The following is a 132991-nucleotide window of genomic DNA, read 5'->3' on the forward strand; positions in this document are numbered from 1 at the left end:
GCTAAAGATGACTACACTTTTTCTGGCCTCATGCCAGCCACGATGTTTCTTGGTCTGAGACAACCTTCTTGCCTCCAGACACAAAACAAATTCTATTTTCAAGCCTCTGCTTTTTATGTGCCTATCACCTCAGATCTGTTTTGACCCCGGCTTCTGCTTTTTATCCACAAGTGCTCCCTTAACTCTCAGAGCCTTGGATTTTAAGCTAGCCCACTGGGTCTGTTCAAATCCTGAGGTGACCACAAAAGGAATTTTTCCTTCAGTCATTCCCTATCTTTAGTCTCCCCAGATCTGGGATCAGAAGCCCTGCCACTAAGCTTTTCCACAAAAGCTCTAGCCAGTCACCTACTTCTTCACCACAGACCTCTGACTAAAAAGGTACCCACGACTCAAAAAAAATTCACTTTTAACTCTGGCTTTACGGGATTCTTTTGTATCCCACTGCTGGACACCAATTGTGACGTTCACCATTTGTGGCACCTACATGTTGTGCCCTCACAAAGGCTCCAGTCATGTTTTCCTCTCACTGCCACCACTGGATTACCTCAATCCACAATATAAATGAAGTTTGTCAAATCACTTGTCTTGTGAATTCAAACAGAACTTATTTATTGAAGTGAAGCCAATAATCACAGAAGTTCTTCAGATGAACATTGTACACAAGTAAATCATTAACAAGTCTCTCAATACATACTTTTCTCTTGCCATATAATTACCACCTTCTCTATTTATCTTAACCAGCTTTATTTCTATTAGTATCTGTTCCTTCTCTCTCTGACTAACCAGTCTCCCCTCCCCTCTTCATATATCCTCTGACTCCGCCCCTCCAATCCTCTCGTAGGCTCATGCAAATTAGATCATGACTTTGAGTGGCAGGAGTGATGTGGGGCAATCGTCACAATGGGTAGCAACAATTGGTTCTCTGTGAGCATTGCTGATGTGTTTCTTCCTTGGTAACATGCACCTGAATGCTTCAGATGAGCAAACTGCTAAAATTTTGACTTAGAGGTGGTCATATTTGCTGATGATCAATTACTTAAGGGCATTTGGTTAGCAGCACTGGCTGCTACTTAGCCTCTTAATTTCTATGGAAGTAGAAAGGGTGTTTGCAGTTTTTCACACATGGCTCCATTTTGGCTTTGTTTTTGTAAAATAAAACATGCTATGGTGTAATCTGTCATGTGTTGCTCATATGAGGTTGTATTTACCTAATTTTCAGATCTGCTAAAGACCAGATGATTTTTACTATGTCCTGCTATGTAAAATCCATAGAATTTAAATAGGGTGTACTTTGTCTTTGACATTCTTTCTTACTTCCCAGAAGTGCTGGGCAAGGTGAAGCAAATGGCCAGTCATTAGTGGACAGGATGAATCAGTCAGTCAGTCAGGTAAATTGAGAGGTATAGCAGCAGAATATTGACTGAATAATCTAAAGAAGGAAGGAACCTGTGGTCCTCCAGATGTTATAAGACAAATAGTGTTGGTGAAGCCACTGGCAATGGTGCGGCTAAAAAAATATTGTAAATAAATAAATAAATAAATATTCCCATCACCACTAGCTATTAGCTGGGCTGGCTGGGGGTGATGCGAGGAGAGTTCAAGAACATCTGGAAAACTGAAGTTTCCCCATCCCTAATTGTTGAGCTGGTTTTCTCTGAAACAGCCCACATGCGGTTCTGATCATCTCTCTTCCCAGGAACTTCCACGACAGGTGATAGGCTGTCATTCCTCAGTTTGGTGATGAAATACAAATGCGAAGTTTTAAGAATATACGCAGAGGCCTTTTTCATTATTATGACTTGATGTATTCCGGGATTGAACCCTAATATTGAAAAGAGTTGCTTGAGCTCAGATCCAGGGATCTCCGAAGGTTGCCAGCTTCCCCTCTTGCTAGAGTTCCTGTGCTTTTAGCAAATGTGCAGCAGAAATTCAATCAGCCAGTCAGGATTTCTATTTAGCACCTCCAATATCAAAGATATAATGCTTCTGTTTTTGTCAGTTGTTGGAGGACATAAAGTGATGGATACACTGGTACTCATGGCTAGCCAGCAGGCTCAGCATAACACAATGGGTTGTCCAGTTTGTGAACCAACTGGTGGACTTGATAGGCTTTGGGTCTCACCCAGCAATGCTCTTCATCTGTCCCCCCCCCGATGTGAAAACCTGTGCCATCTCAACCCATGTGTGTTGCGCAGCCAATGAAGTTGTTAGCCTTGTGGATCTTGCTCATAGCGCCAGCCATGCTTATTGTTCCCCTCATATAAAACGTAGAGAACACAATGGGTAGCCTCCGGCACTGTGAACCCTGTCTCTTTCATGCAGTTGTGTGCGCACTTCTTGTCAGCGGAGGTGACACAGGGGTTGGGAGGAAGCGCCTTTCGATCTTCGCATTCGCCCAGCGTCCAGGCCACCTCAAAAGAAAAGAGGGCCACTTACCCCACCCACGTGGTCTCTGGCAGCTTTTTCAGCCCCCTAAGCTCACATCTCTGGCTTGGGATCAAGAGGCCTCTTGTGTAGCCTCTTGTCATCTGGAAGATAATTGGATTTCAGCGAAAGGAAAAAAGCGCTGGAGACAAACCAGAGAGACAGGCTGCCCCTGGCGCTGAACTTGCTTGCGCTGCCTAGGCAGGCGGCAAATTATCCACTGCCCAAAGGATCTCAATCTCTCTCTCTCTCTCTCTCTCTCTCTCTCTCAGTCTCTCTCCTCTCCCTCTTACCCCCAAACCTAGGGAGTCCATTAAGTCAAGTGAGTTTCTATCTCTTCAGGTTCCAGGCAGGGAGGTTAGTGCAGCTTGATGCAGGGGAGATAATAGCATCATAATTTAATTGTCTCCCTGACCCCCTTCTCCTCTTCCTTTCCATGCCGGTAGCGTCAGGAAATTAGGAACTAAAGCAGCATAAGGGAAAGAGACGCTGGCCTAGAGTCATTTGCAGGTCCTGAAGGCTTCCCCCCCCCCCCCGGCGCCACCTCCCCGCTGCCCCTCAGATGCCTATGGGGGGGGGGGGCGAAGTTGACTCACCTCCCCAAACAGCAGCTGTTGTGGGCGAGAGGTCTTGATGAAATGATTCGCTGGACCTCTTAGCACTTGACTCGTGGTCATACGAGCTCACTGCTTCAATGTGAACATGCTGGCCCGAGAGGTGCCGTTTCCTGAAACAAAGCCCCAAAGGCTTTTAAGGCAGGCCTTGCTCACTCTTTTCCTGGGAGCGGTTCCCCTGAGGGACAGAGGCAGACGCCTTCAGCAGAGGCAGGCCCCTCGGTCTGTGTAGCCCAGCATCATCAGCACTAAGTGGCAGAAGCTCTCCAGGGTTTCCTCGCCCTCCCTGGAGATGGTGAGTTGAGCCCTGTGCCCTTTGCATGGAAAACCAGTGCTCTGCAGGAGAGCACCCATCAGGGGTGGAGCTTAGGCCACTGCTCGGTAGGAGAGGCTCTACTACTGAGCAATGGCCTGAGTTCCACCCCTGCTAGGACCAGCATTTGGTAAAAAAAAATCCTTGCTGTTGGCATCCAGACTGGGCTGAAATCCAGTTGACACAACTACAGGGGCATAAATGGCACTGACAGCATCAGTCCACAATGCCAGTCTTTTATTTAAAATAAATTTAAAGCCTCCTATCCTCCCAGTTGGAACCTGAAGAGAGGCGGAATGGGAAGCATTGGATTGGATTGAATAGTAACATTGCTGGTTGACGATACCATTGCCGTTTACGCCCACATGATTACTTAACAGGATTCCAACCAATGATTCATCTGTTCTTCCTAACCCATTCACCGGAGGGAGGTGCCATGCTCTGCTGAAGAGGTGCCCTCACGGGCAGGCATCCAGGAACTCATTCAGTGGAATGAAAGGAAGAGTCCCCTCGAAACACAAGGACCATTGGACCATATTTCTGAAATTTGCACAATAATATATTACTACCATTTAAATAGGGTGAGGACAGTGGTACAATTAAGTCTAGAGTCTTAAATGTACCTCTGCTCTGCTGCATGGCAGAAATCATCTCTGGATTGCACATGGGCGTAACATCAGGTAATAACAGGCGTTTGAGTAGATGTTGTGGTGCCACTTCCGTGATGCTGCAATCATGTGTGAAAACTGCTGATATTGTATGGCACCCTTCTCAACCCGGTGCCCTTCATTTCTCCCGAAATAAAATTCCATCATTTACACCAAGTACGAGATGACCTAGCACCTGAGCTATACATATTGAGTATTAAATACATTAATGCTCTGTTCAAAGTTAACCAATGTCCTTGAAAAAAGCTGGATCCTGCTTACTGTATGAATTGTGTAATGTGATCAGATTCACATGGAAAAAGTGCAGGTGTTGTTTAGGCATCCCTGAATCTACTTTTTGTGGTCAAGGAAACAGCCAAGACATTCTGTCCCTAATGGATCTCAGAAGATGCCTTGCTGAGTCCGTCTGTCAGTAACAGAGAAGAAATCACGTCCTCCAGGGAGTACATGGGCACTCACAAATTACACAAAAAGAACATGTAGATTATGATGCGTCTTTAGGTCTGCTTTTCAGCCTGGATCTGGGTTATCGGGAAGTCTGGATTTCTTAAATGTCTATGGCTGGATGACAGTGGTTCTTCTGAGATACCAAGTCACCAATGGTCTTGGATAAGATTATCTGGCACAGAGCTTGTGAACGTGACTGTTCAAAGCTCGGGACTGGCAGAAGAATATACCCAGGTAGCAGTTGGCAGAACAAGCGAACTGTTGGCACTCTCTTTTCCGTGCACACTGCACTGCCAAAGCAGGGAGGATCAGAGGACACAACAGGCTGAGAGGGTTCCTTCTGGAAATATAAAACCGCTGACTCCGGTATGTTCTCCACAGCCTCTATTACAGGCCCAGCTGAGCTTCGGGGTGCGGAAGAAGGGGGGGGGATAGCTGTCCAACTGTGAGGGCTGACAAATAACATGAAAGAGATTTGAGGCATTCTATCCCAGGACAAAAGAGAGAATCTTAATCAAGAGTGCGCACTCACACCAAAGGTTGCTAAAAACTATTTTAGCTCACTTCACCCTTCCAAAGCCAGTTTCCAAAGAAGTAACCATGTTTGGCTGCCTTAACCTATTGGTAAAAGGAAAGGGGGAAAGGAAAGAAAGAAAGGTCAAAATAATGTAGCATTTCAAAGATGAACACATTTATTTCAGTATGAGTGTTCATGGCTTAAACCCTGACTTCTTCCTGTGCCTGAAGTAGATTTTGATCCACAAAAAACTCACACTGAAATAAAACTGTTAGTCCTTACAATATGACAGTAGTTTGTCTCCTTCTTCCTTCCCTTCACTCTGTTCTTTTTGTTGAAATTCCCGATGACAGGTTTTTCTGGGCCCTCCAACCAGCTGCCTTTATTATTCCCCCTTATCTGAGGCCTAGGAGGGAAACTGAGGTAGCACCCTATGCCTACATATTCGGCAGCACCAAACTAGTATGGCTGTCCCACCTGAATTCTCCTGCTCTTGGCATACTGGTAGCACCCATCTAAATCCTCCTCTTCTTTTTTGAAGGCTTCTTTGATGCTTTGCTATCCAGAATGCTGGATACCTCCTTGATCTATTGTTTCACAAGACTACAGGGAGAACATAATTCAGCTAAAACGAGAGAGATGAGGACATAAATATAATATTTTAGATTTCATCAAGTGTTCCTCTTATCCTCTCAGCCCCAGTTTGAGCACTATCCAAATTCCTGTTTACCCAAAACGCCTAACAGTTGGTCTGGACAAATCACTTTTCTTTAGCAACCTTCTAGAGGCTCTGTTACAGATAAAGCCCTTGCTACCAGTGAAAGCATGTGACCATTGAAGAGACCTGATTGAGGCAGTCTTGTAATCTGGAAAACCAACAGGCTTAAGTCTTGAGGATGAATCACAAAACAAAGTAGGCTAATTTTCAAACTCCAGGATGAGAGATGCTTTTTCTGTGAAGTTCACTCACCATCAGTCCAAATGACTTTTCCTCTTCTAACTACAGTTTATTTCTAACATCTGTTTCTGTTCTGTGACAATTTGTGTACAGCTCTGAGACCTTCTGAAAGAAGAACAGAAGGAAAAAACCCTTGAAAAGATTCAGGGCACAGGTTTTCCCCCACCCTTCTAGACTGTTAAGCAGACTTGAGAGTCTCTATGCAAACCCACCACCGCCACTGTCCACGTAATGGTCAATTTGGTCCTATGCCTTTATTTCAATTCTAGTCTGTCATTTGGCTTATTAGGGCTCTGGCCTCTCTGTTTACTAGTGAAAAGCAGCTGCCACCTCCCCAGCAGGAAAGGGAGACATGAGTAAGATGAGTAACATGGAAGCTCTCACCTCTGAGGGGGTGGCTGCAAAAAGCACAGCAGCTGAACCAGACAGCTTTTCACCATCCACACCTCCTTGTTACTGAGCAAAAGAAAGTGTTTGTGTGTGTGTTTAAAAAGCTGACTGATGAAAGAATCAGAGAAATATGTTTATTATTAAGAACAATGATAACAACAACCTGGAGCCTTATAAGTTTTTGAGTGGTCAAGGGATGGAGAGGGGAGGCTAGTAGCTTTGGGCAGCTCAGCAAGTGGGGGCTGGTTGTCTTAGGCAGCAGGTCTGCCACAGTGTGGCCTCATGCAGTGGCTCCCAACCTTTGGGTAACCCAGCTGATCTTGGACTGCAAATCCCAGAAACCATGGCCAGCACAGCTAGTGGTAAAGGCTTCTGGGACTTGTAGTCCAAGAATATCTGGGGACCCATGGTTGGGATCCATTGCTTTAGATCAAAGATAAAGTAGTTTCCTTTGCCCCATGGGTGAAAATGCAATCTGAGTTCCCTCAAGTTCCACATTTTTTTTCTTAAAGCAGTGACTGTTGGTGGTGAAGGCTTCTGGGAGTTTTAGCCAAAGAACACCTGGGTAACTCAAAGTCAGCAGCCACTGGCCTAGTACAAAATAACTCACTTTTTCAACAAATGTCTTGAGACTTGAGAGGATTAAAATACCAAATGAACAGGTGAAATACCTGCCATTTTGTAATTCACCTGGAAAGAAACAGTGGCCTTTTGTAAGGGCTTCTGAACGGGAATCAGACTGCTGTTAATTCATTTTTTAAAAATTACTACTCTTATTCATTTAACTTTATTTTAATATTATAGGTTCCTGTGTTTCTGTTGCAGCTCTTTTAAAAAAAAATATACGGAAGCCGATGCAGTCCCAATATTGGGAGAAAAGTGGCACATGCATTATTTAATTAAAAACATTAACGCTTTAGAAAGCAGCCTTGGGACATGTCGGAGGTATACAGCCAGGTTTACACTTTTGGTTAAGGCCCAGACCCAGTCAAACATTTTAAAATCCCACAGATTTCACTAATTTTTTTTTTTTTGCACATTTTTAACTATCATTCAGATCAATGAATGGAGTAGTTTACAATTAAAGGAATCACTTATTTTTCAAGTTCCAGTTCTGGTCAAGTTCCGGCCAGCGAAACACACATGAGTGGAATCACCACTTGTGAGGAACCACTTGTCTCAAATTACCAGGCTCAGGACCAGCCCCATTATTAGACAGGGTGAGGCGGCCACCTCAAGTGGCAGGTTGGGAGTCATGACAAGGCAGCAAATTGTTCGTTATTGTTTTATTACTGTTGCTGTAGTTTTACTGCCAGGAAAAGGGAGAGTGGCTTGTGTGATATTCTGCCTCACCTGCTAAAGGAACCTGGCTGGTGAAAGGTACAACAAAGTTGGGGGCTGCTTTTCCTGAGGCAGCAAAATTTAGTAGGCCAGCCCTGACCAGACCACAAAATTACCTGAGTATTGACAGAGAAAAGAAGCACTCTCTACTTCTTTATTTATGATATGGAAATATGACCACTTAACTACACGTGTTCTGTCTACAGAAGGCACCAATTTTGCCCATTCTCATTTTTTTTGCCCCTTATGCTAATTAGAAACATCTGATATTAGCTTTTGGAAGAAACCCACGTGATGCAGTCTAGGACAGACTGAGCGGCAGGGAGGTGGTCCATGTGATGGTCATTTCTCGTTCATTCACCCTCCATACATGTTAGACAGCATCCTCGTTGTCCCTAGTTAGTATAGGGCCAATGAGGGCTTTGTCTGGGGATGGTGTGTGTGTGTTTTAAAACTCAACGTTGTTATCTTGCACTGAGCCAAAAAGTAACAAAAAGAAGGCAGGTGGGAAATGAGAACGATGCCAAGTAGAAAATCAAGCTGAGATCCTGGGCACTGCTAGTGGCTTTTTGCAGGTTTTTTTTAAATGAATGAAATTCCCTGAGGGTGGCTGATCTCTGTTGCAGAAAATGCATTCCCGAGAATCTCGGTTTCATTAAAAATAAGGAGATAGCTTTCAAGCGATTGGAAGTGCATTAGGAGCAACCGCTAAGAAGGTTGCCTCCAAAACATCCTAGCACTACAGAGAGCAGGGCCTATGGGACAGATCCAGCAGTTGGGCCCTCCCAGGCCCATTATGAATCAGAATCCTCCTTGTTTGTGTCCTTCAGACTTCTTTGACAGATTCTGTGGTGTAATGGTCAAAGTGTTAGACTGGGGCTTGAGAGATCAAGGTCACTTACTGGGTGACCTTTGGACTAGCCACTCTCTCATTCAGCCTGACCTACCTCTCAGGGGTGTCTTGTGAATAAAGTGAGGAGGAGGAAAGTCCTGTGTGTCACCCTCAGCTCCTTGGAGGACAAGCAAGAGATAAGTCTAGCAAACATCCCGTATCTATTCTCCATTTTTGCTCCTGAACACATCTCCAAGGGATCATGTTCCTGTAAAGCAGCATCCCTTCGCCTGGTGCCCTCCATATGGGATGCATTACAATCCCCTGCAGCTGAAAGGCAGGGGATTCTGTGAGTTGGGATGATGGGTTTGTGTTCCAGATACTTCTGTAAGGCACCAGATTAGGGAAGGCTGATGTAAAGCAGTCAGATACTCACATAATTTATCAGTGGATTGGATTCTACCCTGTTTCCCCAAAAATAAGCCCTAACCTGAAAATAAGTCCTAATATGATTTTTCAGGATGCTCATAATATAAGCCCCACCCCCAAAACAAGACCCAGTTACATGAAACCCCACCCTCCACCATTGTGCAGCAACCATAAGAAAATGACATGGCTGTATTTGAATAAATGTAGATTGTTGTACATGAAAAAAATAAAACATCCCCTGAAAATAAGCCCTAATGCTTTTTTCGGAGCAAAAATTAATATAAGAGCCTGCCTTATGGGGGGGGGACACTATACAGTATTTGAATATAGGCTTTTTGAAAGTGAGAGATTCTTTGGCACAAAATTGTGCGTTCTTTTGGGGAATGCAAAGCAGGAATCATGATGGCCATGGAAGCAGATGAAAAGGATCGGATTTTCCATCCATTAGGTGAGGTGAGGAGTTTTTCCTCAGTATTACCTGTGCAAGCAACCTCAACCTGTTGCTATGCAGTCTCTCTTGAGGTCCCTTCAACTCAGTTTCTCCCACCTGCATTTCATTCACCGGGAAAGTACGTATATTATGGTTGCAGGTCTTACAATCTTCCCACCTCTTTGTTGTTATTTAGTCATTAAGTCGTGTCCGACTCTCCATGACCCCATGGACCAGAGCACGCCAGGCCCTCCTGTCTTCCACTGCCTCCTAGAGTTGGGTCAAATTCACGTTGGTCGCTTTTATGACACTGTCCAACCATCTCATCTTCTGTCGTCCCCTTCTCCTCTTGCCTTCACTCTTTCCCAGCATCAGAGTCTTTTCTAGGGAGTTTTCTCGTGAGATGGCCAAAGTATTGGAACCTCAGCTTCAGGATCTGTCCTTCTAGAGAGCACTCAGGCTTGATTTCCTTTAAAATGGATAGGTTTGATCTTTTTGCAGTCCAGGGGACTCTCAAGAGTCTTCTCCAGCACCACAATCTAGATGAACCCATATTATGGCTAAAAACCTGTCACATAGCATAATAAATTGCACTAGACTAGGTCCATTGAGTAACTAGTACTTTGGTAACTCAACTCCCATCACCCCCGGTGAGCAGTGATACTGGGAGCATTGATACTGTATCTCAGTAATCCTGGGAGCACGGGGGGTATGTGTGTCAAGAACACAGCAATCTGCCTCAAAGTCAACCCACAGGGTTGGCTAACTGAGTATTGTCAACTCTGGGTGCCAGTGGCTCTTTACAATTTCAGCCCAGCTTTACCTGGAGCTACTAGATGTGAGACCTGGGATTTTCTACAAGTGAAGCACATGCTGTCCCCATGTGTTACAGCCCTCCTTGCCCTTGTAGCTCAGTGGTGGAGTATATGCTTTGCATGGAGAAGATTCCAGGTTCAGTCCCTGCCATTTTCAGGAAGACGTTTGCTTGAATCCCTGGTCAGGGGGTGGGGTGGGGAGCTGCTGCCAGTCAAAACAGACAATACTGGGCTAGAAGGATCAATGGTCTGCCTCATAAGGTAAAACAGCTTCCTAATCCTATACAGTATAACCCAGGAGGACATTGTGTAATTTACCCCAATGCAACTGAGCTAGGATGGATGGGTAGGACGAATTTTTATTCTTCGTGGATTTAGGACTTGCCAAGACATTTGCTTTGAGATGCTGATTGGGTTCTGATGCTGCCATCCAGTTTTCTGTCCCTTCACCCACATCATAACCATATGGCTTGGCTTGTTTGTATGAGACACAGAGAAATATTTGTTGCCACTCCAACAAGGGGTGCCTGAGTTTGGAGCACATGCTGATGGGGACGGCTGGGTCAGTCCTTTGTGGTGATGAGGAGAGGCGGCAATGTGAGCTTGAAGGGCACCCCTTTGGTTTCTTCTAAATTGTAAAATTAAGCAGAAATTTGCTGGAGCTGAGTCATACCGCTGCTGAGTCTTAAGGACTGATTCATCAAATGCCTCATTTACTTGTGCTTGCCATGTGTACATCATTATTTTTGATGGGTGAACACTATTCCATGTGGAGGAATGACGTGAAGAAAACAAGCAATAGATCTTGGCCAGATGGATTGTGGTGTCTTTCCCAACAGATGTCTCCACCAGCATATCCCTGAATGTTGATGGGGTGTTTTTTCCCCCCTAGTCTCCAAAGGGTGCTCCTTTGCCTCCACCCCCTCAGCCTAGGGGCTGGTTTAAAGGTGCAATGTTACACCTGGTAGGAGTCAACCACATGTTCTGAATGCTTCCTTACATTCAAAAACTCTTCACAAACAGAAAGGCTAGGACATCGACCAGCAGATCACTTTATCTTACTCTTTTCCCTTTTATGTGTGATTTCTGCAGCAAGGGGCTTTGCTGCTTATTTTCTCTGTGCAGGAAGGTGTATTGTTGTTTTTGTTTCTTTTAATGTGGTGGTGAAATTCTTAGTCTTATCATCCTCCCAGCTGCAGTCTGAAGTAGCTCACCCAAGGAGTCTTTATGTTTTCCACATCTCTTTGTTAAATCTCTCCTTACTGTACAGTCAGAGAGAGACCCAGTTAGGAGACAATCCTTCCCTGAATAAGTCAGTGCATGTGTCACTTCACAAGGGAAGCACCCTCCTTACATTCTAACAATCATTCCACTCCTAAAATTTAACACATTAAAAAAATGACCCCGCTCTTCATCTTTATGTTACAAAAACCAAGTTACCCAGCCTTCCTGGAGAATATGCCTTCTCTTTCCATGGCTAGGGATACATGAGATTGTGGGTATGGAGACAGTCTTATTTTACCTCTTCCAAGAATAAGCTTTGACTTGGGAAAGAAAACCCAGTATTGGAGAGTCCTGGCTGCCCTGGAACTCAGGCATCCCACTCCTTTTAAGCTTCCCTCCTACACCTATATCCTTGCTCTGGCTTTTAGGGCAAGAGTAAATTTCCGTCCAGGGCAAAGGGCTCCGTCTCAGCACCTGCTTTTGCAGCAACTTTGGCTGCAAGATAGATGAGCCATCCATTTGTTTCTAATGAGACTGTCTGGCTTTCTTTCCTTCAGCCACCTGCTGCCTCCCACACCAGCCAATTCCTGCTTCTCAGCTCCTCGGTGACTCCATCCTACGCTGCTGGCACCCCCCCCCACCCCCCAGCATTACATCAGTCTTTGGACGCAAATGCCTGTGGGCCTCTTGTTGTTACATGAGCTGGCTGGGATGCTCAGAAGGCCAGACAGAGGACAAAATAGCTGTGCCAAAATAAAGGGGGGGGAAAGAGGGGGGTAGCACTTGTTTCACGTGCATGGGGAAAGCCAGGAACTGTAGTTTTGCAAGGCTGGTGAGCCCCTTAAAAACCACAAATGCCATGTTAAAGGCAGAGGAAGCCTTGGCAATTAAATCAGGGTGCAGCTGTAGCAGCCACAGGGCTCATCATCCTTCAGTAGACCCAGGCCAAATTGCTCTTTCTCTTTGAGCACTTTGGGTTCTCCACATTAGTAATGCTTCTCTTTCATGTGGTCACCCGTTTGCAGCTGCCCTTTCTGGTGGCTCTAAGTCAGAATTTCTTGCTGTTGTTTTAAATGTCCACAGAGATCCGAGGTACCCAACACACTGCCAGGAAATACCAGGTCTCTTTCCCTTAACAGATTTTGCTCTTGCCTCTGGATTTTGGAGATCTGCGGGGTTCGAGGATCGGGGAAGCGAGGCCAAGAGCAATGAAGGATGGAAATCAAAAGCTGCAGCCATCACCTTTAGAAACTGGGAAGCTAACCAGGAGGAGGTGATGTGCAAAAATTAATACATTAAAACCTATTTGCTTTTTGAAAAGAGTGGGCACTTTTGTTATTTACTGAACTGCTGTTTCTGTGTGCAATTGTGTTCTATTCCCTTGTTGCGCGGACATTTTGTTTCCATTTCCATTGTCATTTTCATAGATTTTCAGCTGTTAAGCCTCCCTAAAAACTCACAAGGAAGCCCACATAAATGGCTCATTGCACAGAGCTAGAGTGCACAAATCTCTGAATTACTGAACACATCAAATGAAGCCAAATGCATTGTTGAAGTATGGCTTAGTAAAGCAGACAAAATTTTACCCATTTCTACTGTTTTCATTTTCTGGTGTATGATAGCATTTGAGTGTGTGTGTGTGCATAAACATGTTAATAAACGTGTGTGCATATGTGTTTATATGTGTACTTATATGAAAACACTCTAACTGCCTATTGATTGTGAGTGTCTGATCATGTGCCTTTTCATGTGCCTGTTTCTGAATTTGGCCTCATGCCCAGTCAATTAGCGATGACATCTGTGATTACATCTATGGCACATATACACACAGTGCTACAGGCCGTGGGCAAGTGTGTATCTGTCACAGGGTGACTGTTTACAAGAGGCAAGGGCAAGACTGTCTGCGCATGCACAGATTCCTGCAACTGCCCACACCTGTGTTCAGCCCTGCCTTGACCGCTTCACCTTTAGAGCAAAACCCTTGGCCACCCTGATATTACAATTGGCAGTGCTGTACAAAATACTTACACAATTTCAAAACAGAGAAAAATGAAATGCTACAGATAACTTAAGTTGGCTGTGACCTGTACGAGACAGTCTCTCACTGTGTTGATTTCCTCCAGTGGGTCCTTCTTGTTACTAGCAACACCAGAAATACACACACACGAGAGTGCAGCCCAGAAGGAGTAGCATATGTTTCAGAGGATGGGGATATTTGTCCCGCATACTAAGATTTCTCAAATTAGAAATAGTAACATCTTTGATATGGTTGCCCCCATGCTATATGTATTTCCTTTGAAGTAAGTCCTATTGAATTGTTAGTTGACTTTCAAGTAAGCAGGGTGAGGATTGCCATCTGAATTCCCAGTTTATGATTCAGTTGTAATATCTACAGGAAAGTGCATTTCCTTGGAAGTGGCCTCAGGAGTCCAGCAACAGGTAGGCAGCTGGGAGGGTCAGCTGCCAGTTGGGTGGCCGATTGCACCCACTCACCCACACCGCTGATGTTACCTATGATTCCAACTGGAGGCATGTGATTTTTTTTCCAGGTGCCAAGCATTCTCCCCAGCAGAATTACTGGGCTAACATCAGTCCTATGTAGACCTCTAGTCTTATCTGAAGCATTCCTAGTCCATATGTATGCACATATATGTGCATATACAAACACATCAGCACAAATATAACACTTTATTTCCCAATAGTTCCAAATCCTGGTATCTCTCCACCCACCCAGTCACCCATTCAGAAGACCACGGGGACAATCATTTATGGAGAAAGGCTTGCATTTTGCCTGGGAGCTCCTTAACCAATTTTCTTCACATGAATTCAGCTGGTCTTTCAGCACCATGGACAGAGACAACCCTTTAGGAGCCCATAATGTCTTCTTCAGCCTAACACCTTAATGCCTCTATTCCTGTTGACATTGGCTAAATGCCCATTGGGCAAAAACATACACATTTTATTTTCAAGTGTCTGAATATGTTTTTACATGAAGCCTTAAATGGCCTCAAAGAAGCCTTGTACATATTTGAAAGGAACCATTCCGAAGCCTGGCTCTTATTCTTCTGTCTTTTTAAGGACTTTGCAAAAGCACAAAGAGAAATAAACCTACAGGGCAGGGGTGAAGAGGGTAATAAACCAAGCCTTGGGCTTTAGATATTAAAAGCCACATGAAATACACAATTTCTATGATATATGAGGCTAAGATTAAAAGGAGGAAATTGGAACTTGCCAGACCCAATCAACTCCAAGGTCTATGCAGCCCTTGCTTCTTGCTTATCTGAATGTTTTCTGGGAATGTTCTCTCTCCAGGCTCTCTCAGCAACCAGTGGCATAGCTTGGAACCAGCTTGCCAAGACTCATGCTGCCAAAATGCTCACACACACACATGCACAAATGCACACACACACACACCCTGGTTTGTTGCAAATCAGAATCAAAAAACAAAATCAACAATGGGCAAAGCTATAAAGTTCATTGTAAGCAGGAGAAAATAATTCTAATGCAAACAAAACAAATTAGGGCACCATGCTTTGCTAATTAGGGAGCTGTCAGCTCCCAGAATATTTAAAGCAGCTGGCTCTGTCTGCAGCAATAAATATTTATAGGGTGGCATGGTATCCTATGTTCTGCTCAATCAATAGACCCTGGGCTTATGGTCATTTAGGCCAGAGGGTTCTTAAACTTCATCACCATAGTAACTGCTATTCTGGTTTCACCATTCTTCAGGACCATCACATATTCTAACTTCAGGGCCACCATGTAGGAAAATGCTTGGAAACTTTCTGAATGAAACCACTCCAGCTACCATTTCTAGCCCAGCTGTACTAGCAAAGGTTATCTAGCTTAGCAGTCAATGGTCTAGAAAGATTGGGGTAAGGTCAACTTTTCAAAAGCTTCCATATGTGGGAGAGCCTTCCTGTTCACCATAAGCAACTAGGCAAGTGGTTTTTCACACTCAGACTATTGTGATGTAACAGATTACTCTCTCTGAGCACAGATAAAACTGAGATTAGTTACAGCCTACATCTGTGAAGAATAATGGCAGTTTTTGCCAAATGCAGCAATTGTGTATTGGGAAATGGCTTTGTGGTTTTCTTTCATATATTCTTTTTTAAAATTACAGCTTATATTCTATTTGTAACCAACATTTCATCATGGCTAGTTGCCATAAGATGTCAAGACCTTTAGTAAGCATGGACACTATGTGGTCTTACAGCCATTGCTGGACTTCATCTCCTATAATTCTTCGCCCTGGGTATATTAGCTGGAGTAGATTAGAACTCATGTTCAGAACATCAGAAGGGCACCAGGTCAGGGAAAGTTAATCTACCCCACAGCAGCAGTCCAGGAGATGAGCCATCTGGAAGTTCAACCAACCATCTCAGTCAGACACAGAACAAGCAAGGGCTTTAGATATGGATGGATAATAACCCACCATTTATGCTGTGATGAATCTCATGCACCCAAGTCTCTTCATCATTTTTTGCAGCAACTTTTCTGGAAACTGTTGTGTCAGAATGGTAGTTGGTTGGATAAAATGGTGGGAAGGAACCCTTCTTTAAGGAAAGACAGGGAGTCAATGTGATGCATAAAAGTTCACCAGATAAAAGCAGGCAGTCTGACCACAACGCTCACAGCAATGAAGAAGAATTTCATTGCAAATGTTCTAAGATTTTCGGGTGCTAAAATATTGCTTGTTTTGGATGTTGATGATCATAAAGGCTCAAAAAAAAAAGTCAGTGCTCTAAGACGGGAAGAACCTCTCAGGGAGACCTTGCACCATTCACAACACAACCGGCCACTTACAAAACATGCAAACTCACATACGGAGCCAGGTCATTGTAAAACTCAAGATGAACGGGGGGAACTTCAAGACAGGTAAAAGGAGGTCCTTCTTCACATAGCAGAGCTAAAACTGTGGCATGCATTCCTGTGAGACATAGTGATGGCACAAGCTGGGTTGCTTTTCTAAAGGGAATTAGACAAATTCAGATGATAAGGTTATTAATGGCTGTGAGGCATCATAGTGGTAGATCACCTCCAGCATTGGGGGATGACTGCCTCTACACATCAGTTGCTAAGGAATGCGAGGGGGGCTCTAGTGGGTTTCCCAGAGACATCTGGTTGGCCACTGTGGCAACAGAGTGCTAGACCAGAGAGGCCTTGGGTCCAATCCAGCAAGATACCTCTGGGGTCCTAATGCCACTTCTAAAAGATTTTCAGCTGTGCATGAATGGCGGGCCCTTAGAAATGAAGTCCTTTTATAATGTCCCCACCCCCCTGCTCACTCCTCCAGACCCACACCCAACAGCTCAGGCCCACATCAGGTAGATGGTGTGGAAACGGAAAAGTCAGCTTACAGTACTTCATTCCTCTCCATCCTTCCTTAGCTGCAAATACTGTCTCAGCATTTTCTAACTCATTCTGCCAGTAGAGAGTCCCTAGTGGGAATATTGACCATTTACTCTGAACTGATTGAGAGCTCTGACAGGTCTCTGCTGCTTCCCCTTCCTCCCTGCCAAGCCTTTCTAAGTGCTCCACGGTCCTCCTGAGCTGTTTGCACTTATTAGCGGATGTTTCTTAAGGGGCAAAGGGCATCTGAACAGGATTGTTTCCAGTCCTTGTATCCTTTCTTCCCCATCTCTGCTGTGCTCATGGTGCTTAAGCTGAACAGACTCAAAGGTCTCATTGTGCATCCATAGTGGAGCTGCAGGGCATCCACATTTATGTGCTCTTTAACAGGAGTGCCAAACAGGTTTCAAAGGGGTTAGGTAAGTATGGTCACCCATGTCAAGCTCTTATTCGTTCAGAATCATAAAATGCATTTTCATTGTCAAAAGAAAAGAAAGGTCACATATCAGCTTAGTCCGAAGCTGTGGAAGCCAAAGGCTAGGCACAGTGGTACCATCATCATTTCTCATTGGCTCTGTGTGGATACGCTAAGATAACAAAAGTACATTCATAGGCAGGATAGGAGACCCTCAAAGCTGTATTTATGACAGTGTCTAGTAGCTGTCCACTGAGCAGAGAGCTGTTAGCAATGCATGTATTATCTCAAGAGGAATAAGAACTAAGCCAAGACGTCTGGCTGCCTGCAGTGAACAAAAATTGTGCTCCCTTTCAGTCTACATCCAAAAGTTGACTAGAGGGCAATTGAATCTTACTTTGAAATACACAATGGGATTGTGTCCTCCTCTCTATCTGAGAAGGACATGAGGCATGTCCCAACAGAGAGGAATAGCTGAGCTGAAGGAACAGCTGGAAGGCAGCAACTGCTGGTCCCCAACCCAGCATCTGTTGCCTAAGACATTTGCCTCACTCTGCCCAACAGCAGGGCCAGCCCTAACAACAGCTTCTAAACAGAAGCCTATCTGAACAGTAGGAACTTCAAGCAAAGTGTGCTGCTTATATACTACCCCACAGCACTCTGGACGGCTTACAATTTAATTATGCAGGCTTCACACTTCCCACCCCCCACCCCCAATCTGAGTACTCAATTTACCAACCTTGTAAAGAGTTTGGGCTGCAGGATTGCAGTTTAACCACTGTGGCGTGAGGATCTTAGAATTTCAGTAGCCTGAATGTAGGATGGAGACCCTACAACCCTCCAGATATTGTTACGACTGACTCCCATCCAGCTTAGTCAGTGACCAACGGTGATAGGATTTTGTAATTCAACCATGATCAGTAGGCTAGAAGTTGGTGGCATTAAAGATGGACAGCCAATCTTGACTCATCTCTGATCAGTTCTTACAAGAGTCAGTCCAGGTATGGCTGTCAGTAGCCACCCTGAGAAAAATGGAAAACTTTGGGAACCCAGGAACTGAGACAGTGTTGGCAGGATGCAATGGTAATGCTTTGATGGAGCTGACACTTTAAGGTTGCACCATGACCTTAGTGATACTACATCATGTGCTTGGAAGCTGGGTGGAGAAAATAAAACAGAAGCTCCTGCATCCAGTCGCCTGGCACTCATTGGACTTGAGCACCATTTAGAGGGTGGCCCAGAGCAGGCCCCCAGGGCAGACCTTGCTCAATCTGGTCAGTCTACAAGATTGCCATGATCTGAGGCTGCCCCACAGCTCTGGCGGCTTGGTGGTGGTGGTGAGTCTTTTAGATAACATTTTATTTATTCACCTATTATGCATATTCCCCTTCACAGACTTTGTTTTCAAATGTGTGAGTGCCGCAAGGTCCCCCAAGGTAGAGTGCAGAACTGGAAACTTTCTCCAGGCATAGAAATAGCTCATTAAAGAAGTGCCTCATAAAGAAACATTTTCTTCACCCTACATCTCAGGAGGATTTAGTGAGTCTAAACCTTTTCCCTCACAGGTATTGCTCTAACCCACTTTAAAAAAAAAAATCCAGCGAAACTCCTTGTTGCTTTGTGTCACTGTCTGATTCGCCACTCCTCAAACATGTTTCCTCTTACAGTATATACTTATACTAAATTCATTCTCTGGAAATCACTGCCTGGAACTCACTGCCTGGGGCTAGATATAACCAGTTGTTCAGGGAACAACAGTTTGTTACTATAAAAAGGAGTCGAATTCCACAAGATCTCACAGAGTCAGACTTATTGAGGAAATCAGTCAGTGACTATTGGCTGGTCAGGGATGTGACATTAGTGGTCCCCACTGACCATACTTTCTAACATATTCTAAGACATATGCAACCTTAACCTATTTTGCATTTTAAAAGTGACTAGAGAAGGCATTTAAAAACACAGAGATAATCCTAGGAATCATGTCCCATCAATGTGTCTACCCATTGCCACACTGCAAAAATGCAAATTTTGGGCCATTGGTAGCTGGGTTTTTTTTAAAACAAAAATGGTTTTTCAGATGTGGTCTTGAGAACATATTTTTAATACAGGGCCCACATCATGTTCCATTCTTCCATTGCCTTGGCATTTCTATTTCACTGAGATCCCACAACCCCCCTTTTATTCATAAATAATTTTTAAACTCCATATTCTGAATTATGCTATCCTCATCATGTCACAAAAGTATTTGTATGATATGCCTAATTTGCATAAAATACATTTTGATTGTAGAATCTGGATCCCAGTGGAGAAAGAGCCATCTGAACATTCAGACAGGACTGCATGTATAATTTGGATTTCAAATATGTACATTGTGTGCCAATCGCTACTCTAATTGCACATTCAGAATCAATTCTGCAAATTATACACAGGGGTATGTACATACTTTGTAGAACTGCTTCTAAGCTTCATATCTTCAAAGAAACAGGAAGATTTAGAAAACCACACATATGTATAATAGAGGCCTCTCGGAACACCTCAGTACCAGAATTCAGGATTGCAACATGTAAAAATTCTTGCATGTTTTTTAAAAAATCCTCGAATATTTAAAAACTCTAGAATTTCAGAGAAAAGGTCTGGCTAGAATATTGCCTCTCTAATAACTTAATTTTTTTCCCTTTCACCCATGGAAGAGTTTATTCAGTCATGCAGCTTTCCATCTACATTATGAAGTGGTGCTATTCCAAGAAGTTTTATTAGATGTAGAGTATTGGTTCCCAATCTTGTGTAACCCAGATACTCTTGGACTACAACTCCCAGAAGCCTTCAACACTAGCTCTGCTAGCCAGGATTTTTGTGAGTTGCAGCTGAAGAACATCTGGGGACACAACGTCGGGATAGACGTGTGGGCTATCTCAAGGGAAGGTGAACAGATGCAACAAAAGACAAGGACTTTGGGAGTATGTGGGTGAGAGGAATAGCAAAGGCCCCAGTAGGAGGAACACACAAAGGTTCCATTCCTCCTAAGAATGGCAGGCCTCTCCAACGCTCTGTTTGGTTTGGTTTTCACATTAATAAAATAGCAAAAATCCTCTTGAACATGACATGGATTAAGAGCACCTTTAAAAAAAAAAAAAAGAGTAAAGGCAGAGATTTGGCAACACCAAATTCATCACTAGATCCCACACTTGCAAAATGGACTCCTCAGTATAGTTCCATAGGCAGAGCTGAACATCCCAAAATATTGACAAGTGCTTTACAGGCTGCAATATTGGAGGGGATTGCTTATAAGTGTCACTTTCTGACTGCAGTGGAGTTGTAGTTGAAAGGAGCCATTTATCTGAAGTTCTGCAGCAGAAATGAAAAAAACATGACAGATGCCTATGACAGCTGAGGCTGTAATTTTGCACACACTACCTTAAAGTATAACCACTGAATTTAAAAGGGCGTACTTCTAAGTTAACAAGCATAGGCTCAAATGATCTATGCGGCTGAAACAATGACTAGAGTTAAAACCTGATATAAGAAAGGCTTTTCAATCGAGTCTTCTTCATGTGTACTCATAAGTAAGCCCCTCTGAGTTGAACTGAGCTGACTCCAAAGTAAGTGGGCACAAAACTATAGCCTTAGACTGCTTCTTCAGAGAAGAGGCTTTAAAATTTAACGTAAGAGTTACACGAGCGCTCCTGGAACCCCTGAGTTCTACAGACTCTCTTGATATCATATTACATCTCATGGAAACAGCATTTTTCAAAGGGAATTGGGCAAGGCACCTGGAAGACACTTATCTCTATTTAAACAATGGTTCGTCCTTCCCTGTGCGGTGTGAAAGAAAAAAATTATGGAAGGGAAAGAAGAAGAGCAACAGATTTTCATTCATTGAATTAAAAGATGAAATGTACAGGTATCATATTGCAAAATGCCATTTTGCTTTAAGAAACATGTTTATTGCACCATTTGTTTTGGATGGGTGAAAGTTCAGAACCTCTCTGGTGGGCATCTCCTGGGCAGAGAGATCAGTGGGATGGGGTGGGAAGGCATGGGGAGTGGTCTTCCTTTTGAAAGATGAGGTAAAAATGTTTTCAGATTTCTGGGTCTGCTGGGGCCAAGACTCACCCAGAAGGAACTCGGCAGGGGCTGTTTTAGAAAAAGAAATAAATAACCTCCCACCACACTTCCAAAGAGTTTAGTCATAACCAGAGAAGCTGTGAGGAGGGAGGAGGGTCACTCCTTTTACCACAGGCCAGGATGGAGAGGGGGGGGGGGAATTCACATTGATGGGAGGGCAGGAAGGTGCAACCAAGTTGAGGTACTCCCCACGCACAACAACAAAGAGGCGGGCAGAACTTGTGGTCAGGCCACAGATCCAGGTGCCTCCTGCGTCGGGCAGTATACAGTGTGTGGCCTATCCCGTAGGGGCTCGAAATGGAGCCTGTGCTGAAGTGTAGGCGCCGGCTTCTTCCTTCCATGGGAACCACGGAGCCTCTCCCTCGTGGCAAAGGCTCCCGAGGCTGTTATTATACAGTCGTCACCCTCATGACCACCTCGCGGCTGGAACTGGAGCCCCCACGATGTTCATTAGGCCGCAGGTGGCTGAGAATGTGCAGAATCGTATACCCACAGTGATGGTTCAAAATAGTCCTAACCCGCTGGCCTCGCTGGGAGGCCCTCTCACTCCCCGAGGAGGGGTTCGTCCGTGAATTCCGCCCTCCGGGCTTTGTACTCCCACCAACCGGCTCCCCCAGGTCCTTGGCTTTGTCATAATTCAGCACCTTCCACTGCTGGTTCACCGCCTGCCAACGTTTGAATATTCGATACACCGAGGAGCCCTCGTGGATAATCAGACCTGTGGCAGGAAGAAGAATGGGAGAAGAAGTGAGATGGTTGTTGCCCAAGCACAGCAACAGGACTACTGGCAGGAAGCCGATGACCATAGTATCATATTGTCTTTTTTCTTTTTCTTTCTTTTTTTTGCAAAGGATTCAGTGACCAACATACAAAAGTGTTAAAACTTCATTAGCGGAGTTTGTTGTGCTACTTCGTGTTCATGTGTCACCTTATTTTGTTACACCCCTCTTTCTCTTCCCTCTGCTGCTAGAACTTTCAATCAGTCACTTTGCTTCTCCCTTCGTAGGATATTGTAGGAACTAAACACAGTATCTCTGTCAATTTTGTCAGAATTCTGTTCCAGACCCTGCCGGTCTTGTCTTAGCTTGACTACACGTAGCAACACTCTTCTCTCTTACCTGGATGCCCTGCCTCACCTCTATCCAAAATTCTGCTACTAAAATAATTTTTCTCATTGTCTTGAATCCTGGAATCTCTACACTGCTTCCCAGTCCTTTTCTGGATCCAGTAGCATCTCTCTGAGGTAACCCTTTTCACCTTCTCGCCTCTCTCTGCTCTTGTATACTGACACGTGCACACCTCTGACCTGTGTTCATCCAATGCTTCCACCACCCTCAGCATTCAAAGATCTCCTCCTTTGAGTGACTCAATTTCTTCCCTTTTGCTGCCTCTCAGAATAGCTGCATGACACCAGTCCTCCTATGACTCTCACATTTTTCATTTCATGCCATCATTTCATGCCTGCATTTCTTTCTACTTCCATCTTGAAGTTTGCCTGAATTTATTATCACTGTGTCAAAAAGCAGCCATGTCCCCAAAGAACCACTTATATTCTGCAAATCTCTGTGTCCAAACAAATTCCACATAAACTGGTATGTAGTATTTAGATATCTGAGATCAAGCCTCTTTCTCAGCTGCAACATTAATTCACTAGGTAGCCTCATGACCATCACTCAGCATATCCCATTTTGCAGGGTTAAAAGGATATGAATACATTGCCGCCCACACCCTAAATCTGTAAATGAGAGGAATGAAGGATTTACAAATGCATAACTTAAGTGGTTGATATAAACAATGCTGCAATGATCAGTTCACTGTTTCTACTCCTCATGATTCTAAAAGGATTTCTATAAACTTTTCTAATGCCAGAACAACCCAAATATGAGGCTTATGCATACGTAAATCCAAATTAAGCGTATTTGCACACTCTGCACCAAGTTGCAAAATTTATTTCTGAGCATAGAATTTGTGGCTTTCTTTGCATAAATAATCTGGGCTCAATTTGTGGAGAATTTGGATCAAATTGTCTGCCATTATCCACAACACTCCACTCTCGCCCTCATCATATCAGCTTTCATTTTTATAGAATGGCTACTCAGGCCATGAATCAGCTTTGTCTGACATCCAGAAACTAATGGACACAAAGCCTAAGATGATGTAAATGCATCAGGTATCTTCAGCCCTTATTATTCTCTCTTCTTGCTGCCCCCCACCCCATTATCTTTCCTATGAATAAAAGTTTTCATTTTGAGTTCTTTGGAGGAATGAATTCTCTTTTGCTTGCAGTACTTCGTACTCCACTGTATACTGTAACGGTGTCACAAAAAATAATAGTCATGATTATTTTGTCTGGAAAGGATGCTTTTCTTCACAAAGCATCACATAGGTTGCATTGTACTGTAGACCTAGTCAGGAGTTCAAGCAAAGGGTGAATGTTGACCTGTTAATAGAGGGAGTGGGTTAGATTCACTTCCCTCCATTTTAGCTTTTGCATGTGGAGAGCTATATCTGAGGAGAAGAGCAGCACCAACCTGTGGGAGCTCTCCACGCAGCCAGAAAACCTAAAGAAAATCAGCACTGTCAAACAAGAGACTGATCTTCGCTTCCGATTTAATTCCTCACACATGGAGGGGATGGCATTATTAGAGAGGCAAAGGTTAGTCTTTCTATTCAATGGTTGAATAGGGCTTCAGTTGTACTATCTGTCTGAACAGCACAGTATTATCAACCCTGTAACTGACTCTCTAGGTTCAATCCCAGTCTAAATTGAAGATGTTCAGGATTGAATTTGGGACCTCTTGCATGTATTTATTAAGAGATGGCACCTTGCCATAGGGTAATGCATAGTACAGTACAGAAAACGGTAACAAAAGCATCTAAATGAATTAAATTATATAGGTAAAGGTAAAGGTTCCCCTTGACAATTTTTGTCCAGTCGTGTTCGACTCTAGGGGGCGGTGCTCATCCCCGTTTCCAAGCCATAGAGCCAGCGTTTTGTCCGAAGACAATCTTCTGTGGTCACATGGCCAGTGCAACTTAGACACAGAACGCTGTTACCTTCCCACCGAGGTGGTCCCTATGTATCTACTTGCAGTTGCATGCTTTCGAACCGCTAGGTTGGCGGGAGCTGGGACAAGCAACGGGAGTTCACTCCGTCGCGTGGATTCGATCTTACGACTGCTTGGTCTTCTGACCCTGCAGCACACGCTTCTGCGGTTTAGCCCGCAGCGCCACCACGTCCCTAAAATTGTATAAGCCTTCTTTAAATATCACAATAGTAGTAGTAGTAGTAGTAATAGCAGCAGCAGCAGCAGCAGCAGCAGCAGCAGCAGTAGTAGTAGTAGTAGTAGTAGTATGGCATCAAGTCACTTCTGACTTATGGTGACCATCCTCAGGGTTTGTAACAGTCTCACTATGCAGTGGTTAAACTGCAGTACTGCAGCCAAGACTCTGCTCACAATGCTCACAACTTGAGTTTGATCCCGATGGGCTCAGATTGCCGTCTCAAGGTGGACTCAGCCTTCCATCCTTCTGAGGCTGATAAACTGAGTACCCAACTCACTGTGGGGGATACGTGTAGCTTGCATAATTAAATTGTAAACTGTCCAGAAAGTGCTTTTAAGTGCTATGGGGCAGTAAATAAGCAGCAAACTATGCTTTGCTTTTTCTAGGTAGAAAGTACTCGGATATGATTTGCCATTCCCTTCGTCTTGGGGCACCCTGGGATTGTGCTCCTTGCCCAAGGCCTCACAGACTGCCTCTTCTGGGATTCATGCTGGGAAACCGAATTCCCAGCCTCTGCAGTCAGATGCCTAATTCATTGAGCTTTGTCATACAGACTCAGAAATATAAATAAACAAGACACCAGGGAATTTTTGATTTTGTGACTTAGCATATGGAATACAGATTTGGAGGAAATGTGAAAGAATTAATTTTTAAAATAAATATAACTAATTTGATATATAATCCATACTTGCCAGAATCCTGTTGCACAACTTTATACTGCACAACTGTGATAACGTCATCAGGCTTGGCTGTTCTGGTGGAATTGTAAAAGTTTCCCATTCCTGCCCCTAGGTTCTGATGATCGCTACAGATCCCCTTCAAGAATTGGGACCCACAGAATGGGGGAAGGAAGTCCTCAATGCCCCAAAAATCCATGCTGCCAGCCCCAGACTGGGACTGGCGTTGGTCGTTTTTGGGACACTGGAGAGCTTACCCTGCATCCTGAGGCCCTCGAAGTCTTCCCCAGGATGAAGGGGTTTCCTAAGGATCCCCTGAATCTGGAGGGAGAGCATAGAAAACTTTTTAATTACCTCAAAATAGCCACGGCATCCCAGATGTTTTTGGAAAATAGTTCGTACCAACCTTAGCCAGCATAGCCATAAGTGAGACATCATAAGAGCTGCAGTCAAACAGCATCACAAGTTGCCCACCCATGGCATATATTTATTTATTTTGGCTTTTATATGAATGAATGGACAATACAAAAACAGTTAGAAACATCTAGATATGTACTGAGAACTTTTAAAAAGATCTGGGATACAATCATTAAAACAGAAATATTGTGCTGGTATATTATGTTATGTTATGTTGGTATTTTATGTTGCATTATGTATATTGGCAATGAACGAAGCCATCTGTAATTTGTGTATGAGTGCGTGTTTTTGTATTACTTTGTGTATATATTTTGTGAGGGAGAAAAAAAAAAGACAAGGATTGTACAAAAGTGTTTTTTAAGCGCCTTCCCCCACATCCTCTACATGCTAAAACGCCAAGTACACCAAGGAGTTATAAATATCATCTCGCCACAGGGTGCCACCCAGTGACAATCAATTGAGCTCCCACCATCCTTTTTAATGCAAGTCATTACCATGCGACACGTGCCCCTGTGGAATCAATGGGGAATGGAAAAGTCATTCATTCATTTCCCAATGACAATGCATTGCTGCCTCCCTGCAAGGGTCTCGCTGTTATGCCATCTTGCCAGAGCTCATCCGTCAGTGCCGCAAAGGCAGCTAAGCCTCTTTAGTGAATGTCACGGGCTTCCATTATTTTCTTAAAAAGAGGCGCTCTCTCCAATGGGGGGTATGTAATGCTAGAGGTAAAATTTCCAGCCATCTGCCAAAAAACCCATAAGCAGAGACAGCCGTCGGGTATATCGAGCCCTAATTCTGTCACCCACCACTTCAACTATGTATGAGGCTGTTGTCAAAAGCATGTGACTTGAGAGCTCCCAGCAATCTTCTCCCCAGGACACAGCACCAGATGATCTACCCATTGAGCCAACCGGCAGACCCTACTGGTTAGCTCAGCTTTTCATCATCTATTGTTCAGAGAACGGTTCTCAGTCTTTTGTATTGTCTGTGTTACGTGTTGTCAATCTGCTTCCAACTTTTGACAACCCCAAGAGGGTTTTCAAGGTGCGTGAGATGTTCAAGGAGTGGTTTACCATTGCTACCCTCCATTCCAAGTGAGGTCCCATAGCCAAGTGGTGAGTTGAACCCAGTCTCTCGAGTCCTAGTCTAATATTCGCACTACACAACACAACACTAGACATCCTATCAATCAATCACCATTTCTAATAACCAGGGTCCCACCATGATATATAAGATCACCTTTTCCAAAAAGGGTATTTTATACGTTCACAGGCATTCTGTCATATTTACCACTGAAGGAAAGAACGTGGATTAGGAAAAACATTAATGTTCAGAATTGCTACTAGCATGCCAGGTTACAGATTGATCCTCCATGGCAGGCATGACGGGTAGACGTTAACATGAGACACTTGTAAGAGGGCATGGCCATTGAGAGAGAAGGAATGCTTAGTAAATGCTGTGAAAACTCCACCACATTTACACTGCTTCTGTATCCCACCAATGGTATGTGTATAAATAATTATGATAGTATGCTGGTAAGGTATCTGTTAGACTTTTTATTTATGCCACTTTTAAATTCTACTGTTCACTGCATTTTATTGTGTTTTACATACACAATGGCTAGAGAGACTTTGTCTATGAGTGTTAAAGAAAACATGTGTAGGATATACCTAAACTCCAACTGTCTCTTGGCCAAACAGATGAAATGGCATGACTTATACAGCAGGATCACTTTATCCATGGGATCAGTATCCAATGATTCACTTATCCACTGTCTGCAAACATTAAAAATATTAGAAGAAAATGCAGAAAAACTATTTTCACATGTACTACCAGAACTGGCTACTAGAGGGAGCCAGAGACTGTGCTATGAATACTTGTTAGCGAAGAATACATAGCATGGTCTCTGGTGCACTCTAGTCACCAGCTCTCATAATGCATGTGCAAATATATTTTTTCTTCCCCCCCCCTTTTACCATGCTATCTATCTATCTATCTATCTATCTATCTATCTATCTATCTATCTATCTATCTATCTATCTATCTATCTATCTATCTATCTATCTATCTATCTATCTATCTATCTATCTATCTATCTATCTATCGTTTGCTATTATTCACAGTTTAGAGTATCCATGGGAGGGCTTGGAACCAATCCACAATGGATGGGGTGTGTGCTTGCTACTGTATTTCATTTACACAGTATTGGACAAAACCCAGCTAAACCTAAGTACTATATGTTTATGACCCAATGATTTATATGGGAAAGATATAAACACACACTTAACTCTTCTGCTAAAACTGTTGAAACATCAGTGCTTAATTCTGTTGGATCACATCTAATAATAGCAACCACTATGTCATTAACAGTACTAGGAGGTGACCACATGGATAAAAATGCAGGAAATGCTCTGAGACTACAGTGGGCTGATTTGCTTTCTTCTTCTTCTTTTGATCACATGATGTAAAAGGAAATGCCAAACAGCCTGGTGTCTCCACTCCTTTCCCCAATCTGTGTTTTTTTGTCTTCACTTTTGGGGCTGCTTCTTAAAAAAAAATGACATTTGCATCTGTTCAGGCAACCAGTATGATTGCTTGATCCCATGTAGAAAAGCCATTGTGCCAGGACATATTGATAGAAATGGAGAGCAAAGCCCTTCTTCAAGGCTAAGACTCTTTATGTTCTTCTCTTTTTTTACAACTTAAGAACGAAGACCAAAGCTTCTCTGTCGACAAGATTTTTCTTTTAAAAAAAGGTAGTGAGATAAGGAAGGAAATCCTTGTTTACAGCTTAATAGCTAAGGCCTTTGTAATGGCACCAACTGCTGGATTATAAAAAAAGCTGCAAATAAGGCTTTCGTCCTCTGCCTGAGTGGCCAGTTAATACAAAAACACATGGGAAATTACAGGCTACTTACCTGTAACTGTACTTCTTTGAGTGGTCATCTGTTAATTCACACTATTGGGTTGTTCTACACCTGCACAGGCAATCCATGGAATCTTACAGAACCTAGTTAGCCCCATCCTAACACCCAGCACATGCTCCTCCAACTCAACAGTTAATTCCCAGTTCCCATAAATAAAGTACAATGTGTGGCAGACAATCGGAAGGTTAAGTGGGTTGTGTGAATTTACAGATGCCCATTCAGACTACAGGTACAGGTAAGGAACTTGTCCTTCTTCATGACCTCTGTAATTCACACTGATGGATGATTAGTAAGCTCACTTACTGGCTGGTAGGATGTCATGCCAACACTGATGAAATTATGACTCAATCAAATGATGTTTCATTTCTGGATGCCATGTCCAGTCTATAAAGCTTCACAAATGTCTTGGGTTGAGACTATGTGAATTGGCCCTGGTGGATTGTCCTTTCAGACAGTTTGGTACAAATTTTTTTGACAGCTGATATGATAGAGTGATGACATGTACCAGCCACTTGGATATCCTTTGGAAGGATACTTGATTACCTTGTTGTCTCCCTTGATAGCCAACAAACAACTTGCTAGTTTCTTGGAAAACCTTTGTCATGTTTATGTAGAAGGTTAGAGCTCTACAAACATCTAACAAGTATAGTGGTCTTTCCAAGCATGTAGCAGGGAATGGAAAGAAGGTCAGCAACACCAGAGGTTGACTGAAATGAAATTCTGTCACAACTTTAGGAAGAAAAGACTCATCAGTTGTAAAGACTACTTTATCCCTGAAGAATTGGAAGAAAGGTAGGTTTAATGTAATGCAGCCAGCTCACTTGCCTACCTGGCCAACATAATTGTAACTAAAAATACAGTTTTGTATGTGAGTACAGTAGATGCAGATCAGATGTGGCCATTGGCAGGAACAGTGGCTTTGTCAACTGATGAAGGACCAGAGGTAAAGACTATTGAGGTAAAGATTCTGTAGGCCCTTTGGAAACAGAACACAATGGGAAGTTCTTCATCCAGAACTCAACAAAATAAAATTAACAGCATGGAAAATTCACCTACCATAAAGAGAATCCTTCTTGAAACTAAAAAGTAGGAGAAATGAGAAGACGAGAAACCCATTTGTTTAACTATGTTTCTCTTTTTGAATAGGTTACTCATCACTTCATCAGTCTTCTCATTAAAGAGGCCTTCTCCATCACGTGGTAAATCCTCAATTGGTGCTCTTGAGTCCTCTGTTATTCCAGAGGACTTCAACCATGAATAATGTCTTAAGGTGACCTCTGCTGATGGATTGTTGGCTGCACAGTCAGTGGAGTTGCACGCTGAATAGATTTGGTATGTGGCAAGTGAGTGCCCCTTGTTGAAAGGTTATAGCCAGAGTTCTTTTATCTTCAGGAGGACTTTCAAGTAAGAGTTGTATCTTTTCCCCCAGGAATAGGTGTTCTGCAGCCATTACTGCCTGGTAATTTGCCATGCTAATCCCTAGGGCAGAAGTGCACTAAATTCTGCACCCAATTGCATATATCTTTCTAGACTCTTTTGTCTACTCTTTTTTTCTTGTTTGGGATGTCTCAAGAATGATGGAATTTGGATGTGGATGCTTGGTAAGGAACCCAGATTCCTCACATCCTGAATTCTGTATAAATTCTCAACCCTTCTGGAAGCAGAGGAGAGTTTGGAATGTTTTTCCCCAGATACCTACACTAAATCGAGCAAAGATGTGGACAGGAATGGCTATGTTTTTCTGGAGTTTATTATAGACTCTCATTTAGGAGAAGGTGGCCTTTGGACCTCTATAAATAAGGACTTCACCATCCTAAGCATCAAGTCAGAAAAGGACCTGATTTTCTCTTATGGAGAGGGAGGGCTGGTATCACCAACATCAGAGTCCTCAGATGACACTAAGTGGGGTGGTGTTTCTTCAGAAGAGATACTGTCATCCTCTAAATCAGATGGTGTTGCTTGTAGTCAATATGCTGTGTTTGTTTTGCAGTTTCGCCCTCGGTTTCAACTGGGTGCTGGCTTCCAGATCTGAGGATGTACCACAGGTGGGTGACTCAACATTAGTTTCATTTTCCTTGGCTTTTTAGCTTTTATCTGCAAAATGTTGCGTGTTGGCTCCGTAGAGCAAAATTGATCGTGTGATGTAGACTTTGGAACAGATTATTGGGGATCTTGTGATGATGATGCCTATTCCTGAGATCACAGGGCTTTCAGAGATGATGCACCAGAACTGGAAAGAAGTGAATAGTCTGCAAGCGTTTCCTTAGGGGCTTTGCCATCAGAACTGCTTGTATGCCAACGCTGAGAGACTCTTGGGATTGAACATTGGTCTATGCATTTATGTTTCCCTGAATTGGTATCGTTGACTGATTGTCAATGTTGAAGTGTTTTCTGAGTGTCTTTGGCCTCGCTTTTTCTACACACAATTGGTCCAAGTCAGAGTCTGATGTAGTGCTGATGTTGGGCTGCCTCGACTGAGATTTATGATGTCGAAAAGATTTCAATGTCAAAAACTTCAACCTTGTCTGTACTGTAGAGCAGTGGTCCCCAAACTTTTCCCACCTGTGGACCAGTTGGGGGAGCATGGCACACTCTTGGGAGTGTGGCATGCCCCCGTGCATGCGCACTCATGTGCATGCATGCAGGGCCACTCGTGGGGGCCCGCTCTCCTGCATGGCATGTTCACACGGCCAGAGCGCACTCATGTGCATGTGCACAGCGGCATTTGCTGGGGTGTTTGCGCACATGCATGTGCTGCACTCACAGGGGCGGAGTGCACTCATGGGGGGCACTTGCGCACATGGCACAGTGTGTCACGGGGCAGAGCGTGCTCACACGCATGCACATAGCGGTGCTTGCAGGGGGCAGGAGATCTGTGTCCGTGGCCTGGTCCTGCCTAGGCCACGGACCGCTGCTGGGTCACGGACCAGGGGTTGGGGGCCCCTGCTGTAGAGCATTGCTCTGAGTCAGAGCTGGTTGAGGGCTTCAGTGCTGAGTGGGCCTGTTTCCAGGCCATGTGCTGTTGAGGGTCTGGGGATTTTGATATAGACAGTTGCCATTTTCCACACCGAGCGCTGGTACTGCAGTCTCAGGAGCCTTGGCATAGTGCTTCCGTCTGTGGCCAAGTCTTCCATTCCTTGCACCTTCTGCATACCAATGGAGAGCAATGGAAAAGGCCATTCCACACTTGAATAATATTGATGTGGGGCACCATAAAAGAAGGAGGTGGGTAGAGGTCCCCTCCACTGGCACCTTCCCAAGGAAACCAGGTGGGCATATTGATTTGAGGGGCTGGCACTGGTGGATGTTGTGTCTTTGAATATAATGACAATGACTGGGAGGAGGTTGCAATGTTTTGCTTGGTATGTTGTTGTCCCCAAAATGCTTTTCTTTAATCTTTGGGGTCTGTTGGGATACAGGCCCACTGTCTGCATTAAATGGTTCCATGCTGGCCAATGTGTCTGGAGCAGAGAAGATGCAGAGAAAAAAGTGTGCAGCATCCCCTTCCTCTGATACCAACCTTCTTGGTTCTTTGCCTGTGGGAAGATTGAAGACTGTGGAGTCAGAGAGTGCACCACTACTGACAAAAGCTATTTTCCTGGTTTGGATGTAGTTTTTGTTTTCTTCGCTTGCGGTTAATCTGAAGAATGCTTTTTTCTGTTTCTTTGAAACCCAAGGTGTTGGTTTCAAAGTGGACGGCGTTGCGGTCATACTGTTGTGTACCTGCAGAATTGCCTGTTGAGTACTCTCAGTGTGGGTGGCATCCACGAGCACCATTTTCGAAGGAGCCTTGTAGATTGAGATGGAAAGTTTCAGAGATCCCTTTGAGATCACGTTGACCGCTTGGAGTGACCTCTCCCAAAAGAATAATTTGAGTCTGGACTACCTGTTCTTTATGGACACATAAAAATACATACATTTGAGTGGAGTAGGCTCCAGATGACGAATGAGGTGCTGCTTCAGCAGCAGTCAAAATGGACCTGGGAATTAATCTTTGGGTGGAGGAGCATACGCTGGGTATCAGGGCAGGACTAGCACATTCATAGGCTCTAGAACATTCCAAGGTCTGCCCAGGTGCAGAAAAAAACTTTAGTGTGAATCACAGAAACCATGGAGAACCTCCATTCCCCAGTGCAATGTCACAGTGAGCAAGTGCGCGTTAATTCACATTTCCCTTGCTGTGTAGTCACACCCTTAGTCTGGCAGTGAAAGACCTGCAAAATGCTTGCATTTCTATTTTCCTGTTCTTAGGCCCAAAATGAATGTGATGTCAGGAAGCTCATTTGTTGACACTGGGGTGTGCCTGTAGGATGGTGGGAGTGTTGCCCCAAATACAGGGGTAGCAAAAAGGGTGACATTGTCAATCTGCAGTTTGCTTGCCAACATGCAAAGTTTCTGAAGGAAGCCAATTGAGGGTGCAATCACTTAGGGAAATAGCTTGCATTGTGAATGGCCTGTGGTACAGTCTGGTATGAGTTATTTCCTGGTGATTGTATGATAAATGGGCAATAGTGGTCCAGCTCACCCCATCCATGCCCAAAGCTGGACCATTTTGGTCCAGCAGTTGAGCTACTCTTTTTGGGACTGGGCTGGAGCAATTCCTGCATGGATGGAAGGATTGCTTTAAGGGAGATCACCAACACTTTTTGGTGTGATAAGATACTTTCCTTTCTCATCATCTGATTGCACTCGGTTTTTCACTAGCTGTTTTAGTTTACTTGAAGTATACAAAGGACCCCCTGATGTCCTTGTGGGTCTTTGTTATTCTTGTGAATGAACCACCTGTCACCAAAAAGGCAAGCATTATGTCCTCTTTCTATCATTGGCTGTGCTGCTCTGATGTCATAGCCTGCAGGGCCAACCTAAACTTTACTCAGAAGACCTGTGGCTGCACTTTTCTGTTATTTTTTAAACCTGAATACAATCGGGAGGGGGGGGACTTAGGAAAGGGTATGTTTGATCCTTTTCCCCCCTCCATTTTCCCAACTTATGTTGCCCTTCTAAACCTATTGCTAGTCCTACCTACTGCTAGTCTTTCAGAAGGGGCAAAATTGGGGACTTCAGCCCATGCCACATTTTCACAATAGTCTTCAGCTATTTGTGCAATTTGGGGGGCCATGTCTCAGGGAAAAGGTTTCAACAACCCTACATCCATCACCTTTTGGTTGACCACATTCTGATCTCTACTCCATACCTCATTGCTGCTTCCCATGCATTTCTTATATAATATACTGTTCGATCCTCAGTTGTAGAGAATCTTACAGCTTAGGCCCACCTATTTTGATGCTCTAATGCAAAAGGAAATAATCTGAGACTGGATTCCAAAGTCCTGGAATGCAGATTCGGATGATTTCCTTTTGCATTTGGATCCAAAACCACTCTTCCTACATAGCAAGCATCACACAGCAGGTAGGGGTGGAGGAGACTTACTTAAACATGCAAAAGGGTGGACTGTACATAGCTTCAGGATGTAAACCTGGTTTCCTGGGAGAAAAGTCCATTGAATTAAACAAGATCTATTACTTCTGAACAGCCATATATAGCATTATGCTGTGAGCACTGCTTTTACACTGTAAATTGCCAGATTATTCCCTCTTGGTGTGGATTTTCTGATTTGTCTACAGACGGAGATTAACAATACATGATAAAAATGTTCCCAGAAGTTTCTAAACCAGGGTGAATAAAATCTGCCATCCATAAATTCTCAAGCGGCAATTCCCAGTAGCCCTAGCCTCCACAGTCACAATGGTGAGGAATGCTGGGAGTTGTAGTCTGACAACACCTGACAGGCCACACTTTGCACAACTCTGTCCTAGACCTTTAGCGTAAGAAACACATGAAACCTTATTTCTTGTTCCATATATGTTCTACTATGCTGTCTGTGATACTTAGAGAGCTCTAACATGGAGGAAAATACACAGTGCAATCTTAAATATATTTACTCTGAAGTAATCTCACAATGTTCTATTGGGCTTACTCATTATTAAGTGTGAAGAGGATTAGACCAACAGCAGATGGAACAAAACAATGTTCAGGATAGACATAGCAGCTCTGTCTAAAGCCAATTACTGCTCCATTGGACTAATGCAACAAATATCGTCAGAGAAAATACCTAACAGCACTGCTGTGGGGTAGCCCTCCACTGTTTAGATGTTCTGTTTAAAAGGCCACATGACAGCTCGTGCAACATATACCTAGCTTTTTGTATACTTGCAAAGAAAAACTGTACTACCATCGAAATGATTTGAAACTATTATTGTTTGTCTATTATTGTTAAACTCTAATCAGTGAATCAGTTAACTCATTGCTGTTCACATTTAAAACTGGAATGGCTTGACATATTAAATTAACATCGGCCAGAGTCCTCCTGGCAATCTATGCACAAATAAGGGAAATCAAAGAAATTATGATAGCAATTTGTAGCTCTTTAGTGAGATGCTGGTTTGAATGAAAAGTGCATGCCTTATGCATGTGCAGATCACCAATCGGACGTTGGCTACTTTTAGTTACATGCTAATTAAAACATTCAATATGCAAGTTTGGAAAACGCAACAGTGGCCAGAAGACTGGAAAAGTCCCAAAGCAGGGCCATGCCAAAGAATGCTCCAACTACCGTACAATTGCACTCATTTCACACGCTAACAAGGTTGTGCTCAAAATCCTACAAGGCAGGCTTCAGCAGTATGTGGACCGAGAACTCCCAGAAGTACAAGCTGGCAGGGCAGAGGAACTAGAGACCAAATTGCTAACATGTGCTAGATTATAGAGAAAGCCAGGGAGTTCCAGAAAAACATCTACTTCTGCTTCATTGACAATGCAAAAGCCTTTGACTGTGTGGACCACAGCGAACTATGGCAAGTCCTTAAAGAAATGGGAGTGCCTGATCACCTTGTCTATCTCCTGAGAAAGCTATACGTGGGACAGGAAGCAACAGTTAGAACTGGGTATGGAACAACTGATCGGTTCAAAATTGGGAAAGGAGTACGACAAGGCTGTATATTGTCCCCCGGATTATTTAACTTATATTCAGAATACATCATGTGGAAGGCTGGACTGGAGGAATCCCAAACCAGAATTAAGATTGCCGGAAGAAATATCAACAACCTCAGATATGCAGACGATACCACTCTGATGGCAGAAAGTGAGGAGGTATTAAAGAACCTCTTAATGAAGATGAAAGAGGAGAGCGCAAAAAAAAATGTCTGAAGCTCAACATCAAAAAAACTAAGATCATGGCCACTGGTCCCATCACCTCCTGGGAAATAGAAGGGGAAGATATGGAGGCAGTGACAGATTTTACTTTCTTGGGCTCCATGATCACTGCTGATGGTGACAGCAGCCATGAAATTAAAAGATGCCTGCTTCTTGGGAGGAAAGCAATGACAAAGCGGAGACATCACCTTGCTGCAAAAGGTCCGCATAGTCAAAGCTATGGTTTTTCCTGTAGTGATGTGTGGAAGTGAGATTTGGACAATAAAAAAGGCTGACTGCTGAGGAATTGATGCTTTTGAATTGTAGTGCTGGAGGAGGCTCTTGAGAGTCCCCTGGACTGCAAGAACAAACCTATCCATTCTAAAGGAAATCAACTCAGAGTGCTTACTGGAAGGACAGATCCTGAAGCTGAGGCCCCAATACTTTGGCCATCTCATGAGAAGAGAAGACTCCCTAGAAAAGACCCTGATGTTGGGAAAGTGTGAAGGCAAGAGGAGAAGGGGACGACAGAGAATGAGATGGTTGGACAGTGTCACTGAAATACTAACATGAATTTGACCCAACTCCAGGAGGCAGTATAAGACAGGAGGGCCTGGCATGCTCTGGTCCATGGGGTCACAAAGAGTCAGACACGACTAAACGACTAAACAACAAATTAAAATATTAGCCTGGTGTGTCCTCTGCAAAAGGCAATTGATAGTCTAAGATATCCCTCCCAGAAATAAAAACTACCTATATTTTCCTTTCAAAATTAATCTAAATTAGGTAGCCCAGCCCTTGTTATATGCAATTACTTTGAACACATTACTGAAAGTCTTAGCTAGAGATGCCCAAAGAGTCCTTGGTGCTTCCCAGGGTTCCTGGGAGTTGCAGCTCAAGACCATCAATAGGAACCCTGTTCTGTAAAGAGCCAATGGATTGCTTCTAGCTCCACTCCTTACTCTTTTCTTTTCCTGTTTTCTCTTTAATTTTGCCAACATGCTGAAACAGACAAATATATCTACATCTTTGGAACCTCCTTCAGCTTCAATTGAACAAATACATCTGGTTAGAAACTATCTCAGAGTATCAATGATCAGGAATGTTAGCATGTCTTTGGGTCTGAATCTGAGTCTTTGGTACCAAGTCCCTATTAAAGCCTTTTTTTCCCCAGAAGAAAAGGGAGGGGTGGGTTAGGGTTCTGAGTCAAAAGTTGAGGCCAAGTCATTGAAAACCAGAAACAAGACCTGAGTTGAGTCACTTGTACAACTTCAGTCTGAGTTAACACAGAGTTCTGCAACTCGAGACCCCATCCCTGTTAATTGCCCTCCCCCCCCGCAATATATTAGTTCAAACACTTATGGCCACAAGAAAAATACCTTGAGTGATATATACATACACTATGTAAACCTAATGTGGCAGCTTCTGCCAGCCTGGCATGTACCACATGTTTTGTGGTTTCCTCCAGATAACACTATTTTTCAAATGTTATGGATGGGAACCTGATGTATTATTTTCAAATTGTTGGACAATTGTGCTGAAGTGATTTGGCTGTAGTAGTAAAGGGTCAGCATGACTGCGGTAACTACCTTTGATGAGGCAGGCTGGTTCTCATTAGCTCTACATTGGTAGAAATTTTGTATGCAGTTGGATTTGGGTACATGCCTATCTTTTGTGGTTGTTAAAGAATTTTTTTTAAAAAAACCATTGTGTTTGAAAAATTCAATTCAATCAAATTTGGTCTACTCTCCAAAAGAGATAGAGAAACCGTAAGCATTTCTTCTTCCATTTCCTCATTAAAGGGGGCACTTTCTAGCATTTCCTCTTCAAAACTACATGTATACAAGGGTACCTGCCTTTTCCCTACCAAGAGAGAGATTGCAAAATGCATACCTCTGCCACATAGACACTTTTGCTTCATGTGAAAACTGAGCTTCATTTTGCCTTGCTGGAAATCTGGTTTCATGGGCCAAACAACTGGCACAATTTTATGAAGTATTTGCCTTTTACCTCAAGTTTCGTACCATCATCACCTGAGACAGAGAAACTCTAGAAAGCTTGTTTTATTGGTAACTTTTTAATCATCCAATTGCCTGACCTCAAACTGCATTTCTGACACTTGGTCTAAATAATGCTAACATGTTAACTCTAATGTGCTCTTTCCAAGCACTGTAACTAACATAATGTGGTGATGGCTGTAAAGATCGGCACAAACTATTGAACGGCCAATTTGTATTGGTTTCTTTTCTGGCTGAAGAGGTGTTTGGTACTTCCCAGTCCCACCTCCTCCAGCAGATGCCCATTCAGAGGTATGCTCACAGATGGGGCAGGGAAGCCTGAGGGGGAGGGAAACTATCTTTGAGTGGGTGCCCACCAAAAGAGGCAGGGCTGGGAAGTTCTGAACACCAGTTTGGCAAAAGAAGAAGAAGAAGAAGAGGAGGAGGAGGAGGAGGAGGAGGAGGAGGAGGAGGAGGAGGAGGAGGAGGAGGAGGAGGAGGAGGAGGAGGAGGAGGAGGAGAAGAAGAAGAAGAAGAAGAAGAAGAAGAAGAAGAAGAAGAAGAAGAAGAAGAAGAAGAAGAAGAAGAAGAAGAAGAAGAAGAAGAAGAAGAAGAAGAAGAAGAAGAAGAAGAAGAAGAAGAAGAAGAAGAAGAAGAAGAAGAAGATCTGGGACGAACTCTCACTCCATACCCATCTCTAGAGATGAGCTTAGACGGCTTTTAAAAGCTGATTTTAGCCAAACACATGGACCAGAATCTTATTGGATTCATGGGAGAATAAGTGGGAGGAAAGCATAAGTAAGCCTGTGTGCACTAACCTACGTCCTTGGGTCAGGACAATCGTGGTGTGGCCAGCACAACAAAAAGCAAATATTGCTACATGATTGTATTTTTCACCATAAGGTAAGACTCTACTTATGGCCTTTAGGCACTACGGTGCACTTCCATTGTATCTCAAGAGCAGTATTTTGGCAAAGGCCAGGCAGGGCCCTCCTTATCTTCTCAGCCAGCTCCAGCATTTTAAGGGCTCAGGCCGAAGTTCCAAGTCTCAGCCTTTAAAATGCTGCAATGTTGTTTTAAAATTGGTATTTGCAGTTACTATACTTAAATGTGAAATGTACCCATGAAGACACCTGACAGGAAAAAGATTGGTTACTCTGAAATATGGTGTTGGAGAACAGCTTTACAGATACTGTACAAGGGATGACCAGTAAGACAAATAAATGGTTACAAAATCAAATCAAGCCTGAACTCTCTCTAGAAGCGAAAATTACTAGATTGAAGCTATCATACGTTGGCACATCATGAAAAGACAATAATGCTGGAAAACAGTGGAGGCAGCAGGAAGCTAGAAAGACCAAAATGAGATGGACTGACTATAAAGGAAACTCCAGCCTTGAGTTCTCAATAGCTGATCAGGGCTATTAACAACAGGCCCTTTGGGAGATCACTAATTTTTGGAAGTCACCATAAGTTAGAAGCAACGTGATGTCATCATAACAAGAAGATATGAAGATGTATGGGCTATATGATTGTGAAAGAGAGAGACAGAGAAAAAAGAGAAAGTGACGAGTGAGCCGTCCCCTCGACAAAAGATATCTGTGCGGGATGAAGTAGAGACAGCGAGAGAGACATTGAAAAAAGGGGTAGACCCCATCAACTCAAAGGCAGAATTATTGACACCATGTTATGGACAGTTGAACCATATTAGTTTATTTGAACCGGTTGAGGTGATCGTTGATTCTCCAAATGTTCAGAGCAATAAAGTTATCAATGTCCAAAAAGAGTCTCCCTTGTTGTTTCCTGCCAAAAGAGTGGCAACTGTTCCAAATATATAGCGAACCTAACGACAATGATACTATATGAATTAAGCCACAATGAATCAAATGCTACTGAGGTTTGGCTGCAAAGCAGTTGTTGCTTATCTTCCACTCCCTTCAAGCACACACATTCTTCCATCAATCATCTGCACCCATGCACTCCCAAGGTCTTCAACTGAAGACAACAATCTTTAAAAAGGGAAGGCCTAATCAGGCCACTGATTGTGGGTGACGACTAGGCATGTGATTTTCAGATTCCACCCCCCCCCAACTACTACCAGAATTTAGCTGGAATTCCCTGGCTAGGAATCAGTTCGTCTTAGCCAAAAATCCAATCGAATCCAATCCAATCCAATCCAAATTCTCAGAATCCTCTGCTTGAAATGAGGGATAATGTTTGAGACTTCCGGGGTACATGTAACTCTTGGATCTGTTTAGTTCCACTTAGAACAGACTTGGGCAAAGTGTGGCCCGAGGGCCCATACAGCCTGCGAGCCGCTCCTGTCAGGCCCGCGGACAGTTTTGAACATCAAAACCATTTATAGCTTTTGGTCTAAAGTTGATCAGTTGCTTATCTTTAACATGCTGCAAAAAACTTCTTTAGTATTTGTGAAGATTAACAAGTTTAAAATAAAAATAATCATAACATCACTGTTTCATTTTATTTTTAAGTAAAGTTGGTCCAGCCCCCGAACACAGTTCAGATTTTTCATGTGCCCCCCATAGAAATTAACTGCCCACCCCTGACTTAGAATGATGTGGTGTGAGCCCACTGGGCCTACCTGTGATGGTTTTTTTTCCACAGGGGCCCATAGATGCCTCCACCAATCCCCAGAAATACCCACTGAAGGCAATAATCTTTTCTCCCAGTTTATCTGTCTCCCAGCCCAATTATTCTCAGAACTTGAATTTTTCTTTCTTTCTTTCTTTCTTTCTTTCTTTCTTTCTTTCTTTCTTTCTTTCTTTCTTTCTTTCTTTCTTTCTTTCTTTCTTTCTTTCTTTCTTTCTTTCTTTCTTTCTTTCGCTGAAATTATCGGGATTCTAGCTGGGGAATTCTTACTAAGTTCTGCTAAACATAATGAAAAAAAATCCACAAATATCATATTGGCAATTACTGGCAGTGCTACAAAGCAGCAGGATATAGTCAAATAACTTTTCATTTTAAAAGGCATGCCACCACCAAATGAATATTGCATCGCATCTGAGTATTGAGAAACTCTTTCATGCACACGGCCTGAGACATGCCACCACTACAGTAGAACAGGGTCAGTTCCCAGTGGCTCCTAGCCTAGGAGATTTTGAAATATTCAGGCCTCTTTCTCCCCCAGGTCCTCTGCACTCCTCATAATGCTGGCTATGTTGCTAGCTTAAAAGTATGGGCACATGAACTCTAGCATATCATTCAGACAGGGTGATTGGCTTAGTTATGCTTGATGTCATAATGGACTGTTTGGCACACTTCTGGAAACAGGAGTGAGAGAGAAGAGAGAACCAGAAGGTTGCGCCGTGGATGTGGGAGGAGGCTGATGTGGTTTGTAAACTATACTGTGACGTGCCAGACTAGAGGACAGACGGTTCCTCCATCCCCCCAGGGTTGGCCATGTGTTTAGCTCCAAGGGCTACATCCCAAATATTTCATGAGTTACAAACCTATGATGAAGTTCTATTATATGACAGCATCACATTGCTTGTGTTACTACTTTGCTGAATACAGCAGGCCCTCAAGCTGTAGTTTCTGACTATTCAATATAATATCTTTCAGAAAACCCACTGTCCATTGCACTACGCCCACTTCCTCACCATGTGCTCATCATCCTGAAAAGGAAAAGCTGCTGCAAGATTAGCAGTTTAAGCAAAACCCAGCTATCATCCGGCTGGTAAATAATCAACATCTCTTTTTGACCATGTAACTCCTATCCTGGCTCATTTGCAATGGCTGCCTGTTTGCTTTCGGGCCAAGTTCAAAGGGCTTATGCTAACTTTTAAAGCCCTTAATAGTTTAGGACCCTGCAATTTGACTGAGCACCTCTCCCTCAAAACATCTACCACCCACCCCTCTCAGACTGGGGGGTTCCAACTGACCACCCAAAGGGAGACCCGGAAATCAGCGCTCGAAACCAGGCTATCTCAGGGGTGGCCGGTTCACTTTAGAACTTCCCTCCCACCAGAGGTGCAACTGGCCCCGTCCCGCCTGGCTTTTAGGAGGGCATTGAAGACCCGGTTGGTCTCCCAAAGCCTTGCAATCGTCTGCAACACGTAATTTTATGTATCCTTTCTGCCTCGAGCCTGTCTTTAATTTTCACTCCTGTTTTATTGCTGTATTGTTGTTGTTGTTGCCGCTGTTGTATGACGTTGTGTCCTTCTGTTAGCCATCCATAGTAGCAGCTTACCAAATAGTTGGGCAGGATAGAAATGTAAGTAAGTAAGTAAGTAAGTAAGTAAGTAAGTAAGTAAGTAAGTAAGTAAGTAAGTAAGTAAGTAAGTAAGTAAGTAAAGAAAGCTGAAGTACATCATGGAGGTGGTCTTTTATTGACCCCATTCCTCTAAATTCTTCAGCATCATCCTGCCATCATCGTTCTAAGGTTGACCTCTGCTGCCATGTGAGGCCTCTAAATGTAACAAAAAGAAAGAAAGCTGAGATTTTAAGGATTGCAACTAGAATTTTTTTTAATTCCCGAGATTTTTGATGTTGAATTGCTAAGTGGCTGGGTGTGGGTCTTCTAAGGCTGAAAGTGCAGCCTTCCAGATATTATTAGACTGAAACTCCCATCAAAGCTAGAGAGCAGAAGCAATGATAAGAGACAATGAGAACTGCAGTCTAAAAACTTCTGGAAGCATGAGACAAATGTTCCCCACCTTACCCAAAGGGTTTCCTGTCATGTTAAATGATGCAACAGAGAGTTTTTCTTGCTTCCAGAAGATTCAAACAAAACCCTAAATGTCTTGTTTCAGGAGTTGGGTGGCTGTGGTGCTGGCAGCTTATATGTGGAATTGGTATTTATGAATTGGTATGTATGTAGAATTACAGGTCCAACAATTACATCTAACTTGTAAGCCTCAAGCTTTATCCCTAGTTTCAAGCATGGGATTTTACAAATTCTCACAATTAATCTGGTCATAGTGTTCATCCCTGGCAATGAGTACAGACTTCATGGCTGAGTTTGGGGTTTCAAAAATTCTGCACCAGGAACAGCTAAATTCTGCACTCTATATAATAGTTATGGATGTGTACTAGCACAAAAATTAGATTCAAAATTCAGATTTTGAATTCTGAATGATAGTCCTTATGATTTGCAATTTGGAAGTTTAAAAAATTGGGATTTTCGGATATCCAGAACACTGTCACATTCAATATGAATACCATATAGTCATTATTTCCCCCTTTAAAAAGCACAAACAGGCAAAACATTTTGAAAGGATTTCCCTGTGTGCTCTGACACCTTCTTAGTGATGGTGCCAAACAAAAAGAGGGCACACTAACAGAAAATGACTGTAATGTGCATACTGATTGAACCCTGAACTATAGGAATGCCAGCAGGAAATGCCAGCACCATTGGGCGAAGCAGAGAGGAGAGTGGGCAAACACCCCGGGCAGCCTTGGCAGGCAGCCTGGAGCAACCTGTGGTGGGTGGAAACTGTGCCAACAGCATGGGGCACAGCACAGTTGAGTGAATGAGCACCATCATGGAGCACCAGTTGAAAGAATTAAAGAGGCAGAAGGAGGGGACAGCAGACTAAAGCATGGCATACCTAATACTCTGAGCAACGAGTGTTCTTTTCTCTTACTTAAAGAGGACTTCAGGGAAGCTAGCAATAGTAACTTGACCCAGGTGTGAGTAGTGTGGACTGATAGTGTCTCTTGCCTGAACAAAACACACTCTCACTGGGCATACTAGTTGGTGGGCAAGGCAGCACTCCAGTGCCACCTTGGTCAGACCTCCCCGAACAGACTCCTTCTCAACCCAGTAAGATAAGGATTGCTCTCTTTTAGCTTTCAGGGCTCCTGCTTGTATGCCTTCACCTCTGCCTCTGCTGTGTTTTTCCTCTAAGGTGGTATGTCTAGAGGACAGGTCCTGCCATGCTTGTCAGGACAGTGTCCCAGAAAGCTTGCCCTGTTGTTGCAGGGATGAGCGACTCTATAATACAACTGCTGGTGGGTCTGTGATTTGACACTGGAGACTTCCACTGGTGTGGCTGCTCCTCTGGGCTGAGAAGAGTGGAACGTTATGGGCCAAAGGATTTGTGTCCTCTGAAGCTTTGGGAGTGTAGGCTGTCTTTTCCTTCTCCTTCTCCTCTCAATAAAAAGTGCTACAGCATTTGCAGCCAGCATTCCTGCAGTCTTCCCCAAGTGCCTACTTCTTCTGCCACAACCACGTTTCATACTGCCTGCAGACTCTACCCAAAAAAGGACCATATCTGAATCTGCTACCGCAGAATACAGCCCCTTCCAATGAAAATTTCACAGAGACAAAACCTATTAAAATAATATATCTGTCTGATATATCCCAGAGGGGCTGGCATATCTCAGTTGATTTATAAGATATTAATCTATGAGTTTACTAACTCTAAATTTTATTCCTAACTATATTAAGTAAGTAATATACAATGAGAGGTAGAGAATGTAAGTGTAAGTTGAGGATCCAGAAACGGACATAGAGAAAACTGGTTTAGTGCAAGCTTGCACCAGGGCATATCCTAATAGCAAATGCTCAGGGGATTTATAAGCAGCTATGGCCACCTTTCAATAAGAAAGAACCAATGTGAAAAAATATTGTACTTCTAGATTTCATTGGCACAAACAGACATCATTTACAGGTTTTGGCCTCATCCTAACCCTCTCCTTTGGGAAACCCAAGGCAGTACCAATCAGGAGACACAGATTTCTCTGCCCCTAACTACCCTTGGTGCCAGAGTGTGTTAAAAGTTACATATCTTAAGAAATCACTCCAGGATGCCTGAGAAATACATTTCACTTTCACTTCTTCTTCCAGCAAGCAGAAATTTACCCTTTTGCTTTCTAATGTATAGGAGGAAATGGAAATTTTCAGGAATTATTATCACATAAGGAACTGGACCTCAACACCTACGCAGTGGGAATCTTTTTCACCTTCTCCTCACTGACCTTTTAGAATTTTACCAGATACTGTTGAGTTTGTATGTCTAAAAAAAGTCCCTGACTCTTGGAAGACTAAGTTTTTGAATGCCAAAGTTTGTACAAAGTTCAAAGAGACAAATACTTTGGTTGAATAAACCCTATCTAAGGAGCTATTTTAAAAATGCCACAGAAGAGGGGGTGGGGAGAGAGAGAGAGGGAGAGTGAAGTGGAGTGCATAACACAGTGCAGTAAATTGCTACAGCCTCAAGCAAAAACAGGACGCAATAAAACATGTCTACGGAGAAGTCCTCTGACCTCACGGGAGGCATACAATCCTAATCCTAATTTCATGTAATCTGTTAATGTGCTTCCAGAGCTATTCCCTGGACGTACTATTTGAGAATTAGCACTCCTCTAATGCACAGAAATTTGCTGGACTCCACCCTACCACTTCCTTTACAATGAATTCCACAGGGAATCACAATGCAAGTAAAAACTTGTTTGCATTCCCTCCACCTCTGGTATTCTGTAGGTTCAAAGCTAACTGCAAGGATTAATAGTTTCCTTTTCCATTTTCCAAGAAAGCGGGCTTGGGTGGGAGGAAGCTCTCACCTATGCACACAATGTCCATAAAGCCATACATCCCATAGCAGATCTGGAAGAGCAGGTCCTGCCGCTGCCACTTGGCCGAGGGGCTGAGCGATGACCAGATAAGCCACGAGATGCTGGCGATGAGGAAGAGAGAACCCAGGATGATGGCTGCAATCTGCACCTTTTCAATCACCGTCAGGGAAATTGCCTGCCACTAGAGAGGGGGGAAATGGTATGTAGAGGTTAGTACTGGTTGGAAACTTTCATTGAAATCTTAATCTTAATCTCAGAACGAAAGAACTGGAAGGGGCCCTATGGATCACCAAGACCAGCTCCTGTCAAGGAGGCACAAGTGGGGAATCAAACTCCCAACCTCTGACTCCACAGCAAGAAACCCAAACTACTCAGCTATCCATTGATGGTGGGACAATGAAGTGAGGTTACCTCATGGGGCCAAGGGGTGCAAAATCTTAGGATACAAATGCTAAGATACACAATTCAGACAGCTTTGGCATTAGCAGCACAATTCTACTTCCAATACATTGTCCATTCTGTTCACATTTTTTACAGGCATGGTGCCCTTTCCACACCCTGAAACCAAGTGAGAGCACTGGATCAGAACAGTGAAGATAATATAAACCAAATGTACTCAACCTATGTTATAATAGTCACAGGTTCCTTGGAGATCTAGCAAGGGCTCCTCAATAAAGAGAGCGGTAGCCAAGCCTTCCCCAAAGACAAATTTCCCCATTGTTGTGGGTTTTTCGGGCACTTTGGCCGTGTTCTGAAGGTTGTTCTTCCTAACATTTCGCCAGTCTCTGTGGCTGGCATCTTCAGAGGACAGCACTCTGTGCTCTGGTGTAGTTGGCCTGGGAGTGGAGTATTTATGGCTGTGAGATGGGCTTTTGTCTTTTTCTGTAGATACTTTTTTGGGTCTTTTTCTGCAAATACTTTTTCAGTATTTCAAAATACTGAAATACTGGACAACACCAGCAATCATTACGTCAGACTGCACAGGGAAGCCATTGAAATCCACAGGCACCAGCAGAACTTCAACAAAAAAGAGGAAAGTTTGAAACTCAACAAAACTTGGCTCCCAGCTCTCAAAAATACAGCGTGCAAAAGGTCAATGAACTCTACTCAGCCACAAGGACCGGGGATCACTATACACAAAAGACCAGCTAATGACACCCATCAACCACAGTGACAGATAATCTCTCTTTATCACAACAATACACCCACAACAAGACACACTAATCACCCATCTACAGAAAAAGACAAAAGCCATAAATACTCCACTCCCAAGCCAACTACACCAGAGCACAGAGTGCTGCCCTCTGAAGATGCCAGCCACAGAGACGGGTGAAACATTAGGAAGAACAACCTTCAGAACACAGCCAAAGAGCCCGAAAAACCCACAACAACCATTAGATCCCGGCTGTGAAAGCCTTCGCGAATACAATTTTCCCCCTTGCACCTCACAACTGGCAGTCACCTGGGATGTGTTGTAGTTCAGTGGTGCACAAACTTTGGCCCTCCATATGTTTTATACTTCTCCCAGTTGGTGTCCTCTGGGCATATTGGATTACAGTTCCCTTTGCTGACTGTGCCAGCTGGGAATATTGTGGGCTGTAGCCCCAAACAGCCGGAGAGTGCAAAGATGAGGGAAAGCTGTCACTGAACAAGTCGTAAAAGTAACTGCGATGTGCTATGACTAGCAAGGCCATGCAGGAATTATTCCCTATGGATCAGCTGGAGAATGTAACACCCTCCAGATTTTTTTCCACTGCAGTGCCCATCAGCCCCAAATAGCACAGCCAATAGTTGGATGATAATGGGAGTTACACTCTTAACTACTGAGAAAGCTTAATGTTTCCCATTCCTGCCCTATAAAAAGAAAGTCTGGGACAGAATACCAATTTTTAAGTTCACGGCGGTACCTCCTGAGAAAGTATATGTGCACACCCATGCATGCAGTTGCTAGGAAAAGCACCAGCCTTCCCTGGATTGTGCCCAGGGTGAATGCCTGGACTTCCTATCATCCCCTTGCAATCCTTGCAGTGTGGGTACGGGGTGGGTACAGCATGATGTGCACATTTGAGTGGCATGGATGGGTGCCCCAGAGTCCTCTGCACAGGCACTTGTGGCACACATTCACAATTTGCACTTGCCTCTCCCGTAAATAGAAACACTTATTTTTTACTACAACTCCCAAAATCTTGAAGTTGGCATGGTGACATTAAGAGTTGTAGTTCAATAATTAATAAATGCCCCATCTCTGGCCATAGGTCTTTGAAGCAAAGGACAGGATGCCCTCTCTATTATTATATGCAGAGGCCAATTGGACTGGAAGTCAATTCCTCCTTCAGCAATGGAAGTGGGACAGCATCTCCCTTTCCACCCTGAAAGAGGCAGATTGCCTCTGATTATGGAAGGTTGGGTGGCATGTATTTTTCTCCTCCAACAACTGGATTCTGCCTTCTCTAATCTGCTACCTGAGATGACTGCCACACTTTGCCTAACAGGAGGGCCAGCTCTGCCCATTGCCCATCAGAAGTGGAGGGAGAATATGGGCAGAGTAGGTTATTTAAGCTTGCAATCACGTGCACGCACGCCTGCAACAGATGCATACTTTGCCTCCCATCCTCCGCCACTGACTCTTCCCCACCCCCATTCCCCCACCCCAAGGTGTTTGGCTGGTAGAGCTTACCTGCAAGGGGTTCTTTGTGCTAATGGCTAAGACCTGGTATTTGAAATAGCACAGCTCACAGCTCCAGGAGCCCCTCTCACTGATCCAGCGAATCAGGCAGGGCTGGTGGGTGCAGCGGACAGATCCATCACAGCGACACGGGCTTAGCAGCTCCCCCTGCAAGGAACGGTAATTGGAGAGTCATGAGTTTCATTGCAAAAGGTACTCACTGGTGGCTGATATATGCTAAGCTAGAGGTATAGGCAGAAGGTAGGTTGGGACATAATGCCATCTTTTCAGTTCATTTTGAAGTACATCAGCGATGCTTTCTTGCTTCCAAGTGTTTAACAACATTAAAAATTCCTTTCTCCTCTCCTAAATCCAGAACTTCAAAAAGAACGGCTTTTTTTATACTTCACCTCCAGGAATCTCCTAAGCCAATGGTTCACAACCTTGGGCCCCCAAACATTCTTGCACTAACTGTGCTAACTTCTGGGAGTTGTAGTCCAAGAACATCTGGGGCCCAAGTTTGGGAACCACTTGCTGTAGAAGATTCAGGGAGCTGTAGTCCATAAAAAGAACAAGAAATTTCCCCAAGCACTGCCTAAATCATGGCAGATTTAAATCTGCTAAAACTAAGAATGCTTGTTTGTGGCTGGTGGCGGTGGAGGACCATTAGTAGATTTGTTTGTGAGTGCTAGTTGAAACCGAAAACAAATTCCTGGATTTAGCATATGCTCAGAGGCACCACGCTTTTTCTGTAGTTCTCGCTCCTCCTTCCTGAGCCACTGTGGTACACCTGACTCCCGTTCATGGGCTTTGGGTTTCCTCTTAAAAATAAAGTCAATCCTGTGAACCCTAAAATGGGTCCACCTTTGTTCTACTCTTCCCATCCTCCCCCCCGAGACCTCCCCCCCCCCCCAGAGAAACCACCCACCATTGCAAGAGTATCCAAGATCAAACAAGACAAGGCCTTCCTCCCCAAAACCCACCTGGAGCAGACTTCTGGATAAGTGGGCATCTTTAGGTCTGTAGTCCATTAGGCCCTCTTTATAACCCCTGCCCCCCCCCCCAAAAAAACACACACTCACAAGGAAACGTGGCTTGGTAGTTCTACCTGCTTAATGTGCTGCCAGGAGAGCAAGCGGAGCCATTAGCATCAATATTTCAGACCACTTGCAGGAAGTATTAACGGTGTGTTATGGATATATGCTCTGAACAAAGAAATTGCTGTGAATTACAGTCAGATGGAGAACCAGGAGCAAAGGGGTCACTAAGGGAGGTCTCTTATCACATTCGAAAAATGACCACACTGCCTTCATGAGCCCATTGCTTAGACTGCACCAACATGGGAAGACAGGAGGAGTGTAGAGCAATCTGTAGTTATAAATTAGATTAGTTCCTTTGTGGAGCAAATTCAGACTAACACTTTTTTTAAAACCACACAAAGCTGGCCAGTTTTACTCTGAAGGAGAAGCTGCAGAGCTCCACTCCTCAGCTGTGCTTCTAAACTGGTTTTCAAATTAAAAAAAAATGATCCACTGCTGCAATTTTGAAATTGATTAGATACTGAGCTCTTCTAGAACAAAGGCACCACTGGCTCTCAAGAGCATAACAGCTGGAAGCCAATGGAAGCCCCAAATTTAGATCAAAGGACAATACTGCTCTTTTCTATTATCATAAAATTAGCCACTTTAAGCCTATTTAAAATAATCAACACACCTTTACTTAACATAGTGGTTGAAATCCTGTGGCTTTGCATAGCAAGTCATAACTACAGAACCCACTGAATCACAGAACTTACAGAGGAGTTGACTCACCTAATCCCCACTGATTCAATGGGCCTACTCTGGGTGTGACTTGCTACGCTAGGCAACAAAGTACCTTGGCGACTGTACAGAGGGCTGGCTTGGGATACACAAGGTGCAGGTTGACCTGTTTGTTCAGCTGTAAACTTTACTGCAGTCTCTGCTACAGTTAGGTTTCCCACACACACACACACACACACACATAAACATGTACGTGTTACTGTCCCTACTTCATATATTGCTTATTGATATTTTTCATTATTTAACATAATAACCATAGATAACAGAAATGAAACAGCTCGAGGAGAAGAACTCAAGGCAGAACATCTTAAAGGTTTGAAGGGAAAACGTCATCCCTTTTGGGTAGTACAAAACTATTCAGAAGAAAAGCGGCTTTGAATAATTAAATTATATCCCTTTCGTCGCTATCTTGGCCTCTGTGGAATTATGGAAATCCAGCCTTCTGTTTCCAGTCAGATAAGTAAGAAGATGAGGGTTAAGACAAAATAAGATAAAAGGCTGGTGGGGAGACACAGAAAAAGGCAGTGGTAGTGTACTTCAGGGTGTAGGTTTGCATGGGAGCATTATCAATAGGGCAAGGAGTTAGGAAAGGCAGAACACAGTAGCTGCTGCCTGGGAGCACATGATATTTCCGCTTCAAGGTATGCATCAGCAAACATCCTTCCTTCATCCTCTCCAGATCCTGTTTGTGCCTCATGCTGTCACTTTTGGGGGGAGCACTTTCTGCCATTGTTCATTTGACTTATACCCCCGCCTTACCTTGGGAGAGCCCAGAGGAGTTATTAGAAACACAATTTTAAAAAATGGAAATACTTGAAGCCACAACTCCACGGCCACAAATTGCAAACATATAAAATCTAAACTTACAGGCATCTAAAGACACAGACTACAAGTGCTTGTTAATAACAGAATGAAAGCAAATGTAAACAAGCAATCGTTAGGGAAAAGTTGAGCGCTTGCTTATTCTCCTGAAGCTACCTATAGATATTGTTTTAAACCAGTTCCTGAAAGACAAAAGGTGGATGGACACAAGCTCTTTGATGGAAGAGAGTTCCGTTGCCCAGTTCTAAAAATATTGAAAACAGAAGGGATTAAATCACCAGGCTCTATGGCACACATGAGAATCCATCTCCACCCAGCTGAGACAGAGCAAAGCTGAGGGGCCTGGCAAATTTTGCTACTACCCACCCACACTAGAGCTTCGGCTGGCTCTTATTCTCAAAGAACATTTGAGACCCAGCAGGCTAGCTGGGGGGCGCAAGGAAGACAGTTTGATGCTTATAGGTCTTCTCCTACAATCCTACAACCATTCTAGGTTCCCTCCCAGCACTTTGCCTTATAGTAGGGCAGGTCCTGCCAGTGTCATGCAAGTGTCTTTCTCCACATGTTTACAGTGGTGCCTCGCAAGACGATTTTAATTCGTTCCGCGAAAATCGTCGTCTTATGAAAAAAATCGTCTTGCGAGGTTCCCTATGCATCAGTCTAAAAAAAAAAAAGTCTTGCAAAGCATCGGTCTCAAAAAAAACCCATCTTGCAAAGCATCGGTCTCAAAAAAAAAGTCTTGCGAAGCACAGTCAGAGAAAAAAAAACATCTTGCGAGGCACCATAGTGATCGCAAAAACCAAGTGTCTTTGCGGATTTTTCGTCCCACAATGCAATTGTCTAGCGAGGCACCACTGTATTTGTACCAAGATGAATACCTGAAGAGGGTTCCTCTCTCCCAAAAAGTTCTTACTATTAATGTTTATGCGGGGTAGAATTTATAGTTAAGCTTATGTTGTAAGCCTCCCAGAGACCTTTGGGTAGTGTGGGCGGCATATAAATAAAATAAAATAAAATAAAATAAATTAAAATAAATAAATTGAAGTAGGTTGAATGGATGTTGTGCAATTTATTCTGTTCATTGTGGAAAATCAGGATTTGGCCTTTAAGGTTGCCGAATTTTGACTTTTCACTGGGCAGAAAACCAAGATCTCCTCAGCGCGCCGTTCCCCCTTTCTTCCCTTGCTACTCAAGCCACTTAAGCCTGTGATATCAGTTCTAGAGACATAGAGCCTTTGCACACCGTTTTCTGCAGGAAAGTCTGGTTTGTAGCTGAAACGGTACTTGACAGAGAGTCATAGCTATTCCTGGCTTCTTAATGAGTGTGCCTGACAGGAGGTGTTGCAAATACACGCTTGTCCCTTTTTATTTTTCACCCCACTACATTTTCAGTAATACATGTAAAAATTTTAGATGTACTCTTGAGTGTATGGCTTGGTCCATAAAGGCACGCAAATCGTTTTTTGTTTGGGCTGGAATAGACAGGATGTGGGTTAGAGGCAAAAGCACTTCTTAAACATCACACAGAAGTGCACTTAGAATGTCTATTGCCTTATTTGCATATAAAATTTACACCCTAGTGATCTGCATTTTTTTTTCATGGCCACCATCACTTCTGTTTCAGCCCTCAGTGGTCTCTTGGTTCATTTTAATTACATTCTAAATAACTGCACTTAAGATTGACTTTTCATTCTCTTTACACTAAAATTTTAAGCTAGCCTAATCCAGTGGTTCTCATTGTTTTGTGTCTTTCACCTCATCAGTCACTCTGTCAAAGAAACTAGTCACACTGCAACCTAATGGAATCAAAGAGTTCCCTTTTTCCAGGAATGGCATGTACATCTCTATAGCTCTTTTTTGCCATTGTTTATTTATCATTTACAATAGGTTTTAAGTAGGGATGGGATTTTTTGATAGAACTACAAATCTCATGATTCTCCATTCTGGAAGTTCTACCGACAAGACAAATGCCTTACAGATACCTAAATGTGGCTCACTTGGGAGAAAGGCCTTTGAGGCTTAGCTAGGCCCAGCACCACCTAAGCTTCTTGTTCATAAAGAAAGCTCCCAGCGACCACTGGGGTAGGAACAGTTAACTTGGGAGCGTGTAAGCCCAGCTAAGTCTCAAAATGTTCCATTTAAGGCCTTTCTTCCAAGTGAGCCACACGTAGGTGCCTGCCCATCAGAGAGAACTCCCAGAATGGACTATGGAATCTGGGGTCCAAGAAAAAAAAATCCCATCCCTAGATGTAAGGACAAAAGAGTTACAGAAATATTGTTGGGAATACACACACACACACACACACACAGAGAGAGAGAGAGAGAGAGAGAGAAAGAGAGAGATTGAGGGAGGGAGGGAGAGAGAGAAATTTCATTAAGCAGGAAGCAACACTCACTGGTGGGCTGGAAAAATGGCGGATTAGGAGAAGACACCACATGCCTCAAAATATGACTACACATATTAAAGGTTCTCAGACAGAAAATACTTGGCAGGTAGATGGGAGGGTAGTGAAAAGATGATTTTTCTCCTATAAAACCTATGAAGAATTCTACTGAGTTAGATCAAAATCGAAAACATCCCCTCCATGGCCTTTCCAGAGGTTATCTGGTTGGTTCTTGTAGGAAAGCCCATGGACAGGACGTGAGGGTAAATACCCTTCCACTCTTTATTCCCAGCAACTGCTTTCAGAGGCAAACTGTCTCTTATATTGAACATATATACAGATCTATCACAAGTAGGAGCAGTGGTAAACATTCCTCCACAGGCCTACTTAATTCCCCAGTGAAACTGTCCGTGCTTGTGCCTACCACAGCATGTTATCTTATTCGGTTAACATGGTTTAACCACACAAAGCATGAAGAAGGACTTTCTTTTATCTCTTCTGAGTCTCCCACTATAACAATTTCAGGTTGTATGATGACCCCAGGTTATAGTACTGTCAGAGATTTGGGAAAGCTTCTCTGTACCTGCTTTCTCTGCACCATTCATATTTGTATATAAGGCTATCACATCTACCCTTACCTTTTGTCCGAGCTAAAGAGCCCAAAGTTTGTAATTGTTCCTCAAAGGGAACCTGGTCTAGCACTTTCATCCTTCTTGTTGTCCTTTTCTGCATTTTTCCATCTCCAACATAACACCCCTTTAGCTGGTTCAGTCTTTCTCATCCTTTGGGACCTCCAGATGTGTGGTAGACTGTAACTCCCATCATCCCCCAGAAAGCATGGCCAGGCTGGCTAGGATGGTGGAAGATGTGCCCTGACACCTATGGAAGGGGCCACGTTGAGATTGTAATTTCATTGCATTTTTGCTTGTGCAAAGTAACAGATTACTCGCTCTGGGTGTATCAGGAACACTGAGAAGCAAGCAAGGCTTGAAAGCTGCAGGAAAGAGGCAGGAATGAAAGATAATAGAAAGACCAAGAGGACCTTGAGATCTAATTAATTAAATTCTGATTACACTCCTTGAATTTCCCTGCCAATATGGTGGCTGGGAATTCTGGGCACTGTAGTTCAGAAATAACTTCTCCAAACTCTGAAATGGTAATGATGAGAACTGTCACAGAAAACATATGTGGAGGTTTCCCAAAAGCTGGATGGAGTTTCAGTCAGAACCAGACAATATCTCCTAGTTTTCTTTGCTGGCTGAAGCTCTTTCAGGACACAGACTAAAAGTCTGTGGCAACCTAAAATATTGTTGTTATTCTTTCTTAGTGAAACAAATCCATGGCCTTCACTGTACTACAGCAATTGAGTGATAGTGAATCAAAAGCCGCTAGCACCTTGCTGAAAGTACCCACTCTTCTGGTCTGTATAAGCATAGACATACTGTCAGCCATTTGGCCCCATTCATTCTCAAGGTCTTTGATCAAAGCCAACCATTAAAAAATATTAAAAGGCAAAATATAAAGATGGAATATGGATGGATGTCTTCACTCAAAACATGAACTTTGTTCCGATGGAGAGAGGTTTTAGTGGGACACAATACCATGAAAATGCCACACAAGACCAGATGACCTGGGGATGTTTTAGCCCGAAAAGCTGCCAAGGCAAAGCAACCCAAATTACCTGATGAATGGTTACACTGCAGGAATGCAAACCAAACACAGACATATTTAGATAATGCTTTGAAAAGTTACATTTTTGAAACAATGGCCATGCTAGCTGGTTGGGTAGGTGGGGAAGATCCTGGAAGTTATGTTCAAAACTAACTTCAAGTTCTGAAGAAAAAACTCTAGTCTCAGAAACTAAAGCAATTTCTCCTGTCTGCAAAAGCACATTCCAATAAAGCAAGACTTACCACCCTACAACATTTGCCCAAAATATTCTGCAGCCTGAGATAAAGGCTAAGGTGGCGCCCTCATCTTCCATTCCATGTGCAAAAGTCAGGAGAGGCTGGACAGAGGAGGTGGCAGAAGATTTAAGCAGGCACCGTGAGAACAACGAAAAAGTCCTGTTGGATGAAGGCCCCTCCTGTCCAATGTTCTGTTCATAGTGTAGCCAACTCGCTGCTTAGTGTGAGACCACAGTGGCCCATGAGGCTTAGCCCATCCTCTGTCTTGTGCTCCCCAGCAACTGATAAACAGAAGCACAAGACCTCTGACACTAAAGATGATATAAAACTATCTTGACTAGTAGTCACTGATGGCTGCAAACTCCACAAATTTATGTACAGTAATCTCCTTTTAAAGTAATCTGCATTGATATTCATCACTAGAGATGGGCATGAACCACCAATTTGGGGATTCGTGTCAGTTCGTTTAGTGGCCAAGCAGGTTTGGCATTTCAAAGCCCTGCCTCTTCTGGCGGGCACCCAACCGGAGGCAGGGCCTGGCTTCCCTGTACTGCCTCCCCTGGGCACTGGGTATCCACCAGAGGAGGCAGGGCTTTGAAGCACCGAACACCTGTTCAGCCAATGAACAAAATACATGAACCACCAAACCTGTAGTTCATCTCTAGTCATCTCTAAGTTTCCTGGCAATGAATTCCAGCAATGTACTGGATAAAGCCCCACCTGGACCTTCTTAAAGCTCAGAGTGAAGGGGCAGTCCTGAAGCAGGGGTTGCTTCTAGATGTAGAAGACTGCCAGGCCTAGCAGATGTTGCTTGGAGCTCATCGGAGGGCGATCAATTACCCACCAGAAATAACAGAGGTTAACTAGAAAGTTATGGGCAAAACAAACATTCCTATCTCCCCTCATGATTTAAGAACCCAGCATCTCTCCAAACAGCTGGATAGTTCTGCAGCTTCTTCCCATCTCCTAGGCTAGGCAGAGTCAGGAAAAAAAAATATTATACAAAAGGGAAAAAAAACTTCCTCCTTCCTGTCATCCGGGCATTAAATCTGTCACTGCACCTGGGTGGGACACTTACTGAAAAACATGGGGGCAGTACACTTTTAGGCTGAAAGAGGCATAATGCAGAATTAAATAAAATGGTGAGGGCAGAAACTGCAGTTCTGCATTTGCTCTCTGTGCCCATCAAAGGGTGTGTGTGTCTCTGTTAGGATCTGTCCAGCTTTCTCCCTACACAGAATCATAGAAAAGTGAAGTTGGAAGGAGCCTACAAGGCCATCAAGTCCAAGGGAAGAGGGCCGTGGGCAGGGAGAAGCCTCCTGTCATGGAGGAGGAAGGCCAGAGGGACAAAAATGTGAGGGAGAAGGGACGCCCGGTAGGGCCTGTGTGTATGTGTGTGGGGGAATATTTATTTGAGCTCAACGAAGAGGGGATCTTCAGTGAGGAGGCTTTTTTGGGCAGGAGGAGACATGAATAGAGGGTCCTTTCCACACACCCCAAAAAGTAAATTAAACTCCAAATGTATTGACATTGTTTTCCTTCTCAAATTTTATCTGGTATTATTGCATTAATATCAATATATTGGGGGGGATTATATTCTGAAAAATTAATTTTAATGTTAATTTAATTAATTTAATTTACCCCATTAAAATACCTTTTTATGCAAATGTGGTCGAGGATCATAGGTTACTTGGCAATTATAAAAGGGAGTTGTGACTCGAAATAAGTTGGAAAACACTTCTTTGGGGGAAGAGACCATTAGGAATTTATAGTGCCTCTGTAGCAGCACACAGACCAAGTATATTTGTTATGGGAGTACAGAACCAAGCACACAGGAAGGCGCTGCCAGCTCTGATCCATGCTCCCAAAAGTCATACCAACTCCCTAGTTGTGGCATCAAAAACCTCTAACAGCCAAGTTAGTTCCGGAGCTACTGCTGATCACGCCACACGCATGCGCACGTGTGTGTAATTCCTGCTCCTGCTTTCAACTGGTTTAGCTAAGCAGGGGGGGGGACCAGCTTAGGCTGGGCAAATTAAATTCACCCCACTGCGGACTTGGCTCTCCAAGTGTATGGAAAAACCATTAGCTTCTATTGCTCTCCATCAATACCTGGTCTGCACCAAATCTAGGGAAACAATAGTTGCTGGTCTCATCGCAACACATTCAGGTCTCTACTGAGACAGAGAGAGAAAAATCTTTCACCAAATAGATTCTTTTTTGATTATTTCTAACCAGAGGGAGTGGAATGAAACATTTCTCTCCTCTCCCAAACATATATGGATCTGAGAGTTTAAAAAGAACAACCTCCTAACAACGTGTAATCAGCAGGCAGTGGCTGTCGATGGGAGGGAAACGTCTCAGTGAGGCATTTTATTACAATATGAACAGGGCATCAATTGTTCATCTAAATCCATTCTCAGCCATATGATTACCATGTGATGATAACCACCTTGCTTGGCTTCCCTTGATTTTTACATTTCAGGACATGGTCCCAGCCCTGTAATGGGGCCTATTTCACGCTGCAGGAAAAATTACTAAAATGGGTGTTCCTGCCTATTTCCTTGCTCCCCTTTTGTTCTCCCTCTCAGTTCCCCTGCAGGCTCAGGGATAAGGATCCGACCACCAGCATCCTCTGCCAGTGAGTGCCAATTGGAATTCATTCCTCAAACTTCCTTCCCAGTAAAGGTTGATGACTCAGACCAGACCTGTAGGCCTCTCTAGATGTTGATTCAGTACTGAGGGCCTCTAACTATAAATATGGCCAACATGAAGGAGGATAAGAAGGATGATGGAAGTAGTCCAACAACGTCTGTGGCGTCCCAGTTTTCCCTCCCTCTGTCCTCTTCAGAAGCCGACCACGTCTCTCCCTGGAAAGGTTTGCCAGGGACTCGTCTACCGGTTCAGGCGGTATAGGAATATACCATCGGCTTGGCTTGATATTGCCATCGGCAATTTCACAGCTGGCTAATTCTTTTTGCGATGTTGAGTAGAGGGCTGGCCGTTCCAGGAGAGCATGCCCCAGCTGTGTAATATCTGTCCCATGTTCTGGTCCTCTTCTCAGCCGGCAGAATGGAGGTAACCTTATCAGCTGACCTTTTGATCTGCACATGTTGCTGTTAAAATGCCATATTGGTCCAAAATAAGTCTGAATGAATATTCGATCTGATAGAAGATGAAAAGGCCGACCTGGCGTATATAAGTGAAACTTGGGTGGGAGTAGAAGGGAGAGAAGCCTTTCCCGGTTATGTCTCCCAGCATCGTGGCAGGTCAGAGGGGTGGGGAAGGGACATTGTCGTACTCCAGAGAAACTTCATTAACATCAGCAGGATCACCGTCCTGCTGTGCGTGGGTCTGGAATGTCCTTGCCTCATGGTGAACTCCTGGGACAGAACGAGTGTTGGTGTACTGCTCTCCCTGCAACACAACATATGCCTACCAGACCCGCTGCTGTGTTGAGGTCCCCTAGACTTTTATTTCTGAAGGGGTTCAACATACATGTGGAGACACCGTGCACCGGAGCAGGTCTGGTGTTCATGGAAGGCATGACTCCCATGGGACTTGCCACAGGCTTCACATATGTTACAGATCCCACTCTTGATCTGGTGTTCACGTCAGGAAAGGCTGATATGAAGGTGGTGAATCTTGAGTCCCACCCCTTTTTATGGTCAGATCATCTCCTGCTAAGATTTGGACTCTACATAACTGAACCCCCCTGCAGGGTGGGGAGACCTATTACTATGGCCAGCTCTCAAAGGCTGATGGATCTAACTGGTTTTCAGAATGCTCGGGGTGGTGGTGGTTTCCAGCTGCTATGGTTGGTGCTTCTGTCAACACCCTGGTCACCCACTAGTACTCAGAGATGACCCAAGCTATAGACACAATCACCCCGAAATGCCCACTTTGATGCAGAGTGCGGCCTTCTCTGTGGTCTATGGAGTTAAGGGCAATGAAACAATTACAAAGAAGGCTGGAGTGCAGATGGAGGAAAACACCCATTGAGTTCAACTGGGCAGCTGTCAGGAAGCAACTGGAAGATACCAGAATAAACTCAAGGCTACCAAAAGACGCCACAATACCCAACTAATTGAGGCAGCTTCCAACCAGGCAGAACTCTTCATGACAACCCTCATTTCTTCAAGACAAAAATAATTTCTCCATCCAAATATTGAGAATTGCAACCAACTGGCAGCCCAACTGCACCGTCTAGTCAGGTTACACTGGATTAGTTTCAGCCAGTACAGCCTGAGAATGTGGACAAGGCACTTGCAATCTGCAAAACCACCATCTCCTCTCTAGATCCTTGCCTGGTTGTGGCTCTTAAAATCAGGAAAGGAAATGACACCGGAATAGGCTACTTACATCATTTATGTGTCCCTATGGGAGAGCCATTTACCTTCCTGTCTAAAGGAAACCATTATAAGGCCCATTCCAAAGAAATCCAATTTGGCAACAGATCATCTTAACAACCACAGGCCTGTTGCTAAAATTCCATTCCTGACCAAGTTGATTGAAAAGATGGTGGCTAGCCAGCTGCAGGTGTTTTTAGAAGAAACTGATAGCCTAGATCAGTTATTTGGAGGTTCCTGTCCTTCCTTGAGGGCTAGTCCCAGATGGTACAGCTTGGGGAGGTGTTGTCCATTCACTGGGACATCTGTTAGTGGGTCCCACAGGGATCAGTCATCTCTCCAATGCTTTTTAATACAGTGGTGCCTCGCTTAACGAGGATAACCTGTTCCAGCGAAATCGCTGTAGAGCAAAATCCTCGTTAAGTGAAATAAAAAATCCCATTGAAACACATTGAAAACCGGTTCAATGCATTCTAATGGGCTGAAAACTCACCGTCCAGCAAAGATCCTCCATAGGGGCAGCCATTTTTGGTGCCTGTATAGTGAGGAATCCATCAAAAAACACATCAGGGAGCCATTTTACACCGCCGATCAGCTGTTTTAAAATCGTCATAATGCGAAGAATTGGTTCCCAAAGCAGGGAACCGATCGTCACAAAGCGAATTTTGCCTATTAAAACGCCGTTTTGCGATCACAAAACAGTCATCGTACAGCGGTTTCGTCATTTAACGAAGCAATCATTAAGCGAGGCACCACTGTATCTATATGAAGCCCCTGGGAGGTGTCATATGGCGATTTGGAGCTCATTATCAGCAATAGGTGGATGACACACAGCTCTATCTCTTCCTGGTCATCTGCCTACATAGGGCTGACTTTGAAGTCAGTGTGGAAACTTCACCAGGTCCAAAATGCATTGGACAGACTGATTACTGGTACGAGCAGATATGAGCACATACACACAGTCTTGGCATGCCTTCATTGACTCCTTGACATCTTGTTGATACTAATAGATCCGATGGAGATACCCAGTGCATCGTCTAGTCAGGTTACACTGGATCAGTTTCAGCCAGTACAGCCTGAGGATGTGGAACTCTAGAGTTTGGGAGCAGTCACTGAGAAGGCCTTCTCTCACATCTCCACCAGACATCCCTCTGATGGTAGCAGGACTATGAGAAGGGCCCACTACCACCATATATAGTCTATTAAAACCACTGTTGCTGTGCCTAAAAAGGTTTTGTGTAGAATATTCAGATGGGCAGCCTTAGCAACTACAATGTAAAGAATGTCCTTTGAGTAACTTTACCTCAGAGCTACTGCAGATGTCATTTGTACCATGAGACGTATTTCCCATCTACACTGCCATTTTGTCCAGAGCATCCACTCTATAAGCCAGGACTATTGTCACACTATGTCAACATATGGCCACCTCTATACATGGAGGCAGTAGAAGACAGGAGGGCCTGGCGTGCTCTGGTCCATGGGGTCACGAAGAGTCGGACACGACTAAATGACTAAACACACATACATGGATGTGAGAGGAAGGGAGGGTGGCCAGAGGTCCAGAATCGCTTTCCTCTCTGGGTCTGGCTGGGAATTACAGTATGGCAGACTGCTGCCCAGATGGTGAATTAAGTCAAACACAAGAAGTGGCAACACCCTTTACCTGAACCAGATGAGCTCCACCACAGTCCTGATACATTACCCAATTAGCTCTCTGCTCTCAAATTTGGAAGTATATTTCCCACAAAAGTCCTATTTTTTTCCAGCTGCATCCTAATTAACACTTCTCTCTTGAATTGCACGGATCTGAACAACACGGTTTTGGTTATAGATTTTCCCCCCAATAAATAAATAAATGTTTCAGTAATTAATAACTACTATATTTAATAACTACTGTGCTGCCATTATCTCCAGGAACTGCCATGAAAAAGATAAGTCTCAGGCTTACCTAGGGCCCTGTCATTAGCAATGCGATGGCCCCTGGTTTGATGGCAGCGGTCCAGATGACCCCCCCCCTCCAGTCATGGTGGCCAGGGAGAGTGGTAGGGCATGCCAGGAGGCTGACATAGGGTGTGTGTGTGAATTAACTGTTTATGCTTTGTTGTGGGGAGCATGCGGGTTATACACATATTTTGAACCACACGGGGGTCTAGCACCCTCCTAACCCCAGTGTTGTTGAAGAGACAAGTGTAAAAATAAACAAGCTAGCAGTGGCTTGTCAATGGATCACAAAAGATAGTCTAATCAGAAAGAGTATCCAAACTGTTATTATATGTGCATATAATAGTGTAAATTGGCATATGCAAATTTAATGCAAAATATTCTCTTTCTATGATAAATGTGCTTCTTTTTGGCAATGTGGCCACCCCAGGGTATGAAAGTCAGTACATGATGGTCCTTCCCAATCCTACTTAGCAGGTGCCAAACCTAGTCAGAGTGGTAGATGCAAAACTATCACAGGATTGAATTTTGTTTATAACAAGTTCGTATCTACCCCAGTTCTCAGCAATGCTCCTAAACCCCTGTATGGAAGTCCAGATTAATTAACCCTATATACTGCTGATGGAGGCCTGAGGTGGAGACAAGGAGAGAAAGTCAGGGAGGTTTGCTTGAAGAAGGGAGTTAATCAACAAAAATGAAATTTCAATCAGGAACAGCCCACCTCCTTTTAGTCATAGTCAAAAACCCATCAGTGGGTAACTGTACCTGAATTGAAACCCAACTTGGAAAACAATGCAAACAGCTACAGGTCATACTGGCTGGGGATTTTGGGTGCTGTTGCCCTTCCCCGCAAAGTGTGGGGTTTTCCAAAACATGGTCGTCACTGTTCCTTGTCAGGACCAAAATGAGGAACCGGACGTCTTAGTAACGTCAAAGAGGCATTACCGTTCTGCTATCTATACAAGCTCTAGTGTCCCCCAAACACAGACACACACACACACACACACACACACACACACACACACAGACAGACAGACAGACAGACACACACACACACACACACACACACACTCCTAATATTCATGCCAGGTTAATAGGCCAATTACAGTCTTCTGAGGCAGGGAGACCTGAAACCCTATCTTGAGTGGGCTCTCTGCAAGCAACTAAATAGCAGAGATTGCTGCAAGAAACAGATGCTTCCTAAAATGGATTGTCTGCTCCCTTTCACTCCCTTGGTGATAGAGTGGATGGGAGGAGGCCTAGCTGGAAAGGCCAGACAGCAATGATCACTCTCTTGCTTGCCTTCCTCCGTGCTTGCAAAAAGCAGGCAGAGCATACATGCCAGTCCAACAGTGCCTGGAATGGTACCCAAACATCTTAATAATAATAATAATAATAATAATAATAATAATAATAATAATAATAATAATAATAATAATAATAATAATAATAATAATAATAATAATAATAATAATAATAATAATAATACCCTGTTTCCTCCAAAAGAAGACCTAACCTGAAAATAAGCCCCAGTATGATTTTTCAGGATGCTCATAATATAAGCCCTACCCCCCCCCCCAAATAAGCCCTAGTTAAGTGAAAGCCCACCCCACACCATTGTGCGGCCATCAGAAAAAGATGACATGACTATATTTGAATAAATATAGATTGTTGTACGTACATGGAAAAAATAAAACATCCCCTGAAAATAAGCCCTACTGCATTTTTGGAGCAAAATTTAATATGACTCTGTCTTATTTTCAGGGAAACACAGTACTTTATTCAATATTTTAATGGAAACTCTTTTCCCAAACTTGTCAGGGACCCTCTCACAAGCTGATATTTGGTGCCCCTCAAGTCAACACCAAGGCAGACATTAAGGCATGGGCTGGGAGGTCTCACAAACTACGCAAAGGTGCCACATGAAAGCTGGATCTGCCATCTGCTAGGCCAGCCAAGAGTTCATACTCCTTGCCAATCTTGGGGTGTACATACAGAGGTGAACACCATTATTCCTATTTTTGCACCAGGAGACACCTGCGAGGCTTGAGGACACTCAAAACGACTAGGCTCATCCTCAGTTCATGACAGGCATTAGGGCCACATCACCTCCCTTCCCCAGCAGCTCAGAGAAAATAAGCACTTTTATTTTAATTTCTAGAATAATAATTCTTGAGGACTTGTTTTCAAGGCTGAAGCGACAACCAGAATCCAACTGAATATTTATGCTAGAGTAAATGCAATAGTGTAACTCACAGCATCAAACAGCTGCTAATTAACAAGGCTGTGAGTGAATTCTTAGTCGTGTGCCAGTTCCGTGACTTGGCATTCATTTGCGGACTTGTAATTAGCAGCTATTCACTGCTCCAAGTTATGCCACTGCACTTAAGCCGGTGTCGGCGTTCAGTTGGATTCTGCCCAATGTGAGAATCAGGCCCATGGGTGCCTGGAGTGAAGGCTGGGTTCAGATACAGAGCGCGACTGTTTTTCACCAGCACAGTGGCAGCCTGAGAATCAGGCCACGCTTTTGGACCACTCGGCATACAAAACGTGATACACCTTGCCAAGAATTTGAGTAGCGGCGTGCGTACAGCCTTAAGACGGCCAGCCCCTTAGGCAAAGAACTGTCACAATAATGTTCTGTACAGCTCCCGGCACGTTCCTGGCATTAAATACACGCTAAATGGCAGTAACGCAAGCCCTCAATCTGAGCCTGCTGTTACGTTTTCCAAGCAAAAAAAAAAAAAAAACCTTTAAGGAAGATGGGAGGCAGCCATTTTGTTCTCCAGAGGGCTGGGGGCAGAGAACTGGAGAGCTCTGCTTAACAGGGCCCTCCTCCGTCGGACATACAAGAGAAGAATCTCTCATTTCATATCCATAGCACTGCATTTATTGTTCTTCTGATTTTCCTTCCCCTCTCAGGTCGCCCTTCTGACTTTTCCCTCATCTGCCTGGCCTGCTTCTTCGTCCTGCCCTTTGCCAGCCGTCTACCATGATATGCAGCGACTACTGCCTTTCTTCCCTGGCACCCACTTCCTGCCCTAGGCCCATATTTTAAAGGCTCTCCTATTCTCACGCATTCTGCCTGCCTACAACTTCTCTGAGGTCAGAGCAGCAGAGCCAATACAAACGACAGAATCAGCTGCCGGCTGTGGCCACATAAAGATACAGTATTATCATCATAAAATCCATAAACTCAACATACATTAGGAATGGTGGTATAGTTGGACAAATATTAAGAGGCAAGACTTTGGGGTTGATTTCCTGGCTTACCATGCTGGAGGAGTCTAAAATAGGCTAAAATGCAAGGAAGGATTTGAAATGAAAACTCTTCAGTTCAGCTTCTGAACACTGGACTAGAATGAGATAAACAAAGCGCAGGGCAGAGACTTGGATCCTCCAATTTCTAGGAATGATGAGAGGGTTTATAAAAGGGAGATAAATGCCTACAGGCTCACACAAAAACTGATGTGCTTGGATGAGCCGATAAACCACAGTCATTTTTTTTATACTGCAAACCGGAGTGAAAGTGCTCCTACCACATATACGTCTTAAAGCAGCAAAGACAGAGTTGCTGGCCGCCGTCCCCCACCTCCTTTCCAGGCAAGAACAATGCTAGCTGGCCAAAATAGCTAGAAAGCCTCCCAGCACTGGCTACCTGGCAAGTTTGTTTTTTTTCCCTGGGGATCAGCTTCAGTGGCTCCACGTTTGCACATGCTGCCGGCTGCAGGGTTTGCTTGTCCAGCAGGCAGCTGGACAGCAGCAGTCAAGGAGAGCATGTTGGCGGCAGCAGCAGCTTTGGTCCACCTCCACTACTGAAGATGCCCCACCACTGCCCATGCTACCACATTTTCCAGCTGCCTGCTAGACAAGCCAGACAAGAAAGCCTATGCAAGAGGAAGGAGTCTCTTGCCTGGCTGAAGCCTTGCCGTGATTTAAGATGGCACACGATCCACACTGTATTAAAGCACAGTAAGGTATATGTCATGTAAAGCAATGAAAGTCACTTCACATAGACACCAGTTTGAGGCAAACCTGCAATTCCAGCCTTTGTGCTGGTTGAGATGCCCTCTATCCATGCTCAAAGGCTTTCTCTTGTTTCCTTGACTGAATCCTCCCGGCACACAGAACATATATGGCGGCTACATAACGGCTCAGTCACGGACAAGCAAGTGGGTGGCCTCCTGATATTTTGAACAGCTCACATAACCCCTGACTGGGATGGCTAGAGCTTACGTAGGTTGCAGTCCAGCAAAATCACAGCTGGGGAGAGGACAAAATCGCCTACCTCTTGTAACCCTGCTAACTTGTTGGTCATTCGAGTCTCCCACAGGGACAGCTCTGCATGGGATGGCGAATGTCTCGCCCATTGCCTGAAGCCAGGAGGGTAAGTCAAGCCTGCAATTAAAATGACATTTCAGTGTGCCTCCCACCTCAGCGATGAGTCACACCTCCACTGGACTCTGTCTCTGCAAAGCTGCTGTTGACTCCAGCCGATGCAATCCAGTAAGGAAAGACCCCCCTAGCTGGGCACCCTGCTGCTCCAAACACACCAGACTAGGCCGAAATGTACACACTGAGTGACAATCGTCCCATTCCGAGCACCCATAGCGACGAAAAATATATATACCTATCTAATCAGTCCAAGCCACCATGCACTGACTGAAATCATAATGAAAACTCAAAAGCAGTTGAAAGGATTTGGTAATTAGGAGGAACAAAATGCAGAGGAGGAATAAAATCCTACCTTTTCAAAGGTTTTTGAAAAGGTAGGGAAAGTACATCACTGTATAATCTATCCTACCTATGAAAGAAATGTGAGCCTTACAGTCCGACTATTCACAGTGATGTCGACACTGCTGGATATTTCCACTTTAGTATTCTGTCTGTTTTAGAAAAATGCTCATCATTCTGATTATATATGAAGGAGCAAATATGTCTGTCAGTGAAGCTCAGAAATCCTTGTTTCAATTAAAAATCTGAAGCACATACTTTTCGCCCCTCATTCAACACACCTTTCCTCTCCAAGCATCCTTATAACAGAGGGGAGGAAAATCACCCATGACTTACTCTGTTCAATGAATACAGCTATAGTGCTGATCACCACTTTTCAGAAATTTTATCCTTTGGAATTGAAACCTGTTAACGATGAGGACTAGTGGCTTGTCCAAAGTGGACTAGTCCATGAGAATTATGAAGGATATCGTGATTCACTTGCTTAAGAACATGGGCTAGGAACCTATTCAGAGCAAACCATTCACTCAAGAACTGTAGCACAGGCAGTTTGAATTTTACAAAGCTTGTGTGGGAAGGTGTCTAGGCTCAAGCATAACTTGGCTGTTCCTCATGGGATGGGAGAAATCTCCACTTTCATAAATTCAGTGGTTGTGCTACTAGGAAATTCCACATTACTGTATTGGGCTCATGAAGGTTCCACCACCATCCAGGGGGATTCCAGTCATAAAAATGGGTGGATTCACCTAGACCAGTATCTTCTAACCCAACCATTCTCAAGCATTTTTTGGGCCATGGCCATAAACACAATATGAAAGAAATATAGGCCAAGTCAGGATTTTATAAGTCACATAATGAACCCTATAAGGTGGAGTGTGAAGAATTGTTTCCAGTCTGTGGCCCTCTTCAAATGTGCTAAGGTCCCTGTTGGGAATGGCTGTAACAGCAACCAATACTGCTAGATAGTTCTAAAATGCTCTTTCTACTCTGTTCACCCCCAGCATCTGGTACTCAGAGGCACAGAGCTCTTGTACAACAGGGTGATCACTGCCAAAAAAAATCCCAAGATACAATACCTTTTTTAAAAAGGGATAAAAGAGAATATAGATTTGCGCAGCAATTATATGTGCTAATTTATGTAGCTAACTTTCACAAATTTGATTCAGGCACCGAAAAACCATCTGAACCACCATTCAAGCTGGAACCTGTGGAGAACACAGCCCAGAAGCTGTTTGTCTGGGTTTTGCTTTCCATTACAAAGTGGTATTTCTGCTTCATGGGCACCAAGGGCTCTTTCACATTAGAAATTAAAACTTCTGGGGATGGCTTTTGACGATAAATCCAGTCTTTCAGAGCTCTGCTGGAATCTCTGGTGTTATCAGGGCTGATGCAACAGGAAGAGGATTATAGCCAGGCCTATGCTGGTAATGATTGGGCCTTCTCAGCCACTGTACCACAGGTGCCACTTTTGGGCATGGTCTCAGAACGGTATTCTCCAACTATTCTAGAAAGCATATGTCTTATGGCTCTAGGAACTACTGTTCTCAAACCTGATGTCCCAAATAGACCATACTGCACCATCATCATCATCACTGCCATTCATATGACTGTACTGTATAGTTTAAAAGAAGTTTCACATATGTTATCTTGTTAATTTTTACATCCACATTTTATTACCCCTTGTACTACAGCAAATTCACAGAACGATGGGATATGAACCAGAGAGGGCCTTTCCTGGTTTGCATTCTAATGGATACATCCCAGCTCAATTCAAACCACTCTGCTCTATGAGAGACCCAGTGTGCATTTTAGTGCCAAGGTATTTGGGTTGCAAATCACTCTAGATAAAGGGTGAGTAGCCCTCCAGATCCCCTTCACGGATTGCTGCCTTGTCATGGCAAAGGGAGTTGAGTAATTCAGAGAAGTTATGGGCTATGCCGTGCAGGGACACCCAAAACGGACAGGTCATAGTGGAGAGTTCTGACTAAACGCGATCCATCTGGAGCAGGAACTGACAAGCCACTCCAGTATCTTTGCCAAGAAAACTCCACGGACAGAAACAAAAGGCTAAAAGATATGATGCTGGAAGATGAGCCCCTCAGGTTGGAAGGCGTCCAACATGCTACTGAGGAAGAGTGGAGGACAAATACAAGTAGCTCCAGAGCTAATGAAGTGGTTGGGCCAAAGCTGAAAGGATGCTCAGCTGCGGACATGCATGGAAGTGAAAGGAAGGTCCGATGCTGCAAAGAAAAATACTGCATAGGACCCTGGAATGTAAGATCAATGAACCTTGATAAGCTAGATGTTGTCAAACAGAAGATGGCAAGAATAAACATTGACATCCTGGGCATCAGTGAACTAAAATGGACAGGAATAGGTGAATTCAATTCAGATGAGTATCATATCTACTATTGTGGGCAAGACTCCTGTAGAAGAAATGGAGTAGCCCTCATAGTCAACAAAAGAGTGGGAAAAGCTGTACTGGGATACAATCTCAAAAATGATAGAACAATTTCAATACGAATCCAAGGCACACCTTTCAATATCACAATAATCCACGTTTATGCACCAACCACCGATGCTGAGGAGGCTGAAATTGACCAATTCTATGAAGACTTACACCACCTTCTAGAACTGCACCAAAGAATGATGTTATTCTTATTATAGGGGACTGGAATGCTAAAGTAGGGAGTTAAGGAATAAAAGGAGCAATCTGTGAAGGGGACTTAACGACTAAACAACAACAAAAGCCCTCCAGATGTTTTGAATGGTAATTCCCCATAATCCATGGTCTAGGGGCTATTGGGAGTTATAGTCCAACTATCTGCATGGCAGCAAAGACTTGCTCCTCAACAAACAAACTAAGGTCAGCTGCACAATAATGTGCTAAGGAATAAAAACAAGCAAGAAAAAGCATAAAACAATTTCGCCAACTAATTTTACTTTGAAAAAAATGTCTTCCCATCTCCTAATAGGATAATAAATTACCCTCAGAACTCAAACAATCCCTCCACCCAGAATTCTTTCCTACACCACATAACATTTTACTGGAATACAACTCTTTACTATGGAACCTATTGTCCAAACACTCTGAAGTCACTACAGTTATTTTGGCTATATCGAGTCCATCTGTCCAACACACTGACCAAAATCCTGTAGCATAGTTATGCCAGTGAAAGGAAAATGGCACAACTTGCAGGTGCGTATTGCCGCTAATTAACAACTCCTTGCTTGAATTCTTTACTGCATGCCAGTCAAGTGGCTTGATGCGTGAGCAAGAAACCAAGCGGGGACTTTATTAGCAGCAATTGCCACGTTGAATTATCCCTTTTCCCTTCTACCAGTGTAACTATGCAACTGGATTTTTGCCTCTTCTTCTGGATTTTGGCCTCTGGCTCCAATGTATTCAGAAGAAATCATATGGCTTCAATAGCAATGTAAAATTAACATAATAAGTTAGGGGTGATAATCCAAAATGTGACCAAATAATATTAATCACACTTCACAGAAAACTGATCAACATAACTGTAATTCAGATCTGTACACCAGCTACAGATGTTGAAAGAGAAATTAAAAGATGCTGTGCAGGCAGGTTTCTGGCTGAGAAACCAGAGGTTGGGAATTTAATTCTCCACTGTGCATCCCAAAAAAGCCAGCCTGTGTGGTTTTGGGCAAACTATTGTCCAGCATACCTCAGAAGAAGGGAAGAGTAAACTACTTCTCAGTATTCTCTACCTAGATAATTCTGGAAAAGGTTGTCGTAAATCAGAAATTACTTGATGGCACACAATTATTATCATCATCATCATCAAAAGGAGAGAGAAGCTTCAAAGAATGACTGATGAAATTCTTAGGATTGTTAATGACAGATCAAAAACAAAAGTAAAAAGTGACAGAAATAAGGCCAGAATCCTAAATGCAAGTTTTCAGCAAGTGGCATATATGGACAAAGAGAAGTGCTGTAACCATCACTGGAAAGAAGTGGAAGATCATAATAAAAGGAGACAGATTTTCTTTTTAAAAAAACACACCTCTCCACAAGATTCAAGGAATCAAAGGGAAATTTAAACTTAGATTAGGGATGCTGTAAGATCAACAGGGGAATATGGCATTTGACCAGGATAAAAGAAATGATAGGGAAAATATACTCCACATATATAGAAGAGAAGCAAGGATGGCAGGAGTCCTTCAAAGAAGACTCTTTTGAGGATCTGCAATTTTTGAAAGTGAAAGTAAAGTTGCTCTCAAAACAATCAAAATAAATAAACTAACTGTAGAAAGGATACAGGTACTGTAGAGCAATTTCAAGTGATAGATGCCACATCTATTACAATCCTAACAAGATTATGTCAACTAATTTGGAAAACAAAACAGTGGCCTGCAGACCACTGTTATACATTTCAACCCTAATAATGATAACTATAGGACTACTGCATTAATTTCTCATATAAGCAAAGTGTTGGTCAAGATTCTACAAGAAAGACTCTGATCATATATGAAGTAATGCCAAGGGCATTCAGAAAAGGAAGCAGTACTAGAGATCATATGGCAAATACACGCTGGATACTTGTACATACTGAAGAATTACAGAAGAAAACCATCTTGTGATTTATAGATTACACTAAAACTTTTGTGTGATCATGAAAAGCAATGAATCATTTTCAGAGAAACGTGTGTGCTATTTCTTTGAAAATGATCCATACCTTTTCGTGATCTGTCCTGTTGCCCTGTAGCTTCTGTTGAGACCGAATGGATTCCTGTTGGCAAAGGTGTCAGGAAAGGGTACATTTTATTTTCCCTCTGTTCAAACTATATGGAGAGCATAAACAGAGGAATTGTGTAATTTTTATGTTGTCAATGAAGAAACAGAAAGTGTTGATGATTTTTTTTCTTACCTTGGTTCAATCATTGACCAAAATGCAGACTGCAGCCAAGAAATCAAAGACTTTGAAAAGCAACCACGAAAGAATTAGAAAGATCATTAATGTAAGGCTATGTCACTGGAAACCAAGGCCAAGATCACTCCTATTATTCTATTCCCAGTTACACTGCATAGATGTGAAAACTGAGAGAGAGAGAGAGAGAGAGAGAGAGAGAAAGAGAGAGAGAGAGAGAGAGAGAGAGAGAGAATAGTGGATTTGTTTGAAATATGAGAAGAGAGTGGGAGGTCTGGCAACACAAGCCACCAGAGAATCTAATAAATGGGTTCTAGACCAAATCAAGTCTAAACACTCACTAAAACTAAAATGATCAAACTGAGGCTATCATACTTTGGATATAAAATGAAGAGAAGACTGACTGGAAAAGGCAATAACACTTGGAAAAGTAGAAAGCAATTTGAAAAGAGGAAGGCCAGACATGAGATGGATTGACTCAAGAAAGGAAATTGTGGCCTTTAATTGGCAAAACCTGAACAGGGTTGCTAATAATGAGACTCTTTGGAGGTCATTAACTCATGGTGTCACCGTACATTGGAAGCAAATTGATGGCACTGAACAACAATGGAAACTTCTTGCGGGGGGGGGGGGGGGGAAGAGTTATTCCAATGCATTTCATCTCGCCTTTCTGACAATTTAGGACCCTGTCCCCTGAAGGACAGCCTTCACTCTCATGAACCCATCTGCCAACTGCCAACATCATCCAAAGCATGGCACCAATATCCCGTTGCCATCTGGAATGCGATCAGCTGGGTACATGGCAATCCCTCTTCAGCACAAATACCTAGCTATTGAATCTCTCCCCCCCTGAGGAGGCTTCACTGGCACTCTACTTGCTGGTTTCAAGGTGGATTGCACTTGAACCTTTTATTTGAGCTATTTGATTCCTTTTATCTTCCTCTCATCCAGACATTATGCTTTCCTTTTTATTATGACTGTCACGTCACCTCCAGCTTCTGGGAGACCCTATGAATGATTAATCTCCAAAATGTCCTATCCTCACCTGCTCAGCTCTTGTAGACTCAAGCCTGTGGGTCCTTTAGGGAGTCAATCCAACCTGGATTTCGTCTTTCTCTTTTCCTGCTCCCTTCAACCTTTGCCAGCATTATTGCCTTCTCATGATATATGCCCAAAGTAGGACAGCCTCACTTTCAAAATGTTTGCCTCCAGAGATAGTTCAGACTTGACTTGATCTAGGACACACTTGCTCATCTTTCTGGCAGTCTAGGGTATTATGCTTTCCTTAGATTTTAGTATTATCTGTGATGATCATATATTACCTTGCCTGGGGGTGGATATGATGAAAAGCTGGAATTGAGCAGACATTAGAACCCAAGTTCTTCAATGGCAATCTGCCAAAGGAATTTCCCTAGTTGGAGTCTGGGTGATCGCCAACAGTGGGCAGCCACAGGAAGACTCAGAGTTTACCAAGTTTAGCCTCTGCCCAGATGCTTTATCCATTCTGGGTGCATCACTGTCTCTCATCTCAAGTGCCATCTGGAACTGTCAATGCCCTACATCACAGGATTCTACTAACCTGGAATGCTTTAAGGAAATCATGGTTCTCAGATTTTAGCTTCAGGGACATGAACAGGTAGGAATCCAAATAAATGAATAGTTAAGCCAGCTCTGGCAAAAATAATTAAACAAACCCTTCCCTGTAGTTCAAGTTTTGCAACCATCATATTACTTCATTCAGGTTTCTGTAATTTTTTCAGTCTCAGACTTACATGATATTCTAATAGTTTAATTATTTTATTTTATGTGTGTGTTTAAAACTTTTATTCATTTAGATTTCAATTCTGCCATGTTCCTGAAGTTACAACCTGACAGTTATGATTTCTTTAAGGATTTATATCGTTCCTCGCTTTTAAAAAAAAAGGACATCTCAGAAGGTGGCTAGTAAATCTTGGTTTTATAAAAACATAATGAATCAAAATAATAACCAATATATTAATAGCTACTTTATTCCACAGGCCCAAAAAGAAGATGTTGTGCTGTGTAAGTTTTGAGAAGCTTTTTTTGAGGAGCTGCAAGGAAAAAGATTTTGACTAAGCATTAGGAAAAAATTCTAAGGGTAAGTGCTGTTAAGGCAATGAAACTGCTTCAAGACTGAAGAAGTGGTGGGTGCTCCCCTTCACAGCAAGGCTAGATGGCGCTACCTCCAGAATCCTGCAGTAACATCCTAAATTTGCAAATCCATCATTAAGCAGGTAACTGCATCAATGTGAAATCATAGATTGTTAGTTCAGGACTTGAGAGACCTAGCTTCAAATCCTCACTCAGTCATGGGCCACTCCCACTCTCTCAGCTAGGATTGTAGTGAGGATGCAAAAGAGTCATGTTCATAAATTTGATCTCACTGGAAGGCAGGATAGCCATGTAGCAAACACATTAGAACTGTCACATTCACAGGATCAGTACTCATAGTTTCAGTTATCCGCCGCCTTCAAATATTAAAATAAACCAAAACCAGAAATATGTTTCCAAAGTGTATTGCCAGAACTGGCAACTAGAGGAAACCAAAGACTGCATAGGTCGAAAACAGGGGTAATTTACCCCAAATTGGATAAATGTGAAAATCCTGGAGGTAATGAGCAGACTGCTACCCCCTCCCTCCCACCCCCACCCTCTGCAGCCAAACATCAAATTGTAAGCCACCTCTCCCTGTTACTTCCTTCGTTGCAGCAGGGCACTCGTAAATCCTCCCTTCTTTTAGAGATCGGAGATAAGCCTCCCTAATTGGTTACAGCTTGGGATTAGCCCCAGGCAATCAATCAATCTGGGGCTTCTGAATGACTGCTTCCTCCGGAAATAACTGCAAACAAGAAGGAGGAGGGAGAGGATCAAGGAGCAAGCCAGGGAAAGGAGGGAAGAAAGGTGCGAGAGACCAGGGATTTTGTCAAGCTTATTTAAATGTACAAAATGGAGGGAGAAAATGGAGGTAGGGAAGAAATGGAGGGAGGGTGGGTGGATGGATGTGTGTTTTTGTGTGTGTGTGTGTGTGTGTGTGCGTGTGTGTGTGTGTGTGTGTGTGAGAGAGAGAGAGAGAGAGAGACTCAAAATTGTGAAAATGAACAGGCAAGCAAAAGAGAAACTTTGAATTAAGGCGGGGGGAAGGGTGGCTTTGTAAGGTACTTTTTAGGTTTATCATTGCTTTCCTTCCAAGAAGCAGGCATCTTTGAATCTCGTGGGTGCTGTCACGCTCTGCAGTGATCATGGAGCCCAAGAAAGTAAAATCTGTCACTGCCTCCATATCTTCCCCTTCTATTTGCCAGGAGGTGATGGGACCAGTGGCCATGATCTTAGTTTTTTTGATGTTGAGCTTCAGACCATTTTTTGTACTCTCCTCTTTCACCCTCATTAAGAGGTTCTTTAAGTCCTCCTCACTTTCTGCCATGCTTTTGTGTAGTCAATGAAGCAGATGTTTTTCTGGAACTCTCTGGCTTTCTCCATAATCCAGCACATGTTAGCAATTTGGTCACTAGTTCCTCTGCCCCTTCGACATCCAGCTTGTACTTGTGGGAGTTCTTGGTCCACATACTGCTGAAGCCTGCCTTGTAGGATTTTGAGCATAACCTTGCTAGCGTGTGAAATGAGTGCAATTGTACAGTAGTTGGTGCATTCTTTGGCACTTACCTTCTTTGGGATTGGGACGTAGACTGATCTTTTCCCATCCTCTAGCCACTGCTGAGTTTTCCATTGATGATGATAAAAAAGCACACTGGTCCTTTGATATTGGGCTGTGGCACCAGGGTGGGTGACATGACCTTTAGCCTGGTTTGTTCCTTTTTGCACACCACACATAGAATGATTAAAGTGGTAGGGAAAGCCCCCGCCCACCCAATTCTGTGTTGGATGTCTCTAGCAAGCATGTCATTGCTAGTACCACTCTGGCAACCACTGATGATGATTAAATCCTCTGCAAGCTAGCAGAAATTTAATGCAACTTGCTAGGCACATTGGACAACTTACTACTCCTTATACCACACCATGGCTGGAGTGCAATGTGTTCCAGCAAAAAATAGTGCACATCTTTATCAAATTTGGTGCATCCTGCTAGTTCAGTACACAGCCTGTGTAGATTCAATAATATTTTTAATTCAAATAATGTATGATTTCCTTTCTTTCGAATCAAGGGGGTAATGTCGGCGTATATAAATTTTTTGGGGGGGGTAAAAGATAAAAAAGTTCCCTGGCGCCTGATATAGAGAGTTTGTACTGTATAGCCAGTTTCTGGCATCTACAGGGGAAAAGGGCCTGGAACTGATCCCCTGTAGCTACTGTAAATAAACAAATAATACATGTCCCTATCATCTGTCTGATAAGCAATGGCAGCAGGGAGGTGAGGTGTCCCTTTCACACACACACACCCCATAATCTGATTCCACTTTAACTGCCATGGCTCAATCTGAGAGAAATTCTGGGATTTATAGTTTAGCCAGGCCTTTAGATCTCTCCACCAGAAAGCTGTAGTGCATCTCCCTAAACTATAGCAGATAGTCTTGTGCACTTCCTCACCTAACTACAGACCACAAAATTCTGCAGGATGGAGCCATGATAGCGGAAGCTGGAATCAAACCACTATAACTGTGCAGCATGGAAACACTCTGAGTGGAAACACTGCCATTAAACTAAAAACTGAAGTGGACCCAGGGCTGGCCTTGCCATCAAGCAAAGTGAGGTTGCATCCTCAAGCACAACATGTGGAAGGGGCATACAGCAAACAGGGCTCTGTGTGTCCCATGGTCCACCCTGTGCTCCCTCAGCTTGCCTTTTACCCTTAGGGACAGAAGGTGGTGCTGTGCATTGCTAATCCTGACGTAAGATTCAACGGTCAAAACAATGGCATGAGATGCCATCTCATCCTTAGCTTCAAGTAGCAAGATGTCATGGCCCAGCCCTAGAGGAAACCAGAGGCTGGTAGCAGATATCTGGATGTATACGGAGAACCCGGGTCGCTCACTCAGGCAGCTGGTAGCTCTGCACCTCTTATGCCCACAGCCAGAAAAAGTTGAACAGCTGACACAGAGTTTTCAAGGGCTGGTCTGGATTTCACTATTGGTCTGGAAATCTGGGCAAAACAAGAGTTCAAATGACCACAACTACACGAGTCCAAATTCTGACACACCCACCAGCCTTTCACAAATTAGTGCCCTGTGGATTTTTGGACAAGCCTCTTTGTTCCAAGTCAGCATGGCCAAACCAACTCATCTCCCCTGCAGTTCAGTCCACATAAGGTAAAGGTAAAGGTTCCCCTTGACATTTAGTCCAGTTGTGTCTCAGTCTAGGGAGCAGTGCTCATCCCCATTTCCAAGCCGTAGAGCCAGCATTTGTCCATAGACAGTTTCCATGGTCACGTGGCCAGCGTGACTAGACACGGAACGCCGTTACCTTCCCACCGTGGTGGTACCTATTTATCTACTCGCATTTTTACAAGCTTTTGAACTGCTAGGTTGGCAGGAGGTAGGACAAGCGATGGGAGCTCACTCTGTTGCGTGGATTTGATCGTACGACTGCTGGTCTTCTGACTTTGCAGCACAGAGGCTTCTGCGGTTTAACCCGCAGCGCCACCCTGTCCCAAGTGGTGTCCAGGTAGCAAGAAGCAAACTCGGGCAGTGTCTTTCGAGCTGTACAGGAAGAAAAAGGTTTGGTTCGAGGCATCGACTTCCACACAGATGTTTAAATGCTTCCCTCAGAAACGCTCCCCTTGTTCTGGCCTTCCCAGAAAGTCAGCAACAACGCTCCTATTTCAGGCAATTGTCCTGAACCAATCACAGGCAACCCTAATTGTGCCTAGCCAGCCTTTTAACTTTTAATTTATCCTAATTGTTAATAGTCATTTATTTATTATTTCTACTTGTCTATGACCTCATTGCGCGAACACTCTCAGGGAGGTTCATGACACATCAAAATCAACAGTATGAAATACAATATACAGTAAATACCATAAAATAAATCAAACACAGTCACTAGCCCAAACCTGACATTTATATAGAGTTAAACATTTTAGAACAACTTCGGACATCTCAGGTCAGTGGTTAAAAGCATTAATACAAGGCAGCTCTAAATAATTCTGTTTTTACTAACTCCTTGAAAACTGAGAAGGATGGTGCCTAACAAAACTGTGTTGGAAGCTTGTTCCAGAGGGAAGGAGGCACAATTGAGAAAGGACGGTTCCTGGGGTTCACTCTTCTGGCCTTCTTCGGTATCACCATTTTGAACATCACAGTCTGCAAACAGCAAGCAGGAAGGGTAGCCATTTTGTGGGAGAGATGTTCCCACAGGTATCGGGGTCCTAAACCATTAAGGGCTTCGTAGATCATGACCAGCATGGAAATTACAGTGGATCCTTGACTTACAGAAGGCTCCACTTACAGACTTTTCGAGTTACAGACTTCTCTGGCCACAAAATTTAGGTTCGACTTGCAGCTAGAGAATTGACCTACAGACCGGGAAAAAAAAACCCCAAATGGAACAAAAACAGCCAGTTACGGATTAATCGGTTTTCAATGCTTTGTAGGTCAATGGAGCCTCGACCTACAGACTTTTCGACCTGCAGCCACTGTTCCAATACGGATTAATTCCATAAGTCGAGGGTCCACTGTAACAGAGAGAAAGTGAAGATGTGCCAAGACGGAGGATATGCATTTATAAATGCTGATACCTATGATCAGTCTAGGTGCCACATTCTGGACCTATTGACATTTCCATGCTGACTTCAAGGTTAGCCCTATGTAGAGACCATAGTCTACAGTAGTCTAGTTTAGAAATTACCAATGCATAAACCATTGTTGTTCGGCATTTCTTCTCCATATAAGTGTTCAGTTGGGCAATCAACTGAAGCTCATAAAAGGTGCTCTTAGCAATAGCAGATATTTCTGCCTCTATAGATAGAGTTGGGTCCAAAAGTACACCCAAGCTGCAAACCTGATCCTTCAGGGAGATCCTCCATCAAAGTCACCTAAATTATCAGTTGGATTATTTTCCTAACAGTAGGATCTCCAGCTTCTCTGGATTCAGTTTCAGTTTATTGGTCCTTGTCTAGTCCATTATCACTGCCAGGCAACACTCAAGGCACTGTACAGTATCACCTGCAGATGAGGAAAAAGAGGGCTAGAGCATATTGATGACGCCAAACTCCAAATCTCTGCATGACGTCTCCCAGCAGCTAGATATAGATATCAAAGGGCATCAGAAAAATGGTTGGTCCCTGAGGGAGCCCGTGACAGAGGCCCTAAGAGGCAGACGCCTCACCAAGCTGCACTACCAGAAAATGTTCCTTGAGGAAAGACTGGAACCATAGAAAAACAGAGCCCCCAAGTCCCAAACTTGATAGCCATCTCAGAAGGATACTGAGGTGAAAGAAAGATCCAGGAGGATTAGCAGGGTTACACACAAACACTCCACACATCCCTGTCTGCCTCCCTCAGGAGATCATCTTGCACACTGTTTCAGTTCCATGGTGTGGCCTAAGCCCCAGTTGAAATGGATCTAGGCTACCTCCAAGAACGCCTGCAGCAGACAGGCCACCATCCTCTTGATCAACTTGCCCTAGAATGGAATGTTAACAATGGGTCTGTAGTTATGTTACAATAATACCCTGCTAAATATGGTTTCTTTGGAATGGGCCTTATAATGCTCTCCTTTAAACAGGAGAGTAAATGGATCTCCCATAGAGTTACATTAATGATGTGTGTAGCTCATTCCATGGCCATTTCCTTTCCTGATTTGAAGAGCTATGAACGGGCAAGGATCTAGAGAAGAGGTGGTGGCTTTGCAGTGTGCAAGTACTCTGCCTACATCTTCAGCCCGTACTAGCTGAAACAAATCCAATTTAACCTGACCAGATGGTGCACTGGGTATCTCCATCAGATCTACTGGTATCAACAAGGAGTCAAGGCCCCACCTTGGATTCAAAGTGGGCTTATAGTCAGTTGCAATTCTCAACATTTGGTTGAAGGCATCATTTTTTAAAAGCAGAATACCAAGTCATATATTAGGCAGAGGCAAAAACCCAGGTATGTCACCATGTGCGCTTAACAGGGAGTCAGCAGCCAATCATAGCTCCCTGACTCACGGTCCTTGGCTGCATGAATGTGTGCAGAACACCTGTTTGTTGCATTCTTGCTCTATGTATTCAAATGTATGTTTCAGTAAGGTGATATTTTAAGCAGACCTGTTCAGCACTAGCACAAGGCACAGCCAGGCAGCAGAAATGCGAACTTATTCTTGTATACAGAGGGTAAATCTATGCAATGTAACTTGTTTCTGAGTAGGATTGTGGGCTGCAATGATGGCAACAAGTAGGAAAGAGATATTTTGACTACAAAGAAATGAAGGGGAGCTGTAGAAGGATGCTACAGATTGTTGCCTCCAACTGTCCGTCAACTGGATCTTACCCCATGTTCACTAAAAGATATGGAAAAAACGTTTTGTGCTTGTTTGCTTCAGAGCAGCAAAATACCTTGAAGGATCTTTTATCACTGTTTCATGTGTTCAAGGCTGAAGCTTGGCAAAGACTTTTAAGCTTTTAAAGTCTGAGATCCTGACTCAAATTTAGCCAGAGAGGCACTGTACCACTCACAGCACAACAAGAGCAAGTGAACATCCACCCACACCATGTACTTTTCCCTTCCCCCAACGCAGTGTGTCTGCCAGATGCTGCTAGACAAACTCCCAGACCTCCTCATTTTTCGTGTTGCTAGAAGGGGCTGATGGATGATGAAGTCTCACACAACTGGAATGCACTAAATTGGCCAAGGTTGTTGTAAGCAACAAGTGCACATTGAGACTAAGGAATGGTCACATGGAAACGTGATTACATGGGCACACAAATGCATATACTGTACACAAAAAGTCTAATGATAGTGTGCACATAGAATCATACATGCACGCACATGATATCTATTGACAGCTATACTTTCTTCCCATCCCCAAATAACTCATATAAATCATGAGCATAGGAATGGGGATACTCACATATCCCTTGAAATGTGGATTTATTTGTGCATCTGCACAAGCACGCGTGCGCACATACACAGAGAGAGAGAGAGAGAGAGAGAGAGAGAGAGAGAGAGAAAGCACAACTTGCAAGAATGTGCCACCCAGAGAAACACAAACAAAAAGTGACAGCCATCAGCACAGGGTGTATATGTATTACGGAAACATGGACTTGCATCCACATGAGAGCAAACGGATGTGCAAAAATTCCCAAGCACTTCCTTGAACTGAATACACCAACAGGCAGACAAAGGAAAATGTATGGCTTCCTGCACCCACACAGCCTTGCAAACATTACTTTGGTACCTGTGGAGATAGAGATAAAGACAGATAGACAAACGGGTGCCTCCAGATGTAACCAAGCGTTTGCACAGGCTCGCCCAGTGCTCGGCATAAACACACTATGCCCACGGTCATGTATACAAAGGCACATGTTATCTATTTAGTGCTCTTCGCCTTGGGGGGGGAAAAAGTGTTCTTTTACAAATGTGTGCAGCTGCAGAAGCATAAAGCCAACCACACCTTAGAAAACCCACGAGCACAGTCACCTGGGTTTCTATCATTTCCATTCATTCAGTACGCTGGCAGAGGCAAACAGCCTTGTAGTCAGTGTCATCTTTTGCACAACACACTCTCTCTCTCCCTAAAAGGGGATGCTGGTGGGGGTACAGAGATGCATAGCACACAATCTGAAGAAAACAGTTGGCCTGCATTCCACATCACCCTAACCCCGCCCCATCCCTGCCTTCTTCCTATTCCTTCAACTCAGCTTCTAAGTGTAAACAATGGATCTAGTTAAAATAGCCTCAACTGCCTCTTTCCAGCACACACAAGGAAGCCCTTCTTCACCTGCTGGGTTTTCATTTGTTTCTCTCTAGTACACGTACAGACAGGCAGAGACCAACGCATCTGCATCTCTACACACAGATCAATAACTCCCTGACACACTTCAGGCCATCCTCCTGCAAAAGAGGCCATAGCTCTGTGGCAAAGTGAACACTCGGCATGCCGAGGGACCCAGATTCAGCCCTGCTGCCTGAGAGGGTCAGGGACCAAGCGATGGGAGAAAGTCATACCTGTAGGCCCTGCAGAGTCACTACCTGTCAGGTCTGACAACAGTAAGAGAGCCGCGCAGCTATGGTGTGGATCTACAAATAGTCCGACTTGACACAGGTCAGCTTCCTACATACTCATAACTTTGTCAAAACTTGCTTATAGTGCATTGTGGTTCGGATCCATATTAGTCTGGAACCCAAGCATATTTATACCACATCTATTAGCCAAGAAAAAAAGAAGTTTTGTCAGGACACGTTTGGTTCTCCATATATTTTGGACTGCAACTCCCATCACTCCTGTCCAGTAGTCATTCTCTTTGCTGCTTCTAGAAACTGGAGCACAAAATATTTGAGGGGCTAATCATGGTTTTCCCGGCCATGCCTGAAAAGGATCATCTTCCCCACGGAATAAACCTCTAACGGTGTGACTACAGTAACTATTGCTCCTGCATTTCTCAGGGCCACTTTACAAACAGGACCCTTTCTTCCACAGGGCTGTTTCCTCCTCAGTTTAAAAGAAAAAGAAAATATTGAGCATGACGTTGTCCCCTTTGTTTCCTCCCCTCCCCCTCAAGAGAGCTTCACCCTCAGTTTTGGGATCAAGAATCCCAAAGGCCAACTCCCAAGACCAAAAAAACAAACTTGGAGAAGCCGAGGAATCGAGAGACCTTCTCCATGCACACCTTCCTTGTCCTAGACAGTCGTCTACATGGGGAATTGCCCAATATTAAATACTCTGCCTGCCTGTTCCTAGAGAACACGATTAATTATGGATTCCAACACACACACACACACGTACTTAATCTCTACTCTAGTGCCTGTCTGTATTTAAAGGAGTCCCCACGAGGGAAGCATGAAACTGCCCAGCATCCGAACAGGGGCACAACCCTCTCCTGTGCTCACGCTTCCCACGAAGGATTCTAAAGGTAAACAATGCCCACCTCCTTTTTATCCTCCAAACAACTGCAATAAGCTCTGCCAGCTGCACAGATTCTAGCGTTTCTAACTAGGGCACGGAGACCCTGAGGAAGACACTCCCATTGTCTATGCTGAGGGTTCTCTTATACACAGAGGGAAAGGAGAGGGGGGAAAAAAACAGAGGCAGGCAAGGCACACGGGAGCCTTTTGTGATATCTATGCATTTGAAACCTTCAAACCTGGCCACAGGTCACCACAAAGCTTTAAAAAAAACACGACCCAGTTTTTGTGCAACAACCCAGCCTTTTTTTTGCGGCGGGAGGTGGCAACAGAGATCAAAAGGTGGCATTTGTCAGAGCCAACCAGGCTACTCCTGGAGGTGTGGTCTCCTTCTCATGGACATCCCGCTCCAAGGCCCTTTGCCAGGTTCAGCTTTTTAAGCACCCTCCTGCTCGGCCGTCTGTCTCCTGTTCCAGAGGCTAAGGACAGTCTGGTCTTTTCAAACCAGTCTTCTTCTCACCCCCCACCCCACAACTTCCCCCCCCTCCACCCCAAACCCACTTCGCCTTCTGCCTTCTCGGCACTATTCGAAGGAGAATTCGCCTTCTTTGTCTTTAAACCCCATCCTTCTGGCACATCTGAAGGCAGCTGCTTGGGGCGGGGGGGGGCACGGAAGAGAGGAATTCCTGAAGACACCCTCTTGGCAGAAGCAAACAGGGCACCACAGCCTGGGCATGCTTACTGCCAAAGGAAACCTTACTACTAAGCAGAGCTTACTCCGAGGTGACTGAGCTTCAGATTGCAGCCTCAGGCTCTTGTCCAGCCTGCTCAGAAGGTGCAATCTGTTCCAGTTTATCCAGCAGCCGACACGGATGGCTCACACAAACAACGGCCTGGCTTGTGGCTTCAAAGGACCCTCCCTTCACCTCCTTCCCATGCCAAAGCAAGCCACACGCCTCTGCAAGTGGCACGTTCCTCTCACCTGTTAACGAGGTATAACACAGCCAGTTGGTCACAGAAGCCACCCCCAGGTGTGCAAGCCCAGAATCTAAGTCCAATTCAACTCCCTTTATGGGCTACTCTTCCTGGATGCATGCAGGCACAGATCCTGGATGAGGGAGGAGGCAGATGGAGAAAATTCCTCTAAAGGCAAGCCGTTTTCCCACGGATTCCCAAGAAGGGTCATCACCTGGGCACCCAGCAGGCCCTAAGAGGACACCACCTGAGAAACGGTCTGTCTGCTCTGTGTTATGAATGGATCACCATTCATCCCATGGTGCCTCCCGGCACCCCAAATAAGGATCAGAAGCAGCTTTGGCGCCTACAACTTTGTAATCTCAAATATCTCTCTAAGGATCTGACATTCTGGAAGTTAAAAGGATAAAGAAGTGGGCCTGGCCCTCCACCCCTTGGTCCTGAGGGTGCCAAGGGAGCCCAGGGTCTACTTGACATCCAGTCTCTTTGGCACGCTCTCTGCCCTCCTGTGCCCCGAGCGTCCGGGAAGACAGGTTGCAAAGCAGAGGGCTAGGCCCGCACTTTGACCCGTGATGGTCTTTCTCTCTTCTTGGCTCAAAACTGCCATGGCCCAGTTGCCCCCTCACCCCCTGGCCTTTCTTCCCCCACAACCCCTTCCTCTTGTACCCAAATCACCAGAACCCATAATCCTGCTAAGCGAGAAGCAAGCAACTGGGTAGGAAACTCTGGCATCCTAAGTATCCGATAATAAGTTGGCAAGTCCCAGGCACGCTGGTCAAGCCTGTCCTCCTTGTTCATCTTCTCCAGGTGCCCAGATCACCTGGCATTCCCCACCACCTGGCCTCCCACCACCTGGGCAGCAGCACTCCCACCTGCCGGGGTCACCAGGTGTGAGAAATTCTTCCCCATTGTCCAGCCACACCCCACCTTTCTTAGCCTGGGCCCTCCAAATCACCCCCTGCCTCCCCCCCCCGCTCTCCTGCCCACCTCCGATGCCCACCGCTGACCTGCTCGGGTCCCTGGAAGCAAATCCGGCACTGCGGGGTCCTCATGCCACTATCCAAGCTGCTGCTGAGCGAGACCGAGTCCAAAGCTCCTCCGGCCCCGGCGGCTCCGGGCTGCTGCCCTGGCTGGTGCCCGGGGGGCTGAGGCCGGGGGTCCTTCTCTTCCAGGGCCAGGCTCCGGGGCCGCGTCTCGGCGCCTCCCCCGCCGTAATATTCCGCCTCATCGTCCTGCCGAGCCGAGCAATCCGCGAACGGGGGCCATCCGCAACCGCTGCCGCCCAGCGCCCCGCGGCTTCCCCCAGCTCCGGGCTCGGGCTCCGGGCGGCCCCGCCGCATCAACACCAGCAGCTTCAGCTCGTTGAAGAACATGCGGATCCGGTACTTGAACATCATGGACTTCTCCCGACGGTGGCGGCGGCGGCGGCGGCACCAGCAACAACCACGACAGCAGCCTTCAGCTTCTGGGGGGCTCGGAGGGGGGCTGGGGGTGGGGGAGGAGGGAGGCCAGGAGGGGGTGGGGGCGGGGGCCCCGGGCGCTTAGCGGTGCCCCTGCCCCGCATCGGGGGACGGGGAGAGGGGGAAGGGGGGAGGCCCCCCAGCGGAGGCCGGCAGGCCGCAGAGGAGTCGGGGGGGAGCTCGACTCGGGCCCCGCATCTCGGGCGCAAAAGGGGGGGAGGCAGGGCAGGGCGCGATGGCAGGCGAGGCTGCGTGTTTACAGGTGTGCGTGTGAAAGGGGTGAGGGTCCAAGAGATGAAAGGGTGGAGGGGCTGGCTGGCTGGCTGGCGGGGGGGGGCGCGAATACAGCTGCCTGGGATCCAAAGGCAGGCCTCGGGGAAGACGGAGGAGGTCGCAATCCAGAGATCGGGGTTATACAACTCGGGGCGGCTGGAGCGGCGGAGCAACCGCTGACCGGGCGAAGAGGGGCAGGCGAGGCGATGGGGAGACCCGAGAGGGGCAAAGGCGATGGCGGGAGAGCGAGAAGCCTTCCCCTCCTTCCCTCCCTCCCTCCCTGCCTAGGCTGAGCGCTGGGGGTGGGTGGAGGCGCCTCTCTCTCTCCTAGGAGGACGCCGTGCGTTCCGTGGGTCTCTCCGGGACCCCCCGCGGAGAGCCCGTGTCCCGATCCCCCGGGGCCATGGCCGAGAGAGCCGACCGGCGGGCGGGCGGGCACGAAGTACAGCGGCGAGCCTTTCCTGTCAGGCGGGCAGGGCCTGCGAGGTGCTGCGCGGAGGGAAGCTCGCGGAAGGCGGAGGGAGGGGAGGGGAGGCGCCGGATCCAGCGGGCGCACGGCGAGAGCGGGGCTGCCCCTCTTCTTGCGCGGTCTCTCTTCTCCTCCGGCCGGCCCGCAACCCCCGGCAGGGAGGCGGCTCCTACTCTCCAGGACCCGCAGCAGCAGCGGGAGCCGGAGCCGGGCCCTTCTGCCTTTCCTCCTCCTCCTCCTCCACCACCACCGCCGCCTCCTCCCCTCGAGGGGCTGGCTGGGCAGCTGCAATCGCAGGCGGCTCTTTTGTCTGCAGAGCTACGGGCATGTCCGCTCCCTGCTGCAGCCGCAGCCCCGCCGCCGGGCCTGGAGGACCCGCATCCCGGCTCCCTCTACTTGGTCTCCCGCAAGCAGGCAGGCAGGCAGGCAGGCAGGCGGACAAGCAGCGGGTCCCGGAGCCTGCCTCGCTCGCTCCCGCTTGGATCGGGGCGGGGGCGCGTCGGAGGCAGGCGCCGACCGGTTCCGTCTCCGCTGCGGCCCCTCGTCCGCCTCGGCGCTTTAGACAGCCGGTCCCAGCAGGCAACCGGGTTTGGCCCCAGGGCGCCCCCCACCGCACGGGGTGGCCCGGCCCGACCCCCTCCCGCCGTCTCCTCCAGCCACCCCCGACGCCCGGGGGCAGCCCGGGTGGCAGCGGCGGCTCAGGGCTGGCGAGAAGGAATATGGCTTCTCCTTCCGGTACAGCATGTTAAATAAAACATTTCGGGAGGAGAGCGCGAGCGAAGCGGGCCCCTTCCTGCCCGGGTGGAGAGGGACGGAGGGAGGGAGGAAGGGACCGGCGGGGGGGGGGCGCGCGCTCTGAGGCGGGCCGGCGGCGGCGGCGGCGGCGGCGGGCCAAACCCGAGGGGGCCGGTGCGTAACCGCAGCGCCACTCTCGGCTCTCGAGCGACCTCGACCACGTGGAGGCGGGGGAGAAAAAGAGGCCCCGGGAAATGCGAAAAAAAAAAATGCCCTGGCAAGCATCCTCCTCCCATTCTCTCCCCCCCCCGCCGGCGCCCCCCCCCCCCAGCCAGACACATCTGAGAGATTCTTAGATAGGGTGGGGAGAGGAGAAAGAAGCCATTTTATTTTTAGCAACCGCCTGGCCGTGGCTCATCCGAGTTTCCCTTCTCCCGGGTACTTTAAAAATAAATAAATCTAATGTCAACATAATGGGCCTTTCGGGACCTTCAGAACCCTCCCATCCTAAAGAGTGCCCTTTGAGGAGATTGGAGCCCAGTGGTGGGATTAATTACCCTCTGAACTCAGCGCCACAGATATTTCAGGCCAAGCAAGAGACTTCATCACCCAAGGAAACCCTCCTGTGACCAACCCAGAAGTTGGTGGTGGAAGCGAAGGAACCTAAGATGGAGAGGGCTGCCCTGTGGCTGTGGTTAAATTTGTTCTCTGGCAGTGCCGGCCTTGCCTTTAGGCAACGTGAAGAAGAAACCTCAAAGGGCAGGTTAGGAGGGATCAGCAGTGACGGTTCCCTAGCTATTCTTCGGGAGCAACCTAGGTGTCCCTCTTTGTAGAAGGGCATGCCCTAACTTGATCCCCTAAATTGGCCAAAGCTGGGGTTTCATGCGGCACACTTGAGCATGGACACGCAGATTCAGACTGTGTGTCTGAATCTGTGAGAGAGGTACCGTTACCGCAGGCCCTACTGATATGACTTCATTACAGCAGCTGCCGGTGGGGCCAGTTTCTGAGGGGTTGTGCTTCCACTCAGGACTTTAATCTGCACTTTACAAAGGTTATCCAAAACGCTAAGCATATTGTAGGAATGAGGTTCAGCACCTTGGAGAGCTTCCTTAGAGTGCACACCAAAACGGAGATGTGACCATGTCTAGCCAATCCTGGCATGTCTGCATTGGCTCCCTGTATGCTTCCATGCCAAATTCAAAGCGCTTGTATTAACCAATACAGCTGTTAATTGTTTGGGACTTCATTACCTGATGGAGCATCTCTCCTAAGACTGACCACCTGAGCCAGCCATGTGTTGCGTTTGTGGGTGGCTACCCGTAGTGAGGCCCAGAAAACAACCACCAGGCATTTCTTGGTGGTGGCCGCAAGGCTATGGAATGTGCTTCCTGTGAATACTGTATATGCCAAGCTGTCTCCCTCCCAACCTTCAGAAAATGGGTGAAAACAATGTTGTTTGTAGAAACCTTTGGAAATATCTTACTCCTGTGACATCCTTGTGGCTCCGTTAATTGATTCCTGAGTTTGGTTTGCCATCCAGGCTTCTTTCTTTTTTGGACATTTGGGGTTATTAATGTTTGTCTGGTTCTCTTTATATATGTCCTTGTGGGCAAGGATGGGTAGTCGTGTTTTTGTGTCAGCCACCCAGAGTGGTGCTTAGGTACTAGATGGGCGGGGAAGGAAGGAAGGAAGCAAGCAAGCGATTTATAGCACCCCTAAAACTAGAGTCACCAGCAGCCATTGCTTCATTCTTACAACATCAGTGTGCAGAGCAGCATATATGGCATGCCATAATGCCCAAGTTCAGTACGCAAACTTCCTAGTTGAGTGGAAGTTTGAAACTGTGTCCCTGGTAATCCCAGACCATCATTCTAATTGCTACAACACTGTCTTTGTATTTATTTGTTTATTCGTTAATTGTATATCCCCTCTTTTCTTGAAAAAACGTGAAATTGTGTTCCTAGTTACTCCACCCTCTGCTTTTGACTTCGCAACAATCCTGTGTGGTAAGTTGGGTTGAAAGATAACAATTGCCCCTCGGTCACCGAGTCAGCCTTGTGCCTAAGCGAGGGTTTAAACCTAGGTCTTTCCCCAGTCCTGTTCACACTAACAGGCATCCTTAACTGAGTATTTGCTGTCTGATAGCCCAGTGCTTTAGGTGTCTGGCTGTGGAGTCAGAGGTTGGGAGTTTGATTCCGCCCTGTGCATCCCCCAAAGAGCCAGCCTGTTGAGGCCTTGGGCAAACTGCACAGTCCCAGGGTGTCCCCTGAAGATGGGAATGATAAATTGCTTCCGAGTATTATCTTACCTGGAAAACCCTGAAAAGGGCCGTCATAGGTCAGAACTGACTTGAAGGCACATGATGATTATTATGGGATTGACAAAGCAGGGACAAAGAGAAAGAGAGTGCTATGGGATTGCCAAGTGGAGAGATTTGGACATGGGGGGTGGGTGAAGAAGACAATGTAACATGGGGAAGGTGGGACAAGAAAGACAATGCATGACTTGGGGCGTGGGCACTCTGAAGACCTGAGCTTGGTGGATGGCGTGGGGGTGGTTGTTCCAGGCAGAGTCACCAGCCTAACAGAAGGCACAGAGGTGGGAGTGGGAGGGGGTTGGCGGCGGCAGCTGAACTTGTGTGAGAACACAACTGAGGGGAGAGAAGAGTGATGCAAAAGTAGAGGCATCATCCTTAGGTGTGAGCAAACTGGTGTTCTGTGGCTGGAACTGTTTGGAACGGCTACATCCGTAGTCAGACTAGTCACGATACTCTGCAAGTTCTGATAAGAAAGGAACAAGATGCCAATGGCTGGGATTAGTATCTGTACTGTATTGCCACAGTTAAAAATAAATTCAAATCAAGGATGCACAATGTTTTCAGTGTGTGGACAGCACACTCGTAAATATACCCACACTGTAACCACACATACATTTCCACAACCTAAAAAGAAGAAAAGGCGCATGTTACCTCTTTTTTTGGACCTCAAGTCTCTGAATGTCCCAGCCCATGCTCTAGTATCTATGCTAATCAGAGGATTCTAGGATCTGTAAGGGGCTAAGTTATCTAAACTCTGCACACATTTCCACACCACACATCTTAATATGTCTCCCTTCCCCTCCCCCTGTCTTCACCCAGATCTGCTACTATTAACAGTAGGAAAGCATTGGTCTTAGAAACCAGGCAAGAGGTGTTCCCTCCCGCACACTTGTCCACAGACAAATTATGGTGGGTCTAGTTTCATTAGCTCTTGTGTTACACATTGTGCAGCCATGAGCCATAGGTTGTGCTCCCTTGGTGTAAATGATGCTTCACAGATTAAGATAAAGCAGGAAGAAAAATATGAAGAGGATTGCTTCATTCAAAAGTCTTATCCATGTAATATAGGCATCCTTCAGTATCAAGACTATGGTAACCTGCTCTGAATAGAGGCCTTGGAACAACATCTAGTGTGGCTGAGAAGGCCAATTCAAGAGTGACAATCCCTTCCACATTGGAGACAAATACAATCTGTCCTCTGTCCAGCTCCCTGATTTTGCTGGTTTCGGGACTGCCTCTTTGCCTCGGCCTGCTGAACAAGTGTCTCTTCAAATCGGGATAGGCCATGATGCACCACCTGCCTCCAGGCTGAATGCTCAGACATCAAGGTTTCCCATCTGTTGAGGTCCATTCCTAAGGCCTTCAGATCCCGCTTGCAGATATCCTTGTATCGCCGCTGTGGTCTCCCTCTGGGGCGCTTTCCCTGCACTAATTCTCCATACAGGAGATCTTTTGGAATCCGACCATCAGCTATTCTCATGACATGCCCAAGCCAACATAGACATCACTGTTTCAATAATGTATACATGCTAACACTTCCAGCTCGTTCTAGGACTACTCTATTTGGAAGTTTGTCCTGCCAGGTGATACAAAAAATGCGTCGGAGACAACGCACATGAAACGTGTTCAGCTTCCTCTCCTGCCGTGCACAAAGGGTCCAGGACTCACTGCAGAACAGGAATGGGCTCAGGACACAGGCTCTATAGACCTGGATATGCTGCCAGCTTCTTATTAAGCCATATTCTCTTTCTGAGTCTAGAGAACAGGGTAGCTGTTTTGCCAATGTGTTTATCCAGCTCGACATCTAGAGAGAGTGTGTCAGAGATCATTGACCCAAGGTACACAAAGTCATGAACAACCTCCAATTCTTGTGTAGAGATGGTAATAGAGGGAGGTGAGTCCACGCCCTGGCCCATGACTTGTGTTTTCTTCAGGCTGATTGTTAATCCATAGTCTTGGGAGGCCTTACTAAAACGATTCATAAGTTGTTGGAGGTCTTCAGCAGAATGGGCAACAACAGCTGCATCATTGGCGAAGATAAAGTCCTGCATGCATTTCGGCTGGACTTTGGTCTTTGTTCTCAATCTAAAAAGATTAAAGAGCTTTCCATCTGATCTAGTCCTAGATCAAAAGTCTTATTACAGTTGCACAATAGTGCAACTATGTTATGGTACAGCAGAGCATATCAACATTCTAGAAGGCAATTCTAAAAATGGGGGCAGGCCAAAGAAAATGTGTAACTTTAAAAATGGACTTCAGATCACCACAGGCATAGGAGGTAGTCTGTTTTTGCTCTATTCCAAATTTGGCAAAGTTTGAGCAAAGGGTTTTTGGTTATGGTTTTTTAAAAGTAAAACTGTTTTACCCTACCCTTCAGAAGCAGACAACCCTAAATGTCCCCAGATTTTAAACAGCTCAGAAAAACTGAAATCAATAGTCTTGATTATCTTGAAAGAGAATGGTTAGCCCCACCCGCTTTTTTCAAAAATTTGGAAAGAATCTATTTATTTATTTTATTATTTATTTATTGCATTTATATGCCACCGATCTAGACATAGTCTAATCTAGGCTAGGAGGCTGAAATATTGATCTTCAAAAAAGATCGTTCAAAAAGGGGGAAAAAACCAAGCTACATTGTTATAAGACTGAGCATGCCTGGAGAAGGCTTACCAGCAAGAACCTTCTAAATTAGATACATTGTTGCAACTTTGTGGGTGGGGAAGACTGTAGGTCAATGAAAGCTCACAGAAACAGTAAAAAGAAGGGTTTTCTTTAGAGAATCACAAACAACAACAACCCCCAGGCTTGCTTTAAAGAAAATGATTGACAGTCCAGAAAAGGATATTTTGCCACATATCTCCAAGGAGTTAGCATTCAGTTTTGTAAGGCATATTCAAATATTTCTGCATTCAAAAGCACAGTACAGTTGTGTTTCTCCCAGTGCTTTCAGTAAACATCTCTCAAGATTTCTGAGACCAGACTCCTTAGTCAAGTCTTCCAAGGGGAAATCTGTTCCTGGTCTGGAGAAATCTGAACTTTTGATCTTGTCAGTCAGGACCCAATTAGCTGACTAGCAGAAGGAGAACTTTTTTACTCCTTCCTGGTTATACAGGGTTTCTTGCCTACAAAATTTTTTTGTGTCTGATAATAACAATATTTTAGAATATATATTTTTAAAAGAATACAACAAATATTTAGAAGCTCACTCATTTAAGATGTGAAATTACTGGTTCTTGCTTTGTGGCTGAGGATGGTATTACTCAATGTTAGCAGAGCTTTGGTGCCTATATCCTGTCATAGTCCCAACCATTCCACCCATGTTGTCATACAATTACTTCGTAATTAATGCACCCATTCCTTGAGAGGTCTGATATAGCCATGATGACACATTGCCCTAGATATATACAGACTGTTTTACTGTAATGCACTCTACACGGATTTGCCTATGGAAAATGTCAGGAAACTTCATTGTGTCCAAAATGCAGCAGCCAGATTGCTGACTGGGGCTGGCCAAAGGAATCATATAAACCCCTGTTACAGCAGCTCAACTGTCTACTGATCCATTTCCAAGCTGAATTCAAAGTGCTGGTTCTAATCTATAAAGCGTTAAACAGCTTAGACCCAAGCTGTCTTGACCACATCTCCCTTTATGAGCTTGCTTGAATGTTAAGATCACCAGGAGAAGCCTTTCTCTTGGTCTCACCTCCTTCACAGCTGCATTTGGTGGGTACACGGGGACAGCTTGTTGCTGCTCCCAGACTTTGGAACTCTCTCCCACATGAAGTTAGGCTGGCCCCATCTTTGCTATCCTTTTGCAAGCTAGGTTCTTTTGCCATTTTCCTTTTAGGGATAGCTCTAAACTTTTGACTCTGAGCTAGCACTCTCTCATCAGAACACTCCATGCCTCCTTCCAGTAGCGATGCGCTATCCTTCAATTTATCCCCAGGTTCCCAAAGATGTGCTTCCTTCCCCGAGAAGCTTATCACATTAGAAATCTCCCAACACACTGAAAGAGACTTCAGTAGTTCCAACTCTATGCTACCTTGCTTAGCTGGATTCTAAACATCCTGAAGTTTGGCAAACATGCTGAGATTTATGGCATTTCCAAGCTGTTTCCTCCCTCTCCCTTTTTCTGTCATTTCAGCATTCAGGGTGATGATGTCAGACTTTACCATGGGGGGGGGCAACTCAGTACATCTCTTCACCCTTTGTCTAACAACTGCTAATATTCTGCCTCTCTTCCTCTTTCAAAACATCAGTGGTACTCATGTTTTCATGCATATACATAAAAGAATATTTGTTAAGCACTTTTGAGAGATTGGGAGCCTCCCAGCTCAGTGGGTCGTATTCAAACCGGAAATGGAACCACTAAGCCATATATTAGGATTTGTTGTTATGTGCCGTCAAGTCAGAGCTAACTTATAGTGACCCTAATAGGTTTTTCAAGGTAAGTAAGACACAGTATTGAAGTGGAAGTGTTACCAGTTCCATCATTGCTCCAAATAAGTTTCCATCACAGAGCCAGGGAATCGAACCCAGTTCTTTTGGGTCCTAGTCCATTATTTTATCCACTACACCACACTGGGGGTATGTTTGTTTGTTTGTTTGTTTATTTATTTATTTAACTTATATGCCGCCCACACTACCTGAAGGTCTCTGGGTGGCTTTACAACATTTAAAATTAAATAAAATGTTACAATAAGACTGCAAGAAGTTATGAAGTTGTTCCTCTGGGTTGTAGGGAAGGAACCTCCAGGAGACAGGATCTGAAAGAGGTCCTCAGTTTGACATCATCAGAGGACTCTAGAGGTTGTTGGTAGCCAGGGTGGAACCTGGAGACTGTCATTTTTAACTTTCAAGTTGCAGTGTAATGAAAATGTGGCAGCTCCCACCCATTCCTTTGCTGGTCTTCTTGCTTCCCCTCCAGTCTTTTTGCCCAAATACAGCAGATAGTCAAGGAGGTCAAACAGAAGGATGCAAGGGCAAAAAGATGGGAGCAGCTGTGGAGTCTTCATCTCTTTCATTACTGGTGCCTTTGAAGGTACATCTGTTCCTTAGCGATTACAATGACCTGGTAAGATGATCTCATGCATTCCAAAGACAACCAAGTTCTTTCCAAACGTGATGTTTCATAATCATGTCTAAGGGCATGCCAGCATATTATGTGCATTATAAAGACCTATTGTGTTCTCTGGGCAATATGACACAATAGTGTTAAAACTATTTAGTAGTACTTCTGGAGTTCACACCTCTGTATTATAACATGTTTTATTTATTCATTTGTTTACTTATTTGTTAAATTTATGTCTGACCTTTCCGCTCAGGAATACTAACAACAATAAAATATCGCTCAAACAAAATGTTAGTCTAGAAATAAAAAGCAAATCCATTAAAGCCCAGCAACAAAAACTAATGCATTAAAAAATTAACATTACTTTAAAAGGAAATGCTAGCTGATAATTTTAAATCTTTCTATGTTACTGTTTATGTTTATGTTTTAAGTTGTTCTGTTTTACTGCATTTTTAATGTTTATGCGTACCAGAGTAAAATCCTGTCTGACACTGAAAGGAAACTATTTAATGTTCAAAATACAGTAAGTGAACACCTAAACAATTCCAGACACTTTCACCAATGCAGCAGCTTAAATTTCAAAGGCCCATCTGAGCAATAATGTGGTCCTGACTCAGAAGATACGTTGTCTGTAGCGGGTTTGGAATGGTGAAGGCATCTCATCTGCCAACTCAATTCCCCTTTGGCCCTCAGAGCCCTGTGGTGCTGGGTGATCTCACAGATCTACCTGTGCAACTGCTATGCTTGTAAAAATCAGCCATCAGAAAAACTCAAAAGGACCGGGGGGGGGGGTGAGGGAAAAGTTGAGTTAAATATGATCCAAACCTTCCAGTTCGGAGCACAGCCAAGTTGGGTTAAGGTAAAGGTAAAGGTAAAGGTTCCCCTTGACAATTTTTGTCCAGTCGTGTCCGACTCTAGGGGGCGGCGCTCATCCTGCTCTTCAAGCCATAGAGCCAGCGTTTGTCCAAAGACAATCTTCCGTGGTCACATGGCCAGTGCGACTTAGACACGGAACGCTGTTTACCTTCCCACCGAGGTGGTCCCTATTTATCTACTCGCATTTGCATGCTTTCGAACCGCTAGGTTGGCGGGAGCTGGGACAAGCAATGGGAGCTCGCTCTGTTGCGTGGATTCGATCTTACGACTGCTCGGTCTTCTGACCCTGCAGCACAGGCTTCTGCGGTTTAGCCCACAGCACCACCACGTCCCTGAGTTAAGGTAGATCTAGATCTCACTAATTTCCAATATTTCTCACCTAGGAAGAATTTGGATTCAGCACAGCTTCGGCTAGCCAAGGGCTCAGCTCAGTTTGGCCCCCAGCCACCTTGACTAGTCAGGATTATACCATGAGACAGAAGGGCCAATAGTAAGGATTCAACTTGGCTGGGAGTTTCACAGCCTAGAATCTCCTTGTGTGAGTCTCCCTTTTGTTTAGGACCTATAAGGAAGCACTTTGGACGATCACACTTATACACAAATAAACAATGCATACATTTGCATGGTCATCTCCGTTATATCACTCTCTTTTGCCATCTTTGTTCTGAGAGAGGTCCTGCTTTAATACGAATATCTGCGTGCCATCCAGTCAATTCTGACTAAGTCAGTGCTTTCTACGGTTTCCTAGATGGGGAATACTCAGGCGTTGTTCATCATTCCCTTCTTCTGAGGGCATCCTGGGATTGTGCAGCCTGAAAAAGGCCACACAGGCTTTACGGGTAGGAGGCTCTATGGGCAGGAAGCCCAGTGGGGGAATCAAACTCCCAACCTCTGGCTTTGCAACCAGATACTTAAACCGCTGAGCTAACCGGCTAGCTGGTACTGCTTTATCCAGTCCCAATAGTCTTTCATTCAAGAAAGCTGATGTTTGTTTGTTTGTTTGTTTTTTATTTGCCTAGCCACAGCAAGAACGTAACACCAGGTACTTCCAGCTCATTCACAGGGTCCCTATCCCTCCTTTTAATCGAAATTAATTTATTTTCAGTGCAAAAGTAATAGATTTTCAGTGTTGGGTGTTAGGTACAGGCCCAAGCCTTCTGTGCCAGCACAGCCCCTTGGTGCTGCCTGATCTCTGAACTCTGCCATCAGAGCCATCTTGATGGTGGAACTGCTCTGCTGGCTAGGGTGTGGCATCTGAAGAGTTAAATCAGGGGTGGAGAGGGGGCAGAGTAAGAAGGGAGGTGGGTTGTGCCAGAGCCAGACCTCCAACCCAGGGAGACCGCCATTATCCCAGCACACAGTTTGGCCAAAGAAAGGGTACCTTTAAGTTACTCCCCAAATTCCTAGGCAATCCATCATCTTGGCTAGTCACTTTGTTACTCTGCCTGCATTCTGAGAGATATAACTCTAACAGAGTGTGTAATCTATAATAATTGATTTAAATTCCATAGTTCACCTGACACTGCCTCATGTTAAACATCCTAACAGTTGTGCTTTTTGGTTTGACATCCCTTAATGTTAACTGGCACTCAGATTACACCAAAATGCTCTGTGTTGCATGCTGTAACACTGCATTGTAATTAAAATAAATAAATAAACCGTTAGTATAATGTCTTGCAGTTGCTGCATGTACAATTACATTACCATTCACCTTGAACGTTGTGTTTTGATGAAATACACACCGGAGCTGGAAATCTGCACGTTCTCATTTGTCCTGCATGTGGAAGCTCGTTGGCCTTTGTTTGCGTGTCTTGCTGTGCCCCTGAAATTTGCATTCTCTCCTGTAGCAGAAAGATTGTGCAGGACAGGATTTGCATGGAAATCCAATAGACTAATTTGCTAGAGAAAACACTGTGGGTTTCTTTGGCTTGAGGTGGGGGATGTTGAATCTGGAATGTTGACGTGGACTATAAATAAAGGGCACTGAAAAAAAAGGTGAAAGAAAAGCCTGTGTAGAGGTTTCCACTAAGAAACATCTTGTTCTTTTACTACATTGTAGATGATGTTATTCATTATTTATTTAAAATATTTTTACTCTTAAAAAGAACCCGAGGTGGCTTACATCATAAAAAGACAATATCTAAAAGCTAAAAACAATAAGTATACAAATACTAAAGGATCAAAGAAATACCACTCTGAGAAATTGTAAACAAAAGCAATACTACAAACACATTCAAAGTAGTAAGGTTTAAAAAACCCATTCAGGCAGCTGGTCACTGGGGGAAAGCTTGCCTGAAGAGAAAGGTCTTTGCCTGCTTGCGGAAGGACAGCAAAGATGGGGCCAGTCCAGCCTCCTGTAGGAGGGAGTTCCAGAGTCCGGGAGTAGCCACAGAGAAGGCCTTCTCCTGTTTCCCTACCAGATGCAGCCATAAAGGTGGTGGAACAAAGAGAAAGGCCTTCCCTGAGGATCAACTCCATAGCAGGTTCATCATGCAGGGGTCTCAAACATGTGGCCCGGGGGCCATTTGCGGCCCGCCGGATGATAGTTTGTGGCCCCCACCTTGCCTGCCCCCCCGAAGCGCCCATGCGTCCTCTGCTGTCAAGAGTCAAAAAAAGCCTTGCCTTGCTCACAGGCTCTCTCCCAAGACAGCGCCTCTTGCACCCTCTATTCAGAACTGCCTTTTTTTGAGGGGGGCCTTCAGAGGAAGGTTGCCAGACCTCCATGTGTGTGTGTGTTTGAGGGCTCACACACCCTCTCCTCCTCGAAGCCCCAGCCAGGTGAAGGGAACTCCTGGGCAGCTTCCTCGGGCTCTTGCTCCGCTTGGCGGGAAATCTGATGCAGCCCGGCCTCACCTAGACTCTGCCTCCAGCGGCCCCCAGGTAAATTGAGTTTAAAACCCCTGAATGGGAGATGTGATCCTCGAGACAGCTTGGGCCCAAACCATTTACAATGTTGCATTGTGCTTGGCTGTTACTTGATACACCCTGGCTGAAATCCTGTTGCTTAGCGTTGTAAGTCACAACTCAAATAGGCCCATTTGAATCAATGGAACGTGTGGATAAACTGACTCATCACATTCCTACTGATTCAATGGGCCTGCTCTAATGTGACTGTATTAAATAATGGCATTTCGGCCAGTATTACATCATGTTGTGCCACAAAATGTTGGCCTCAACTCTGTACACATTTATTTTATTCTCTTAGACCACAAAGCATAGATTATTTCTTATCTACTTCCCAGCATCTAAGGTAATCATCCTAACTAAATGAGGCAAGGCCAGTAACCACAGGACAGAAGGCCTCTTCAGTGGTGTCAGTGGACTGTCCCCTCAGGAAGGCTTAGCCATCGGCTACATCATGGTCTCCTGCAGTCCAGAGGAATATCTTTTCGTGCCATCAGACTTTTTTAAAGAACCGAGTTTCTTTAATCCTTTTAGACTGTCACACTATTTTGTTTTGCTGCAGTGTTTTATGTGCTACATTATTTTTACCTCATTGCTGCTAGTTATCCTGTGTTTTAATCTTGTTTTTAAAAAATGTTTTAGATCTACTTGTATATCACCCAAAGAATTCTGGTTATTAAGCAGTCTGAAAATATAAATAATATGTAAGTAAGTAAATGAAATCTTTAGACTGAGATTCTATGATGGTCAATTACAGCTCTTTTCACACAGCCTATGAAGTCGGAACTTACTTACAGCGAACCTAATAGAGCTTTCAAGGTACTGTAACTAAGATATTTAAGGAGTGGTTTTATCAATCGCACCATCTCTAATGAGTTTCAATAACCAACCCACATCTCCTGAGCCCTAGTCCATCATTCCATCCATTACATCACAATGATTTGGGATTTGGGCCCTGTAGCTAAATCAGGGGACTAAAGAGGCCTGTTTAGTTAGGATCAGGAAAACGAAAGGCAAATAATCTATGAACAAGCAAATAAAAGGACTGGCTCCTCCTTTGGGGTGTAGGACAGCTCTCAGAAGCTTTAGGCCTCAACCTCCATAGGGATTCTACAAAATCCAAGAGATCAGCTTGCACACTCATCACTCACCCAGGCCCTACTTATATACGAAACATGGAACACATTCCTAGCTGAGGCCAGATGCTTTAGAACAAGTGTTTCCCAACCTGGGGGTTGTGACCCGCAAGTGTTTTCTGGGGGATCATGGTTTGCCTCATGTATAGTAAGTAGCCCTTGTCAATTAATTTCTGCCTTGGCCTTTTGAAGCAGGATATTAAAAGTAGTGCATATGTATTTGTATGCATGAGAAACAGGCCCTTTGGGGGAGAAGAAGCCTCTGCTTTCTGAGAAGGGATGACCTGGACTATTCTTCCAGAAAAAGAAATGGCAGCATAAAGATATCATTGCTGCCGATGTTGCAAGAAAGGGTTTTTGCCCCCTCTTTGGGTGCTGTGATGTCCTTTCACCCCCCCCTGGCCCACCACTGAAGTCCTTTGCCTTCCTTTCTCCCTGCCATTAACCTCCCCCAGCCTGTTTCCTCCTCAGTTCTGAAGTGGTGGCAGTGGAGTTGGCAGCAGGAGGAGGCAGAAGGTGAGCAGTATCAGCATCAGCAATGCTACCATGTCGGGAAACTATGATGATGGTGCAAGCTGTTTAATGTGCCCCAGTTCATTTTCTCAGTTCTGTTCTTGGCATTCAGGAACAGAACTTGGAGGAACTGTGCCCCCTAGAAGCCTTTCATTTGAAGAAAGGGAAGAGGGAAGGGATGGGGAAAACACAAACAGAAGCTTTTGTGCTTAAGTGCAACAACTTCTCCTTGTAAATCTCATTGAGTCAACCCGATTGGTCTTTGCAAGACGAAGCCAAGCAGAGAGCCGCAGAGCCCTGTTCGTGGTGCTGAAATCTTCACACATGGGTGTTACATACAGCACTGATGTTACCTGTCTGTCATGGGTTTGGAGGGAAAGTTCCATCCTATGGGGAGTGGAAGGCGGGACATCAGGAGGAGGGGCTGTACTGTATATATATGTGGAGCGTGTGTGGTGAAGAGAGATACTGTGAGACACTGGGATGTGACGAAGCAGCAGCTGGGAAGAAGAAGCTGTTGTGGGAGTCTGTGTGTCAGATAGGGTACTACTGTGTGTCAGAGTACCAACCTGATAGGTTCAGGTGTCTGTTGGTTAGCCAGAACTGATAGGTTCAGGGTCTGTGCTTCAAGTTAGGGTTCTGGGTGAACCAAACTGTATGCTTGTATGAGTGAGAATAAGCCACGTTACTTTATTTTATTCACCTGATTGTTTATTTTTCCCTGTGTGTATTTAAATAAACCTTATTCTTTTTATTGTTTAAAAATCCATCCCTGGTCTGTGTGACTTCTTACAGGGAATGGTTGGTGGCAGCTTAGTGTAACTGTGTGACATATCCCAGTAGGTCTGGGTTTGTCACATTGATTGGTGTCCAGCGTGTGGGATACGACTGGTCCAGTTGTCCAGTGGTCCAGCAAAGCCTTGGCAAGTGTGCCCAGAGCAAGGGGGGTCTAGTCAGGGACAGTCTGAGGCGCGTAGGTAATCTTCTAGGTGTACCTCACGGGGAGGTGCGCTAGTAGAAGAACGTGCCAACTGGGGAGACTTAGATTAAGGTGCTCTGAGGCAGCCTAGTTTTGGCGGGAAAAAGCTGAGGCAAAACTGCGTAGTAACAGTGATCTAGCGTGCCAGCTGAGAGGCCCAGCAGAGGGGGGTAGGCTCTGACTCGATACTGTTGCAAGTTTAGTGCTGAAGAACAGCAGCAATCTCTAGGGAGAGCTGGTTCTGAGGCAAGAAGGAAAAAAGTGGTCGTTTTATTTTGAGGCTTGACTTTTTAAAGCAGCCTGTTCTGGGGGGGGATTATGCCCTTGACTCGAAGCCAGATGGCCGAAATGAGTGAAGTGAAAGACCCCCAGATTGACCAAGGTTCTGAGGATGAATTTGGCTCAGTGCAGGGTGACAGCACAGGAGAGCAGAACCCAGAACTCAGAAAATTGCTCATAGCCCAACAGCATGAACTGAGGATGAGGCAATTTGAAGTGGAGGAAAGGGAAAGGGAAAGAGAAGAAAGGGAAAGGGAGAAACAACGGCAATTTGAATTAGAGAGAGAGAGAATGGAGAGGGAGGAAAGATTGGAGAGAGAGAGAATGGCGTTTGAATTAAGAAAACTGGAACTGATGAACCAGAACAATAATAATAATAGGGATTCTGAGGGAGGCCAATTGTCTAAGGCTGACCTGAAGAAATTCCCTGTGTACCACAAGGGAGATTGTCCTGAGGTGTTCTTTTCCTTAGTGGAAAGAGCGTTTGTGGACTTCTCAGTGAGGGAAACTGAGAAGATGACCATCATGCGATCTTTAATCAGTGGTAGCCTGGCTGAGGTTTATGCCGAGATGCCTGAGGAACTGATGAAAGATTTTGCAGAGTTTAAGAAACTGGTGTTCGCCAGACATGGGATAAATGCAGAGCAGCTGAGACAAAGATTCAGGTCCCTCACCAAAAAACCAGAACAGACTTTTACCCAAGTGGGGGCCCAATTGGTGAGGCTGCTTGAGAAATGGCTATCGCAGGAAGGGACAGAGACCTATGAGCAGCTTAAAGATTTGATAGCACTGGAACAGTTCTATTCAGTCCTGCATGGGGAATTGAAGTTCCAGGTGAGGGAAAGGAAACCGAGGTCTGTGGCAGAAGCCTCAGAGATCGCAGATTTTATTTCCCAAATAAGAAAGCCCTTGGGTGAGGGGAAATCTGTAGGTAAACCCAAAGAAACCTACAGCAAGTACTCTCAGGGACCAGGGAAAAGCCAGCAAGGGGGAGGGGCCCATGGTGAAGGGAAGCCCTCAGACATGAAACTAAGACCTCAGATTTTGGAGGGAAAACCAAAACAAGATGAGAGAGAATCAAAATACACCAGAAAATGTTATTTCTGTCAGGGAAAGGGTCATCTAATCTCAGAGTGTCAGAAATTAAAGCAGCTAAAAGGAATGGTGCCTCAGGATTCTAGTGGGACCAAGCCAAAAGCTGTGTTCTGTGTCCAGAAAGAGCAAGGCTCAGTCTCACTGAGGGAGCCTGTTGCCATGGCTACTCAGTCTGGAACAGCTACCGCTGCTGATCAGGCTGAGGAAAATGGTCCTCTTGTGGAGGTAAAACGCTGCTTGCTGGTGAAAACAGATTCTCAGTTGTTTGAGACAGCAGGGGTGGACGTAGGAATACTTGACCGTCAGTATAGGGGGCTGCGGGACACTTGTTCCCAGGTAACCCTGTGCCATCCAGATATCATCCCTAGGGAGTTTATAATCCCAAATGAGAGCATGAAGGTGGCAGGGATTGAAGGGCAGGTGATCTCTCTGCCAGTAGCAGAGGTACCTGTCAACTTTCAAGGCTGGAGGGGAGCTTGGCGGCTAGCAATTTCATCGACTCTGCCAGCAGCCGTGCTCGTGGGAAATGACCTGGCTGAACATGTGAAACGGGTGCTAGTGATTACACGCTCACAAGCCACCACAGAGACAGTTCAGGGGGGTAATGATGAGCCAGAGACGGAAGCAGAGGGGAGTTCAGAAGCTGTGGTGGAAACCTTAACCACAGACAGCAGATTTGGACAGGAGCAAAAGGCAGACGCCACTCTCCAAAAGTGTTTTGAACAGGTGACTGACGCCCAGCTAACACCTGAGACCCCAGTGAGATTTCTGGAGAAAAAGGGGGTTTTATGTAGAGAAACCCTGAGGAATATCTCAAAAGGGGGAGATGGGATCACAAGTCAGCTGGTGGTACCTGAAAAGTATCGCCCCATGATCTTACAAAGGGGGCACTCTGACATGTTTGCTGCACACTTAGGGGTGAAAGGGCCCCTTGATTTGATCAAGCAAGATTGGGAGCAGATCACCCAGGATGACCCACAAGACGTTGTGACATACATAGACACTCTGATGAATGACTTAAAGAGAAATCTAGAGCTGGCAGCAGAAAACCTGCAAGCTCAGAAGGTCAGACAGAAAACATGGTATGACCACAAAGCTAGAGAGAGGCACTTTGACCCAGGGGAGGAAGTGCTTTGGCTTAGGCCCTGCAGAGAGAACAAACTGCAGCTCAAATGGGCAGGACCATATAGGGTCATTTCCAAGATGTCAGACCTGAACTACCTAATAGAGCAGGAGGAGAACCAAGCAAGGAGGGTGGTTCATGTGAATGCCCTAAAACCCTACTACAGAGGGGAACAGAGGGTTTTATTCGCGATAAAAGCAGCTGAGAGTGAGGAAGCTGAATTACCCTTCTGGGAGGGTAGAGGGGAAGTAAAATACAACCCAGAGGAGGTAAAGATCAGTCCTGCACTCACCCAAGACCAGCAGCAAGAACTAAAAATGCTGCTTAGTAAATATCAACAGGTGTTTTCCAACAAGCCGGGGATAGTGAAGGGAGTGATGCATCGGATCCATACAGGGGATGCACCCCCGCAGGCAGTATCCCCATACCGAGTAACGGGACCCTATAGGGACAAGGTGCGGAAGGAGCTGGACGAAATGCTGAGGGAGAACATAATCGTCCCCTCTTCTAGTCCTTGGTCCTCTCCGATAGTCCTTGTGGACAAGCCTGATGGGAGCATTAGGTTTTGTGTTGATTACAGGAAATTAAACCGTGTAACCACTCCTGATGCCTACCCAATGCCCAGGCTAGACAACCTGATTGAAACCATAGGGGGTTGTCGGTTCATCTCATCATTGGACCTGGTAAAGGGATATTGGCAATTAAGAATTGATCCCAGGGATCAAGAAAAGACTGCCTTTTGCAGCCCTTTTGGTCTCTATGAGTTTCGAGTCCTGAGCTTTGGTCTCAGAAATGCACCAGCCACATTCCAAAGGCTGATGGACCAGACCTTGGCAGGGCTCAGTGACTTTACAGTGGCCTACATTGACGACATAGGGATCTTCAGTAATACCTGGGAAGATCACCTGATACACCTGGAGTTAGTGCTGCAGAGGTTAAGTGCAGCAGGGCTAACAGTAAAGGCCAGCAAGTGTCAGCTGGGTAGCCCAGAAATAAAATACTTGGGTCACATGGTAGGGGGAGGAATGATAAAACCCCTGGAGGCCAAAGTAGAAGCTGTTCGTGATTGGCCTAGACCCAACACCAAGAAAAAGGTCAAATCATTTCTTGGGTTGGTGGGCTACTACAGAAAGTTCATCCCGAGGTTTAGCGAGATTGCGGCTCCGCTGACCGATCTGACGAGGAAGAAGGCTGATGACCGCATCCCGTGGACCAGCGACTGTGAGGCGGCGTTCCAGAGGTTGAAGGAGGCGTTAATCAACTATCCTGTCCTGCGTGCTCCAGACTTCGACCGGGAGTTCATCATCTACACCGATGCGTCTAACAGCGGGGTAGGAGCAGTTCTGTGCCAGGAGGATGAGAATGGTGACCAGCATCCAGTGTCCTACCTGAGTAGGAAACTTCAAAAAGGTGAGAGACATTTGGCAACCGTGGAGAAGGAGTGTTTGGCCATAGTCTACGCGATCCAGAAGGCCAAGCCTTACATCTGGGGAAGACATTTTACTCTGTGCACTGACCATTCACCACTGCAATGGTTAAAGACAATGAAAACCCACAATAGCAAACTTATGAGGTGGGCTTTAAACCTACAGGACTATGACTTTGAAGTGAAGGTGGTCAGAGGGTCAGTGAACTGTGTTGCTGACGCCTTATCAAGAAGACCTGAAGAATGAAGACGGCGAAAGAACATGGACTATATGTGTATATAATGATGACAAAAGGTTAAATGTACCTGGTTTTGAATTTGGTTTGTATGAATAAAGGTAAATTGATGTAATGTATATGGTAAATGTTTAAATGCCTATTTGCTATGGTTTGTCTTAGAATGTAAGTATGAGTAAGTATAATATGGTATGTATAGCTGTTTTGTGTATTTTATACAGGTTGTTTTTTGGTGAAAAGCACGTTAGCTTTCCCCCTACAAAACAACTTATAAAGAGGGGAGGTGTTACATACAGCACTGATGTTACCTGTCTGTCATGGGTTTGGAGGGAAAGTTCCATCCTATGGGGAGTGGAAGGCGGGACATCAGGAGGAGGGGCTGTACTGTATATATATGTGGAGCGTGTGTGGTGAAGAGAGATACTGTGAGACACTGGGATGTGACGAAGCAGCAGCTGGGAAGAAGAAGCTGTTGTGGGAGTCTGTGTGTCAGATAGGGTACTACTGTGTGTCAGAGTACCAACCTGATAGGTTCAGGTGTCTGTTGGTTAGCCAGAACTGATAGGTTCAGGGTCTGTGCTTCAAGTTAGGGTTCTGGGTGAACCAAACTGTATGCTTGTATGAGTGAGAATAAGCCACGTTACTTTATTTTATTCACCTGATTGTTTATTTTTCCCTGTGTGTATTTAAATAAACCTTATTCTTTTTATTGTTTAAAAATCCATCCCTGGTCTGTGTGACTTCTTACAGGGAATGGTTGGTGGCAGCTTAGTGTAACTGTGTGACATATCCCAGTAGGTCTGGGTTTGTCACAATGGGCAACTTACAAATACATACAGTATGCTAAAGAAGAAAACTGAGCCAGTGGGAGGCACACCACCCTCTCTCTACAAAAGCCAAAGCATTCCAAAAGCAGAAAGCGCAGAGCCTCTAACACAACAATAAAACACACCAGTGAAACAAAGAGGCTTCCCCTACTGCTCTTTCTTAAAAAATAAAAAAAAAGACCCTAGAAGCAGATTGTTCACCTAAATATTGTCAGGTTGGTTTAATCCTGGTGTGTGGGTGGATTTCCCTTCACTTTTTCAAAGAACATTTAAAAAGTGGAGATGATTATAATCCTCCTTAATGACTGTGCATCTCTCTTAAATCTCATAATCCTTAGACTTTAAAAAGAAAAGTGACATAAGCCCTCTAAGACAGGCTTGGAAGTAAGCCTGCAAAAGTAACTTGTCAGTAAACCTAGCTGGTAAGTAATGGTTGCTTACCCACAACATGCCAGTGTTAACCATTTCTGGTTTAAAAGGAAAGGAGGCAAAAGCTCCTAACATCTGTCCATATTGTCACTTACCTCTAATTAAAATGCACCATGGATGGATATGGCTTCAATTCTATAGGCACTTAAGTGGAGAGTCAGTCACACTGAATACAGCGGGGCTTATTTATGAGAAAGTATAGCGCTGGAGGTGGCTACTTATAAAATTGTCCAGAAACAGAAGCTTATTTTCATAGGGTCGCTTCAGTCTTCTTCTTTTCAGGAATGGGTAGAATGCAAACTGTACCCTATCATACAGTTAAACCTCATAACTTTTCAGTCACAAATCATATGATAGGAAGATTCACCACTGAACAGCTATTTCATTCTCAAGCCAAATAGTATGCCATAGCCCGTACCAGCATGAAACTAAAAATCAAATCAAAATGCACAAGAATATTCCATATTCTGAACGGTAGATAAATTACAGTATAAAAATTAGTTTTTATCCTCCCTCCCTCCCTCCCTCCCTCCCTCCCTCCCTCCCTTCTTTCTTTCTTTCTTTCTTTCTTTCTTTCTTTCTTTCTTTCTTTCTTTCTTTCTTTCTTTCTTTCTTTCTTTCTTTCTTTCTTTCTTTCTTTCTTTCTTGTATTGATCCTGCGGAAGTCCATCAATCCCAACATATAACACGTTTTAAGGCATTATGTAAAGACCCAGCTTTTCATAGCAACTTTGATAAGATCTGGTTTGATTATCCTCTTCTCCCTCTCTCTCTGCCAATTCCCCCCACTGATGTGCTGCTGTTGTAGCTATTCGATGATGGTATTTTTGTTGTTGTTGCTAGTTGTGATTTTAATTTTATCATCAACATTTTCTTTTATTCTACATGCTTGTAAGACATTCTGATTTCTTTCAGAAAACACTCAAGATCTGCCTGACCGACTCCATCTTCCTGGCTGGGCGGTCGAGAGTGCTGACCCCATGAGAGGTCCAGAAAGAACGACTAGAAATCAGGCCTTCTTGGCAGTCACCCCCCCCACACACGTTTGGAATAATCTCCCACCTGAAATCCACCTGGCTCCTTCACTGGGAATTTTCAAAGGACTCTTGAAAACATGGCTATTTAGACAGGTTTTCCTGGAGATTACCTCATCATAGCACAGAGGCTTTTTCAGTGATTATATCACCCATCCTGCCATCTTGCCTTTTTAAAATTAGTTTTAGCTGTTTTGATGTTGTCTTTTTGTGTATGTGAATCGATATGTTTCATTTTGCTTCTTGTATAATTATTATGTTTAATGGTTTCTAAAGTGTTTTTTTTGTTTTTTCGTGTTGTGAACCACCCAGAATGGCCTTGGTAGTTAGATGGGCGATACAGAAGTTGAATAAATAAAATACTGAACAGCTGCTCTTATGGTCTCTGGTAAAAGTGTGATAGGACTAAATTAAAAATAGTCAGACATTGAGATACAGTGAGATTAACAGTTTGAGGTGTGAGTTGACCAAGGTTTAGCAAGCCCACTGAGGGCTGTACTAGATAGATGCTAATTTCACTATTAGAAGATGATAAAACATTTTCTCTCCAAAGGCACAATCTGTTTAGACAGTGAGCCCACTAATTTGTAAACAGTGAGTTCATCTGCAACTTGGGGAGCAGAGAAAGTTCATGCTAAAAATGAAACAAACAAATTTAATGAGTTTAACACAAAAATTTAACTTCTTAATGGAGCTCCCTTTCCGAAAATGAGCTCACTGTATTCCATCTTTTGAGCGCAAACTTGCACTTCAAAGTACCGTAAATCCAGTCCAAAAAAGAGAGGAAGGATCCATTTTCTCATATGCTGTGCGTGCCCAAATCAATCACTTAGCAAACACAGCTGGGATCTCATGACACAGTACAGACATCCCTTCCTGAAGGAGCATGTCAGTCCTATCCCAACCTCCTTGCATTGACACGACTGCCTCAAGAAAAGGCATCAGGTTAGAAAACGTGGGAGACTGAACTAACACAGCAAAGTCAGGATGCTGTTAAACTTTAGCTAAAGAGAAGATCTTGGATGAGACAGCTGGGGCCTTATTGCCTGTCTTTCAAGAACAGCCACTCAGATTAGATTTTCTCCAAGGCCTCTGAAGTGCCTGATATCCATCTAGCGCATTCAGAAGACAATCAAGGTAATGGACAAGGAAAGAGTATGGCCAGAGCTGTAATCTCAGTTATTTCCCTGGGGTGGAAAAAGATCCTTGAGCCTTTAACCCTTTCCAGGAGTGGCAGGGAAAGGTCTCTGCACATCCCCCCCCCATGTAATGTTTAATGACGTCCTTCTGGGATGCCCTCCAGTCCTTACAGTCTTTTAACACATATCTCTTTAAGCTCCCTGCCCCCCAGTTTATGGGGAGATAGACCCACACTTTTAATTTCAGCTCAAGGACACAAGGTGGGAAAAACAAAAGGAGAATTAAGTGACTTGCCATACAGGGAACTATGTTTAAGCACTGTGAAAACCTGTGACATTTTTTTAAAATGAGTGATAGTGTAATGAAGGTGGAATATGTGCAATTCTGATTATTAAATGATCTGCATTCTCCTGATTAAGGCTGGACAACTTGTAACTCTTTAGGTGCAACTCCGATCACCCTTCGTCACTGGTATTACTAGTAGGACTGATGGGTGTTGCAATCCAGCAGTTTATGGAGTTCCATAAATTACCCTTCTTTTCTGCCTTAACCAGAACTGTAACCAGTGCTTTTGACACGTGGGATTTTGCTGCTCTGGTGGTTAAACATGGGTCAATGAGATTGGTTCACACAGAGAGGAGAAATTAATGGGGAAGAATGCATGGACCTGAGTGTGTGATGGCCATGTTGGTTCTAATCTGATCCCCTGAGTTTGTGTTTCCTTCTGCCCAGGGAGGAGGGGCTGAAGGCAGCTTATGCCCCCCCAGGAACCAAGTACAAACAAGTGGGTTCACACACCCTTCCAGCAGCAAATGCTTGCGATCTCTAAATTTCTGCATCCCGGGTCAATGCCTCAAACAGCCCATCTTAGGGCCTGACTACATGTCGGACTACTTCTGTTTTTGCAATGGGTTTGACGTACTTGAAGGTGAATTAAAACTCCCCAGCTACATGACATACAGCTGTGTTTGGGTTTTCCCCCCCCAGCTGGGAACCCCATGTTACGCCGGTAGAGTATGCTGTTAAGAGTACGTCACTGTGGGCTGTGTTAGAGGCTGCTGGTGCTGGCTTTGCTCAATGAAAGCTGCTGAGTCCAGCATCTGATGTCTTGAGGCAGGCAAGCTCTGCCACAAGAAAGGCACAAGGCCTTCTCAGTGGTGGCGGCAGCACTCTGGAATGATCTGCTGTGGAGTTACTCCAGGCCCTCTCCCTTTTAACTTTTAGAAAGCTTGTTAAAACAGAGGGTTTTTTTTTAAACGAACCCTTCCAGAGTATTCTCCCCTTGTGATAGATCCACACACCAATACAAAAACCACATGACATTAAATTGATTTCTAAAAACCCCAACCCAGCTCCTGGATTAATTCAAAAGCATATGAATTAACTCAGTGCCCTCAGTTACAGTTCATATCTTGATGAAAGAACAGCCTTTCTTTAAAATACTGTATTGTGTTGAAACGAAAGAGTTACCAAATCTATTACCTTTCATTTTTTTTACATCAGTGTTTTTATTAGGGATGTGCCATTTGGCGTTTTTGGATTCCAGGTCCCAACATTTTCCAAAAATTACTCTGGCAAAATTGTGAAAGTTCCAGCCCATACTTGGAAATACTTCCAGACACATTTACATTTTGCTCACCTGGAGAACGGCCTCCTTCCAGCCTAGCTTCCTGTTAACAAAGGAAGTTGCCATCCCGTGCAATCTGGGGGTCTTAAGGCTCCTTGGAGGTATAATTTTAATACCCATTAGGCTCTGTCACTTCCTCACAAAGAACTACACCTCCAAAAGAGACATAGAACTCCCAGGTATCACTAGGGCAGCTTCCTTCCTTCCTTCCTTCCTTCCTTCCTTCCTTCCTTCCTTCCTTCCTTCCTTCCTTCCTTTTTTTTTTCTTTTTTTTTTTAGCAAAAAGCTAGGCTAGGGAGCCTTTGAGCTAGGCTGTTCTCCAGCTGAGTAAAATGAAGGTGTGGGTCTGTTGGCTGGAACTCCTAGAATTCTGTCTGAGGATTTCCTGGACATTATGGGAGCTTAAGTAACAAAATTTATTTATTTTATGTATTTATTTTTTAGACTTCTACCCTGCCAATCTAGAGACCAAAGGTCTACTCTGGGTGGCATTAGAATTTTTAAAAACAGTGAAATCAATAAACGTATACTATGAATCCAAGATGGTAACAACCAAACAACCAAACAACAACAACAATGGCACATCCTTAGTATTTACAGTGGTGCCTCGCTTGACGAGGATAATTCGTTCCATTCAAATCGCTGTTAAGCTAAATCCTTGTCAAGCGAAATTAAAAAAACCCATTGAAATACATTGAAAACAGGTTCAGTGCGTTCCAATGGGCGAAATACCTGCTCGTTTTGCAAAGATCCTCCATAGGGCGGCCATTTTCCGTTGCCTGTAAAGTCAGGAATCCGTCCTAAAGCACAGCCGGGAGCCATTTTGCACAGCAGGCGGCCATTTTAGAGCTGCCGATCAGCTGTTTAAAAATCATTGTCTAGCGTAAAATCGGTTCCCGAAGCAGGGAACCGATCATCGTTAAGTGATTTTTCCCCACAGGAACATCGTTTTGCGATCGCAATAGTGATCGCAAAAACTTCATCGTAAAGCAGTTTCGTCGTTTAACGAGGTAATCGTTAAGCGAGGCACCACTGTATATATGCATCTCACACCCATCCACACTTGCTTCAATGTGCTTCAGAAAAGGCAGGATGCAAATATGACAAATAAATATCAATACACCCACAACAATACCTCCACAACAATATACACGCTGATCACCATAATCACCCAATCTCCTGAAAGGACAAAAAGCTGATCCCATAGCTATGAATACTCAACTATCCCACAAACTGCACCAGAGCACAGACAGAGTTCTGACTCCTGTTCTCTGAAGATGCCGGCCACAGAGACTGGCAAAATGTTAGCAAGAAATTAAACATTAAATTAAAATATTAAACTAGAACAGGACCAAACAGCCCGAAAAACCTACAACAACCATTGAATAAATATCCATTATTCAAAATGTGTCAAAAAAGAAACAGAAAACTACAACCAAGAGTCAATAATTAGAGAACATAAGGTTCCAGATCCTGGAAATTAAGAGCTAATGTAGTGTGGTGATTAAAACAGGGTGGGGGACCTGGGGCCTATGGCCCACATCTAAACTGGACCCCACTTTGCAAAAGTTGTCCACTTGGGTTCTGGCTCCATCCACTACAGGTACATCTCCTATCCCACTCAAGTGAATGTGGCTCTGGGCAAAAATTCCAGATTTTCATATTAGACTGCAATCAGGAAAGTCCTCACTCACCCATAAAGCTCATTGGTGCCCAGTTATACTTTCAGAGAACAATGACACAGGGTTATTGTGACAATAGAATGTTAAGGCAGAGAGAGCTGAGTATCGTCAACATGTGGTCCCTGAAGGAAAAGTGGAAAGCAATATAAGAAGTCCCAATAGAAACCCATTTTGATGTTTGTCATGAAAATAAACTCATTCTCAATGTTCAGCAGCAGAAATGTTCACATATACAGTGTTCTTCCAGGATTTCTGTATCTTTCCTAGTCCCTCTAAACTGCAGGGGTCTCAAATATGCAGCCCAGGGGCCATTTGCGGCCCGTTGGATGATAATTTGTGGCCCCCACCTTGCCTGACCCCCCCTCAAGCACCCACGTGTCCCCTGCTGTCAAGAGTCAAAAAAAACCTCACCTCCCTCGCCGGCTCTCAAGACAGCGCCTCTTGCACCCTCCATCTGGAACTGCAGCCTGCTAGCCAGCCCGCCTGTCTGCCAGCTGGCAGGCTGCAGTTCCGGATGGAGGGTGCAAGAGGCGCTGTCTTGGGGGAGAGATGGCGAGTGAGGAGCGCTGCCGGCCCTTTTCCCCGAGCGCCCGAGCTGCCGCCGAACAATGTCTGAGAGCGGAGCTCACTCCCGATCCGTCTTCAAAGAGTGCCTCTAAGCCGCCAAGAGCAGCTGTCACTGCCGCCTCTTCCAGGGAAGTAGCTCTCTGGCTCTCTTTCTCTCTCGGCATCCCCAGCACCAGCCTGGCCAGTGACTGCCTCAGTGCCTGGCGGTGCTTCCTTCTCCTCTTCGTCCTGCTTCAGACACCTCGGCTCTGGAGGCTGCTTGGGCTCGCCTTGCAAAGTTTGCTGCCCTGTCGTGTGTGGGGGTAGCTACTGCTGCTGAATGCACCTTTTTTGAGGGGGGCCCTCAGAGCAAGATTGCTGAACCTCCGTGTGTGTGTGTGTGTGTGTGTGTGTGTGTGTGTGTGTGTGTGTGTGTGTGTGTGTGTGTGTGTGTGTGTGTGTGTGTGTGTGTGTGTGTGCGCGCACCTGTGGGGGCCCTGCCCCGTTCTGTTTAATTTTGCAGGTACCAATGGGGGCTTTTCTCCTTTGACAAGGCGATTCTGTGAGGTGTTTTTTAAAAAAAAATATATATATATGTCGTGCCCTCCCTTCCCCCCCAGCTAGGCGGTCACCGGTGCTCCCTCCCTGCTCCGCTTCTTCATCCTGCTGCTGCTGCTGCTGGTAGTGAAGAAGGAGCCAGAGGGGATCATGGCCGACAACGAGGGCTCACGCGCCCCTCTTCCTCCTCCTCCTCGGAGCCCTAGCCGGGCTAAGGAAACTCCTGGGCGGCTTCTTCGGGCTCTTGCTCCGCTTGGCAGAAAATCTGATGCGGCCCAGCCTCACCCAGACACTGCCTCCAGCGGCCCCCAGGTAAATTGAGTCTGAGACCCCTGCGTCTAAAGCCTTATCAAGATGGAGCAGAGCTAGCAGACAGGCCCTATGGTGACAAAGCTAGAACCCACGTTGGGCTTTGCCAAATTGAGACATCTCCCCAGTTTCCTTCTGTGCCTTTGAGCAAGGGAGCTGAGATTTCAGTTGTCAAGCAAAAAGTGAAGGCTGCAGAAGAGTGATAAAAAGAAAGCTGTCCAGTAGAGAAATCCCACACGGATTTCTCTACTGGATAAGCTCTGAAAGATCCTGACAACCTGGAGGCAACTGCATTTGTAGGGAAAGATGTGAGCTGAGTCTAGCTGTAGAATCAGAGGATGCTGCCCACGAAGTTCAGACCTATCTGAAGGAGCTGAGAAAAGCTGTCAGATGCAGCCTTTGTAAGATATGGCAGCAGCTGACAATATTTTCATATCCATTTCCTCCTTGGGATACCACACCTTCTGGCTTCTTTCTGCTGCTACTTTTGCCATTCATTTTGCTTATCCTTGTGGAATGCTCTCCCTCAGGAGACAGGTTAGGGTTAGTCTCCTCCCTTTGATCCTTCCACTGATGGCCTTTGGGTAGGCTTTTAATAACCATAGGTGGGTCCCTAGATGCTGGTTTTTAGCTAAATAAGTTTGCTTTTAAACATCTTAATTGTTTTAATCAGTTAACATAATTTGAATTATTATATTTAATAGCTATTTAATTTGCATTTTTGTGTGTTTTTATTATTGCTTTTTTAAAGTATTGTGAGCTGTCTTGGGAACTTTCCTCAAGAAAAAGGCAGCTTACAAATATTAAACAAATTAACAAACAAACAAATTTCACCTAGTGTGTTTAACATGTACTGTACTGGGATTAAGAATGGTGGAAGACTCAGTGCTCCACAACCTCCCTGGAGCACACTTTTTCAGTCTGTCACATGATGGGATTTTGGATTCATGTCATCAGAAGGGCTTTGAGGCACATGGATGTCAGGTATTGCTGCATTCCTGTTCCAAAGCTTTTACCGTCACACCTATTGTTTGAAAATAAGGTTAGATGAATTCAGGGAGCAGAATCAGTCTGCAGATGTCTGTTTGACAACGATTCAAAATATTGCTCTATCTCAGTGCTTCTCTACCGTGGGTCCCCACATGTTCTTGAACTACAATTCCCAGAAATACTGGCCAGCAGACCTAATGGTGAAAGATTCTGGGAGTTTTAGACTCAAGAATGGGAACCATTACTCTATTTAAACCAGAGACAAACTCTTACTGTTTCACTTGAGGGTCATTTAATAGGGGCCCTCAAGTGCTAATGATGGACGGGACTGAAGATGACAGGGTAGGGCTAGAGCATTCCTCAAATGCCCCCTTCTCTCCCCACACCTTCCTCCTTACACAGACAGCAAGGAAAGGAATAAATCACCCCTGCGTGAGGGCAAAGCCGATCCTGTTCAGAAGGTTTTTGAAATCAAGGCAACATTGCTCAACCTGACACTCATCCAATACTAGCTACTTGGGATATTTTACTGTTTTATTCCTCATCCCTTTTGTGTCATGCTTTTTAGATGACCCAGGCCTGAGTGCAGGATATGTCTTTGTTTTATTTTTACAGGCATGTAACATGCTCTGAGACAGCCTTCTCAGCAATAGAAAGGAGTACAAATACTATGGGCAAATAATTTTCAGTGGTGTGTCCCCGTGGTCTTGGAGAGAAGCCTCTGCAACCAGGCTTACAGATTATTTCAGTCACCTATTGCATCTTTAAGAACCATACCCAGTTATCAGTAGTTTGGTCTGCTGCTGTTCTTGCGTATGGTACACTAGTAAGTGATGAGACTAGGAAGCTACCTTGAGAGGTTCTTCCTCCAGAGTGTGTGCTTTAGCACCAAGTTAAAGATGAAGGATGACTGGGTTCAAAAGTGATTTAATTCTGATATTTGGTCCAAATGCTGATTTGCTAAAAATACATGCCAAAAACAATGACAGCAGATCTGTTCTGATTTTATCTCAGAACGTCATTACTCACTGTTTCTCTAAATTGTGGAATTCATGTCCTACATAGGGCTGAGAGTTGTGCTTTTTAAATTATTTATTGAAAGGTCCCCTCACCTCAAAACCATAGTGTGACAAACCCAGACCTACTGGGATCTATCACACAGTTACTAAGCTGCCACCAACCATTCCCTATAATAAGTCACACAGACCAGGGATGGATTTTTAAACAACAAAAGAATAAGGTTTATTTTAAATACAAACAGGGTAAATAAAACAATCAGGTGAATAAAATAAAGTAACGTGGCTTATTCTCACACACACAAGCATACAGTTTGGTTCACCTAGAACCTTTAACTTAAAGCACAGACCCTGAACCCATCAGTTCTGGCTAACCCACAGACACCTGAACTTATCAGGTTGGTACTCTGACACACAGTAGTACCCTGTCAGACACCCAGACTCCCACAACAGCTTCTTCTTCCCCAGCTGCTGCTTCGTCCCAACCCAGTGTCTCACAGTCTGTCTCAGCATCTCCCTTCACCACACAGGCATCACATATTTATACAGTACAGCCCCTCCTCCTGATGTCCCGCCTTCCACTCCCCATAGGATGGAACTTTCCCTCCAAACCCATGACAGACAGGTAACATCAGTGCTGTTATGTAACACCTCCCCTCTTTATAAGTTGTTTTGTAGGGGGAAAGCTAACGTGCTTTTCACCAAAAAACAACCTGTATAAAACACACAACAACAGTTATACATACCATATAATACTTACTTACATTCTAAGTTAAACATTTCAAATAGGCATTTAAACATTTACCATATACATTACATCAATTTACCTTTATTCATACAAACCAATTCAAAACCAGGTACATTTAACTTTTTGTCATCATTATATACACATAGTCCATGTTCTTTCGCCGTCTTCAAACTTCAGGTCTTCTTGATAAGGCGTCAGCAACACAGTTCACTGACCCTCTGACCACCTTCACTTCAAAGTCATAGTCCTGTAGGTTTAAAGCCCACCTCATAAGTTTGCTATTGTGGGTTTTCATTGTCTTTAACCATTGCAATGGTGAATGGTCAGTACACAGAACAAAATGTCTTCCCCAGATGTAAGGCTTGGCCTTCTGGATCGCGTAGACTATGGCCAAACACTCCTTCTCCACGGTTGCCAAATGTCTCTCACCTTTTTGAAGTTTCCTACTCAGGTAGGACACTGGATGCTGGCCACCATTCTCATCCTCCTGGCACAGAACTGCTCCTACCCCGCTGTTAGACGCATCGGTGTAGATGATGAACTCCCGGTCGAAGTCTGGAGCACGCAGGACAGGATAGTTGATTAACGCCTCCTTCAACCTCTGGAACGCCGCCTCACAGTCGCTGGTCCACGGGATGCGGTCATCAGCCTTCTTCCTCGTCAGATCGGTCAGCGGAGCCGCAATCTCGCTAAACCTCGGGATGAACTTTCTGTAGTAGCCCACCAACCCAAGAAATGATTTGACCTTTTTCTTGGTGTTGGGTCTAGGCCAATCACGAACAGCTTCTATTTTGGCCTCCAGGGGTTTTATCATTCCTCCCCCTACCATGTGACCTAAGTATTTTATTTCTGGGCTACCCAGCTGACACTTGCTGGCCTTTACTGTTAGCCCTGCTGCACTTAACCTCTGCAGCACTAACTCCAGGTGTATCAGGTGATCTTCCCAGGTATTACTGAAGATCCCTATGTCATCAATGTAGGCCACTGTAAAGTCACTGAGCCCTGCCAAGGTCTGGTCCATCAGCCTTTGGAATGTGGCTGGTGCATTTCTGAGACCAAAGCTCAGGACTCGAAATTCATAGAGACCAAAAGGGCTGCAAAAGGCAGTTTTTTCTTGATCCCTGGGATCAATTCTTAATTGCCAATATCCCTTTACCAGGTCCAATGATGAGATGAACCGACAACCCCCTATGGTTTCAATCAGGTTGTCTAGCCTGGGCATTGGGTAGGCATCAGGAGTGGTTACACGGTTTAATTTCCTGTAATCAACACAAAACCTAATGCTCCCATCAGGCTTGTCCACAAGGACTATTGGAGAGGACCAAGGACTAGAAGAGGGGACGATTATGTTCTCCCTCAGCATCTCGTCCAGCTCCTTCCGCACCTTGTCCCTATAGGGTCCCGTTACTCGGTATGGGGATACTGCCTGCGGGGGTGCATCCCCTGTGTGGATCCGATGCATCACTCCCTTCACTATCCCCGGCTTGTTGGAAAACACCTGTTGATATTTACTAAGCAGCATTTTTAGTTCTTGCTGCTGGTCTTGGGTGAGTGCAGGACTGATCTTTACCTCCTCTGGGTTGTATTTTACTTCCCCTCTACCCTCCCAGAAGGGTAATTCAGCTTCCTCACTCTCAGCTGCTTTTATCGCGAATAAAACCCTCTGTTCCCCTCTGTAGTAGGGTTTTAGGGCATTCACATGAACCACCCTCCTTGCTTGGTTCTCCTCCTGCTCTATAAGGTAGTTCAGGTCTGACATCTTGGAAATGACCCTATATGGTCCTGCCCATTTGAGCTGCAGTTTATTCTCTCTGCAGGGCCTAAGCCAAAGCACTTCCTCCCCTGGGTCAAAGTGCCTCTCTCTAGCTTTGCGGTCATACCATGTTTTCTGTTTGACCTTCTGAGCTTGCAGGTTTTCTGCTGCCAGCTCTAGATTTCTCCTTAGGTCATTCATCAAGGTGTCTATGTATGTCACAACGTCTTGTGGGTCATCCTGGGTGATCTGCTCCCAATTTTGTTTGATCAAATCAAGGGGCCCTTTCACCCGTCTCCCAAATAGAAGTTCAAATGGACTAAACCCGGTACTGGCTTGTGGCACTGATCGATAAGCAAACAAAAGGGATTGCAGCTTCTGGTCCCAATTGTTTGGATTCTCTGCCAAGTAAGCCCTAATCATGCGCATTAGAGTCCCATTGAACTTCTCAGTTAACCCATTGCTTTCAGGATGATAAGCAGTGGTTTCCTTGTGCTTAATTCCACAGATCTGCCATAAGCGTTTCATGAGCTTTGATGTGAACGATGCGCCCAAATCTGTGATTATCTCTGAGGCAAATCCCATCCTGGACATATACCCCACCAAAGCATCGGCCACTGTGTTAGTTTCAATGTTAGTCAAGGGTATGGCTTCAGGATACCTTGTGGCATGGTCCACAATTGTTAGAATGAACCTGTTCCCCCTCTTTGTGGCCTTGGGCAAAGGTCCCACAATATCCACCCCTATGCATTTGAACGGAGTGTCAATCACAGGCAAAGGGCACAACTTTGCTTTAGTCCTGTCGCGGTTATTCCCCTGCCTTTGACACACATCACATTGTTTACAGAACTCCCTGATCTGCTTCCCTATGTCAGGCCAGTAGAAATTCTGTGTGATTCTCTGCTGTGTTTTGTTCACCCCTAAGTGTGCAGCAAACATGTCAGAGTGCCCCCTTTGTAAGATCATGGGGCGATACTTTTCAGGTACCACCAGTTGACTTCTGATCCCATCTCCCCCTTTTGAGATGTTCCTCAAGGTCTCTCTATATAAAATCCCCTTTTTCTCCAGAAATCTCACTGGGGTTTCAGGTGTTAGCTGGGCGTCAGTCACCTGTTCAAAACACTTTTGGAGAGTGGCGTCTGCCTTTTGCTCCTGTCCAAATCTGCTGTCTGTGGTTAAGGTTTCCACCACAGCTTCTGAACTTCCCCCACCTGCTTCCGTCTCTGGCTCATCATTACCCCCCTGAACTGTCCCTGTGGTGGCTTGTGAGCGTGTAATCACTAGCACCCGTTTCACATGTTCAGCCAGGTCATTTCCCACGAGCACGGCTGCTGGCAGAGTCGATGAAATCGCTATCCGCCAATCTCCCCTCCAGCCTTGAAAGTTGACAGGTACCTCTGCTACTGGCAGAGAGATTATCTGCCCCTCAATCCCTGCCACCTTCATGCTCTCATTTGGGATTATAAACTCCCTAGGAATAATATCTGGATGGCACAGGGTTACCTGGGAACAAGTGTCCCGCAGCCCCCTATACTGACGGTCAAGTATTCCTACGTCCACCCCGGCTGTCTCAAACAACTGAGAATCTGTTTTTACCAGCAAGCAGCGCTTTACCTCCCCAAGAGGACCATTTTCCTCAGCCTGATCAGCAGAGGTAGCTGTTCCAGACTGAGTAGTCATGGCAACAGGCTCCCTCTGTGACAATGAGCTTTGCTCTTTCTGGACACAGAACACAGCTTTTGGCTTGGTCCCACTAGAATTCTGAGGCACCATTCCTTTTAGCTGCTTTAATTTCTCACACTCTGAGATCAGATGACCCTTTCCCTGACAGAAATAGCATTTTCTAGTGTATTTGGATTCTCTCTCCTCTTGTTTCGGTTTTCCCTCCAAGTTCTGAGGGCTTGGTTTCATGCCTGAGGGCTTCCCTTCACCATGGGCCCCTCCCCCTTGCTGGCTTTTCCCTGGTCCCTGAGAGTACTTGCTGTAGGTTTCTTTGGGTTTACCTACAGATTTCCCCTCACCCAAGGGCTTTCTTATTTGGGAGATAAAATCCGCGATCTCTGCGGCTGCTGCCACAGATTTCGGTTTCCTTTCCCTCACCTGGAATTTCAATTCCCCATGCAGGACTGAATAGAACTGTTCCAGGGCTATCAAGTCTTTAAGCTGTTCATAGGTCTCTGTTCCCTCCTGCGACAGCCATTTCTCAAGCAGCCTCACCAATTGGGCCCCCACTTGGGTAAAAGTCTGTTCTGGCTTCTTGGTGAGGGACCTGAACCTTTGTCTCAGCTGCTCTGCATTTATCCCATGTCTTGCGAACACCAGTTTTTTAAACTCTGCAAAATCTTTCATCCGTTCCTCAGGCATCTCGGCATAAACCTCAGCCAGGCTACCACTGATTAAAGAACGCATGATGGTCATCTTCTCAGTTTCCCTCACTGAGAAGTCCACAAACGCTCTTTCCACTAAGGAAAAGAACACCTCAGGACAATCTCCCTTGTGGTACACAGGGAATTTCTTCAGGTCAGCCTTAGACAGTTGGCCTCCCTCAGAATCCCTATTATTATTATTGTTCTGGTTCATCATTTCCAGTTTTCTTAATTCAAACGCCATTCTTTCTTTTTCCAGAGCAATTCTCTCTCTCTCCCTCTCCATTTCCATTCTTTCTCTCTCTCTCTCTAATTCAAATTGCCGCTGTTTCTCTCTTTCCCTTTCCTCCATTTCCCTCACCCTCAGTTCATGCTGTTGGGCTATGAGTATTTTTCTGAGTTCTGGGTCTTGCTCTCCTGTGCTGTCACCTTGCACTGAGCCAAATTCATCCTCAGAACCTTGGTCAATCTGGGGGTCTTTCACTTCACTCATGTCTGCTATCTTGCTTCGAGTCAAGGGCATAATCCCCCCTCAGAACAGGCGGCTTTAAAAAGTCAAGCCTCAAAATAAAACGACCACTTTTTTCCTTCTTGCCTCAGAACCAGCTCTCCTAGAGATTGCTGCTGTTCTTCAGCACTAAATTTGCAACAGTATCGAGTCAGAGCCTACCCCCCTCTGCTGGGCCTCTCAGCTGGCAAGCTAGCTCACTGTTGCCACGCAGTTTTTCCTCAGCTTTTTCCCGCCAAAACTAGGCTGCCTCAGAGCACCTTAATCTAAGTCTCCCCAGTTGGCACGTTCTTCTACTAGCGCACCTCCCCGTGAGGTACACCTAGAAGATTACCTACGCGCCTCAGACTGTCCCTGACTAGACCCCCCTTGCTCTGGGCACACCTGCCAAGGCTTTGCTGGACCGCTGGACAACTGGACCAGTCGTATCCCTCCCGCTGGACACCAATCAATGTGACAAACCCAGACCTACTGGGATCTATCACACAGTTACTAAGCTGCCACCAACCATTCCCTATAATAAGTCACACAGACCAGGGATGGATTTTTAAACAACAAAAGAATAAGGTTTATTTTAAATACAAACAGGGTAAATAAAACAATCAGGTGAATAAAATAAAGTAACGTGGCTTATTCTCACACACACAAGCATACAGTTTGGTTCACCTAGAACCTTTAACTTAAAGCACAGACCCTGAACCCATCAGTTCTGGCTAACCCACAGACACCTGAACTTATCAGGTTGGTACTCTGACACACAGTAGTACCCTGTCAGACACCCAGACTCCCACAACAGCTTCTTCTTCCCCAGCTGCTGCTTCGTCCCAACCCAGTGTCTCACAGTCTGTCTCAGCATCTCCCTTCACCACACAGGCATCACATATTTATACAGTACAGCCCCTCCTCCTGATGTCCCGCCTTCCACTCCCCATAGGATGGAACTTTCCCTCCAAACCCATGACAGACAGGTAACATCAGTGCTGTTATGTAACACATAGTTTGTCACAAAAAAGTTGGGATGCACTTACAAATCTTAAGAAATTCAAATGTAAAAGAAACAAAACAAAAAAAAGCTGGTAGTTTTATCACTTTACGTGGGTGACCTGTGAAAGCTTACGAAAAGTTTTGAATCTGTGTTTGAATCCTTGTGTCCTTCAGCTATGTTTGTGGCATATTTTCTCTTATTTTCTATTTTCTTTTCTTGTCACATCCAGAGATGATTGGTTATCCTTAGAAAAAAGGTTAAAATGTCCTTTTGTTTTTAAATGGTTCTAGTGGTGGAAAGTTTCACTTGCTAAGTAAAACATTACGTGAAAGAGTAGTCCTGCTCGGACAGCTACCTTTAAAGTTGCACTGAGCCTGTCCATGAGCAGGAAGTACGTAGTAGTGAACCAAAAAAAAGGAGGACCTTCTTGCTCTCTATCCTATATCCCTTCCATTCAACTCCTGCTTGAACGCCTGCCAAAAGTAAGTCAGAGAGACTTTAAATTTGCTATGATGACACAAGGACAGTGATTACTAGCAGGGGGATTTCTATGACATTTCACATATTCTCTGCAACCTATATTTGAACCCATAAGCAAATTCAAAGATGTTTATGAGCAATCTAGCCTTTCTCACCAGATTACTCATAAACATGTTCAAATCCACCCATAAGCTCAAACATAGATTGCAGAAAAAATATGGCATGTCACAGAAACCCTCTCTTTAGTGATTACATTCCCAGGTCTTCTCTGGCTCTATTGGAGCACAGTGTCCATCATCATCCTTGACAAGATGCATTGGCTATGTGGGAGGCCTCATGCCTTCAGGCATGGGCCACCAAGGATGAACACAGTGACCGCAGACTTCCATTCCAAGTGACAATGAAGTCCCAGCATGGCCTTCAAGCATTTTTGACAAACTGCTTTTAAACCATGGTGGCCATATATGTAAGAGAGAGGCACGTCCAGAAAGAAACATGATTGTTGCTTTGAAACTGCAGGGAAACAAAAGAGACAAATAAAAGCAATGTTGTTCACGTAGAACTGAAGAGAGTAATACTGTACCAAGCTTGCCAGCCTGATATATACAATTTGCCACAGAAGGAGAGAATGTTGGATCCTAAGTCACTAGGAAAGGTTTTACACCTAGTGCAAGAGGTTAAAAGATAAAGAAGGTAGTACCACAACACCACTGTACTAGCATCCCCTCTGCTAGCTATTGCATGTAGAATACAGGCACCTTTTGAGCTGTTGGACTGCATGTGGTCTACCAGTCACGTACGGTGGCTCAGAAGAGCCTTGGCAAGAGTTTCCCTCCCTACTGTTTGCTGTTTTGGAGGACGTTATTGTTTGTGGGCTAGAAAAGAGGCAAATGATTTGAGGATAACTGCATATATTGTATCAATATGTATTATATTCTGCAATTTGAGTAGGCGTTACTCTTCTAGTACACAATCACCTTGGGTCAAACAAAGTTCACAGTCATCTGTCAAGCAAAGAAACAAAGAACACTCAACAACCTTGGAAGTTGTTAGCGGACTGAAAATAATTAGTGTGTAGACCACTGGCAATAACAGGTCCCTACAACAATCTGAAACAAACCGTTACCTGTGCCTATCTGCATCTCTAAGCTTCATTTGTATAACAGGGAAGGATATGTGCATGGGGTGGGAAAGGGGAGAAGAGGCTAATCTCTCACACATAGCTGTCATGACATGAAATTCAAGCAAGCCCATAAAAGGTACGGAATTTGCACCTTCGGATCATGGCAGGTTCATGCCTGTTAATTTGAGGCAGTCGCAAAGGGATTTGGGGAACTGAGCAGGACAAAGATATGTTGCCCGTAACCAAGAGGGCAAAGGGCAGAACACCCCAGTGCTGGCCATTCTTTATTTTTCCAACTTGGGCAGAACATACCACAAGCAACTGTCTCAGAAAGTAAAAATATGGACACAGCAAATTAAAGAGCAATTTTCTGTCCTTTGTTGACACTTCAAAATTAACAACTGCCTGAGGCACCTGGCTCACTCTAATTTATGGCAGGCCTAGCCATGCAGGACTGGCAAAATGCACATGCGATAATTAATAAAATTGATTGGCTCTAAAATGGATGCCGCATGCGAGCTTCTTTACTTGTTTATTGCTTTTTCTGTTCCTCCCTCCGCTGTGACAGATCTGTGCTCAGTTCGCATACTTTAAGTTCAATGGCCCCTGTCTGCAACAGGAGGCCCCGTTGAGCACTAGAGGGACATCTTGTGCTGTGAGATATCTGCTTGACCTCAAGTGCAGTGGGTGAGATTAAAGTCTGTGAGGTTGCCCTACTAGCAATACGCAAGGGAATGCTACAGTTCCCAAGGACATGTGAGAGTATGTATCCCCATCTCTATCGCACAGGGCTGACCCTGCTATTAGGAAGAGTGAGGGGGCTGCCTCAGGCAGCAGGTTTTTTACGTCTGGAAAGGCTTACAGATAGATAGTAGTTATCTATGTGGCCATTATTGCATCTTTCTTGCCAGGGAGGTGTGAGGAGATGCACTTGCTGACATTTACTGCCTCAGATGTCAAAACAGCTTGGCTAGCGTTGGATACTAGGTGTTTGTGCTATCGGTTTGCTGTGAGGCAAGGAATTTTTGCTCCTGGAATTGCTGATCTGAATGTGCAAATCTACACAGGACGGGCCACTGGATAAAAAAAAGCAAGCAATAAAAGCCGGGGGGGGGGGGAATCCCAAACCAATTTTAAAAAGACTCACACTGAAAGATCCTAGTTCCAATCCCATGTAGATAGGTTAGTCTTGGATCACATTGTGTGCAAAATAAACTGTAGCCTATACCATATATATTGCTCTGAATATGGATGCATGAGGCACAACGTACATTCTGTGTGCAGACAGAAGCCCACAGTCAGTCTCAGTTCTTTAATATCAGGAGTGGCCCCTTTCATTTTGAGCCTGGGGGAGATGGTGCCTCTCTCCACTTACCCAATTCACAATGCCTTTGCTTTTAAAGTTTTTGCATCGATACCTTTCCATTATTTTACAATAAGTCTTCCCAGAGCTTGGAAATCTATTTTTAAGAGAAATTTGTTCTGCAGTTTTTCACAGAGTTGTCTCCCCCTGCCATTTATTTGTTATCAAGTTTACAAAAAGAAATTTGTATTATTTGTTGCTTTGTTGCTCCTTTTTCAAACAAAATTCATCTAAAATTGTTTTTTAAAATGGCCTACATTTGGGAAGGGGGAATGAATGCTGAAACTGCCACAATAAAGATCTTTAGCCCTCAAAAAGTGATGATAAAAGATAACAAGTAAGCAAATAATGAGTTACATGGGGGGAAAGGACAATGTTATGGGTCATTAGAAATACTTGCAAAGGAGTCACTTTCATGCATTTCTTCAAAGTTCAGATAACTACAGTACCCATCAGTCCAATAGCACAAAATTATGGATGTTGTAGTCCAACAATATCTGGAAGGTATTAAGTTCTCCATCCTCATACCTTACATGTCAGTCCTGAAAAATTACATAGATATACAGTAAACTAGTGGTTCCCAGCCTTGGGTAACCCAGGTGTTCTTAGACTACAACTCCCAGAAACCTGGCCAGCACAGCTAGTGGTGAAGGCTTCTGGGAATTATAGTTCAAAAACACCTGGGTTTCCCAAGGTTTGGAACCATTGACATAAACCAATTACTGTATATTAGTTCAAGATGCATTTGTCTAATTATTCCTAGGACTGTGATGGCTGAAATCCTGTTGTGCAGTTACATAAGTTGCATACTGTAACTATAAGAGGCAAATCTTGAAAGTCAATGACGTGGCTAATTAAGATTTAAAATGGTGAGAAATAAACATTGCCCTATATAACTCTCACTAGGAAAAGGAAAGTAAAACTTATTAATCTTAATAAATATGAATAAAGAATGAAGAACAAATCTGATAACTTTGTTCAGTGTATAAATATTCGTTTCGTTTAGTCGTTTAGTCGTGTCCAACTCTTCGTAACCCCATGGACCAGAGCATGCCAGGCCCTCCTATCTTCCACTGCCTCCCGGAGTTGGGTCAGATTCATGTTGGTTGCTTCGGTGATGCTGTCCAACCATCTCATCCTCTGTCGTCCCCTTCGCCTCTTGCCTTCACACTTTCCCAACATTAAGGTCTTTTCCAGGGAGTCCAGGGAGTCTTTTAATAAAGCTTTATCTATCTATCTATCTATCTATCTATCTATCTATCTATCTATCTATCTATCTATCTATCTATCTATCTATCTATCTATCTATCTATCTATCTATCTATCTATCTATCTATCTATCTATCTATCTATCTATCTATCTATCTATCTATCTATCTATCTATCTATCTATCTATCTATCCCAATTTACTTACCAATAGAATACCACACAGAACCTCCTTATTTATTCTCTCCCTCCTCTCATGCTTCCAGCTCTTTAAAGCTTTAAAGCTAACATCTACTTTTTCTTTCCTTTATTTTTTTGCCCTCTTCCAACATTCTCATCTTTTATTGCAGCAAACAAAAATGAAGAAACACTATGCAAGAAATGGCTGTCAGCAGACCATCATTCAAGTGACATCTCTCTGATAAACAAGTCTCTTTGAAACGTATCCTGAAAAAATGCTATTAGATCTGTTTGTCTCAAAATGTTTAAAAATGCAAAGATGCAGAAAATTAGAACGGGGGAGGGGGGGAGAGAAATCTCTGCTTAGAGACCTCTCCCCTTCACAACCTCCCTCTTGCCTTATCTGGGACAGAAGCCTATTCCCAGAAGTCTGGCACAGCTCAGATTATCTCCCACAGAAACACGCACTGCTGAGTCAGGCCCACCAGGTTTCAAGCTTCGGGTTTCAAAAGAACTGGAGGGGACCTCAAAACAGATGCACAAACTGCTCAACCACCCCCGGTTAAGCAGGTGCACCAATTGGGAATCCTGGACGGAGACCAGACACCTGAAATGAACTGATTGTGTGACAGCCTCACTGGTCGTGCATCCTCCTCTTCCTCCTTAGAGTAGGTGTGTTCATGAGAATATTTCCATACAAAGTTAGAAACGAATACTGTGCCAGAGAACATGTGCTGAAATGCAACTTTCACAGTGTTTTTTAGTTAATTCCAATTCCTTTAATGAAAGCAAAACTGAAAGCAAAGCTTTCAAAATCATCACTGGACTGTGATGATTTAGGTCAGTGGTTCTTAACCTTTTTGAAAGAAACGCCCCCTTGAGCCATTGAGGAAGTTATCATCGCCCCCCTCCCCGCGGTGATATCTTCATTTATTTATTTATTTATTTATTTATTTATTTATTTATTTATTTATTTATTTGGGACACTTAAATCCAATGACCCCTGAAAACAAAATTTAATTCCAAGAAAATGAAATGCCCCCAAAAAGTAACATTTAATGATTTAGTTGCAAGTGAATTTTAAGACGCAAAAAGAAATATAAAAAGGGCATAAAAACAAATGCAGGAATTAAAAATTTCAAGACAAAAAGTCTGAAACTAAATTAAAATTGGAGGAAAATATATATTCATGCACACTGTAAAAAGGCTGCAGCCATCTTCACAGGTTTGGCTTGCTCCAGCGCCCCCCTACCGCCCCCCTTCTGCTCCAGCGCCCCCACGCCGCCCCTTTTCGTTCTACCGCCCCCCTGAAAAATGAAATCGCCCCCTGGGGGGCATTATCGTCCAGGTTAAGAACCACTGATTTAGGTAACTGCTACACTCAGTACTGTAGTGTCAGAAATACATGCTCCTGTTGCTTGCAAAAATAATTTTTATGATTAGGTGGCAATCCTGATGTTTATATTTTCTTTAAAAGATGGCCTCTGCTCTGCAGGGATTACTCTTAAAATAATGACCATTAGGGAGACTGCAAAGAGAAGGAATGTAGAATATAGATCTACGAGAATGATGAAAACATGGTAGAATGGAGAGAACTGTTGTTGTTCTTGTTTAGTCGTTAAGTTGTGTCCGACTCTTTGTGACCTCATGGACCAGAGCATGCCAAGCCCTCCTGTCTTCCACTGCCTCCCGGAGTTTGGTCAAATTCATGTTGGTCGCTTTGGTGACACTGTCCAGCCATCTCATCCTCTGTCATCCCCTTCTCCTCTTGCCTTCACACTTTCCCAACATCAAGGTCTTTTCCAGGGTGTTTACTCATGAGATGGCCAAAGTATTGGAGCCTCAGCTTCAGGATCTGTCCTTCCAGTGAGCACTCAGGGTTGATTTCCTTCAAAATGGATACATTTGATCTCCTTGCAGTCCAGGGGACTCTCAAGAGTCTCCTCCAGCACCACAATTCAAAAGCATCAATTCTTCGGCGGCCAGCCTTCTTTATGATCCAGCTCTTCACTTCCATACATCGCTACTGGAAAAACCATAGCTTTGACTATGCGGACCTTTGTCGACAAGGTGATGTCTCTACTTTTTTAGATGCTGTCTAGGTTTGTCATCGCTTTCCTCCCAAGAAGAAGGCATCTTTGAATTTCATGGCTGCTGTCACCGCCTGCAGTGATCATGGAGCCCAAGAAGGCAAAATCTGTCACTGCCTCCATATCTTCCCCTTCGATTTGCCATGAGGTGATGGGGCCAGTGGCCATGTTCTTAGGTTTGTTTGTTTTTTTGATGCTGATCTTCAGACCATTTTTGGTGCTGTCCTATTTCACCCTCATTAAGAATTTCTTTAATTCCTCCTCACTTTCTGCCATCAGAGTGCTATCATCTGCATATTGGAGGTTGTTGATATTCCTTCTGGCAACCTTAATTCCGGTTTGGGATTCATCCAGTCCTGCCTTTCGCATGATGTATTCTGCATATAAGTTCAATAAGCAGGGAGGCAATATACAACCTTGTCGTACTCCTTTCCCAATTTTGAACCAATCAGTTCTTCCATATCCAGTTCTAACTGTAGCTTCCTGTCCCACGTATAGGTTTCTCAGGAGATAGATAAGGTGGTCAGGCATTCCCATTTCTTTAAGGACTTGCCATAGTTTGTTGTGGTTCACACAGCCAAAGGCTTTCACATAGTCAATGAAGCAGAAGTAGATGTTTTTCTGGAACTCTCTGGCTTTCTTCATAGTCCAGTGCATATTAGCAATTTGGTCTCTAGTTCCTCTGCCCATTCGAAATCCAGCTTGTACTTCTGGAGGTTCTCGGTCCACATACTGCTGAAGCCTATTTTGTAGGATTTTGAGCATCACCCTGCTAGCATGTGAAATGAGTGCAATTGTGCGATAGTTGGAGCATTCTTTGGCACTGCCCTTCTTTGGGATTGGGATGTAAACTGATCATTTCCAGTCCTCTGGCCACTGCTGAGTTTTCCAAAGGGGAGAACTAGAAGAGGATAAAAAGTGAAGGAGTGGAATTGATACAGTATGGACAGTGTTGCTATGTGTTGTCAGAGAGAATATATGTAGTGTTAAACACACCAGAAAGTCCAAATGGGCAGATAGTTCCACAAAATTATTCTATATAATTCATAAATTATGTGTCATCAGTTTGATTTATGGAAACCATCCCAGAGTTTTCTAGGTATGAAGTACGCAGAAATGGTTCGCTACTCCTTCCTTCTGCAACCGTGCTGGCACTATGCATATGGCAGGGCACACAGGACCATCAGCTACATAAGCTCTGCATCATCTCCTAGGAAGAACAATGGGAGAATTCAAACTCCAGGCTCCCACAGCCCAGAGCTGTGACCTACTGAGCAATAAAAGGTCTAACAAACACCTGGCTTCAAATGCAACTCACTACTGAAAGAGTGCCGTTGCCCTCTAGCCCAAGATTTTCAGGATGATTCCAAGACTGAGAATGAAATCAAGGAGGCAAGCAAAATAATAAGTACTAATGCAGGAATGGGGAAAGTGCTGCTCACTGGCCAGTTGTGCAACCCTTCCTATTGTCATCAAATCTTTGCTGAAAATGGCACACAGCAATCCCAGAAGTCTTGGGGTTTGGCAATTCAGGTCTGTTTCATAGCCCTGGCCTGTGACAGAATCCATACAACATCCATAATTAGTGCCCAGAATAGTTCCTTTTTAAAAGAAATTGTAAGTTATTGTCTGGTCATTTCCTGTTTCTAAAATAGGATTTTCTTTGCCTGAAACTGGCCTAAAATAATAACATTTAAATGGCAAATCTTGTCTTCTCCTAAGTCATCCAAGGACACTATGTCCCATTTTCATCATTTTTTTCCTTTTTTTCTGGTCAAGATGGAGTGAGGGGAGTTACAACACCAGAAATCCAAAGGAAACTAAAATGGCCCTCCAATCTTCAAAAGTCATCCACCCTGTAGTAATGGGTAACTTCAATTATCTCACATAGACTGGTTGACTTTCTATTCTGGTCCTGACAAAAAGGTGGCACTCCCTTATACCCTAAACTACAGTTTCATAGAACATTTACTCATGGGAACCAGATAAAGACACACAAGCTTTTAATTGTGGATGGATTTACACTGATGCCATCGTGTTGTAACAGAGGAACTCCATGTTGTCAAACCCGTATTTCCCCCAGAATGCAAGGCTAGGAGAGCAGCAATGGCAGTGCACTTGTTGGGGGGAAACTAGCTGGCATTTGGGAGGGCTTAACTCTGCCTCTGCTTATTGTGAAAATGATCACCATCATCATATTTACTTTATGTATTTATTAAAAATATTTTAACACCCCCCCTTTCTCCTTAAAAAGGACCCAAGGCAACTTACATAATTAAAAGACAATATTTAAAACCAAATACAGTATAGTAAGAATATAAATACTAAAAAAGGATCAACCAAATATCACATTAAAAAACAGTTTTATGTCTAAAATCCAGGTGTCTTTGACTTGGCACTCCAGTCAAAGGAGATCACATAGGGCTAAATTGCTACTGGATTCATCCCACCTTTTGGAACCTTGCTCCCAGTTCACCAGCAGACAAAAACAACAAAGCATTCACAACTCAAGCAGCTGCATTATATATGCAACTCTGTTGTGTGAACACAACTGCCGTTGAAGAGTATGTGGACTGTGTTTACTAAGCCAGCCTTTGGTTATTAGAGGAGAGAAACAGGACATCCCGGACTCCCTCCTAAAAGTAGATAGCCAGGGAAGGATGTTTAGATATCAGGAAAGCTGTGGTACTCAGAAGCTTTCACTAGTTTCTTGCCCCTCCACAGCATAGTACAACTTATGCTTGTGCTAGCAATGCTAGACCTCTGCTGAAAGGAAGGAATGATTCCTTCCGTCACCAAAGGTTTCAGGATCGAGAGCATCCTTTGCAAAGCCTCTTGGGGGCCCGCCCTACCATTCATTATGTAATGTGAGGCCACCATCTCAGCAGGTTTTGGGCACCACAAAAGGGGAATACATTGCCAGTTGTTGACTCCCCCCCCCCAACGTGGAACGTTTACTTCCAGAGATGGAGAGAAATCCTAGTGAGATTTTGTGCCAGAATAGATTGACTGCATTTGGGTGCTATGCACCTATGTTTAGGTGGATATGAAATGCCATTTTCTAACTCTTCCTCAGATGACAAAATATTGTCTATATAGTGGACACTTTTCTACTTCAGGGTACGAAGTATTCTGAAGGAAGTGGATGATGTCATGTAATATGCCATTTTAATTTTTCTTATCGTGCCCCACTGCCCAGCATAATATGCTGTGGTAGATATAAAATGGCTGCTTCCCAAACCCAGCCACATAGCGTTTGGATGGAGGAGGAGGTGGTGCTGGTGTCCCTACAGGCTAGACGCAGTGGGCCGTGCTAAATTTTATTGAATCAATTGATTCCATAGTCAACCTTTCTCTTTTCCTGTTGCCCTCAACTTTTTCCAATATTATTGTCTTTTCCAGCAAATATGGTTTTCTCATGATGTACTCAGAGTATGATAGCTTCTAGAGATATCTCAGACTTGATTTGATCTGGCACCCACTTACTTGTCTTTCTGGCAGTCCATGGTAAAATACAATATGAAAGAAATGTAGATCTAATCAGGATTGTATAAGTTGCATAACAAACTTTACAAAGTGTTGTAAGAAGAACTGTTTCCAGTCTGTGACCTCCTTCAAATGTGCCAGCCAGCCCCCCCCCCCCAGCACCATTGAGAATGGCTGCACAACACACCTTTTCGAGTTCCTTCATGGCTGCTCTTACAAGTATTTTTTTCCGGAGTTTTTGACTGCAGGGTCCATCTGGACTGATGGTTAAACCAAGTACAGAGAATTATTTACCAATTTGATTTCTTCTTTGTTAAGGTTATATAATTCTTCTGAAGTTATGATTTTGTGTTCTTCTTAATGTGCAACTGTAACCTTCTATTTACACTTTCTTCTTTAAACTTTCGCATTACTGTAGTCATTCAAAAATCTCTGCTGTTCTCTGCTAGTATCATAGATTAGAGATGGGCTAACAGTATTTGTTTTTGCATCCCTTGAGATACGAATATGAATTGCAGCACAACAGGTGCCATAAAGGGCGATTCCCCCACAACCAGCCAGTCCACTCACTATTCACCATGTGGCAATTGCCTCCTTTGTTGATGTCACACCAACCAGACAGAGCTCAGAGAGCTCTTCCCTGCCTATGTGTGCAGCCAACCTCTTCTGTGTGGAGGTAGGATGGGGAGTCTCCTTGCTCAATTGATGAGTGGTTGACTGCACGGGGAGGCAGGGAAGAGCCAACCAGGCTCCTTCCGTGGTTGGTGCAGTGAAAATTATGGAGCCAAGCGCTGTGTGGTGAACGGTGACTGGACCAGCCAGTTCTAGGGAGAGGAAATGGACCTCCTTGGCACTTGCAGTGTCACAATTCATATTCGTATCCCCAGGGATACGAATACAAGTACCCCATCTCCATTATAGCTCCATCTGTGTATATTAAATTACTGATTTTTCTTACACCATTTGTCACTTTTCCTCCATCTTGGGTTGGTATATAGCCAGATTTCCAAATACAAGATGGGTGATGCCTTTATTCGACCACTAAAAAAGTAAATAAGCAGCAAGCTTTTGTGGATGAAATCCATTTCCTCCAGATAAGAACATCTCCAATTTTTCTGCATTATCCATGGAGGTGTGCTTAGCCTCAGGAAGTGAATCCAATAAAAGGTATCACCCACTCTTGTATTTGTATAATCTTGGGGACCATATGGTCTACTCCTTATTTTTTCCTGTTTTCCATGTTTTGCCTGGATTATAGGCATGCTAACTGGGTGTTTGTTTAGACTATCCTTTGGCTGGATCCTGAGCTTTCATTTTTTGAAAAAGACTTTAGCATTAGTACAGCCAGACAAAGAAGGCAAAACATCTCGTCACTGTATCACCCTGTTGTCTTCTACCAAAGGAACATTTCTGTGTGCTTAGCTACTGACTGTTTTTTGTAAGTTCCCAAGTAAATCAACTCAACTATCCCACAAACTGCACCAGAGCACAGACAGAGCTCTGACTCCTGTCCTCTGAAGATGCTGGCCACAGAGACTGGCGAAATGCTAGGAACAAAAGCCTCAAAAACACAGCCAGGAAGCCCGAAAAACGCAGAACAACCAATCCAAGTAAATGTTGCAATTTGGGGAAAGACTCTTTTTAGCTTGTTTGCAAACAAATGTGGTAATTTTGCAGGATTGTCTGCAAACTTAGAAACAGTGAAATGCTAGGAATAAACGGAAGGGTGCTTCTGCTTTGCTCAAATATACTTGTGAAAAGCACGGTCAAAACCGGCAGCACCTTAATATATTTTAGTACTGTACTGTATTGTATAAATGGCCTAATGGGCCTAATGTGGGCATACAAATATCCAGGAATGATGGGAAAGAATTGGGGATAAAGCTAGCAGATGCATGTTCTTGAGCCATGTTACCATTTGAAGTAGCACATATACAAACACCTTCCTGCTCAGTCAGTAAGCCTAAATGCTAGGTAGGAAGGGGTGTAGATGGCTGTCTAGGCATTAAAGCCTCCTCACATATAAAATCAAATATTCTTCTCCAGTTTCGCTCATACTGAGATTTGTCTTCTTGCCTGGAATCCAGAGGCCAGCAATTGCCTGTGAGCCTACCAACCATAACCATCCAAGAACATGTTCTGTAAGCAAGGTGTGTGAAAGTAGCTATAAACAGAGAAGAGGAAAACCACAAGCTACTTGTACATTCATAACCAGTGACTCATTTTTAACCGGAAACATTTTCAGCCAAGCAAGGCCATAAGAAAATGCCAAATTGGCTCAATCTAGGACAAGTCGTATCACTGAGCAGATTGAAGCGACTGCCCCAGAGAGCAGCTGCTGCAGTCTGCGATTGGAAAATTTTGGAAGGCTAAACTCTAGGCGCCATATGGCCTGCCCAGCACTTTTTCAGCAAGTCTGCCGACTCTCAGGTGTGATGGAAAGCACTAACCCTTTATCACTGTTGAAATAAGATTCAACTGCCCATCTATATAACGAAAAATAAAAAAGGCTTGTGGCACTCTACAGACCAATCGATTTGCTTCAGTGTGAGCTTTCATGGATTACAATTGCACATGGTACATAATACTGTAGTTAAGACACTGGTTTAAACAGAACACATAGCAGCAGGGTGGGCATCACGTGAGATGGGAAAAAGATGGTGACAACCACATTGATAACAGGCCTTTAAGATATCAGTGGCACCAGTAATAATCACCTCTAGGCCTTGGGGCCATTTCACTGTGCATTCATGTGTGCAGAGGGTAGGCGGGTGTTTGCGGTTCTGCCAAGGCTTTTTTTTCTACTAAG

At 44.5% G+C, this 132991-nt stretch overlaps 2 protein-coding genes across 5 annotated transcripts; one reads left to right on the forward strand and one right to left on the reverse strand.

Annotated features, from left to right (window-relative positions):
- Positions 1-21022: 21022 nt before the first annotated feature.
- Positions 21023-85243, reverse strand: MARCHF9 (membrane associated ring-CH-type finger 9). 3 transcript variants are annotated; one of them, XM_072991084.2, is made up of 4 exons: positions 83848-85115; positions 48008-48163; positions 45319-45511; positions 21023-22015 (listed from the first exon to the last, which is right to left on the reverse strand). In XM_072991084.2, exons 1-4 carry the CDS (start codon positions 84235-84237, stop codon positions 21687-21689), a joined length of 1068 nt encoding a protein of 355 aa, XP_072847185.2. In that variant the 5' UTR covers positions 84238-85115; the 3' UTR covers positions 21023-21686. The 3 variants fall into 3 exon arrangements, with proteins under 3 accessions (XP_072847185.2, XP_072847186.2, XP_078240749.1); XM_072991085.2 differs by lacking the exon at positions 21023-22015 and adding an exon at positions 38776-40677 and having other exon boundaries at positions 83848-85243; XM_078384623.1 differs by lacking the exon at positions 21023-22015 and adding an exon at positions 38776-40680 and having other exon boundaries at positions 83848-85243.
- Positions 84977-107294, forward strand: LOC144586419 (uncharacterized). 2 transcript variants are annotated; one of them, XM_078384625.1, is made up of 2 exons: positions 84977-85777; positions 105907-107294. In XM_078384625.1, the coding sequence occupies exons 1-2, from the start codon at positions 84977-84979 to the stop codon at positions 105973-105975; spliced, it is 870 nt and encodes a 289-aa protein (XP_078240751.1). In that variant the 3' UTR covers positions 105976-107294. The 2 variants fall into 2 exon arrangements, 1 of the variants encoding a protein (XP_078240751.1); XR_013541240.1 differs by having other exon boundaries at positions 85422-87786.
- Positions 107295-132991: the final 25697 nt, after the last annotated feature.

This window comes from Pogona vitticeps, chromosome 2 (assembly GCF_051106095.1).
Source record: "Pogona vitticeps strain Pit_001003342236 chromosome 2, PviZW2.1, whole genome shotgun sequence".
Lineage (NCBI taxonomy): Eukaryota > Metazoa > Chordata > Lepidosauria > Squamata > Agamidae > Pogona > Pogona vitticeps.

What these genes read in the sequence shown, in the direction of transcription:
- MARCHF9 (XM_078384623.1), bottom strand. Translation starts at nt 84,237, where the DNA reads ATGATGTTCAAGTACCGGATCCGCATGTTCTTCAACGAGCTGAAGCTG. An exon ending in GCTTCCAGGGACCCGAGCAG is followed by an intron (nt 48,164 to 83,847) that starts GTCAGCGGTGGG and finishes CGTTCCTTGCAG; the next exon opens with GGGGAGCTGCTAAGCCCGTG. An exon ending in TATGGACATTGTGTGCATAG is followed by an intron (nt 40,681 to 45,318) that starts GTGAGAGCTTCC and finishes CATTATGTTTAG; the next exon opens with CAGAACTTAGTAAGAATTCC.
- LOC144586419 (XM_078384625.1), top strand. Translation starts at nt 84,977, where the DNA reads ATGGCCGAGAGAGCCGACCGGCGGGCGGGCGGGCACGAAGTACAGCGG. An exon ending in GAATATGGCTTCTCCTTCCG is followed by an intron (nt 85,778 to 105,906) that starts GTACAGCATGTT and finishes GATTTCTTTCAG; the next exon opens with AAAACACTCAAGATCTGCCT.